This window comes from Rhipicephalus microplus, chromosome 1 (genome assembly GCF_043290135.1).
Source record: "Rhipicephalus microplus isolate Deutch F79 chromosome 1, USDA_Rmic, whole genome shotgun sequence".
Lineage (NCBI taxonomy): Eukaryota > Metazoa > Arthropoda > Arachnida > Ixodida > Ixodidae > Rhipicephalus > Rhipicephalus microplus.
In genome coordinates this window covers 211,466,818-211,610,996 of record NC_134700.1, presented here as the reverse complement: position 1 = coordinate 211,610,996, position 144,179 = coordinate 211,466,818, and the positions used below count along the sequence as shown (strand labels likewise).

The window sequence follows — 144,179 nt, the reverse complement described above, 5'->3', positions numbered from 1 at the left end:
TATTATATTAAGCGGACAAAATTTAAATGCGTTTGCGAGGTGATATTACCAATTTAATCTTTTTAGTGATTAGGCTTAATTTTGATTGCGGAATAACTCTGGAACTATTAAACCTAGCCTGATCAAACTTCGGTAGCGTCAGGTCTACCCTAAAGACTTTCAACTTTATAAGTAAGAAGTTTCCCGGTAGAATATTAACGAAGCTACAAGCGATCGTAAAAAACACGTGGTTCTACTGTTGTTGTTTTCACAGATTCACACTGTTTTCCGCTCCTAAAATTAAAAAATTTCGTTTGTAATAGCAGTATTTGTAGCGGTTGAACTCCTTGTATCTTCACGAACAAATAGATACCACTCTGACCCTCCGAGAACCAAAATTGCTAAAGTTATAGGTAGATATGTGCAGAGCTCACTTACCCGTGCTGCTGACACGGCCGCTCCCGCTCCCGCAGTTTGTGGTTTAATATTAATCAATTCGTTCATTGCGAATACTTCAAAATTTTGAATTATTTAACTTGGAATCTAAGCAAATTCGAATGCTCCACTATTCTTTTGAATATTTTTGGCATAGCTCGGTGCAACAATGGGGAGCTGTATCAAATTGGCGCAATTGGCGCAGCTGCCGTAGCCCTGCAGTAAGTCACAATTGGCTCTATTAGATAAATAACCGAGATGTTTGTGCATGCCAATGAACTGGGAGTATTAACACTACCGTTAAATTCAGTTGTTTGGCATGCACACATGGCTGCAATCAATGAGGTTAGAGTGTAGAAGTAGAACCTGGTTTTTGATAATAAAAATATTGTTGGAAATTGTGTATGTACTTGATCTTCTTTGGTCAATTTTTTGTTTGCACCACACTGCTACTCTAGTGAACATTGAAGTTCCATAGGTTATTGATTATTAAAAGAACTATGTTTGTTGTGCACTTATATTCCCGATTTTGAGCATAAAATTCATGTCTTTCTCACATGACACTGGATTAAACACATACGAAGAAGACCAAGAAGGGGCTTGACACACATAAGCGCTCGCTTACAAAATTGTTGGCTTAGAATGGTTTTGCTTGACTGTGTCATGCAAAACCATTGTGTGAGACAATTTTAACACAGTGACAGTGTTGGTTTTGCATGACTGTGTCAAGCAAAACCTACATGAGCAAACAGCTACCCTAGTGATCTTTCCAACCTCTTAGGGAATATTTTTTTTGCACAGCACACAACTTTTCCCTCACTAAGAATAAATTTCATTAGTAGCACTTTGTAGAACACGCAGCAACAAAACAGGCTAAGTGTTTTTTTAAAATTAGTATTAGCAGTTTTTACATGAACATTCATTACAATAACCTGAACATTTCCCCATTCCACAGAGCCAAAACGCGCATTAAATTGCCCATCCTCACTGGCAGGAGTGTGATCGTGAACACATGTTGGTGTCCGACAGGAAAACAAACAAGTGAGTGCTAACGCAGGCATTCATTACGTGTTGTGACGCAGGGCAGAATAACCCCGTGTCCCAAAAAACAAGATTTGTAAGTTCCAGGCAATCAATACATACTGCCACTTTTCTACGTAGGTAGCATGAGCTCAACCTTATGTTGTGATACATCTAGGTATACAGGTGTATCACAACCTTAGGTTGTGGTACATCTAATATTGGAATACTCAAAGTTAAAGAGAAGTGATTCTTAAGAAAAGAGATTCTTAAGAGAAAAAGGAAGAGAAAAGTGAGCCCCGTAACTGTTTGCTTCAGTGAGCGACACCTCAACAGTAGCTCAAAAGGGATGGGAGTGAGGAGGGATAAAAGGGTAGGAGTAAAGGTGTAGAAAAGAGGAAGAAGAAGAACAGGAAGAGACGCGAGGTGGTAACCCAGAGCAAGCGACAACAAACTGAGGGGATAGAAGAGGCAATTATGAGAGTACATAGACAAATAGATAGATAGATAGACAGATAGATAGATAGATAGACAGATAGATAGATAGATAGATTGATAGATAGACAAAAACGCTCAAACTGCCTGCATTTCACCAAGAAATGCTTCGCATGAAGAAGGAATTTACAAACTACTTAAAACAGCATGTGCCATTTTCATTAGTAATCATTCTCAATGGGCCCTGTACATCATATTGTACTGATATCAAGCGAGGCACTGAATACTCACACAAGGTGGTCCGTAGAAGAACACATGCTGCTCTAATTGTCACAAACCTTGTAGTCTCTCGTGACTGTGCGCGCAATAGGGGACGCTTAAACTGCAGCTTGTATTTCATTGTTATGAACACCCAAGAACGAGGTGGAACGACCGATTGCCAGCGTGGAAATATTCGGTGATCTATGTTTACTATAGTGCGATCGATATATATCTTTTTCAGGCATGACAACAGCGAGATGATTCAGATGGATGACCACCGCATAAAAAGACAAGAAATAAACCATCCCCGTGTCAATGGACACTGCACGTATGTGACCGCAGTATACCTTCGTTGTAGAAAAACGTAATAAATTACGGAATTATTTTGTATGCCACAATCCATGCTTGGTACACAGGTAAGAATTGTTATCTATGATGTATGTTATCTATTTCTGCGTACTCATACAAAGCTTTCATTTCATAAAGAAGATAGCACGACTCCACGTGAAATTTTTCTTGAAGCATGTGGTTGTTCACCCAAAACCGCTTGATTAAAAAAAGAAAAAAAAAACATGGAGAGAGAGAGAGAGGTGCAGTCTTTTGCATTGTGCTAAAACGCACGGGAACAAGCGTGAACGATGTATTAACAGTTCTTCTGGCGCTAACAGATTTACGGCTGCGGGCATATGGAGAAATGAAGGAAAAAATTGGCCCCGTATCTGCACGTAATCTGCAAATGTCGTCGAAAGATGATAGCCTTGCGTGTGGGGAGAGTGAACAAAACATTTATTTGATGTTCTACGGAAGAAAATTGGTGAATGGTATTCCGGAGGCGCTCCGTTAGTGTGTGTCGAGCGTGCAGCGGAGACGAACGAGCGCAAGTCACGTCACACGTGGGACATTAGCGCCGTCAGGCAGTTTTTAGGGGTGAAACTGGGAAGTTTATTGCGAACTGGTAACAACATTTCAGGTGAGTACAAGTGTCTGGTGTAACAAAATCACTTCAGTGGCGTGTACAAACGAGAGAACATAGACAGGATGTAACAAGCAGCACTTCCAACATTCTCACAGATCACGAATCACTCAAGAAAACAAAGAGAAAAGAAAAGCAAAAAAAGCTGTAAATTGGAACAGATTCACATATTACGTGCGACAAAAAGCAAATTTTCCCCCGAGTTAAAACAGCAGTAAAAGAAGTTCAATAATACTGTTCCGAACTCTAAAAAAAAAAAAAACGTATATGCCACCTTCTGATAAATGCTTTTTCACCCTGAGTTTCTATCTGTTCGGTAAGGTACCGAACCATGATCATTCTAATCTTCTGTAACGCTGGGTATGTAGCTCGTTGGGGTCGTCGCCGTGCTTCGGCCATACAGCGGCGACGCCACAAGACGAACATTGTGACGTACAGTACGAGTTGTTCAAATAAGCCCCTTCTGCGCTGTTGGCTCGAAGGAATTGACACTCCGAATTGACGACGCACGACGTGCCACACGCCTTTGGCCGCTACGCATTCAAACATCGTGTGGCGGATTGTTTCTCTTTTCGCGCAGTTGGGGCAGTGGTCATTGGGAACGACGCCCCACTTTAACAGTCTCTGACGAGTGGGCAACGCGTCCCATCACCGCAACCAATCAACTTCTCTAACTATTTCCGGCACGTAGTTGTTCCACCATTATTTATTCCACTTGCTGGGCCTCAATCTCTGTTTTTTCGCGTCAGTAATCGAGCGACTGATTAACATTTCGCTAATGCGTGCAGGTGCGAGCTTTGCAAAGTATTTTTTGGTGGCGTCACCGTCAACCGAACGCTTGAGGCCCTCTGCTGCCTTATAAAAGGCATGTGGGTGTTCTGCTTGAGGTTCCCGGTACCTTTCCGACGTGAATGCGGCTCCAAGAGTTCCGGTCCAATATAGCAATAAGCTACGGCCAGGATAGTCATTGTCCTGAAACAATTTGTGAACTGTTTTAGTTGCAAGTGCCTTTGTGAATGTCGCAACATCTGGCAGACTGAGTCCTCCACAACTTTTTGATAGCTTCAGGAACATTTGTCGAACTTTTCGTATCTTGCCGTCCCATAGGAAGGCTCCAACCAATGACGCAAGGCGGCTCGCAAAACGTTTGGGTATCAGTGCAATGTGCCCGATATAAAAAGCAAATGCGTATGCTTTGGTTTTCACCACCGTCACTTTGGCGTCAAGTGACAAATTGAAGTCAGTGGCATACGCGAAGACCTGCGTGGCTCGATGTACGGCGTCCTCCCAATTTCTTTTCGCCCCTCCTCCCCCCCGTCTTGAAAGTATACCCCGAGGACTTTTACGGCATCCACGTATTGAATACCACCCGGCAAAGAGCCGTGGAAGCTACCGAAAGAAAGGCTTTGCTTTTCTCCGCATTCAGGAAAGCACCCGATAAACTGGCATACTCTTCGAACAGCAGCAAAAAAGCGCGGTAACTGGCTTGGTTTCGGACGAACACGCAGATGTCATCCGCATAAGTGGTGATGCAAACTGACTCCAGACCTGTCACTGGAAAGCTCTGAATATTAGGGCACTTTGCCAGTTTCCTAAGGAGAGGATCTATGGAAAGAACAAAGAGCACCGGTGCGATTGGGCATCCCTGGCGAACACCTGTTGTTACTGGAAAGCTTGCTGTCTCCACGCCGTTGATGAGAAGTCGGGTGGTAATGTTGGTTTATAGAAGCTTTATACAGCGAACGTACTGCTCAGGCAAACCAAACATTCTAAGTACGCAGTATAGGCAGTCATGTTCGACCCTGTCAAAGGCCTAAGCTTGATCCAATGACACGAAAGCACCGGTAACGTTTTTGGCGTTGGCATAGTAGAACAAATCTCTTATCAGAGTAAGTGTTTGAAAAATTGACCTACCCGGCACTGCACACGTTTGCGTGGGTGACACTATATCGGGCAGAAAAGGTTTCAGCCTCAAGCCAAGGATCGTAGCTACAAGTTTGTAGTACGTGTTAAGGAGGTTAATCGGCCTCCATGACCGTGGATCATCAGGATCCATGCCCTCCTTTGGCAGCAAGACTAAACGGCCCTCACTGAAAGACTTCGGCTTTTGCCCATCAATGAACCCGTTAACCATGTCAGTAAGTGCGTTGCCTAGGACGTCGAAGAAAGTTATATAAAACCCCGTCAGTATTCCGTCTCTACCTGGAGCCGTGGTAGTGTTCATTTTCCTCAAGTCTTGCCAAACTTTATATTTCGTCGCCTCAGCGCAGAACATATCAGACGCCTCAGGACACAGCGTGGGCAAGCCTTCGCAAAAGTCTGCGATTCTTTGATGCTGGTTGCTGTCTTTGGAGCGATGATCCGCAGAGCAGAGACTTTCAAAATGCGCCCTAAAGACCTCCTCGATTGATTTGATATCTGTGAAGATGCTCCCCTACTCTGTCCATGCTGCACCGATAATACTGGGCTGGTGTTTCCTTACTCCTACTCGCTGTGCGTATGCCAAGTTACCTAGTTCATCCGTAGGCAGGTGCAGTTACTCTGCGCGTTTAAAAGCACCGGACCTTGCCCTCAACAAGAGGTCGTATTTAGCCTTTTTAGACCCAATGCACTCTTGAATTGTGCCGGTCAGATTACCTGCGCGCTCAACGATTTGAATACGCCTTAATGTTTCATCCATTTGTGATGTTACACGTGCATGACGCATTTTCCCGGCCTCCTGCGCAATCACACGCCACCTGGCCTTCAAGAGATCCCATGCTGTCGGCGCAATTTCTGGCGTGTCTTCAAAAGACGCATAGATAATCATGCGCATTTCAGATACCGAAACTTCATCAGTTATTATTGATGAATCCATTCGCCACAACTTGGAGCAATGCCTTCCCTGCTGGGCCTTCAAGGTGAGCAGCACTGGCATGTGGTCGCTGAGCTTGCGTTGCCCAGGGGCTAAAGAAATGACATTGCATGTCTTTAAACTTGCAACGAGCTCGTTAGGGATATAGACTCTGTCAATCCTGCTCTGAGACGTACCCTGAACGCGCGTGGCTAAAGGTGTTCTCGTGAAGCGTTCCATGCATCGACCAGTTTCATTTTTCTACATATTTTCTGCAACTCTTTCGAATGATATGGGCTTTGTCCTTGACTAGGGCCTCGGACGTCTCGAATTGAGTCAAAAACACAGTTGAATTCACCTACCAACACACACGGTGCTGAATTCAGCAGGAATGACCTGGCACCTGTAAAAAAGTCATTGGCAAGAGACCTATCAAGGGGCGCGTAAAAGTTGGTGAATCGGATTTTCTGATCGTTTATCCACATGTCCGCCGCAATAACACGGCCTTCAGCATCGAAGAGGCAATGCGCACCCCGCCTGAACCTCAAATTGAGAAACACGACGCTGGTGCCACGCGACTGCGTCTGCGTTAAGGAGAAGAAGGCTTCAACCGAATATCTAGTACGGAAGGTCATGATGTCACTCCGCATTCGAAAGTTGGTCTCTTGCAGAAAAAGCACGTCGACCCCGAGCGAGCGCACAAGGTTCATTATCGCCTGTTGTTTTACAACATCTTTGAAACCACGAACATTGAAAGTCATAAAAGATAGCCTATCCATTTAAAATAAATTTAGGGGGAAACGAAACAATCGTTTTTTTTATAAACAGCGATGCGTAAGGGGACGGCACGGCCTCTCCTGTGTCAAGTGGCAGTGGGTGAAGTCAACGTGATGATACTCTAAGGACTGGCGCTGAGATTTACTCACGTACACAGATAGAACGGACCCAGTAAGCAACACCAATAATAACAGAAATTGTACACGCAGCATGCAGCATAACTCACATGATGGAATTACTAGAACAGGGCATAGCCACCACAGCATAGAGCTCACGAATTGGCACATGAAGGTTCCATCGTGCATGAGAGTAACATATGTAATACTAAACAGTTTGCATGCATCAGAGGCAACACATGCATAGTGGTTGTATGGCTGGGAAGCAAGCATTGCAACGGTACAGACAACAGGAAGCGGATAGAATGGATGTGGGTAGCACAAATTAAAAAAAAAAAAACATTGAGTCCTCACCCACATCAGGTTTGGCGAATCAACTCGGGGCTTTTTGAATGTTCCGGAGGTGGTGACATCACTTCCAGTGCTCTAACTACCAGGCTTAGTGCGACGCTGAGAGTTTGTGGCTCTAGAAAACTTGTTGGGAGAACACGTTGTTATAACCGGCAGAGCAAGGAGGTGGCTCTTCTACCGGTGAAGGGGATAACCGGGAAATTCTTACAACATATAACGAGCTCACTAAACATTTCTACCTGTCTAGAAGGATTTTCCCTCCACCTCACAAAAATCTAACCCGGCCCCAAGCACTTACATTAAGGCTTTTGCAAACGCGGATGTACCCTACTTTGAAAATGTTACACATCATGTACCCTGACCTATACCCAAGTAATCTTTGTCCACATTGTGGGAAAATAGCTTCATTAGAACACATGCTCTGGCAGTGCACCAAATTCGCTCATTTATCGCACATCACCTCTGCCAGATGGGAGGCGGCAATCCGCAGCTCATCCTTGGCAGATCAGCTCTGGGCTGTCCACCAAGCCCGCGAGGCGGCTGAGGAGCTTGGCATCTCAGTCCCCACGTGGGAGCTGCCCGCAACACAGTGATCTGTGTTTTGGAGGACCAAATAAAAGTTTATCCAATCCAATCCAAGGAGGTGGCTTGCAAGGGACGCTCATCGGCGTAACGGTCAAACGCTGTCCGCGTCCTGCAGGAACGCGGGAGGCGTCTGTGTGCGCCGCAGGAAGAGAGAGAGAATTAACTTTAATAATGGTCCTGAAGGGGACTGGGCACCCCTTACGAGGGCCAGCCCGGTGGCTCCGCCCATGTGGGGACTGGGAGTCGGAGCTCGCCAGCCACCTTTTGGGCCTTCTGGACGGCCTGGTGTTGAAGGGCCCTGTCGGGGCTCCTGAGGTGGTTGAGCCAGTCATCCTCGGTGGCAGGTGACTCGAAGCTAGCGTTTAGCGCGGGACACTGCCAAAGCATGTGATTTAAATCGCACCTTGAATTTTGGCATTTGGGGCATTCTGGCCTTATATCTGGTAGGTATTTGCTGCAGATATAGGGGCTGGGGTAACTGTGCGTTTGCAGCAGTCGAAGCGTTAGTTGTTGTGCTTTATTTAGTGCTGAGTGAGGTGAGGGGAATTCCTTTCTAAATAACCTATAGTGCGAGCAAATTTCATGATATGATAGGAGTGGCTCCCGGTGCGTGTTGGTGTCCCCGGCCAGTGAGCCGGACCGCGACCCCCCGCGGCACGTAAGATCACGCGCGAGGTTATGGGCCAGCTCAATACCGTTGGGGACCCCTGGTTGAACGTTGATCCCTTCATGACCAGAGAACCAGTGGATATGCTTGTCTACAGCTATCTGAACAGATGATAGAACTCTTAATGCCGCCTGGCAAAGTGTACCGCGGCGGTATGCCAGTGCAGCGGGTTTAGAGTCGGTAAATATTGTGTCGCGCTGAGAGAGTGCTAGAGCAAGGGCAATGGCCACTTGTTAACCCTCGCAGGCTTTCTGTGTTTTTACGGTAAGAGCATTAAGAGCTTTTCCGTCTGGGGTGACCGCCACTGCTGCAAAGTAGGGCTTGTCCACGTATTTAGCGGCGTCTACGAAAACCACGTCTGTCGCGTGTAGGTTGGCCGCTTTTAGTAAGGATTGAGCTCGTGCCCTTCTTCGAGCCTGATTGTGCACCGGGTGCATGTTCCTGGGGAAGGGTAGCACTGTGATTTTAGCGTGAAGGTGTTGCGGTAATGGTTCTGGTTCGTTGGCTTGAGTTGGGATAGGAAGACCTATGTGTGAGAGGAGTTCCTGACCCGCAGCTGTCGAAGACAGGCGTATGAGTTGGGACATTCTTTGTGCTTCGATGATTTCTTGGAACGTGTTATGTACCCCAAGAGATAGCAGGCGCTGCGTGCTTGTGGACATGGGTAGACAAAGTACTCGTTTTGTGCATTTTCGGATGAGGTTGTCTACTTTAATTTCATCGCCTTTGCTCCACGGGTGAGCGCAGACAACGTAGTGAACGTGCCACATTAAGAACGCATGAAAGATGCGTAGTAAGCTTTCTTCTGTGAGTCCTGCGTGTCTATTAGTGACGCGTCGGGCGAGGTGCATGACTGCCTTAGCTTTTTTGGTGAGATGTGTGATGGTTAAGTCGTTTTTGCCATTCTCCTGTAGGGTAACGCCCAGAATTCGAACCGACGACACTATCGGGATAACCGAGCCATCCATTGTGGAGAGGTGTATGGTAGGTTCGGTTTTGGTGCGGCCGTACTGTGGTGGCAGAAGCAGCAACTTTGACTTAGATGCCGATAGTCTGAGGCCCATGGGCTTTAAAAATGTTTGTACTGCAGTGACTGCTTCCTGAAGGCTCGCTTCGATTTGTCCATCGCTCCCTCCAGTACGTCAAATAGTAATATCGTCGGCGTACAGCGCGTGTTCTACGCCTTCGATGTGTCTCAGCTTTTGCGAAAGTTGTCTGAGGGCTAAATTGAAAAGAAACGGTGAGAGCACCGACCCTTGCGGTGTGCCACGAGGGCCTAGGTTGTAGGTGTGTGACTTGAGATCCCCAACTTTAAGTGTGGCCGTTCTGGCTCTTAGAAAAGAGCGGACGTATTCGTAGAAGCAGCGGCCTAAGCCTGCCTCCTGAATCTCGAGTAGTATATATGAGCGTGGCTTATGGTATCAAAACCTTTCTCTAAGTCAAGAGCTAGGATTGCTCTGAGGTCTTTGCTCCTTACTCTAAGTAACGTCTCCTGCAGCATGAGAAGTACGTCCTGCGTGGCCATAGCCGGCCTGAACCCTACTTGATTGAAAGGGAAGAGGTGTTTTCGCTCTGAATATTTTGTGACTCGACGGAGAATGACGTGCTCCATGACCTTACCCACACAGGATGTGAGGGAGATGGGTCGTAGAGAGTTGATTTCCAGGGGCTTGTTCGGCTTGGGAATGAGTATGACGGTCGCGGCCCTCCATTCTGGCGGGACGCTCCCTTGCTTCAGAACCTCATTCATGTGGGTGGCTAGTGATTCAATGTCATGGTCAGCCAGGTTGCGGAGTAGCTTGTTGGTGACTCCGTCAGGACCCGGGGCTGACTTAGTATTGAGCTCTGCTATTACCGCGCGTATTTCAGCGCTAGTTATAGCCTGCTCAAATGGGTCGTCTGTGGCCCCCGCGTAAGGTGGGTAGTCTTCATGTGAGGTAAATTCTGTGCATAGATACCGGGCTGCTGTAGCATCTAAAACCTGCGCGTCGGTAAGTTGCTGTCCTCGCGCTTTGTGTAACAGTCTATCTAGAGTTAGTCGTTGCTCTGACTTGGTGGGCTTGTCGCCGAGCAGATGCCTGAGAAGGTCCCATTTCAGACCCTTTCTCATGCTTGCGTCAAGCGAATTACACACCTCATTCAACTGATTTCGGGCTAGTGTGTGACTGTACTCCTCGATTTGTCGGTTGAGCAATGCAATTCTTTTTCGTAGCCTACGATTGAGTTTATGCATTCTCCATCTTTCTTGAAGACTTTTGTGAGCCTCCAGGAGATGTGCGAGGTGGCTGTCCATGTGGTCTATGTTGCGTGTTGTAGAAATATTTTTGGTAGCTTGTTTTACGTCCCGCTGTAGTCTCGCAAAGTGTTCAGTGAGTGAAGAGTAATGGTTGGTGTCTTGTTTGCGTATTTGCCTAAAGAAGTTCCAGTCTACTACTTTAAAGTCTCTGGGCTCGAGGCTGCCTATATTGACTGTTGTGCTACAGATAAAGTGATCGCTACCGAGGTTAGCTTGCAGATTAACCCATGTGGGATTCGAAACGTTGCGTACTAGGGTCAGGTCAGGGGATGAGTCCCGTGACACTGAGTTACCTATGTGTGTGGGTGTAGAGAGGTCATTAAGTAACATGAGATTGTGTTGAGTGATGTGTGTTTGTAAGTGGCGTCCTTTATGTGTTGTGCGGTTGTAACCCCATTCTACATGGGGGCGTTGAAGTCCCCCGCGATTATGAGGGGATGGTTGCCTGCTATCTGCGTCGCTTTAGTTTGTAGTGTGGTGAATGTTTCTGTGCTGTGTGAAGGTGAACTGTACACGTTAAGGATAAATACCGATTGCTTAATGTGAGCGTTGGGGATGATCTCTATCATCTGATGCTCTATTTTGAGATCTGGGCGTACTTCATGTGTCGTGTAAGCATAAGGCTTAGCCACACAGACGGCTATTCCTCGAGCTTTGTTCCCACAGACGGCCTCGACTCTGTATCCGCGAAGAGCGAATCGGTCGATACGCGTTTCCTGCAGGAGAATGACGGCCGGTCATTGGGTCATGGAGCCAATGAATTGTTGTAACGTTTCTCTCCGCGTACGGAGGGTACTTGCTTTCCATTGCCAAATTGTGAATGATTGTGACGACGCCATTTTAAGGTCTAGGTATTAGCCCAGCGCGCCTACTGCGTGCCAGGTCCTCCTCCAACACCTTAGTCCTCGCGTCCATTTGTGCTGGCCATGCAGCCAACTCGATAAGTTGTTTCTGCATGCTCTCTAGTTTAGCGTTGAAAGAACTATACTCGGCCGTGGTCTCTGCGCGGTACTGCTGTAGTATCGCGTATATATTGGCTGTAAACCGGTCAAATTCGGATTGCTCTTCGGCCTGGAGCGTCGGGCTTGCCGGTTTCTTAGCGCCGCGTATCGAGACGGGGCCACTGATAATGCTACCCTCGCGCGATTCGGGGGCCTGTTGTTTTGCTAGCTCTTCTTTAAGCGATTGGATTTCTTTAGCCTGTTCCGTATACATGCGTTTTAACTGTGCTAGTTCTGGGTCAGGTTGCTGTGGCGAGTGTCCCTGACGCTTCGCTGAGTGGGCCTCACCTTTGCATGCCACCTTGTCAGCCCAGGTAGGCTGGTCAGTGGGAGTAGGATTTCGTGGGCCTAGAGGAGGTCCTTGCGGTTCGGTGGTCTTGGCAGGAACCGGGCTAGTTGCTGGGGTGGGTGTTTGCTGCTGGGCTTGCTTTCGTCGGCGACGGCACTGACGACGACGGCGCACCAGGTAAGGCAGCTGGTAGCGATGTCGGCATTCGCGGTCGCCCGTGCGGTTGTCACAGAACGAGCGCTCAAAGAGGACGCGCCTCCAAATTCTTGCGACGAACCGCCCGAGTGACGCCGCGAGGTCAACGAAAAAGAAAGAAAAAGAAAACAAACATCTAAAGGCTCCCCGGGCGCGTGAGCCTCTCCTCTCGGAAGCGTGGCTTCGCCGACGAACCTCCTCACCCCACATCGGCGGCCGAGCAAGCACTGGAAATTTCTAGAAGGAAAGGGGCGTGTTTTATGCCGGGTTGAGTCATCTGTCGGGGACGGCCCTCGTACAGTCTCGCGCTATCCCCCAGCCTTCGCTGCGCATCGCGCCGACGAAATGAGAACTTTCTGGAATGTCGTGCGGAAGGTATTTAACCGAGTAGCGGAGACGAGAGATCAGGAGAAGACGGAAGTTAGCGCCAGAGCGCGTAGGGTATCCCGCCGTGTAGTCGGCGAAGGTTTTGTCCGTAGGGACAAAGCAGGAGAAGACGGAAGTTAGCGCCAGAGTGCGTAGGGATTCCGCCGTGTAGTCGGCGAAGGTTTTGTCCGTAAGGACAAAGCAGGAGAAGAAGAGGATTTCCACCTGAGGGGTGAAGGCTCGAGCTACAGGCAAGAGCGTGTGCCTACCGCTATCGAGCGAAGACGCGTGGCAACAGCTGCGTGCGTGAAGCCGACGTGTTTCCGGCGAAGAAGTTTGAAGCTTGGAGAGTGGCCAATTGAAGACGCGAGGTTTCCTGGAAGAGAAACTTCGAGGGCAGCGGAATGACAACAACGCTGGACTTTGAGTGAGTGATTCTCGGAAGAGTATCATCGAGACCTTTGTTCCAAGAACTTTGGACTGAATAGGTTCTCTATCTCTTTAGTCTTTGAGTGTCTTGGTTGTTCAATACATGCGACTGCATTGTAGTGCGTATTGTTGTAAGTGTCCGTTGTTTCAAGTGTGGCTGATTGTACTATGTAGTACGTTGTTTGATTGGTGACATATTGTATGCAACTATTGTGGAGTGTGCATTCTTGTGTATTGTTTTCGATCTGCCATTATTGAGAATATAATTTTGTTTGTTTATCAACTCTCGCTCTGACGTGTTCTTTGGGCCACAGCCGGCGTCCACTGGCGCGCCAAAAAGGACCACTTCTAAATTGTCCACGCTTTCGTGGTGCGGTTCGGGGGGGGGCTGATACTTCGGCCCTTGGAATTAGCCCGGTGATCACCTCCCAAATTAACGGGACCCGTGCGTGACAGTGGTGTGCTTCGCCGCATAAGGCGCACACTGGTTGGTTGCACACGTGTGGGTTGTCCGTTGGTAAGTGACCGCAGTGGTCGCAGACCTTTGTTGAAGGAGTGGGGTACACGTCTTGGCGATGGCCCACTTGGCCGCAGGTACGGCAGGTGTCTATTTGGCGCTTGTACAACGTGAAGCGGTAAATGACCTGGCCGCAGTAGACGTAGTTGGGCACTTTAAGCCCGTTGAAGATCAGAATCACAGTTTCAGTGTTCTTGATACGACGCGCTCCCAGTAGGCTTGAGTTGTGCGGTTGGATTAGCATGCGGTTGAGTGCGGCGTCGTCAAAGTCAGTGTCGACGCCGCGAATCACGCCTCGGCTCGTGATACCGGCAGGTGAAAGGTAGGCCGTGACCGGGTGTCTCTGGTCGGTGAGAATTATCTCGGTTACTCAACTGTACGCTGCTGCATTAGTAGCGCTGGGCGTACTGACGACAAAAATGTTTTGCATCGAGTTGGGACAAATAATGTCCTCCTCCGTTACCGACGGCGCTAGCTGAGCTGCCATGGTTAGTGCGGCGAGAATCCTGTGCGGGCTGCAGGCTTGCACGTTGAGGCCACCTCCCGGTCGCACGATGACTCGATTGTTAGTACGTGGCATCGCCGGCAGTCGGCTCGCAGCTGCGACGCGTCGTAGAGTAGCGTTAGGCGTCGCTGTCGCGCCTCGTTGCGTTCCAGACTGGCGGGCTGCGTGTGACTTCGCGCGCGATTCTTGCCGTCTTTTTAGAACGGAGAACCATCCGTTTCCTTGTAATTCCTCAGGGGTGACGTCGTCCCCTTCCATGGCAATCTGCTGTGGCATCTCGCAGCTGGCGTGGGAGCGCCGTAGGCGGGGAGGCTGGCCTAGCCTCGCCTAGGCTTAGCTCGCCGGTGCAGTGAAAAGGCCTCTAAAATGATGAAAAGTGAGCCCACCTTGGTGAACTAGGTGTCGAAATGTTCAGGTGAACTTCGCGGTAGAGGATCCGTGCAGCTCAGGAAGATTCGGGGCCATTGACCGGTCAGAAATCGCATTCGCAGTGGAGCGCGATGGGTGTGCGTCCGCACACCAGTCTGGGAGACGCTCTCGTCTCCGCGCCGCAGGAAACGCACATCAGCGTCGCTGGGACACACAGCCTGCGTCTGAGAAGATGCACGTGCACGGACGAGGGGTATAAAAAGCGCGTCGCGTGTGCGAACTGCTATAAAAAGGAGCGTGTCGGGAGTGCACTGGGCTCTCTCTCTGGACTTCGCGGGCCCGCTCGTCTCGAGTGCGCTCTGGGCCCTTGTGATGGAAAGGCGCGTCTGTACGCTCTCGTTGCAATGTACTTCTCTTGCTAATATGTAAATTAAACGCATCTTCTACTTGTTCGTGAGACGCGTCGCAAGAGTCGTCCTTCGCCGGATCCTGGGTGGCAGCCTCAACCCCTCCCCGGGCATATCAACTGGTTGGCAGCGGCGGGATCGGTTCGTGTTCTTTCCTGGTACCGACGCTGGTGAGTGCTCACATTCCGTAGGGGTTCTGCCAGGTGTTTTGGATAGATGGTGATGTTTATCCAAAAGGGTAGATTAGTTGCTGCTTTGTGAAGGAATGGGTTTATTAGAGGTACCTTCACGGCAGTTTGAGCAACGGAAGTCTGCACGGGGTGACCATGGACTTGAACAAATGGAGGAAACCGGATTTAGTGCTGTTGTGCCAGGAGCTGGGGATTGAGGTGGCAACTATACATAAAAAGCCACTTTTAATACCGGCGGTTAAGGATTCTGGCGCGGATGCGGAGGAGCTCGCCGAGTGCTGGGAGCTAATTCAGGAGAAGATGAAAAGGGCACAAGAAGTCGAAGAGCGAGAGCACCTTATGTTTGAAAGAGAAACCGTCAGGCGCAAAGAAGAAGCGGAAAGCCAAGAAAGGGAGCTTTAGCGCTTGCGGCTTCAGCTTAAGATTGCAGAGGCAATAAGGCGGAAGTTTCAGCCATTCGCAAGTGTAGCTCACGAGAAGTGCGAGGTGCAGCCCAGAGCTTTAGAGAAGGATAGCACGTGTGAACATAGCAGCAGATTCAAAGGCGAATCGAGTTTGAGTGCGGCGCATGATGCTGCGCTGAGTAGAGAGGCCGACGAAGGCCAGAGCGAGTGCGACGAGGTGTTGTGCCAGTTAACTGTTAGCGAAACAGCAAGAATAGCTGTAGACAATCTGGCACAGACCTCAACTGTGTTTGTCGCGACGGTGGATCTTGCAAATGAGGTCGAAGTAGGCAAGAACACCGGAGAAGGCTCAGAAGCAGCGAGCGTAGAGAATGGTATCAGTGCAGTTGCAGACAGCTCTCAGGAATGCGAGCAAGATTTTTCGAAGGGAAGCAACTGCATTGTTCCTCAGTGTGTTAACCAGTCCGCCGGTCTAGAGAGTGAGAATAAAGTTGATTTGGTCGAAAATAATTTAGTCCGCGCGACTGAGACAGCTGACGCAAGGTGTGCGAGGGTTGACGAGCTGGAGATGTGATCGGGAGGCTCGGAAACCGGACGCAAAAAGCGGCGCAGACGCAAGAGACGTCTGAGATCCGTGAGCAAGACAAAAGTCACTGCGCGTGTTGAACAAAGCTCGCTAAATTTGAGCGTAGCAGGCAAAATTAGGCGTTTCGCATCGGCGTCAAAGTTGCCCTGCATGAGTCCGAGCCACCGGACAAGTAAAAGAACAGCGGGTTCTTCGCAAATGCAATCAAGTGGAAGGCGCCAGCGAAAAAAGGGCAGGCCACAGCGCGCATCCTTGCGACCGAATTCGTGGCAGAGGTTTAGAGCTTTCCGCGGACAAGAGTGTCGAAGGGGTCCTGAGAAAAAGGCCATAATAGCTAAACACCGCACGGGAGTGAGCCCAAAGAGGACATCGCTACTCTTTCCCGCGCGTTGCTCGAATCCCCTCCGCCGGGCTGACCGAAGCCCGCCGAAATCGCGAATGAGGCGTGACTGTGCCGTTCAGCTGGAAGCTCGTGCGCGTCGTTGCCTCGGGCGTTCTCGAAATCCGCCAAAGACCTCGATCGCCACGTGTACGAGTGAAGTGAGGGACAGCTGTAAGCTGGAGAGTCGGACACAGGGGTTTTATTAGAGGCATGCATGTTTGTTTAATTTTGATTTTACAGTAGTATGCCTGTGTCACCTCCACGGTTAGTTTGTTTAGCTACAGATTTCACTTCTCGTATTTGCAAGCATTGTAAGCGTTTTCAGTCAAGCTGATATGCAGAAGCAGTGGCCCACATCAGTCTGCCGACTGCCTGAAATTAGTTTTTCTTCAAGTTCACTTGGTCACCACCTCAGTGTAGTCTTCTGTTCGGCAATAAACAATCAAAGGAGCTTCGCCCTAACTTGAACCTGGCGAATCTTAGGAGGGCTGAGTGCTCGCAGTGTCAGTGTTCTGTTTGTGTGCACTCTCCCACACTAAAGTCGGGCAGCTACTGGCCCAGAAAAAAAAAACAGCCTCTGAGGACGGCGGCCTTCATTTAGCGCCGTGTGACACGACCGACTATGGTGAAACCAGGCAACGGCGACTGGGACTCTGCGGATGTTGACGGTCCCATGCTGTGACCAAGTGGGCGTTGCGCGCCGAGTGTGGTTGCCATTCCAAGGTGTGTGGGGTGCGGTGGATCGTGGCGACGCCGAAATGCGCTTGTTGGGCGATCTGCTTTCTGCTGTGCTATGCAAAGGTGTGCTGTGCTGTGTGGTGTGCGTGTATGGGTAGTGGTTGACAATCAGTGAAACACCCGGGAAGAAGCACAACGGCCACTTCAGGGAGCAGCGCCACTGCAGCCCTTCCGTGACCTCTTCGGGCGGCGGACGGGCTGTTATGACCGGCACAGCAAGGAGGTGGCTTGCAAGGGACGCTCATCGGCGTAACGGTCAAACGCTGTCCGCGTCCTGCAGGAACGCGGGAGGCGTCTGTGTGCGCCGCAGGAAACGCACATCAGCGTCGCTGGGACACACAGCCTGAGTCTGAGAAGATGCACGTGCACGGACGAGGGGTATAAAAAGCGCGTCGCGTGTGCGGACGGCTATAAAAAGGAGCGTGTCGGGGGTGCGCTGGGCTCTCTTTCTGGACTTCGCGGGCCCGCTCGTCTCGAGTGCGCTCTGGGCCCTTGTGATGGAAAGGCGCGTCAGTACGCTCTCGTTGCAATGTACTTCTCTTGCAAATATGTAAATTAAACGCATCTTCTACTTGTTCGTGAGACGCGTCGCAAGAGTCGTCCTTCGCCGGATCCTGGGTGGCAGCCTTAACGCCTCCCCGGGCATATCAACGTATTTTCAGGAGACAAAGATACCGATCGTGAGGCTTGCGAAAAACTGTCACTCCTTAATTTTCGTGATGGTGACCGGCTCCTACGATGTCTGGATGTCTTGCCGGACGCTTCTTCTTGGGCCTGTGCACCGTGTGTGCGAGGCGTGTTAGGTGTCCTTAAAGACGTGGTCTTTACTTCTTTCGTGGGCGTCGTCTTCACGCTACCTTCCAGGCCCACAGGTGGCCTTTCATGGAGCTCGTCACTTGCACTTGTTGCCTCGGAAGGTAAGAGCGATTTTCCCGGTTGGCACCGCTCCGAGATGCTTGGGACGCCTCCTCTAGTGGTGATGCGTTCGAGGATTGTTCATTTTCTGTGGCCTCAAGTTCCTCTGATGAAGACGTAGCAGACGCACTCGGTGTCTCCACAGCGTTGCTGGGATCCTGTGACGACGTTGTGGGAGATAAAAACGCTGCGGTGTCCCCAGTCAGCGCAGAAACGTCGTTCTCACTCGCTGTGCATGGCGACGCGGCATCAACGCCGCTGGCGTCTTCTGTCTTGGTGTCATAAAATTCTGTGTCGGTTGCGCTGTCTTCATCCCAATAATCTGGAATCTTCAGTGGCCGTAGCCTGGTTTTGCGTTGCAAAACTTCCATGTGCCTGGAGGTTCCAATTTGGGTTGTTCTCTTCGAAGCACTCTCTCCAAGTTCTGGGAATTCTTTCAGTGTCTGTGAGTTGCTTTGCGCTGCGCCTGCGTATGACTTGGGACGGAAGCAATCTTTCGTCGCGTGGTCCTCATTACAGCGCTTACACTTGGACACACAATCCTCAGATGTATGGCCGAAGATGCCACATTGTTGACAGAAGGGTGTTGTGCAGTAGCGGCAACATGACTTTCTCTGCTGCAGCGTGCGCATACTGTGCGCATACCACGATACTCGAGCATCACGCGGTGACCTTGAATCGATAGGAAGTTATGAGCGGGCTTGGCCATCTCGATTCAGACGATGCGGGTACCAGTGTACGTTGATTGATGCAAATTGGCAAGGTAACAAAGGTGATAACCTTCACTTTTCCGTATGGCTGAAGAGCTGAAATAACTGCGTCATCTGACACGTACGGCGGGAGGCGGAACACACTGACTTGTACGCTTGGTGCCCCGACTGCTTCAACTTGTACCTTGTGACCTTGTAACTTGAATCCTTGGTTTACCATCAACTTGGTTGCTTGTGCAGCCGACCGAGCCGCAACTAGGAACTTCGAAGCTCCGAGGTGTTGCAGGAACAGCACCCCTTCACTCCCCATGACGTCTTTGAGGCCATCGATGATCTCGTCGACGGACGCCGTCCCCTCCGGAACGGTGAAGTTGAAGCAGTGCTCGTTGAGCGGGAGCGCCGCAGGCCTTGACGCCATCCTCGCTTGTCCCGGCAGGGGCCGACGCCGATGAGATCAGGCCACAGAACACCTATCAGGCCTTGAAAAAACTGGCTGGCAAAGTCGCGAGTGGACACCCGGCAGCAACGCTACCGGAACGCTGACCGCGTTGAAGACTGGAACGCCGAAGCTCCTTATAGTGGCACCTGTTCATCCCTCGTAGCCGTTGTAGTAGTGTGTAATAAGTATAACATTTTGACCTCCAAGGTGGTGCCGGTAAGATCTTTCTTCTGTGCGTTGTTGAACAATGAAAGATAGTCCTCAATGTACATGCCAATGGCTGCTAAGGGGGAATAAGAGACAGGAGAATTCGGCTTTTAGTTAACACGCATGCTGCGAATTTTTCATTGTTTAACAATGCACAGAAGACAAGAAAGGGCTGCTACGTTATACTCGCTGGGCGTAACCTCCTAGGTTTTAGAAAGGTTTAGCGAGCGTTGGGCTGCAGTGCCATGAATACACTGAACTAGTATATGCCATGAACTCGAGGTGGTTAAAGGTGGGAAGTAGACGCGAAGTGCAAGCCGTAAGAAAGTATGCTTGTGCCTCCTCCCGTTCAGTCCTTGGAATGGCCGCTGGATGGCGGTGCTTCTACATCAGGAATATATGATGAAAAGATGCGAGATGGTGGTACTTGGAGTGTTGAATAGGTGGACGAACGGACACACAGAAAGATGCATGAACGGATGCACGGATGGCTGCACGGACGGATGGTCGCATGGACGGACGTAGGAGCGGATGCATGGACGATAGCAGGGACGGACGCACAGATGAACGCGCGGACGCACGAACAGACACACGCATGGATGGACGGAAGCAAGAACGAATGGACGGACGGATGCTTCGCCCCACTATCCACCATTCACTCCGTGGATATGCTGCCTTTTTTTTTTGGAAAACTAAGTGCGTGGCCCTGAGACAGGCGTGCACGCCAGTCTCAGAGGTGATAAGGTGTAGAACGCAAGGCGACGGATAGGTGCCACCACCGTTTCGTCTTAGCAAAACGCTGGAAACACTCGCTTCTTCGTGCAAGCGCTGCATGGTCAGTGCAGCTTCATAAGCGCTACGGTCCTTAGAATTACTCATGCTTGCCTTTTCTAGTAAAAGACGCACATGAAGAATATATATGTGTTGTTATGGTGCCTCAGATATGCGCAATAATTGATTTTTAATTGGCTATCGCACAAGTATGAATGCTGAACCTTGAGCAACATTGGTGGGCGCTGCGGATAGGGTCGGCCATTCGGAGTATCGGCTAGTGCTGTTTAAAGTACCCAGTTCGTTTTAAGGGTGCACAAACAGACAAATTGACAGGCAGACAGACCAAAGTCCTTGCGTTGAAGGTCCCTAAGAAAGACTATCATCTTAAAAAAACAACAGCAGGATTTTGGCACGCACGGAACGTTGCATTTGAGGAAGGAACCACTGCGTTTCATGGTGGCCTTGAACAAAATAGCGGATGTCAACATCGGGTATATTGAATTTCCGTGTAACACTGCATCGACGTTGAAAGCCCTTATTATATATAGAATACAGTTGTTTGAGAGGGAAATAGTGCGTAAACAGGAGTGTTTATTGCATGATCCCACATAATAGAGAGTTGGAAAATTGGGGCATCAGGCAGCTTGGGGACACAAGAAAATTGCGAGTGGCCAGAGCGCATGCGCACAACCCGAGGCGTTCATGGGCTCTTGCACTCGCATTGTCCCAAAATCCGAAATTAGAAAATGTGCCAACACTCTAAGGCTCCTCAAGAAAACCCGCAACCCAACGCAACAAATGTGTTCTTGAAAGCACCTTGGCGCGTCTCGTCTTGTGACTCCTCAGCGGCAATAGGTTCAACTATAGAGTAGCTCGCGCTGTTTCGTGGGCAGGCAATGGGCACCACATTTCCTTTCCCCATCGTAACGTTCTTTTTATTGATTGGAGTAACAGGGCTATTTATTTATTGATACTTTTATTCATGCCCTCAAGGCCCGAGGACATTACAGAGGAAAATGGTTAAAGTTAGTGCCCGGGAATCGTTTATTTCTTGCCGAATGGGAAAATCTAAAGACTTTAGGAAAGAAGAACAATAAAATTTTGTGTGTTAATTACAGCAGTAGAGAATTTCATGCACGCGCGCACGGGCGCGCATCCATGTGAGTGCACTCACTCAGTCACTCACTCACTCACTCACTAACTCACTCTAAAACCCGGCGTTTTTATTGTCCATTTTTTTGATAGCGGTATTCATGAATGCTGTGGCACCAGTGAAATCAGCGACAGTAAAGCTTTTGATATTTTTGATTTTTTCCCAAAGAGGTCTACTATGCCGACCTCAGCGTTGTACACCGACGATTTCTTCTGCTGGAACTTGAGGTATCGATTAGCTGGAGTTGCTAATTTTGATTATTTGAATATAAGTAATATATCGCAAACGCTTACGATATGTTCTGAGTTTGAGGAATATAAAAAATCTAATGTGCTTAAAACTTGTCACGGTTTGCGAAAGACAAACCTATTTGTTCATGACTTGCAATTCATGCGGTGTTCAAAGCCACGTTGTCAAACAGTTTACGCACGCAAGGCGCAGCCTTCATCAATGCACAATGCTTTCCATTTCTGCGTCAGGGCAAAGCCATTCATTTCTCTATCACAATATAGAGAATTTCCATGCACTGTCAGCCGCCGGTGTAATAGTTTTCACCAGGTAGTGTTTAATCAGAATGAGTGTTTACCAGTTCCTTTCGGCGTTCCTGCCTGGTCCTCATCGCTGTGCTCCTCAAGCACGACCCTGTCATTCTTCAGCGGCGTGTCTTCGCACTTAACGACGCACATAGCATTGCTTCTTCTTGAGAGCTCACTATCGAGGACCATTCATTCGGGCAAGCTCATCGTTTCTGACCCATTATGACCTCTCATTTTTGAAACTAGAGTCGTCTGCGAAGTTATAGCGAAATTATGCGGAACACAAACCACCAGAAAGTGCGGCGCCCGTTTGCGGCAGCAATGCCACTCGGTGCTGCACGTTTCCGGTGCGGCTAAATGTAAGCCGCGATTTTATTGGACGCAACGAGAATCAGCCTGAAACGTTACCGGGTGGGTGAAAAACAAAGGTCGGGAAGAGGTACGAAAATTTCTGTCGTCTGTTTCTATTTTGATTTCGAAACCTGAGTAATTTTTGTTTGCGAGTGCCTATCTTCAAATGTCTCTTGGATGTATCTATAGAGGATACAAGGAACGCGTTACAACGTGAAAATACGTGGATGAAATTCGGGTGTAGGGCTTCTTCAAGGATTTTTGTGTACTGTAGATCAACCCATGTAGATCTCGCGGGACAGTATGCCCATTATACACATTTAGCTGGTCGTCCGCAGCCGCTCTGTGGACTCAGCCTGCCAACCATTTACAATGGTAGGCTGCACCCACATAGCTGTTGCGGGCATTCAACTAAGTTTGTCTATTCTTGGCTGCTCGCCCGAATTGCGGATCTATATCATGGCTGCACTGCAACGCGAGAAGCCTTGCAAGCAGCATTGCTGCTCTGGATGGCATTCTCGCCTTGCCGAGAGAGAGAGTTTGAAGAAAGGAAAAGACGCAACCTCTCTCTCTCCTCACCCGAGCTAGCATGTGGAGACGCTTTTCACCTTGTCCCTGTTTGAGTGTTTAATTTGAGTGAGCCTCTCTCACCACTCTCGATGAGGCAGAACACTTCCCAGCTTCTCCGCAAAGCCACTTGACGCAGTGGAGAACCTGCGGGGTCACGTGGGTCTCCTTAACCTCTCATCCACCCCATTCTCCTCTACATGACCAAGATACTTTCCTTACATCGATATTCCCAAAATAGTTAGAGGGAACTCTGGCACGGCGATAACTTAGCCTTTATGGGAATGACAGTACAATGCCTAGAATATATTCTACTGAAAGGTAGAACTCGGATTTGCTTAGTCTTCAGAGTAGCAGACTTCAAACACGTTTGTGGCTTTGTTAAAAGTGAAGCTCCATAGGCTCGCACTACGCCATGCCGTCGCCAGCGAAGCTTCCAGCGCAGGACAAGCACGCCGGGCAAAACAGCAGGTGCGCGCTGCCGGCGAACGCCGGTGCGCCGGCAGATGGCATGCGCCGCGCGTGCCGCACACTCACTCGCTCAGTCGTTCCCGCCATAGAGTTTCTCACAATACTTACTAGAGCGAACTCTGACGCTAGTGTCTATGGGAGCTGCAACACACAGCGCTTCACAGAGCATGGGAATGATGATGATGGGTAGTACACACATTTGTCTAAACTTCGTACTTCTGGCCTGCTTTTGACTCCGTGTGTGTTCGTGTGGCTTGAAGCTGTTGTCTCATGAAACAAAAATCGGCAAATGTTCAGCGATTGCGCTTCACCACCCTATTTTTTTAATTACCTTTTCAAACTGGGTCACGAAGTTTAAAAGGGTTGAATCTTTCTTTCAAAACAAAATCGAAACACAGCAATAAACGAAGCCACAAGTACGATTCGCCGCCCGCAGGTACGAAGACTAGGCAAATGTGTGTACTACCCATCATTCCCATGGTCGCTGAACGATCGCAGCGCCTGAGTGCCCTCTAGTTAATTTTGAGAAACTTTATGGTTCCCGCCACCGAGTGGAGCAGACGCTCTCTCTACCCGCTCCCCACGTTACCACTTTCACGAAATCCAACAGCGAGATGAGGTCGCTTGTGTTCCATTTTTAAGGAGCTTGGCTCATCAGTTCATGAAACAGCGAGATTTTATTGTTGCATTTTTTTTCGGATAAAAGAACGGACTATTGTGAACTTCGCCATCCAATTTGAACTGGTGAGCCTAAAAACGTGAAGGTGATGAAGCGTAACCACTGAATCTTGACTGAACTTTGTCTTGCGGCAAAGTGGATTTAGGCCCCATGCCACCAAACGCAGCCGAAAGAACTCAGATTAGACAAATACGTGTGCCACATATCAATCCCATGCTGGCTGACGCGCTTTGCGTTGCAGCTCCCATAGACACCAGGGCCAGAGTTTCCTCTAGCGTACTTATAGGGTACTCTATGTTTCTATAGACAAGGCTAGCGCTTAAATAGCTGCAATGTCAATACATTTTAGTGAAAACATTCAGGGCCGCTTCTCAGCGCGCAGGCATGCGCACATACACATTGTAGTTACAGATGTACGATCATGGCTATAGCGTAGAGCCGCCTAAACTCATGACAGTTGTGACTAACTATTCCAGTATAAAAAAACAAGCAGAAATAATAATGCGTGGAACGCGTGTCACAGGAGCTAGTGGTGCTCTAATTAGTCGAGGCTAGCATTTGGCAAACCAATAAGAACAGCATGCACTTGATGCATGTGATTCCACGCAAGTGCTTTGTAAGTTACCCCTACTTAGCTTTAGAAAACGAAAAACTTTCATACTTATGAACACAGGTCGGCTAAAATTGTGAACCTCACCAAAACTCACTCAAAAATTATATTTAGCGCTTAGAACACACTCGTGCACACAATCATCAAATATTACTCACCCGGACTCGCTCACGCTCAGACTCGCCGCTCTATCTGAGTCTGATTGAGTTCGGGTGGGCCGAATAATGAGTTCGCTAGTCTAAAATTAGCTTTTTCGACCATAGTGTCAATGCTCTTGAAAATAAATAACTCACGCAATCACTGCTCTTTTTGGCGCCTTTTGGCATGGTATAGTATAGAATACGAGTTATGAGTGGTTGAAAACCATTAAGAAAATTTCTCTTGAAAGAGATGAGAACATAAAATATCTTCATCAAAAATTTCCCTGGCCGAGTTGCGAGGGTTCGGGTAGTGAGTTCATAGCCCCCCTTACGTAATTCTCGCATCTGATCTATAAATATTGAAATACTGTATGAACGATACTGCTTTGGAATAAGACGTAAGTATAAACGTCAATCTAGACGAGGCTCACAGTAATACTGAAGAGGAGTGAATATGAGTCGCGAAAAACAAATAATGAAAAAAAAAATTGACAGATCTACGCCTTGTGTAAATTGGTTTCATGAGAAGCAGGCAGCCAACAGTTATATGTAAGCCAAGCGTTTTGAGGTGATTCGACGTGCTTTTGTAAGTGCAGTAGTTGTGCGCCCATTGTGGGCTTCCCTGACAGTTAAACGGTAACTTATGGTCAGACGTATAGGACCCGCACTTACGTTAGAGCAGAGGCGGCAGTGTTATCGAAAGGAAGTGCGTAGACAGTGCGATGATGGGAATGTAATACGTAACTTTCGTTAGCATATTTCTCCGAGGTTAAGCAACGCTTAAATATAACTTAGTTGAGAGTTAGATGAAGTGCCGTCTGTTTTTCTTTCATTGATGCGATGTAAGGAGATGTTGGCACACCAATAGGGCACCGGCCACTCGTTATTTTTAAAATTGTCTAATAACAAATTTCAGGTATGGTCCAAGTCTCCAAGCGTATATAGGAAGGCTTAGCATAAGAGTTAGGGCCTGAGACTTAGAAACAACGTATTTAACAATCACATATTGGTGGATATACGGGGATGTCAAAAATTGAAAAGAGTCCATTGTGTACAGTCAAACAGTCACATCATGTAAAGGTATTCTTAAAAAAGCATTTCACTGAGAAACGCGAGAACGACACAAAATTACGTTACGGGATCCGTACGATGATACTGTAACGTAATTTTGTTTTGTTTTGTCATTGGTCGGTGACCTCCTTTTTGGCAATTCAACATATCTCGCAAGAATCATAAAATACAATCGTTATGTTTATTCGTTATCATAAGCCTGACTACGTCCGCTGCCGGACAAAGGCTTTTCCCATGATCAGCCAGTCAACTCGGTCCCGTGCTTCCTGCTGCCCCTATATACCCGCAAACTTCCCAATCTCAACTGCCCACCTAGTCTTTTGTCTCCCCTTCAACCGCTTGCCCTCTCTTGAAATCCAATCTGCGATCCTTAATGACTATCGGTTATCTCGCGTTTGTGCTACTTGCCCTGCTCATGACCATTTCTTCTTGATTTCGACTGCGATGTCTCTAATACCCATTTGTTACCTGATACCCATTTGTTACACTCTGTTTTCTTCTTATCTTTAGGGTTACACTTATCATTTTTATTTCCATTGCTAGAACTTCAAAAGGCCGTCGCGTAAGCCGTTAAACCTCTTCTTCTAGACACGTGTGGCACATACCCGTATGCCATGGGCAGCTATATTGTGCAGAGGTGATTGGCTGTTAATATCTACCAAGGAACGGCGAGAACAGACATTGGTAAGTTAAATGTGTGGCAGCTTGGGCTAGTTGGTATGGCATGACAACACTTATAGCACGAGAACAGAACGACGACACAGAGACAAGAAGGACACGAAGGACACAAGCGCTCGTGTGTTTCGTGTCCTTCTTGTCTCTGTGTCGTCGTTCTACTCTCACGCTACAATTATCGTCTTTGGTCATTTAAATTCTAGAGCATTAATAAAAACTGACAACGGCAGCGTTGACCCAATGAACCAAGAGTATAAGTGTGAGGGTCAGGAGTCGAACCCAAGCATTCTACGTGGCAGTCAGGTAATATATCACACAGCAACTCCACGTCACGTGAGTGCTTTGTAATAAACACTACGAATGTACTCCTGGGAAACAGGTGCCATGAAAAGTTAACGTGTGTGATTCCAGTGTTGACTCCCGTTTTAAGCACTCTAATAAACACCGAACTTGTATTTCTATAGGTCAGCAAAATATGTTTGAGTGTTTTTCAGCAATGAAAACCCTGGAGGAAGAAAACTACGCTAATAAAAGTTAAGTTTAGTATTTTCATCATCGCACCGGAATGTGCACTTTGTTTCAATAATACTGACACATGGACGCTCCAAAAAGAGTGCTACCGTTACGCCAAAGCATAAGTTACTATTATCCCATGATATGCTCAAAACTATACAAAAATTACGTCGACCTGCATCATGACGTTTGTCCCAAAGCCAGAACACTGCAACGTATACAGACAGCCATCGGCTATTTTTTTCGCATGAAAGCGATCTCCACCACGTATATAGTTCAAAGAATTTTTATTTGCATACCACGGATCCTGGTATGCGGTTACGTTCCACACGTACCAGAAGGAAATGGCTTGAAGTCGTGCGCGACAGGATTTTCATATTATTGATGCCATGATTAGACAGTGGTGAACCCTATATTACCCTCTTATACCTATTGTTCGTTTACACCAATTTAAAGAGGCGTTCACGAGAGGACTCAGAGCGTCTAGACAGACAGACAGACAGACAGACAGACAGACAGACAGACAGACAGACAGACAGACAGACAGACAGACAGACAGACAGACAGACAGACAGACAGACAGACAGACAGATAGATAGATAGATAGGTAGATAGATAGATAGATAGATAGATACATAGATAAAAAGATAGATAGATAGATAGATAGATAGATATACGCTCAAATTGTTTAGGGTTCGCAAAGAAATGCTACCCATTTAATAGGAAGGCTTACATAGTACATAGGGCCCCGAAATTGCTTACGCAGATCAAAACATGGTCTACCTGAGCAGCTCCTGACAGGCTGAGCAACTCCTCACCACAGTCGTGAACCTAGCATATACCAGTGAAATGCTGGTGTCGAACATCACTTTAGCGAATTATCGACAAGTGAATGGTTTCACGGCGAAGCACGAACAGACGCTACAGGCTCGGCTAATTTCTTCCCGAAAGAATGAGAAATGAAATCAATCAAACTGGGATGATCGTTCGAATATGTAAGAGCTGGGCTAATAGGTACGTATTTGTGCTCAAATACTGGGCATGCAAACATCGTTCGGCTCATCACTGTAGTGAGGCCGAGAGACACGTAACGGTGCCAACGTGGCAGTGTCGTTTTTGCCGCTTTACCCACAAGGGCGATAGCTGTAGCTGATTGACGGCGGCTGTGGCATCCAGACCGGCCTGGACCATGGTCGCTTTCATACTCGTGCCTTGAGCTATCGGCAAGCTACAGGCGTGGTGCGGTGGGGGAGGAAATGATGATGATAGTGAAGATGATCGAGGAGTGTGACGCCATGCACACCTATGTTTTTCTTCTGAACGTTACTGATTTCAACGGCGAGTCTGTTTATAACATTATTCCTTGCGCGTCGTTCGCAGAAAACTGTCATCGTCTCAACGGGTGTGTTCCTGATAAATCGGGTAAATCACACCCCTAGCCATTGCTCCACCAAAAATGAATAAGGCAGCAGGTTGCCCAAGAAAGGCAGCAGGTAGCCCAGCAGGTAGCCCAGCAGGTAGCCCAAGGTAGCTCACAGTGGTGAGCCGAATACTCCGAGTACGTGCTACTAAGGGAACGGGAAAGTCGATGGCCGGCGCCAGAAGATCCCGAAGCGATGGAAGACATACGTGACCGATAACGTGGCTGTAGATTTAGGAGAGGTCATAATGCTTGGTTTCAGCGTGAGTTTTGGGTTATGGGGTTTGAACAACCATGTCATGTCTGTGACTGTGGTTAAACTTCACCCTCTCGGAGTTGAGAATCAACGTATAGACAGGACCCGGGATAACCTATGGCTAAGCGTAGCAGCAGCCTAGAAGCAACCTTGAACTTGCGTCCCCTAGATGAGGCCTAAGCAATCTAAAACAACCTTCATTAATCTCCAGAATAGTCCAATTTTGCATTTTCAAGCCTTGCAGGGCTTAGTAAGAGCTCGGCCATTTTTTCTTTATTACTGCAGAAGTAGCAAGGTTTTTTAGTATTCTCTTAGCTTCATAATTTACGAGTTTTTTTTATTATGATCTAAAAATGTCTTTCTTCTGCGAACTTTATATTGTCACGGGTAAAGAAAGGTATCGTTTGAAACGGTGACATACGTAGTGAGTATTTGAAATCAGCCGTTTTTAAAGCCTCGTACTTTTTAGAGGCGAAATAACCATTAAGTAAAAACGTATCTTACAGGAAATATGCCCTGCATGATTTATTTCAATCTTCCACGTACGCGCAACTAACGCGTGAATTTCGTATTCTTGTCACACAACTCATCCGCACATTTTCTGCTGGCATGGGTGACGCAGTTGAACACATTTCGCTCGTGTACGAGATGTATGTTGGGACGTTACATCCCGTTTTTTGAAGTTAACGAGCGCCATCACCGACATACCCGGTATCACACAAGACCCCCATTGACAATAGAAACAGGAAAGTTCCGTCCAAAATAGACACTTTCAGCTGAGCGATAGTGGTACACATTTTCGGAGCGTGAAATGCCACGGTTTTCGATACAGTAGTGAATTGTTGAACATATGGCCCGTGGACTATGGTTGAAAACACTCTTACAGAGCCAAGTTGGTGTGAAATTGCATCTTTGTAGGGCCATGTGCTATCATACCGAACGATTCACCGTGGGCGTAAGGCCGTAAATCGTGAATATGTTTACGTGTCTTTCAAATGCTACAGACTTCGATACCATGCAGTAAATTAGGAAGTAGATCATAGGCGAGCGTTCCCAGAGTGTATGCTCTCACTTAACCTCGTGTACACCACTTCCATCCTATCATCACGCTGAGGCTCCCCCCCCCCCCCCCCCAAAAAAAAAAAGAAAGCCCATTTTCCACTTGCAAACAGGCATTCAGTGCCTTTGTTCACTCGAAGAGGACGAAAAAAAAACTTTACTGATGGGAACGCAGTGGTAACTGTTGCGTACAGAGACTAGGCCTACAACAACAACAGCAAAACACGAGCCTTTATGCAATCGGTACACTCAAAACAAAAAGCAACAGTTTTTTCTATTCCAAACTTATACCTACCAGAAGGCTACGAAGCCATTCACAGGCGTGAGGATATAAATAAGAATTGGTTGCATGAGAGCGTGCATGCCGGGATGAAGTACGACCCTTACAAATTATTGTCTTTTGCCATTTTTACTGATGATTTGCACAGAGAAAGAGGGTGAGATAGATAGATAGATGGATATATAGACAGATAGTGAAGAGAGAACGAGAAGTACACCATAAAAACGATGATTTAGTCATCGACTTTCTATGAACAATCATCCGCCAGTTACTTCCCGCGAATCCAGGTGCTCCATTGTTTGCGTTCATACTGCGCGACCCGTGGACCATTGCTGGGAAGCTCCGTATTGGGGCGCCAACGCGTGGCACATAAAGTAAAGAAAGGGAACAGCCGGCTGGCTGCGACAGGCGTGAGAAAGTGCGCGCGACGTTTACAGCCTGCCGTTGATGAAATTTTTTTTTCGGGCACGCGAGCAACTGCCAATAAACGTAAGGAGTCCGAGTCATTCAGCGCCAAACAATGCGGCCAGCTAGCTACCGCGAACACACGCGCCCGGTTCGCTGTATTTATTCGGTGCTCGTGCCTTCCTAACTTTGGGCCCGCGTACTTCTTTTCGACAAGTTCTGTCGCGTTTGTGTAAGTTAAGCATATGGAGTTCCGAGAGCGCATATTTCGTTGCTGAGGTTGTTCAAAGTGGAGCCACACGCGTTGATTGTGGGGTCGCTTCAGCTCCTTAGAAGATCACTAGTCGACGTCACTGACGGGCGGTAAGTTCCCGAGTTGTACCAATTCACCATGTTAACCTGTAAACCTAACGAGTCTTCTGATCCCACGGGTACAAATGTTTTTCGCGAAATCTGAATGCAGACAACTAAGATTTAAGCCTGGAAGTAAAAGATAGTGCAAAATTTAATTGGCCCTTTCTTTTCGGGGCCATCAGCGTAATGAGAGAAAGTTGCCACTGTTTCATTGCTCGGTCAAGTGTATGTCGTATGCGAGCATCGGCATCGCGTTCGTAATTAGTCGGTAACGTCAAATAAAGCGTAAAGTTATGTACGACTGACACCGTGGTCACTGGTTGTGTCAGTGTGCTATAAGATGTTTTTTCTTCTTTTTTTTAGCTGCTGGTTGTTCTTTCTAGGGATCCTCATTGTCTTTTGTTTTCGCGACGAAATTTATATATATGAACTCTCCTTTGTGATAACCTCTCCACAGCAAGGCAGTTGAACAGTCTAGAACAGTTTCTGGTCGTCAGTTTGTGTACGGCGCTATTCTGCTTCAAGAGAGGCGTTCACTTGAGTTACCTTTGCTGTTTTATTTCCTACCGAGATGTCATAAAAAGCCGGCAACTTGCTTCGAATTCAAGGGCACTTTTGAGAATAAGAAATTGTCAAATATAAGCGCTAGAAAACCCGGGACTAACTGGCAAAACATGTTTCGTAAGTGCATTTTCACATTGGTCAGTCGATGGCTTTTTCCATAGTGTGGCACGCATCGTGAGTGGCTGAAATATTTTTCTGCAAACAATTTTTGTGTAAAAAAGTTTCTCCGAATCTGGGCCCTGCTTCCACAAAAATAAATAACGTGAAGCTTGCGCGCCCTTCAGACATATATAGCAAACACATTTCAAAATCTTCTGAAGTGTGGTGACATTGTGGGAAGAAAAGAAAGAGAATCAGTCAGTTATGCTCGACCGCATAGTCGTGTTCATCCCGAGCGCTGAACCTTTTATTTTGTTGTTGTTGACGAAACATGAGGCACGTGCTGAAGGCTGCTCGAGTAAGACAGCTTCATTGTTTGAGCTCGGCACATGAGATGTGCTAATATGCGTAGTGCACCCTCTCCAGCTTTGTTGTGCCACACATGCCGCGTTCTAAATACCTGTGTTATACTTGTTTGCAGAGAGATGCGAAAAAAAAGTGAATTGACGTTTGCGAAAACTAACTATTATTTTGATTACCCGTTACTGGGGCGTGCGGAGGAGCAGAGGTAGAGAGGAAGGAAAATCGGCAGATGCCATGTACCTTGGGTATCGATGCTAGATGCAAAGCATGCGGATGGAAGGGGCCTGTGTTGTATTTTTTTATTCCGCGAAACGTTATGAAGTGACACTACTGATATGTACGAATACGCGCGCAGACACACGTTAAACAGCGGCACATGTTTTATATACCCAGTTGTTTACAGTTGCGTAACGATCCCAACCACAATACAAATATTAGGTCTGTTGTGATAAAAAAATAAAGAAGAGAAAACTGCAGCAGTGTGTTTGTCGCCCTCTGCCACGAAGGCCAGTCGTATACTGAAAGCCTCAATGTGAGTAAACTATGCGATCAACAAGGGTTAACACAAGCGCGAGATCTCGGCTCCGTAGATATGCTGTTGAAAGGAATGTCGCAACGAATTTGTTCAAGGATAGTAGCGCTGCCGAGGCCACCACATGTAGTGCTGACAGCCGTTAAATTCGTTTAAGTTGTTAGTACAGACAGAGCTCACGAAACAGACTTGGGTGAAGATGGTAGAATCCATATGGTATGCGAAATTAAAGCGAATGTTCATTCGGAGCAAGGCGTTATCAAGATTTAGAGCCAATTAACAGCCGTTCGTTCCACGCAGGAGTGTTGACAATGACGCGCCAAAAATCAATAGCAGAATACCATTCGCATCACCGTCATGTTCAATATAAAGTTAAAATCGATAGCTTCGTCTCACGCACCGTGTGATCTATGCGTCATTAAAAGCGTGGGAGCGCTGGGTAAGAAAGCGGCTGAAGGGTATAGAGTGGTGAAACGAGCCGGTCATCACAGTCACGTGAAGTTCGCATCCATGAGTGTGACAACACTACCTCGGGTTCCACCATCCACTTTTTTTGGGTTTATATGTGAATTTAGAAGTAGGAGTGACAGTCAGTGCCATCAAGAAGCCAAGCGACCAGTATGAAAACACTCTTTTATGCGCATGTTTGGCGTCACGTAGCACGCGAACTTATTATGAGCGGGCAGCTGATTAATAGTCCCTCGTATACAACCTAATGACACCAAGTCTGCCAGTACGAGACCCTCGTTTAATGAAATAAGGGAAAGAAGTGTATACCCAAGGGCTCGTTTTTCCGTGTTTTAACACAATATAATTGAATAATAATGATACACACACACACACACACACACACACACACACACACACACACACACACACACACATATATATATATATATATATATATATATATATATATATATATATATATATATATATATATATATATATATATATATACATATATATATATATATATATATATATATATATATATATATATGTGTATGCATATATGAGCATTCGCATTTATTTAACGCGCACGCTGCGATCCCCATTAGCAGCCATTTGCATGTACATTGAGCACTATCTGACAAGAAAGTACTCGTTGGGCTTAACCTCCTTGGTTTTAGAAAGGTTTAGCGAGCGTTGGGCCGCAGTGCCATGAATACAGTGAACTAGTATACACCATGAACTCGAGGTGGTTAAAGGTGGGAAGTAGACCCGAAGCGCAAGCCGTAAGAAAGTGTGCGTGTGCCACCTCTCGTTTAGTCCTTGGAATGTCCGCTGGATGGCGGTGCTTCTATATGGGAAGTCGTTGTGCAAGGTCGGTTGCAGCAGCAGCGTGGAACGAGAGATATGTTTCTCTTCATTTCTTTGTGTTTGCGAGCACCATTATTATTTTTTCTCTCCTAATCAATAATTAGCGTTGCGAGTAGTGTAGGACACGGACAACGTTGTAGTGACGTTGACCCCGTGAACGGGGTAGGGGGCTGTTTTGAAGAAGTTCACGGCACCCGGTTAGTTGTGAAACAGCTAGAGCCAAACACGAAGGGGACCTAGTGAGAGGCTACTAGCGAAATGGAACACGTATGTGTGCGGTTTAGGTGGCAGCTTCAAACAGTTGTGGAGGTAGGAGAGTTAACGGAGGCGGCTGATAGCGGAATTAGGGTTAAGCGCAGGGCTATTAGATGCTCGGTCCGATGCTCGAGCGGGCGATGGCTAAGGAGGCTAGGAAAACCACGAGCGAGAGTAAGCTGGTGCAGTGCGAAGAATGCGAGCGCTGGTGCTACTTAGATGAGACAGAATTCTCGAGTTTGGCCGAAGTGCAGAAGGCGAGCTTCGGGTGCAGGCTGTGCGAGGCGCTGAAGCCGGCTGTGCAGCGCATGGAGGATAGCATTGAGGGGCTTCAGGGGGAGCTTAGGGGGGAACAGGAGCAGAGGATAGAACTTGAAAAACTGCTTAAAGCGTCGCGTGAGTGGAACGAGGCTATCGCCAGCCTATTAGAGCAAATGAAGGGCGACCTTCGAAAAGAACGGGAAGAGTGGAGCGAGTTCGAGCAGCGGGTAAAGGAGCTGATGGCGCTTTGCCCCGGCCGCAAGTGGTGTGACACGGAAGGCATGGGTAGCGGAGAAGGTGACAGGCGGGAAGGGACAGGTGAGAAGGGAGGCCAGGGGGCCGCAGTGTCTGGCCGCAGCACGGAGGCCCCGAGAACATACAGCTCGGTGGCGCGGCAGTCTTCGAGCAGGGCAGGAACACAGGACAAACGGCAGAGAGAGAAACAGGTGAAGCAAGCAAGGGCACCATCACAAACAGGAAGCCAGCGATTGGAGCGTAGAAGGGTCCTTGTGGTGGAGACTCTAACGTGGCCAGGTTTAGGGATGGCGTCTTCAAGACAGTGAAGGAAGATGGGAGAGTGAGGGCGGAGGCCCAGTTACAGAAGGGCATGGTGGATGCACTGGACAAAGCTCAGGAGGTTGTAGAGGACAGCATTGCGGGCGAAAATCTCGTCATTATTCATGCTGGGCTCAATGATGTGTTGAAGGGCAAGGATCAGAACCTTCAAAGACAGTTGAAGGATGGGGTGCGTAAGCCCCGAGAAGCTTCTGGGAGTGTGCATGTGACTATATGCACAGTCCTAGAGGTCTGGGGGCAGTCTCGTGAGACTGAAAGGAGGGTAGTTGAGGCCAACGGTGTGATCAAGGGTATGAGCCGGCAACTGGGATACAGCGTAGTGGAGGTGAACCAAGACGTGTACGAGCCCGGCGCTCGCCCCTTTGCACAGGATGGCATTCACTACAGTGGTGTGACGGGCAGGAGGGTTGGTAATAGGATGGGTCGCCAAGCCACAGCTTATTTAGGGGGGCCCAGAGCTCTGAGGCCAACAGTGTAGCCGAAGACGGTTCTAAAGGGGCACAAATATTTGAGCCACACGGAGTCCGTGGGAGCAAAAATCGACGAAAGCACAAGCACCGAGCTAAGTCAGATATAGGATATATTAACATGCAGGGTGGCAGGAATAGGTTAAAGCGGGAAGAGATAGAAGAGCAGTTGAGGCAGGAGGAACTGATGGTATATGGGGTTGTGGAGACACATCTTCGGGACATGGAGCAATCACCTTGCAATCCGGACTACGTATGGGAATATTGTAATAGAACAGAAGGCAGCAGAAAGGGGGGTGGTATTGGGGCATTCATCCATAAAAGTACAGACTGGCAAAGGGTCAAGCAGGAGTGCAAGGAACATTGATAGCTAAAAGGGAAAGTGGCAGGGCAAATGACACTCCTTGGTTTCGTGTACTTGTGGACGAGAGCAAAGGCTAATGAGGAAAACCAGACAATGATCGAGTGTACATCAAAGGACGTTGAGGAATTAGGAGGAGAGTGCGAGACAACTATACTAGGAGATATGAATGCGCACATAGAAGATACAGATAGGTATACCGACCCAACAGGCAAAATGATCACAGATATGTTTGAAAGGCATGATTTGATCATTTGCAACAGTACTGAGAAATGTGAAGGGCAAATAACATGGGAGGTAGGAAGGCTGCAGTCGACGATAGATTACACACTGATGTCACATAGGATGTACGATAAGCTCAGGGGAATGCACATAGATGAAGGTGGCTCCAGAAGTCTGGGTAGGGATCACAAACGTATCAAGCTAAGTTTTGGAAGAGCAGTGAAAGTGGGAAGGAGGCGAGATGGGCAACTACAGGAAAATTTTCATTCAGAAAGGCAAATAGCATTTGCTACTAAACAAACTGAGAAAGTAATCACTGAGGATAATGAAACAGTGTGGACATACAGAAATCTAATTAGACTGTTTGAGCTAGAGCTTGCTAAGGCACGTGACAAGTCACCCCGGAAAAGAAGACACAAGCCCAAGAGTTGGTGGAATGAGGAAGTTAACATAGCCATAGAAAAACGTCAGGAAGCCTCTAGGGGACACAGACATGCTAAGCAGCAGGGTGAACTGACAGATGATGTTGAAAGAAAATGGGACATATTTCTAAGCTCCCGAAGGGAAGCATCCCTCCTGATCAATGAAAAGTTCAGAAGAAAGGGTGCTCAGTGGCTGGAAGAAGTACACAAAAAGGACAGAAATGCAGCTGTGAAATTTGGAACCATCTAAACTCCCTAAGAAATGAAACAAGCCTAAAGCAAAGGTTTATAACTACAGCTCAAGGTGCTAAGCTAGAAGGGGACGAAGCTATTGAATATATAAGAACAAGGGCAGCAGAAAAATTTCAACGAATAAGTGCCTTATGCACCACAATAGACAAGGATAGATCAAGTGTAGCAATGGCTCCATTTTCACAACGAGAGTTAGAAAGAGCAGAGAAGAGGGTTCCAAGTAGTACATCAACAGGCCCAGATGACATTTTAATTATGCTGAAAAAGACATTGGGTCCGAAGTCTAAACAGACTTTGAGAGAGGCAGTGAGCAGAACAATAATCGATGGTGAAGTCCCCGATGGATGGAAACTTAGCAGGATGAGCATGGCCTCTAAAAGAAAGGGGGACAAAGATTACATAAACAACTACCGACCATCAGAGGTCTACAGGCTGGCGATGCAGATTATAAAGGAAAGACTGCAGGGATGGATAGAGGATGAGGGGGTGCTGGGGGAACTGCAGAATGGGTTTCGGAAACACAGGAGGTTGGAAGACATTTTGTTCTCACTGACGCAGTGCATCGAAATAGCAGAAAAAGAACTCAGGCACCTGTGGCTAGCATTTTTGGATATCAAGAGAGCGTACGATAATGTAGTTCAAGAGGACTTGTGGGGAATACTGGACACACTAGGTATGGAAGATGAAGTCACTAATCTTTTGAAGGAATTCTATAAAAGTAACAAGGTAGTTATAAAGTGGGAAAAGCACGTATCCAAGCCCACAGCGGTGAAACGGGGGCTTAGGCAAGGGTGTACCCTGTCACCTTTGTTATTCATGATGTACCTACAAGGATTAGAGGTCAAATTAGAAGGAAGTGGACTTGGCTTCAACCTCTCTTTTGTCAAACAAGGAAAACTCATTGATCAGACACTACCAGCATTAATGTATGCAGATGTTATAGTGCTAATGGCCGATAACAAGGAGGATTTGCAGAGATTGATGAACATCTGCGGTAATGAGGGACATAGATTAGATTTCAGATTAAGATAGAAAAAATCATCAGTCATGGTGTTTAATGATAATGAAGGTAGTAAGCCTAGAATACAGGAGGTCACGCTAGAGATAACAGATAAATACAAATATCTGGGTGTATGGATAAGCAATGGGACCGAGTACCTAAGGGAACACGAAATATACGTGATGGCTAAAGGTAACAGGAATGCAACAGTGATGAAAAATAGGGCACTGTGGAATTACAATATGTATGGTGTTGTGAGAGGAATATGGAAAGGGGTCATGGTTCCTGGACTGACGTTCGGCAATACGGTCTTGTGCATGAGATCAGCAGTTCAAGCAAGTTAGAAATTAAGCAACGTGGAATAGGTAGGCTTGCTTTATGACCTCACGAGAATACACCAAATCAGGGAGTACAAGGTGATATGAGATGGACGTTATTTGAGGGCAGGAAGCTAGCAGCAAGATAAAATTTGAGAAGCGATTGAAAGAAATGGGGGAGGAGCGTAGGGCTAGGAAGGTTTTCAGCTACTTGTACATGAAGAATGCCGATACGAAATGGAGGAAGCAAACCAGGAAATTGACTGGTAATAATTAGAAAACAGCAGGTGGCCAAACCAAAAAGAACTATCGGTTAAGAAGGAAGTGAAGGGAACGGAGACTGAAATGTGGAGAATTGGCATGATTAACAAGTCCGCACGAGAGATCTATCGAACTTTTAAGCAGGAAATTGGCAAGAAAAGAATCTATGATAATACCCGGGGTAGTTCTCTACTGTTTGAGGCCAGGACGGGAGTATTGCAAACCAAGACATGTCGGGCCAAATACGAAAGAATATACACGGTATGCAGTGCATGTGGAGAGAAGGAGGAAACTGCCGAACACTTTATTTATTTATTTACAGAATACTGCGGTCGAAGGACAAAGCAGAGGGCATAATAAAAAGTGGTTCTCAATGTAACTTAAATAAAACGAAAGTTCAAGCAATAAAAACATGTTAAGGCAGTAGAACCCAGGATAACATTTGAACAAAGTTAAATGGGAGCAAAAAATTGCAAATTGCAACGGGAAAATGCAAATCAAATACAACGTGAGACACTTGATATGGTTCTGTAAAGGGCTTCACCCTATAGTTCAGGATGATGGCACAGAGTTTTTCAAAGCACTGGGGTTAAGGGACAGGGAGGGCGAAATAGACTTTAAGCGGGTAGAATTAATTAGAAGAAGGTTGTCTGATTGGTGGCTAAAGTCAAAGCACGAGTGAAAATTAAACCCTTCACTGCAAAGTACCAGTCCTCAACTTTACTATTTAAAGGGAGAAAAAAAGATAAATCTAGTGGTTAGTTCTCTAATTATATGGCTAGGTGGCGTTAGCCGCAGCCCGATCTAAAGGGTTCAGCTACATCCATCCATCCATCCATCCATCCATCCATCCATCCATCCATCCATCCATCCATCCATCCATCCATCCATCCATCCATCCATCCATCCATCCATCCATCCATCCATCCATCCATCCATCCATCCATCCATCCATCTATCCATCCAATATATGATGAAAATATGCGAAATGGTGGTACTTGGAGTGTTGAATAGATGGACGAACGGACACACAGAAAGATGCATGGATGGACGCATGAACGGACGCAGGGGCGGATGCATGGTCGAACGCAGGGACGGACGCATGAACAGACGCACGCACGGACGGGCGGATGGACGCATGGGCGGTCAGACAGACGGACGCATGGATGGACGGTAGCAAGAACAAATGGACGGACGAATGCTTCACCCCACTCTCTATCATTCACTTCGTGGATATTTGCCAATTTTTTTTCTTCGTGTCGCGCGTTGCTGCGCTCTTTTTTCAGATGTTTTCGTATTCCAATAAACAGCAGTTGTGAGTCAGCGCCGTCTTTTCTTTCTCTTTCGGTCCTTCTCTGTCCTGTGTTTTTCTGGCGCTGCGCTGAAAATAAGTTCACGATGGAAGTGCGCATGTGGTTGCCCGGCGTGCCAGGCCTGCCATCAATTGCTCCTCAAGCACAGAGGAAACGCCCCGCCAGTCTTTCGTCGGGGTGCAAGTGCATGAAGGGGCACTGGAGAGGGGAAGAGGCTGTGTAGCTCGTGCTTCAAGGTACACTGAGGGGGCGCTCTAGGTGCCGACCAGTGCGGACGCGCGAAGATCGGCTCCTGCTTTCAAGAATGCTTTCCTGTGGTATTCACGAATTTGTCGCCGAGTTTTTACTCTCATCGTGTGCCTAATTTCTCAAGAAATCAGCAGATACCACCTTTGTGCCGGTGAGTGGACTTTAAAACCGTTTTTTGGGATATTTTTACACGGCAACGCCACCGGGGGATTTAGGCCTAACCAAGGAGGCGATTGTCGCCGATGCGCCGGCCCGGCGCCAACGCGACTCAACGCTCTGCGCGTTCCAGTATCTGCAACTGAATACCAAGTAGATGGAGAGGACATCTCTCCAGAGGATTGCACGGAAGAAATGGGTTGGAAGGAAGCCGAAACGAGACGCTCAAGGAATAAGCAAGCCGCGGTTAGCGTTCCTGCTGCCAAGGGTTCGACCGAGGCCGGCGTTGCGGGAGACGCTCGAGCCAGTCGTAGTAGGTATGACACCAAGCATACAATCGTGCGAGCTGGACGCATGCCGCCACTACCTAAGGACTTCAGCAAAATTGTGCTACGACCACGTGGAGGATTAAATATCTCGAGCATTGACACTGGAGCCGTGGCAGACGCGATAGTACTGGCGGCCGGCGTCAAAGAGGAAGAGGCCATGCAGGACATCATCTGTTCCAACTTGCAGCAGAACATTATGGTGGCAAGCACTCCGGACCAAGACAGAGCTTCAAGATACCTCAAGGTCAAGCAAATTGACATTGGAGGCAAAGTTTTCGAGGTTAGCGCGTACGCCGCGGCACCCCACGACACTTGTAAAGGCGTGATTCGCGGGATCCCCGTAAGCGATACTCAGGACATTTTGACCCGAAAGATTGTGAACGCGAACAACCCGCTCGCGCTGCAGGCGAAGAGAATCAAGGACACCGGGACAATCATCATAGCGTTCGAAGGACACAAGGTGCCCAGATTCGTGAGATATGGACCTTCACTTTTGCAGTGCTCCCTTTACCACAAGAACATCGATATTTGTTATGTCTGTGGAAAGCTGGGACATCGGTCTGACGTCTGTCCGAACCCAGCTGAAACAATCTGCAGAGGCTGCGAGATCAAGAACCCAGATAGCCTGCACCAGTGCAATCCAAGATGCAGGCTGTGCGACGGTCACCATCCCACGGCAGACAAGGAGTGCAAGAACAGGTTCTTAGTGCCATACGTCGTCAGACGCAGACGTTGGGAAAGATCGCGAGCAGCCGCAGAAGCCCGGGACGCATCAATCACATTGAGTCCAGACATCAATGACAAGCAGCTTATTCCAGCCTACGGGACCCAGAGCATCCCGACTACACAAGAACAGGAAAGGCGGCCCCACTCCAGGGGGAGGTCGCGTTCCAGAAGAGGTTCTAGACCCAAGGCCCGCTCCCAATCCCGGGGGCGCTCGAGTTGTCAAGGTCACCATCAGGGTCGGGATCAGCCTGGGCGGCACCCGAATGGCCAGCTGCCTGGCGTTCAGTTCGAGATCACGGCTTCACACCCGGGGAGGACGCCTGCAGTTACTTCGAAAGGCAGCTGGGCTGAGCGAGTGCGCAACGGCGGGGCAGAGGTGATGACAGGTAAGCTGCCAGAGCATGATAGAATTGCACAGCTAGAGCAAGAAAACGCGAGACTTACAAAATCGAATGAGAGGCTATCAGCTGAGTTAAAGGAAATAAAAATTCTTCTCACTAAGCTAACCAGCGCGCAATCTTCACAGCCAATGCCTCAGCCAGTTGATGTCCCTGTGGCTGAAAACGTGGGGGACTCGAGAACCGCGAAAAAGAGGGCAGTCATGGCAGAACACGTGGAAGCCAACCAAACGACCATGTCAGATATGAAAGAGCTGTTTGACACGCTCAGCAAAGTAGTAGCCAATCTTAGCGAGCAGATGGGTAGGCTACAATCAAGCGTGGTGGCACTGGAAGAGCATATGACTTTGCGCATTACAAAGCTCGAAGCAGATCTGCACAACACAGCAAGGCCTCCTCATGCACCAAGCTCACCTCTTCGGCCACCAATACTAGTGGTACCAAACCTGTCGATAGGTGCAGCATCAGGCTCTGGCCGCCCATGTAATAACCATGATGGCAGCGCTACGTGAAGCATTTCGTATCTGGCAATGGAACTGTAGAGGTTACCTTAAAAAGAAGGCAACCCTGCAGCAGTATATCAGGAGCAGCGAAGAAAAGCCTCATATTATATTATTACAAGAGAACCTTTCACCGCAAGCAACGTTGCCTGGATTCCGGCCTGTAATAGGGGATACTGAAGGGAGGGGAGTCTGCACCTTCGTATGCAACAAACTAACGCACGTAACCCACGACCTCAAGATAGAAGCAGGCCGGTTGGAACACGTCTTGGTAGAGATCATGCCGGGTACCAGCAACCGTCAGAGCATTTTCATTCTGAATATATACAGCAGTCTAAAGGAACAAAAGCAAGGGTTCAAGACGGTTCTAAAGAAAGCTGTTAATATCGCCGGGGAATGTCCACTCGTCATAGCAGGTGATTTCAACGCCCCTCATCATACATGGGGGTACAAGTACAACACTGGGAAAGGAAATCGACTTTGGCAAAGTGCCAGTGAACTTGATCTCACCCTAATCACAGACCCCAGCCTACCAACAAGGCTTGGTACATCTTGCTGCAGGGATTCCACCCCGGACCTTACATTTGTAAGGAACATCAAGAAGGCCCAGTGGATGAACCTTGCTGTAGACCTAGGGAGTGACCACTGCATTCTTGCCACTACTTTCTCCGTGGAGCGTAAAAAGCAGAGAGAATTTCACTTCACAGACTGGGATAAGTTCAGGAAGATAAGGATGGAAAGGGAACAAGATGGCCACAGACAAGGCTTGGAGCAGTGGGTCAAACAGATTAAAGATGACATCAAATCCGTCTCCTCCACCATTACCACAGATTTGCCGGTTGAAAGAATGGATAGCCGGCTCGCTCATCTTCTTGAGGCAAAGCAAGCACTACTGAACCGTTGGAAGGGTCAGGGCCTGAACCGAAGACTGAGGAAGAAGATAGCTGAGGTAAACAGATCAGTCGAGGAACACTGTCGCGCACTATCGAGGCAGCAATGGGACGAAATCTGCAACTTCGTCGATGGTCAGATGCGCAATGGCAAGACATGGAATATGTTAAAGCATCTCCTCAACAAAAACACCACCAAAACAAATCAAAAGCATGTTATCGCTGGAATTTTGCATAAAGAGATAGGGCGCACTACAGAACAGCAAGTTGTCCAGCAGCTCGTGCATAAGTACCTCCCAATCAAAAGAGAATTGGCACCACCAAGTAGACAGTACCAGGGCACGCCAAATCCAGGTCTTGAGGGCGACTTTAACATCGAGGAGATTAGAAGAGCCTTGCATGATCTCAACGGCAGGTCGGCCCCTGGCCCGGACGGTATATCAAACAAGGCCCTGCGTAACCTTGATGACGATTCAATTGAAACCCTGAGGGATATGATCAATTCAGCATGGAAAGAAGGCAGGGTGCCAGAGCAGTGGAAGCTGGCCAGCACGATCCTTAATTCTAAGCCAGGAAAGCCCCCTAACTTGGGCAACATGAGGCCAATATCCTTGACATCATGTATCGGCAAGGTCGCAGAACATGCCATACTGCACAGGATAAACAAGTACTTGGAAGATAACAACATATATACACACAATATGGTTGGATTCAGGGCAGGGCTATCCACACAAGATGCATTGAAGCTTATCAAACACCAGGTCATTGACAATGAAACCAGAGACGTGAGAGCCATTCTGTGCCTAGATCTAGAAAAAGCGTTTGACAACATCCACCACTCATTCATACTCGAAGCAATTTCCAAGCTTGGTCTAGGGAAAGCCTTCTATGACTACGTATGGTCCTTTCTTACAGATCGGAAAGCCGTGATGAAGATTGCAGATATCGAGACCGCAGCAATCGAACTAGAAGCAAGGGGCACGCCACAAGGGGCAGTGATTTCACCAATGCTGTTCAACATTGCCATGATTGGACTGTCAAAGAAATTATCGAGCATTGAAGGATTGAAGCACAGCATCTACGCAGATGACATTACCATCTGGTGCACAGGTGGAAGCGAGGGGCAGATTGAGAGCGCTCTGCAAGAGGCGATTGACACCGTAGAAGACTACCTTCGCCCTTCCGGGCTCAAGTGCTCCTCGAGTAAGTCAGAACTTTTGCTTTATCGGACTGCACGCCGGGGACCGAAGCCCAGGGAATGGAAGCCGTTAAACCAGATAGACATCCATCTCCGTACAAATCAAGGGGATGCCATCCAGAGGGTCGACTCCATCAAAGTCCTGGGAATGCTGATAGAGTCTACCGGCGCCAACAGCAAATCTATAGCCAAGTTAACTCGGAAAACAGACAGTGCGGTGCACCTCATACGCAGAGTTGCCAACAAAAGAAATGGGATCAAGGAAGACAACTTCATCAGGTTGATGCATGCGTTTGTTCTAAGTCACTTCACATACGAGGCAGCAATGCACAACTGGTCAAGAGCAGAGTCCGAGACACTGAATGTGCTCCTCAGGAAAGTTATCAAGAAAGTCCTGGGCCTACCCATACATACCAGCACCGAGCGTCTGCTTGAGCTTGGCATACACAACACGCTCGAAGAAATAGCAGAAGCCCAAGAGAGAGCACAGTTTGCAAGGTTATCTACTACAAGGTCGGGGAGAATGATCCTGCAGGAGCTGGGCCAACACCCAATAGCAATCAGACGCAATTACAATGATATCCCTGACAACATCAGGGAGACTATCACGGTATCTCCTATACCGAGAAACATGCATCCAGAGCACAACGTCGGAAGAAGAGTAGCGAGGGCCAGGACTATACTTCGTCAAGTCTCAAACGAGGAACGAGGGGTCGTATTTGTTGACGCGGCTTCCTACGCCAATGGGAAAGCGTTTGTGGCAGTGGTAGTCGACGGGGCTGGCCATGTCGTCAACTCAGCGACGGTCAGGACGAAAGACCCAATCATTGCGGAACAAGTGGCCATCGTCTTAGCACTCAAGATGGATAACATTGAAGTCGTCTACAGTGATTCCATGGCAGCACTACGGGCGTTCGCCAAGGGGACGGTCTGTGAACAAACGCTGAAAACACTGCAAGGCAAGAACATAACACATCATCTTCTGAGTTGGTTCCCAGCTCACCTTGGACAAATCAACGATTCCCTTCCCAATCTCAACGAAGCAGCACACGAGGCGACGCGAGAACTCTCCAACTGCGCCTCCCCGGGGATGCGTTCTACCGGTGAAGGGGATAACGGGGAAATTCTTACAACATATAACGAGCTCACTAAACATTTCTACCTGTCTAGAAGGATTTTCCCTCCACCTCACAAAAATCTAACCCGGCCCCAAGCACTTACATTAAGGCTTTTGCAAACGCGGATGTACCCTACTTTGAAAATGTTACACATCATGTACCCTGACCTATACCCAAGTAATCTTTGTCCACACTGTGGGGAAATAGCTTCATCAGAACACATGCTCTGGCAGTGCACCAAATTCGCTCATTTATCGAACATCACCTCTGCCAGATGGGAGGCGGCAATCCGCAGCTCGTCCTTGGCAGATCAGCTCTGGGCTGTCCACCAAGCCCGCGAGGCGGCTGAGGAGCTTGGCATCTCAGTCCCCATGTGGGAGCTGCCCGCAACACAGTGATCTGTGTTTTGGAGGACCAAATAAAAGTTTATCCAATCCAATCCAATCAAGGTACACTGTGCTCGGTGGCGGTTTCGTGTTAACTGGCGCTGGTAATATGTCGACTGAGGTCAGCAAACGGGGATCGTATGTGAGTTGCGCTCTCATTGGCGCGTTGAGACGCAGCACAAAAACGACCTCGTTTTCTGGAGCTGCCGTATAGGTTTGCTAAAACCAGTGTTTTGTAGAGCTACACGATATCGAATCCCCAAAAGTTGACCGTTGGCCATACTTCGCGTGACATTCGAATTGGTCGTTATCGCATTCTTGGCATCACCGTTGCGGTGAACCTGGGATTATTAGGGAGCTTTAGAATACCGTTTGCAAGCGCTGCGGGCGTTGCAGGCATAGTGGGCGCCATATGAGATTTAGAATAGCGTTTGCCCTGCTGCAAACCGCAACGCACGGTCGAAGTGACACCGTAGCCTCGAAACCAGCACTTGCGGGTCACATGCGGGCCGTGATCGCCGCACGCAATTTCGCATTTTCTGCGTGCGGTCCACGAACGCGAACGCCGGCTTGCGTTACGACGCTCGCGCAGTGGCAGCGACCACACCGCAAGGGCTCGCGGTGCGATATTCTAAAACTCCCTATTAAGGCGATTACATTAAACAGCTTGTCTCGCAGGAATTTCGGTGTCGTCCGCGTTAGCGTCAGCATCGACGACGTCGTCTTCGGTTGTGAAAGAAAAAAAGCAGCGTCAGCCGTGATAAAAAATTAGTGGTATATACGGATAAATGTAAGAGTCGGACCACCAGTGCACTTAAGCTTTACTTGCTGCTCAGTGTAGGTCTCCACCGAGAAACGAAAGAATGCTACAGAGATTGGCAAGGTGTGTGCGCGTGCGTGCGTGCGTGCGTGCGTGCGCCCGCGCGGATATTTCAATCAAGGTTTCCACGATTGCTTTTACGCTCAACTTAAACGTTTACCGGTCTCTCATTTTTTTTCACATATTAATCTTTGAAATCCACATAGAATATATCGACCTTGGTTTCGCGCGTCTGTGATATCCTTGAAGCAGAGCTCCATGTTTTCCGTGCATTTTTTCTTCAAATTTTGAGGGTGCTTTTCGGTGTTCATTTTTCGGAGGAAATTTGGTGTTTCCTTTTACATTATAAGTAGTCGTAATGTGTTCTTACGAACCTATTTTGAACGGAAATGCGTTGAACTACTGCTGATAACCCAGTTTAGACAGTGTTTCATCTTTTTTTTTTTCACACGACATTTATTCACCCTGCTGGTAAGGCCGTTGACATGCACTGCTGAAAATTCCCCAAATGGTATTTTGGGATGGCTGGAGAAACTCCCGTCGCTTGTCGGCTTTTTAACACAGCCTTCCTCATCTTCTTGATCAAAATGAAGCTTTTGTTTTATTACCATTCTCAATACTTCAAAAACTTAGGTTAAACCATATCTAAACAGAAAAGTATGCTAAAAATTGAGGCTATTTTTGAGTCTGGAAGGTTTGAAACTCCTGATTTATATAAACAAGAGCACGAACAGGTAAATACAAAACACCTACGTTTGTTTGTACTACAACCTTAAAGCTTCTTGTAATTTACGAGGTTGCTGCCACTAATCGACATGCGCTCCGTTCTATTGGTGATACTGAGCCTAAAATGTTAAAAATGCCCACTTAAAATCGGACTTTATCGGGATAATTCCGAATGGTCAAAAATTTTACTGGCGACTGTTTACAGGGCTTTTTTCAGTTCAGAAAACACGGATTACCTAACTATTCGCAAATTCAGAATACGCTCCGTCTGCCGGCAACACTGGTCAAAAAACAAAGATGACTAGCACAATGAGCCAAACGCAGCACTTTCGCTTGGCACTGTGCTGATGTTTCTCGATTGTGGCGTCGGGTCGCACTGCTTCGTCGAAGGCGAAAAGCTGTTCGGCGCGGACCGCGGTACTCTCATCAGAACAAGAGATTTCTCTAAACAACGGAAATAGTTGCGCTGTGAGCGCAAATAATGAGAATCTTCGGCGAACCACGTTAGATTCACTTCAAATTGAAGAACATGTCTTGCGAGTGCGAGGTTGAAGTAAGCAGCTGCTCATGCGTATAGTGAGCCTCTCCAAAAGGTGTTAGCACTTTTGCGCTGCGGTGCTACACTGCTTAACGCCTTAACAGTTTTCGAGGTAATTATGCCAGGCCCTGGTTGCCGGACATCCCAAGATCCGGTTGAACAGAGTGAGGTTGACGTGAATGTTCGCATTTATTGGCTCTCCCAAGTTTCCACAAAGAAAGTCGATACACTTGTGAAGAACTTCTCTCTTGTTTATAAGCCTCACCCCGCCGCGGTAGTGGCTAAGGTACTCGGCAACTGACCCGGAAGTCGCGGGATCGAATCCCGGCTGCAGTGGCTGCATTTCTGATGGAAGCGGAAATGTTGTAGGCCCGTGTGCTCAGATTTGGGTGCACGGTTAAGAACCCCAGGTGGTCGAAATTTCCGGAGCCCTCCACTACGGCGTCTCTCATAATCATGCGGTGGTTTTAGGACGCTAAACCCCACAAATCGATCAATCAGTTGTTTATAAGCATTTTCTTATTCTTTGTTTTGTGAAATGTAAATCAGGCGAAGCGCAAAAAAATGATTGACTGGAGTTCATAGCGTTTGCCTCCTATCCTTCTCGCCCCTCGCACAGCGATATTAGAATTTGAATGACGCCCAGTTTTCTCGCTCGGTTGGCCTCTAAACTACAGGAAAGATAAAAGACAGCAAGTTGTTTTGTGCAGAGAACGCAAGCCGCAGTGAGCATACGCCGAACAAGTCAACCACGCATTCGTCGAAGATGGCTTAATCAGGCAACACACGTTTTCCGTGTCTCTGCGGTGTACTAACCCGCGGATTACTTATTCCGCGAAGGTTCAATGATCGATACATGGGGTTGAACGTCCCAAAACTATCATATGATTATGAGAGACGCCGTAGTAAAGGACGGCTCCAGAAATTTAGACCACCTGGGGTAATTTAACTTGTACCCAAATCTGATCACCCGGGCCTACAACATTTCCTCCTTCATGTGTTCCGCGAAGGTTCTTCAGCATTTTCTTAAAGAAACGGGTGAGCCCAAGAGTTCGGACCCATTATTTGAGCAGGTATTGGTTTTGCATGAGTACATGACCCAGTTCTCTGCAAGGCTGGCTGGATTGAAAGAAACGCACTGTCGCTTCAATCATCGGTGAAGACGGCAGCCAAGCTCTCGACGGTAAAATGCGTTTGTTGAAAGGATCGAATTCGAGCTGGCTCGGCTACGTGGTGTTAGTTCCTTTCAGTTTTGGCGTCAAGTAAGTATAGTAACGCAATTATAGGCTACTTCCTGCTCATGAAATTCTCGTTGCCGTGGTTTGAAAATTTGTAAGCCTTTAGTACTAATAGTTTCACTCAAGTACACGTGATGGACAAAATGCTTCTAAAAATTATTACAGATAACGTAGATGAATCCAACGTTTTGACATGCGAACTTTTTATCGTTAGAGCAACGCTGTTGGCCTGACGAAGACAAGCCAACTTGCTGAAACACTATTTCCAGTGACTCTTTCTCCAAAAACTTCTGATCACTTCAAGCCTCTCCGTCTCTCTGAACTTCAGTCTCATTTGGTACTCAAGTTTTGTAAGAAAACCATGTGCGTAGTCATACCAAGCGTGATCGAGTCAAATGGGACGTGTCCTATTCCCGATTGTGGAGAAGTTTGGCATTGGTTAAAATATTCATGATTAAATGTTTGCTCATTAAGTCTATATGTCAGTTGTAAGTTAAGGCTGCTTTCACGCTACGTGTATGTGGTTTTTGTTTTGTACAAAACCTGAAGTAAAAGTTCATTTTACTTGTGCCGCTCGAGGGTCGTCTTACTGAGAAATCAGTCAGCGTAAGCTTTGCCTCTTCAGAAAACACAAACAAAATTATGAAGAAGAAGATTACGACAAAAGTTTACGAATGGCCGCATTGCCAAAGCGGCCAGTGGGCCTGAAAGAAGGCCCGAGTGCATTCCACTTGCATGCGAAGTTGGAAAGGAGGGCTTCCGTGGCAACCCTCCTACTCTCAATTTTTCGTCCAATCTCTATTTCGGGACATCACCAGTAGCGCCATGAAAAAAAAAAATTCTGTTCATGATTTATTTCTAATAAGATGCCCGGAAACCGATAGTGTTAAAAGCGGTGGTGCCCCTGCGAAGGGCGAAAACATGGGAGGTATATGAATTTTCCGCCCCCTGACTATGCTGCGAATCGTGCTCCCGATCGCATGTGTTCTAATTAGTTCCGTTTTCGCGGCAGAAGCTACATAAACAAGTCATTTAATTGACTACAGAATGGAGTTATGCCTGTGTCATTAGGAGTGCTCTTATCTCTTCGTACACCTATCCATGTTATTAAATTTCTAATAAATAAGGTCGTGCGCCTCCAAACACTTGCCTTTTAGTGTTGGCAGTAGTTGATATTTGAAGAAGGTATATGCACATGCTACGCATGCACGGACATAATACACGCACGTTACGCATGTGCGTTTTCGTGCGTGTATACACACACATGCGAAATAAAAAAAATGTTCGGGGGGAACGATCCGCGCAGTTTAATTTGAGAAAGGGGAACACTACGACTTGTGCAGAAAACAAGCATATTCGAAAAATACACTCACACACGTAACGTAACGTTTCTGTCTGTTTCTTGTCTTCCCTTCAGGGAGCCATGACATCGTATTCGGTGCTCGGCTTCTTGCTCGTTGTGGCTGCTGTCGTTCTCTTTTACGCTGGTGCAGCCGAAGCTGGCGGTGGAGTGAAAGGCGGCAGCAAGGATGGCGTCAAAGATGGCATCAAAGGTGGCCAGCACGACTACAGTGATGAGTGGGACCCACACAGTGGTGGCGTAAAGCGTCCCAACGATGGTGGAGACGGAAAGCGTCCCAACGATGGCGGCGTAAAGCATCCCGACGGTGGTGACGGAAAGAGACCAAAACACGTCAAAAACGAAGGGGGTGGAGGAGGTAAGTGTTCCACCTCAAGTAGGTAGATAATAGAAGCTGTAATATCTATTACCGGTGTTACACGGGCACATTTGATGGCCTGTAGAAGAAAGGTGTCTTCTCCTGTAGAGTAGGGCAAAACAAAAGATTAAATCACTCGGAAAAATAACAAACGCGTTCATGTCCGGCATGCGCTCGTTCGACACACACTAGGCACTCTCATGCCCGCACTTCTTTCTCTTCTTTCTTGTCTTAACTATTCAATATTATTCAACACACTCCACGGCTCGAGATGAAGAGTCCAATATGACCCGTTAAAACTTCACTGCAGCAGTTTTTGAAAACCACCCCCCAGAAAGCTCTTCGGCTGTGCATTTACGTAATCTTAATCATCATGCTATCGTTGATGGCCTTGTTGTTTCATAGTGATTGGTCGATATTCAATGCTTTTTAAGGTCTTTGTAGAAGCTATGGCGTTATTTGAACAAATAAAGTAAGTCACTACACTTTATCTCTTCACCCCACAATAGCCTTGTACAACCCTGCAAAATCCCCATCTGTCGTTACCAAACGTCAATAATTACGACATAATTATCCGGACAGGACTGATAGACTTGCCACCATTGTTCGAAACTGAGCCCACACCAGATAGTTTTTACTTACGTTTCACAGCTCGGCTGGCTCTCATCGCGCACAACCTAGCACGAATCTTGGCTAACGTTACACCAACACCACCAAGCAGTGTTCGGTGAGCTCGCATGAGCGAGAAATTAGTGACCAGACAATTGTTCGGAAGCAGCACCGAGGCCTTTTCGCAGCACGTGTGATCGGCGTTCTCGGTACGCATTCGTATTGTTGCAGTACGCTTGTCGTCGATGCATGTGCTTTCTTGCTCCAGAGAAAATTTTCCGGTATGTCCGTCAGCTTGGTACCCTCTTATCACGCTGTTGCTTCAGCACTGGCTCTACGAAAAAGTGTCACGCTGAACAGTGAGGCCATCGCATAGCAACAGCTCGCATATTTACTCGAGTGGAGCTCAGTGACTTCGATGGAAGTGTGACTTGAAATCATCGCTTCTTCTGCAGTATTTCCTCGCTGAATGACCGCACTGTCTCGTTCCTGTTCTTGATACCGACATACCAGAGTTGTTGCACAGAGAGAGGGATGCCTGTGTCAATGCAGCTCGCGTGAAGTACACAGATGGCAGCAGTAGCAGCACGCTTAAAGTGCTGGCCTTCACATTTGATAGGACATTAGAAGTTCTAACCAAGCTTTGTGTTGATGGCCACCACGCTTTGTCGTTGCTCGTCAAGGAAGACCTCGTTTAACAAAAACTTCCCCATTTGGTCCGCTCCAACGAGCAAGCATATGCCGTCCCCAGTTTTTAATCCAAGGATGTGTGCCGTATCCGCGATGTACCTTTCTTCTAACTTTTGGTGTAGGAACCCGTTTTTTGCTGGCATTTGAATCAGTTGCTCACAGATGCACTGAACCTCTGCTGCCATGTTTTGAATGCCCAAATAGAGTCATGACCGTCACTTTGACAACGTTCAGTCGTTCTTTCGGTTCTCTGCTCCAAATGCAAATGCCATTACATTCATTTCTATGATGCGCACTGTCGATAATCCTGGCTTCTTAGAGATGTCTTCTCTAATGAATGTCCGTTGGCTTTCATTGTGAAATACACCTCTGATAAAGCATGAGTTCTTTTCGGTTATCAATCGTGCATAAAATGTCTGTAGTAAAATTGCATTTTATTTACGTTGCGACGGTGCCTTAATTGTTTTCACATTCGAAATAGGGGCCCTTGCTTCGTTTGAGTGCTTTTTTAGCGTATCCAGGGTTGCAAACAACTGTTGCATGCTTTTTGTTGCACTTACAGCAAGTTACACGACCGTGGCTATCTTTAGGTCAATGTTCTCCGATGGTGCACTTGAAGCACTTGCCGGCTTTTGCTGGACGGTTCTTCTCATGCGAGCTGATGTCGGTTGTGCTTGACTCTGTAGTGTGTGCTGTAGAAAGGAAAAAGAAGCAGGTACGTTTTTCATTCTTTGCGTGGCTGATCAAAGTAGACGCCATAGGTTAAGCCTTGTAAAGCATGCCTTATCGGTGATCTTGGGCACCGTGCACAAAAATAATTCTCTCACGAGCCATTCACCGCTATGCGCACGTAATCGAGTAGCTCCTGAAGTTCCGCCTCCGTCGTTCAAAGCGCCTCGACGTCCGTCTGGCGGCTCTGTTGCTTCAAACACTGAACCAAGTTTCCTCCGGGGATGGATTTTGTTAAGATCTCGATAAGCATGACGGCATAGGAGAGTTTCAGGCATTCGATCGCCTTAAGTCCTCTGATGTTGATGTTGACGGTGTCCAACAGGTTGTGCTACGAAGTCAGATCGCTGGAGGACTTTACCGGCTGAAGCATTCGCAAGTTCGCCAAGCGTTGTTGCTCGATGATCTTGTTTCAGAGCGGTCTTTTAGAAGGGTGACGGCATCTTCGTACGACTCTTCCGTGGCTTGAATGCCATCGATGGCGTTCGATGCCTGCCCAATCATTAGGCTCTTCAAATAGTGGAACCGTTCGATAATCGATAGGCTGAAGTTTTCGTGAACCGCGTGCCTGATGATGTCCCAGGAAGGTTGCCACTGCGTTGGGCTTCCCTTGAAGCGAATGAGCTCAAGTTTAGGTTGACAAGTGCTCATGAGCCTGTGTCTCATCTGATCTCCAAGAACACGGCTTCTCGTTGTTGGTACCTTCGTTCTCGATGTTGGTTGCTGCGCTATCGGGAATCCTGGACGTGGACGCCTTGGGCTCCTCCATGTGGTGAGTCAGCAACGACATCGTAGCAGCACCGGTGTCCTCCTATTCTGCTACGGAGGCATAACGTTGTGCGACTTGGTCATCGGTTAGGTGCGGTTACAGCTCTAAGTTGAGCACCCACAGGCTTTCGTTGCATGTCTTTAGCCTGTCGTGCGCCCTACAAAGACTGAACGAGGGGAACTGGTTGGATTCGATCAGTTGCCGTGCTTCGTGTCGTAAACGCGTGTGCAGAGCTCGATGAGTCGTCAGTTTGCCTTTTATGCGCTCCATCTTTGTTGCGGCCAAAGTACCTTCGTCGGGTCGGTTGGATCGCAGAATCCCGGGATTATTGGCACCATAAAATGTAGACTAAAGGTGTCTTCGCCGGTACAATCTAAAAAGTTTTGTAGAGTATCTGCGCAGTTACCCCCGAAAAGGGCTCTTTGCTCCCCCTAAAGATAGATAGGTAGATAAATTCTTTTATTAGGAAAAGGGAGGACCTAAGGTCACTGAAGGGAGAGTGGAGGAGAGGGAAGGGTGATAGGCACGCACTAAATCACCCGCGCCAAGCCGCTGCTGATTGCGGAATGGGTAATGTGACAAGCTGATGAGGGTTCTCGAGAATGTCCTTTTGTACCACTTACAAATCGGGATGCGTGCGTCTCTGAGCTCGGTGGCCACCCTTACTCTAATTTGTCACCAAGCTCTCACTTGGAAATGGTACGCCTTCGGTGCTTCGTCAAGTACATTAACCGGAAGTGACTCAAAGATGTCACCCTCCTCATATCTTCCAGAACCTCACCCCCACCCGATCCCAGGAAATATTTATTAACGAGGGGTCTAGACACATCCATCCCCTGCATTTGTACCTTTTCCCCTAAAGACGGAATGCACGCAAAAAATTGCGCACGGAGCAGTAGGGGCACTTTCATTTTTGTGTAGTATATAATGCGCCCGTTTTTTATTTATTAACTGCAAGAATGTTCCCGCCGTGTGCAAACAACCCATCAGTGTCTACACAAGCCTGTTTCCTTTCACATGGCGCCGTAGCATGGTGTGGTGAAGTGGTTAGTGGTTAGTGTCCTGACTGAGTGGTCGCAAGTTTAAATCCCGTGTACTTGCTGCAAAATTCCCGAAATTTATTTCTGAATTGGATGCTTACACATCGATTGTGTATCTAATCAAATGCCAGCACACACCTCCAAAGGATGGGCAAGCCAACCAAAACCGGATTTTTCTTTTGCTAACTGTTGCTTCTTTGAGGAGTAACCGCGAGAGCGTGGTTAGTTTTTTGCAGTTACTCCCAAAATGATGCAATGGGTGTGGCAAGTTAGTTACTTCTCTAAAGGAGCAACCTTGACACCATTTTTCCTCCTTTACTTCTTAGAGTGTAGAGTGAAGCGAAAACAAAGGTTTAATTACTCAGGTACCAAACGCGTCCATGTGCGCGAAACATTTGTTCGGCACGCACCAGGCATGAGCTCTTCTCTCATACCCACACTTCTTTCTCTTCTTGTATTTAATATTCAGCAATATTTAACAGGGTCCTATTTGGCTGAAATATTTTGATCGCACTTGGCTCATTTGAGCAACCTGCTGAAGATGGCCAATCACTGCTTAGAAATCCAAATCCGATCGAGCTCAATCATGATCAGCAGTGCAGTGTTACAAATTAGCTCCCCGCCCTTCCCCTCTCTCCTACAAACACACCACGAGCGCGCATTGCGTAATTTTGATATAAAACTTTTTTGCACAATGTTTTAGTTGGTGGAGCCGGTGAGCCATGGTGGATGGGGGACGAAAAGAAAAACACCGAGCAGAAGGACATGGCCGACGACTGGGAACGCACCAAGAGACGGAGAAACCAGCAAGCTCCCGTGGTGTGCTTCATCAAGGGCGAAGGCTTCGAGAGGAAAGGCATTCGCAAGTACTCTTTCACGAACCTGCCGTTGAGCAAGTGCACGCACTTCATCTACTCCTACGTGGAAACGGACAACAAGAGCGGAGAGATACTCTACCGCAAGAGGGGCAACCTGGGAGAGAAAAGTGCGTTTGCCATCTAGCCGTTCGAGTCTTTTAGCAACTTGCGGAAGTACCTCCTTTCTCGCTCGTTATGCTTCAAGCACTGCCGGTTACATTCACAACCCGTCCCCCGAACGACAGGTAGGTTGAAGGACATCAATGAGACATGAAATCCCCATAGAGAGTTTCGAAAAATGCACTTGTGGTGTTGGGCTACTTTCAGTGGAATTAGGAGCGGCAAAGCGCAATGAACGAGAAAGAAGCAGTGGGGTGGTAAAAAGGTAACGTACTTCCTCAGCCTGCTAAATGACTCTGTTGTCTTGAACTTGTTGGGACATGTTTCGCAATTTATAGATATTCCGAAAGACGCCAGCAACAGCGTCTTTGGTGTCCAGCCTCGAGTGTATTATTTAACCGAATATTGTTTTAACCGGCCAGACAGATCTTTGCCAAGATGGGTACGTTTAATAGCTTGTTCACACCGGGGACTTGCACAGGCCATACGACCAAGTTAGATTCAACGTGACCGGTCACCAACTGTCGCAATTGACCTCTTTCACCGAGTCGCTTGCTGCTGGATCTAGAGGCGAAAGCTTTATATGGCTCAGCAAACGCGAAAAAAAAAGACCATCGGTGTCAGCATTTCGTGGTGTTGGGCACAGCACGAGAAACGCAAGAAATCGCCATCCCGTGATAACATTATTATATGACGTCAGCATGACGTCACAGACCCCAAAATTGGTGACGTCACAAGCTACTACTACTACTACAACCATACTGTAATAATAATAATAATAATAATAATAATAATAATAATAATAATAATAATAATAATAATAATAATAATAATAATAATAATAATAATAATAATAATAATAATAATAATAATAATAATAATAATAATAATTATAATAATAATATATGGTGTTACAAAACCATGACATGATTCTCAGGGACGCCGTAGTTGAGGGCTGCAGAAATTTTGAGCATTTGGTGTTCTTTAACGCGCACTGACATCACACGTCACATGATGCCGTCACCAGAAGACATCGTAGCTTGGACAAATGTTGGACGACCAGTGAGGCAATGTAAAAACAGTTGAGCTGCATCCGATTCCGGAGGCAATGCAGAACCTTGCTAGGGGCACCAACCTCCCGGTGGGTGGAGGAGTATACGATCAATGCATCGACTGAAAAGAGAAAGAGGATGCTCTCGCCTTCCAGTCGTCTTAGGCGAATTCACAACAGAACCAGTGAGCCCCCTCTTTTTTTAAAATCACAAACCACTGAACCAACCGACAAGGCAGGAACTGGATGACAGCTTATTTTTCGAGACAGTGACAATGAGTGCAAATGTAAGTTCCGTGTGAAGATGGGTACAGGTCGCACGCAAGTGCGAACATCAATCACACAGAGTCACTTTTTGGTCGTCATTCGTGACTGGTCGTGCGACCGGTGCTATAGTCGTAGGGTGGGAGTTAGCCCTAAATCTTGCTGCTGCGCTCGTCACCAGTGGGTAATGCTACGTCTCACTACTGATTATGCGACGACTCGTATTCCGTCTCGTACGTCGCAGCTATCTTGCGAGAACTGGGACGGCTAAGGCACGACACGAGCGCGAAGGAGATCAGGACCCTCGTCAGCTACGGCGCCGGTGCGCACGTGCAAAGCCTGTTGAACCGCGTCCGCGACGAAAAAAAGGCCCAGAAGCTGATTGACGACATCAAGTTTATGTTGGAGAAGTTTGGCCTGGACGGCATCAACTTTCACCTGGAGGGACCCGGTCCCATTACCTGTAAACAGGAGGACATCATGACCATTGCCAAATTCGTCAAGGTGAGTACCTGTCCATCACTACGTAGGTTTGCTTTACGCAGCGGTGTCAAGAAGCTTTTCGAATTTAACAAAAATAACTTTCAAGTGTTTCATTAACCAATTCAGTTCCCCTAACGTTGCGAGGGACCATTCCTCCTTTAGCAGCGGACATAGACGGATCGTCATTCTACGCCCAAACAAATTTCGGGCAGGTATCTTCAGAAATCATATACTGGAAGGAAACAGTATGATCACGAGAAACTAGTTTACTCAAATAGGCTGAATTTCAAAAAGAGACGGCTATTGAAAGACAGTTGTGTAAGTAGCATGCACGGAAATTCTGGAGCTTGAAAAGGTTATGTACAATATGTCCACAATAACTTTTTCTGTAATTCATAGTGATTGAACTGACCATGTCTACGAGTTTCTGCCGACTTTACATTGCATGCTATAATAGTGTATATAGAGTAAATTGCTCAGCACTCGACTGCGCACATCGAGACACAGTGGCAGTCATCAAGCTGAAAATGCGAGCTAAAGTGCAGTTTCATTACCTTAGATAGAACCCAAACACCGCATGGTAAACACGAAGTAGTTATGCCAAATACCTTTTTAAAGGTTCGCGAAATAGATTGCCACGTAACGGAAAGAGAAAAAGAAACATACTTACGTTGCCCGCTCGACCGTATACTTTTGGTAACGGATCCTTGTTTAAGTACAAAGTACAAAGTCTGTCTTCAAATAATTATTTGCATACTAGGTGGACCGAGAGCATGTTTCAGTGATATACTTGCGATTATCAGCAAGGACACATCGCTCGCCGTAACGCAGGCAATACCATATAAAGCATAGTAATCTGAACGCGCTCCTGCGCCAAACATAAGTTAAGTTTTCTTTCTATTGTTCTGCGAGAGCTTCGATTATGATATTAATTAGCATCTTCAACTGTCGCATTACCTTGAAAAGCTTTTAAACGAGCTCTCAAATTAAAAAAAAAAAACAATCACGTCATGCCCTCTTGGCATTTCTCGACTTTTCGGCATAATTCGTTACGCCATAGGTCAATTCACGTGACGTCACGAGATCACAAGTTAACGAGTGGGCCATGTACGAGAAGTAGAAGTTGTGAATTGTCTATCACACCTGCCATGCAGTAGCACGGTCGTTCTGGCACATCTCGCTTGACTATGATGTGCGCGATTGAGTGATTTCACTTCGTTTGGTGCGTTTTAAGTTGCGCGAGTGGAAATAATAGACGAAAAGCTTGAAGTCTGTCCTGCTAGGCTCAATGATTAGAGCTGGCGTCGTTCTGGTGCTGCACGCGAACATGCTTAGAGCTCACGTTTGTAGACGTGTCACATAAGTGTCCAAAAAGAGAAAGTGCATCTAAGCAAATTAGTGAAGGCAAGAACAAAAAAAAAAAAAACTACCCTCTCATTTTTGGACTCGGAGTGGTTTAAGGGCCCTTTAAAGGAACCCTGAAACGGTTTTGGTGATTTTGTACAAACACATTGGGCTAATATAGTCCAAGTTCTAAGGGTAATTTAGATACAACTTTGAGCTTTGCGTAAACTGTGTAATTTATTACAACGTTTTACGCTGCGAATAGCTGCAGATTGGTGCAGATCACTGCGACTCGGCCAAACGCATCTCCTACAGCCTATTTACAGAGCAACATGCTCTGGCTACTTGACGTCATCGTGACTGCTGATCTGATTGGCTGTCATGGGCTGTAGAATGTGAGGCCCTGCAACATTTGTTGAGCATGGTCAGAAAACGCTGCCGATTGGTTGTAGAGGATCCCGAGAATACGCGAGCCAAATGTTAGAGCGCAGCACGCAACCCGGAATTCACACAGCCTGGACAAATGACGAACTGTGATCGAAAATCACACGTAGAATGCCCATCTATCAGCCATTGGCTGATTTGAACATGGCGCGCTCTTAACGCAGACAAAATCACATATGAGCGGAGCCAATTGTAGCATATTGACTGTGCGCTCGCGCGTAACAGAAGTCTTCTTCCTGTTGCTCTTCGAGTGAAGGCAAAACCACGCATGAAAATTAAAAAAAAGGAGAAAACAAGCGAGAAAAAAAAGAGAGAGCAGGAAATGAAAAAAAAAAAACAAGCAGAGACGAAATAAATATATATAGAAAACCAAAACAACTGAAAAAAAGAGAACAAGATAGAAAGAGAGCAGAAAAGAAGCGCTGTCTTGCCCAGCACTTCCCTTATAGCGCGAAGCTGTCTTACTTTTTGGAAGTTCAGCGCTCATCCTACTCTTTTTGTATCGTCCTTGTGTCTTTTGTTATTGTGTGGATGCTTTTAGGGCCGTTGCCCATCAGAGATCAAATGGCGTCCACGTTTTTTTTCTTTTGCGCGCAGAAACTTCGGCATTCGGTCAACAATATGGTCATCATCACGGCTCAGCTTCCCGCGTGCCGCGACTCCAAGTGCAACTTATTTATGAGTGACAAGATGTCTAGGTAAGCCTTCATTTTACTTTATTTTCACCAAAACGACCCCTAATGAACGGGAACCTTCGGAAGCATTCTAAAGGGCAAGAGACCCAGCGGCTAAGTAGCTCTTTCTAGCATACAAAAACAGTGACCGTCAGAAACAACAACATGCCGGGCAAGAAGAGGAAAGTGAACACACGAAAAATTGGTTTCAACGACAGAATTGTGTCTTGAGTCAGTCGGTACGTAATTACTAATAACTTAGAGGGTTTAACTTCCCCAAATCACGTTATGGTTATCAGAGACGCCGTACATCAAAAATTTCGACCACCTGGGGCTCTTTGACGTGCACCTAAATTTAAACACAAGGGCCTCGAGGGTTTTTGCCTCCAACTAAGATGCAGCAGCCGCGGCCGGGAGTCAATCCCACGACCTGGGAGTCAGCAGTTCAACAATATAGCCATTAGACAACCATGGCGCGTACACGCAGTACGTTGCTGAAATATGAAACACAGAACAGTCTGGTGCTCTGGTCTAGCCCAGGTGCTTGCTTGCCAGCTCCACGGCAGCAACGGCAGGGATTCGATCCTACGACCTGTGAGTCGGCAGTTCAACGATATAACCATTAGACGATCGGGGCACGCACAGGAGGCACATTGCTGAAAGATGAAACACATAGCAGACTCTAGTGCTCTGTTTCAGACTATAGGCGCTTGCTTGCCATCTCCGCTGTCAACTCCAATTTCACAGGCATGGAACTGGCTGCAATGTTTTTGGAGAACGTGCTTCATTTTGACGGGCACTTACTCTTAGGACATGATACTTTTTTTGGATGTGTATGCGCGTTTTGCAAGACCTGTGTTGTGCTGCTTCCTTTTATAGGAAACTATGTAACCGAACGTCGTGGTTTCCTGCGTAAGTGCGAGGAATCACGATGCTCCATGGTGTGCGATAGTAAAACTACTTCACCGTAAAAAGTATACTTATGTTAACTGCCAGTGTAAATTTAGGAAAAAATTGAAATGAAGGAGTTACACGTGTGTGCAAATAAGTGTTTCTGCAATCGCATCAAAAGATAGGCAGGGCAAGCTGTTCTGTGTGGTATGTTTTCGCATTGTTTGTACATCGCAGAAAACCATCGCTTCACGCAGGTATCTGGACTACCTGTTTCTCATCACCTTCGACTACAGGCTGGACGACCTTACGAGGACTAAGCTAACCAGTGGGCTCTACAGATACAAGGATAGTGACGGTTACACGAAATTTGAAACGGTAAATACTGGCGCAAAGTATGATGCCTGGTTGTTGCTTACTACATGGAAAGCCTTTCTAGTGCGTCAAAGAGCTCATTTCAAAAATACTGGTGAAAAGTATGACATCTTGTTATTGCTTACTACGCGAAAAGCATTTCTAGTGAGTTAAAGATCTCATTTCGCAGAAATTCTGGTGTCGTCATGGGCGTGGTTGGTTGCGAACGAAAAACCATCTTGTCCGTGACCGAAAAATTGAGAAAGATGCAAATAATATTAATATTAAACATTTTCCGGCAATACTTTGTGTAAAAAAGCGAAAAAAAACACACACGCACACATGGTACAAAATAAGGTTAAACATGGGTTCTTCCGTGCAATTTATTAGGCTTTTCTTTTCACTCAGACATGTCCTCATTCCTGCATCCACCATGCCCTCGAAATGTATTTTTAAAATATATTTCAATTGTGTCTTATGTTTCAAGTATGTCTGTTGCTTATGTTTGGGTAACTGCCATAAATATGGGTACCTTAACGCAAGCTGTTGTAAAATCTTGTCTCTAGAAGGTAACAAAAGGAGAACAACATAGAAACAAGGACGTACTGCAGGAACGACAGCAAATAACTGCTCGATAATAGTTAGTACGGGAACATCTGCTTTGTGCGATCTGTTTGTCGCGATATGTTAAAAGCTTCCCGCGCTTATATCTCTGTGCCTATATAAGTCGTGATGGCTATATATTAACGTTACCTATTCTTGCGATTCCCCGGTCTTCCGAATAGTCACTGTAGTCTTGGGTTCTATTAAAGGCCGAGTTTCCAGCATTTCTGCCCTTCATGAGCTTAGATTTACGAACAGAGTAAGATAAAAGTCACCGACTCGAATGATGGAAGCTGCTAATGTTCGCCACTTTCAAGACTTATATCTCAGTGTAACATATACTCGCTTAAGGTTACTCGACACGATCGTTTTTATCGTTGGTTTTTTTTTTTCGAAAAGGACTTTTTCTTTTCACTGAAGGCATCCTCACTAAATTCGGGCCGGTCAAAAAAGAGTGGCACGCATATCTGTTGGCAGCAATTGTGTCAACAAATTACGAATAGGCAGAATAGCTCGTCTCTTGAAGGACTCTTGAAGGAGTTGATTTGAAGCATTAACCTACAACACGATCCGGACAGAAAGTCTAGAGTGAGAAATAAAGAAAAGGGAAAAGCAGGGTGATCAACGAAAATTAGAACATCCCGTTAACTACCCCACACTGAAGAAAGGAGACAAGGCAACAAAAGATGGAAATAAATAGCGGAGAGAAGAGCATGTGCGAAAACAAACAAATAAACTATCAAGTTGCGACGTACGAGTGCCATGGTCAATCCAGCAGGGCACTACCACTCAAAACTTTCAATAAGGCGCCGACAAAGTTCCGGTTCGACGAGAGTTTGATTCGATATTTTAGAGCTTTGACTCTTCCGATAGAGGCGTGTCGTGAAGGTGGGCCAACGCAACCGCCAGTGGCGGTATGTACATGCTGTAGCGAGGACAGGGCCAAAAGTAACCAAACTTTCCAAAGTGTTAGACGATGGGTGTTCCTTGACTTCTACAGCACAACGTAGACCTTAACTGCAAGGCGTCTGGAATTCTTGTAGAATGGCATTACACGCCACTAAATCAAAGTCCTCGGTCTCGCTCGAACGCAGGAGACGTGCGTTGGTCATTGGATCGACGCCGGGGTTCCCAAGTACAAGATTATACCGGGTATCGCCACGTACGGCCGCAGCTACACGCTCAACAACCCTGGTTGGAACGGCGACAATGCGAAGCTAAAGAAAGACCACCCACTTGGCTACCCTGCGGAATTCACAAAGACTCAAGGCTACATGAACTATCTGGAGGTGAGGGCACTTTCTGGGTTTGCTTCGTAAAGAAAACTCTGTTTTAGGGGCGAAGAATGTTGTCCCTCCGTCCATGAACCGCCACCCGGCGTCTACAGCAGATGTAGAAACGGAAATACCTGTGAACAATAACAGGGTTATCACAAGGTTGTTAACCAGAACAAACAAAATTTCAACTCCATGAAAACAACAATATTTAACCACCCGTCAATGAAGGTATACGACAGAACAAAAGGTTAACCAGAAATATATGGCGGCCTAAGCCACGATTTACGATCCGATGCGCACTCCTTCGCCCCATAGTCAGCATTCACTTCATAGATATGCGTGGATTTTCTTAATTCCTCGCCGGCATCCTATGTAGGCTAGGGCTTTTCGAGCGAACTTTTATATGATCGACGGGTTTTGTTGGCGGCATCGTACGTGGCAACTTCAGCGTTGGCGAAGCTAAGAGAGGCGGCTCTCCAAGATGTGCCTGTTGTATGCGTGATTGTATGCATTTTTTTTCAACAACTGATATTTTCTCGGTTGTGGGCTTGTGGTGATGAACCGTGTTTGACGTGGCAATGTGATCTGTTATTGAGGTGACTTGTCACTTCATGTTCAGACGTTTCAGTGTTGATCGTGGGCATGTTTGGGGCATGTGTGGTCGCACCAGTGTATACGTGCGGTTAGCCGAAGAAGGCGAGTGTAAGGAGACGTAACCATGCGCACGTGTACGTGTGGGAGAAAAGGGGGGGTGTGCTGAAATCATCCTGGGGGTGGGGAGGAGTCAAAAGTTTTCCGAGTCCTGATTTTCCGTTTATTCGACGTCTAAACCTTCTTTGGAAATCATAATACTGTCGTTGGAGAGTCTTGGAACGCAGGAAGAAAGTTAACGTGCCTCTTTAGAGTCAAATTGTTGCCAAGTCAGGACTCGCCAAACATAGTAACACAATACTTTTTTTATGTCCTTACCAGAAATGCGCAATGACCGTCACTTTCAAAAACTCTGCGTAAAAAGTGGAAATAACAGAGTTTTGATACTGCCAGCTGCTCATTCGGAATCACATTTAACTTACATGCCGGAAAAGACGGTCACAAAATGTTTTATTCCGCATTTATACAGACCTGCAACCGTGCTGGCTACATGAAATGGACTCGAAAGTGGGCGCCATACGCAGCGACGCCCTACATCTACAAAGGGGACCAGTGGGTCAGCTATGACGATACAGACAGCGTGGACGTAAAGGTAAGCCTGGCCCTGTTATCGTTAGAAAAAGAGTTAATATCGTGGCAACTTTCCCGGCTAATGTAGAGAAATTGCTCGCTCGGAGAACACTTGCAGCTGTCACAAACGGGCAGTTGCAGCGTGACTTGTGGCACAACACTAGTAGCTGGTGTGCCAAACTGCAAGTTGCGTATTTAAGCAGTCACCACAACCACATGAATAAAGATTTGGGGGGGTTTAAAGTTCCAAAACCGCCATATGATCATGAGAAATGCCGTGGTGAAGGCTCCGAAAATTTCGAGCACTTGGGTTTTTTTAACGTGCACCCATATATAAGCACATGGGCCCACAGCATTTTGGCCTCCATCGAAAATGCAGCCGCCGCCGCCAGGATTGTATCCCGCGACCTGCGGGTCGGCAGCCGAATACCTTAGCCACTAGACCACCGCGGTGCCCCCCCTCCCCTCCATGAATAAGTGATACAATTCAGCAGTATTTACTTGGAGACTCAAGATAATACAGTTTTTAATTTTTGTCTAAATATGCACTAAATGTATGACTGACCGATAGATAACCCGCGCATCCCCGCATCAACGTGGTATTTGTTTGGGTTGTGTCACCGACATCTTTTATTTCATCAAACAATTTAATGACGCCCCGAAGCAACACGGATTACGGGAGAAGTGAGTGTAGTTTTGTGACGAACACTTTTTTTTCCCTCCCTATAAGAATGTGTCTGTCAGTGGGAATCAAAACCTCCACCTTGCATTCAGAGGTAGTATATGCCGCAAGACTCAAGCCACGGCGACATGATGTTGTAGATGCATACACACTAGGAAAGAACAAAACGAAACAGGTATGTTGTTCTTTTAGGTTAATTTTGCTACGCATATCAAAGAGACACGCTAACTCTCTTGTGGGTCTCACTACTCCTTCATGAAAATGTAATGATATCTGAAGAGTGTCCACGTGTCTCTATAGAGTTATCACAGTCCCATACATTACAGGTCATGACCCACAAAAAAAATCAGGGCTGTCTTTTCTCTTTTTGTAGGGTGTAATATCGGCGCATCATGTGACGTCCATCTCTTCCATTTTCACCTGTTTCAATTATATGGTTTTACCTGCAAGTAATAACGTATTGTTATGAGGCATGCCATAGTGGGCTAGGCATCCCTGTTAATTTCGACCAACCGAATGTGTTCAACACGCTCCTAAATCTAAGTACAAGGACGCTTTCACAGGTCGCCTCGATCAAAACGGGGGCCGCAGTGGCCAATAGCACAAGCTGCGCCCTCGTGATTTTGCAGTGTGACAACGTAGGCACTTGCCTACAATGAAGGTTTCTCGTACACACTCGCACACTAACACGGCACGCAAACTATCTGTGTTCGTCACGTTTCTTTGTCTTTCTTTTGATCCTCGTAGCCATATCGCAAAACAGAAAACATAATTTTCACATACCAAACGTGAGTTTAATATTATCTCTTCTCGGTGCTTAAATTGATGCGCAATAAGCCTGTCAAAGGGTCATGAATCACTTTTTAAAAATAAGTGTCTAATGACCTCAGTATCATAGATTATTGTGTCAGAAGTCTTATTAACGTGAAAATTGCCCGAATCGGTCTAGAACAAGCAGAGTTACAGGGATTTGTACAGCATATGTGAAGCGCTTTCTCCCTTTCATCGTCCTGACGAGCGTGCAGGAAGCTAAGCAGGTAGGAATGACATAGGGAAAAAAGTTACGTCAGCATTCGTCATGACCTTGAGCGTGCGTAATGGAACGCGATCACTCGCTCTCGTTGTGATTCCCTTTAGTGTAAGTATGGCTACTGAGTAATGTTAGCAGACTTTGCAGCAAGGCACCGGCACGTGGCGGCACATCGTGGCAAGTAGCGGCTGTGGTAGAAGCGCCGCTCTTTCGTTACGTCATCTATGAGTCAATAGGAGCTATCTGCTGCACTGAAGACATACAGCTGGCGCCCAACCCACTGTAAATGGTGTGGACAGAGCTTGTATGATGAGAGTGCACTTGAAAACGTGGCAACTATGGCAGCTTTGCGCTCCGCTTGCAAACACGCCTCGCCACGCACGACTGCTAAATTTGGCTGAACTGTTAGCAGTAGCGTTTGCTTTGTGCTGTCCGGGATGTTTTACAAGGCCGGAAAGGTGACTCATGATACCTTCAAGCTATGTAAGCGCACAACACTTACCAACATTTGTCTTTAGTCGTGTCTGAACATGCTAGCAAAGCCCTGTTTACGGAGGCATCGGGCCTCGTTCAGTGTCCAGCATTGTGTCCTGTGAGCCTTCTGAAACCTCTATTTTCCGGCTAACCACAGGCCAAATGGTTTCGGGACCACTCGCTGGGCGGCGTCTTTATCTGGTCTTTGGGAGAGGACGACTACGCCGGAAGCTGCAAGCAGGACGCTGTCTTTCCGATGGTTGATGCCGCTTGGAAAGTCATGAAGGACTACAAGCCCATACAGTCCAAACCATAGCTTTACGATAACTGGTCTCTTCAATAAGGGCGAAAATCACTCCGTGACCAGGTAAGTCGGCACTCAGCTCAACGTCGCTGGCAAATACTAGAGGACGGGAAAAGCGGATGAGGAAATCATGAAATGCCGGCGGCACTTGAAGATATAGCCACGTTTAATAGAGATGCATTGTTTCTCTTCTGACAATAGCAGTTGTACAAGCAGTATTTTTACATTGTACGAGGAGTGTTTTTAGCATCACTGTGATGTTCCGTAGGGAGGGCAAGTCGATAAAATCGCCTTGTACATCGTGTGTTCCACGTGTGAGCAAAAGCTACAGATTGGCGCGGCTCAAAAGAACTGGGCCGTCGGTGGCTCAAGTGACCGAACGACAGCTTAAAGCTTCACAAAAGTATCTAAACTCATGAACTAGGCGCAACGTCGAATGTTCCAGCTAAAACTGAAAATGAATGCAGGTATGACATGCTATTTTGTATTAAAGGTCCCGGATGCAGAAACATCCCCCCCCCCCCCCCCAAAAAAAAAGCACTGGAACTCGGCTAGAACTCAGGTGTGTGAAGAATTCAGAAAATTACTCTGAAAGTCTTAATGTTCAAACGGACTTAACTAAGCGTAGGCAAGGACGTGTTTGTTTGCAGATATGCTGTACAGGGTATTGAGGAAGCCACACAACCACGAGAATATGCTGCACAAGGAAAAAAAAAACTGAAAAAGAAAACCTCACAAACATACAAACATTACTGAATTCAATCATGCATGTTAGGCAAATGTGCTTCTTTTAACTCAAGAACATAGCATCGAACAAGGACGCACTTGTTTGCTGTGCCACAGATTCCACAAGTTTTCCTACTCATCTTCGTTAGTTTCATAAAAAAAAAATGTGTCGAAACAGTACAGAGAAATATTTTCTCACAACTTTTATTAATTTGTTTATTCCAGTGAGAAAAGGGCAAGATTGAGGAGACGAAACTTTAAAGAAAAAAAGAAGTCCGATGGGGACACACCTGACAACGCCTATTGGGACCGTGACTCTGTTGACTGCTTTTTTTTTAAACTATGGATATTGGAATCATGCCCCTGTTGAGTGTTTTGACTATGTGTTAATAAATTATGCATTCAGTTCTTTTATTTCATCGCTCTCATTAATGTGGATGTCGGACGTATAGTGTGATTTGTTGATACATTTAAGGTATCTTTTCTTTTTAGGGGCGAAGTTCCTTAGGCTCTGGGTCGTTCAATCCTCTGTAGTAGTAGTAGTAGTAGTAGTAGTAGTAGTAGTAGTAGTAGTAGCAGTAGTAGCAGTAGTAGTAGTAGTAGTAGTAGTAGCATGTACCCACCTATTGTTTATGAGTTGCTCAATAAATAGTGTTATGTCCTTGGGAGTAATATTATTAGATGGCATTAGTGATTTTCACACCATATAAACGAAGTTAATAGTGATGAGTGGCGCGAAGCGTCCATCCGCCCGTCCTTGTGCCCGTCCTTTCGTGCGTCCATCCATCTGTCCATGCGTCCGTCCGTGCTTCCATCCATCCGTCCATCTGCCCGTGCTTCTGTTCGTCTGTGTATGGTTCCGTACGTCCATGCCTCTGTCCATCCATCCATCCATCCATCCATCCATCCATCCATCCATCCATCCGTCCGTCCGTCCGTTCGTCCGTCCGCCTCACGGGTGGATGGACACACGGACAGACGGGCGGACGCTTTTCCCCAATCGTCATCATTTACTCTGTGGATATGCTTTGACTTTTTTTTTCTAGTCGCAGGGATATTTGATCACAGAGAATAGTTGTTGCTTAGAGCGCAGCGGTAAAACAGCGCGAAAATAATGAAAAATAGAAGTATCCTTTCGGCTAACTTATTTTCAACCTAATGATACAAACAAGCTAAGAAGAAAAAAGTGTGTTATTGAAAACACTGTTTTGAACAAACGCACGCCGAAATACGGCAATTACTTGAACGTGATGAGCTAGTCATAGCGATGTGCTAATTCTCAAATTGGTTTTTGAAAAAGTGTTAAATGGACAGATTGAGAAGCGTTTATAATAGGTAATCCTGCGTGGCATCATATGGTTGAATGGGCACGCGTGGAATTAATGCCGGGGATGAAAACAGAACCATATTAAGTATGTGTTTGTGAACGCTCTAGTGAACGGCGCGCTCTGCTGAGTAAATATTCAGTTTTATTGTTATGTTTATTTCCTTTATTTAACTTTAACAGTTAATTTTTCTTAGACAAGAATTTGTTTATTATTTATTGGTTCATTACGTGGTGAAACGGCGGAGACAGTGATACTGTAACCGTGGAAGACGTTGCTTCTTTTTGCCTTATGTTTACAGTTCTGCATGGTTGCAGTGTCGTCACTTTAAGAAATCCTCTCAGCATGCCGACAAACTCGCAGCCTTTACAGCCAGGTGTCATAAGTCTATTGAAATAGTATCTTAAACATTCTTCAGGATTGCTCCTGACCTACTTGTCCATTATCAGTGGAAACAACGTGATATAATTTGCTACGAACAACACCTCCCAGAATGCAATGGCACTGGCCCTTTTCAGCAGTCGTGCACCTGATGCCGCCAACTACCTCCTCAAAGATATCACACGCCACCATGGCGCTTCAACGGCAACATTTACCAACACGGGGTAACCATTTTTTAAAAAAAAAGAGTTGTGCAGGGTAATTTCTAGCATATTTTTTTGCGCAATCACTGATGCATGACACAACATAACTGCATTCTATCGTAACATCTTCAAACGATTACCGCAAGAATGTGACTTTCCTATAGGCACAGCGATTTATGCTGATGACATCGCACTCTTGGTCAGTAGTCCATCACACCATGGTCCACGTCTTCGTGGTATATTGCAGCGAGCTCTGAATGCAACTTCAGAATACTTGGTGGAAGTTGGCCTGCAGGTTTCACCTGCGAAGTCAGCTGCCATCGCGTATCATCTAAGGCAACGCGCTCGTCGAAGCCTTAGCAGGCTTTACCTCGGAGACACACCGATACAGAGGGTACACCAACATCGCTACTTGGGTGTAATCATCGATGATCGCCTTTCTTGGCGCCCTGCTGTTAAAAATGTGAGGCAAAAAGCGCCGTCCCTGTTCAATCATGTAGCCGCCTTGACTGCTAGGGGTGAGGACATCGATCAGAAGACGGCACTTCAGGTTTACCAATCAGCTGTACTCTCTTGCGTGATGTATGCTTTGCCAGTCTTGAATGTGCCGCCTGCTTTAATGTCTCAGCTGGAACGGGATCATCGTGTTGCCCTCCAAGTACTGTTTGGCTTACCTCATGAATCACAATCCATTCCACTACTGACTGAAGCACACCAGTTGCCGCTAAGGCTGCAAGCTGACCAGAGAGTGCTACATCATATTGAGCGTCTTAACCCAGCTCCACATGGCAAGACACTCTTTAACAGGCTGTTACAGCGCCCACTTTCTCAGATGGGTAAAATGGCGGCTTTGTTGAATGACATTACTGGCAATTCTGGCGAAACTATTCAGTTGCCAACATTTCCAGAGCACAGCCATGCGCCTTCCCTATCCATCTGTCAATTCCAGGAATGCGCAAAAAGTGTAACCAACCTGTTTCGGAACTATACCAATTAGCCCCTTCACACTTATTTGAAAACTTCGAAGACTATGCAAAAGTATTTACGAACGCTTCTGTACGCAGCGATAGCCTGAGTGCATCTGTAGCTTCCTTCTGCCCTTCAACCAATATCAGGTGGCTGTTTAACATACCGCACCCCTCATCATCGGTGACGGCCGAGCTAGCAGCGATTGATGTTGCCCTTAAGTACGTACAAGAAGAGTTACCAGCATTGAAGGTTGTCATCCTCACCGACTCTCATGGTGTGCTTAGCAGACTCACCAGCAAGGAGACCAACAGCCCTATTTTGAGAAGCATCATGGAATCCATTAGCAATATTCTGTCCCTTGGGATATGCCTAGCTGCACAGTGGGTACCTTCGCACGTGGGTATTGCGGGCAATGAAGAGGCGGATTGCCTTGTTTCGTCATGCAACCATGATGCTCACATCGAAGCGATGAAAGAACAGGGGGTGAGTGTGTACGCGCAAACAGATGGCGCACACAGCACGCCTAAACAAAAAGAAGGGGGCCGTGATTGTGGCTCAGCGTGGTATCAGCAGTTGATGAGTGATGACACGTGATGAAGTCGTGATGTGAGGTTTCTTTCAGTTGCTTCCGCATACGCAATGGACCAGTCACTGGCACGCCTCTTTGGTTTATAATGCTCGAAGAGAGCATTAGAAGACAACATTCTTTTAACATCGTTACAGTGTTGCTTCAATCTCCCTTGAACATGGCCTGTCTCGCCGATGTACGCATAATAAGTCTGCGCAGAAAAAAATAAAAATAAAAGGCAGATCGCACGTACACTGGGAATCGATGGTATGCGAAGCACAAATGAAGGCGGTTAATATGTCACCTAAATATCTGCACAACATTACGAGGCCGACGTAAATAATGCCGTACATGACTTCCTTCACATGATTATCATGTTTGGACGTGGCATTTACCTTCGTCGTCTGTTCACGTCACGTGATATCAAATTTGGTATATGTGAAGCTAGCGAAACGGCCGCAAGTTTGCTATGAGCACAGCAAGTAGTCATGTTTTACATGACATGCATGCCCTAATTATCATGTTTGGACGTGTCATTTACATTTGTCATACGTTCGCTACACGTGATACTTCTAAATTAGTAAATGTGAAGCTAGCGAAACAACCACGAGCGCATCATGAGTTTGGCATGTAGTCATGTTGTTACATGATGCGCATGTCATGGTTACCATGTTTCGACGTGTCATTTACATTCGACATTGATACACGTCCAGTAACACCAAATTAGGTATATGTGAAGCTAGCGAAACGACTGCGAGCGCATCATGAGCGTGGTATGTTGTCATGATCTTATATCCCACGCATGTCATCATTATTATGTCTGCACCAGTTCTATACCTTCGCCATCCATTGACGTCATGTACCATGAAACTTGGAATATGTGAAGCTAGCGAAACGGTCGCAAGTGCATAATTAGCGTGGCATATATTATGCATGCTGTTATGCCACACGCATCTCATGATTATCATGTTTGCACCCGTCAAATACCTTCGTCATCCATTCACGTACAGTAATACCAAATTTGGAGTACGTGGAGCTAGCGAAACGGCCGCGAGCGCATCATGAGCGTGGCCTGTAGTCATGACTCCTGACTTACATGGCACGCATGCCATGATTTACACGTTAGGGTCTGTCACTTGTGTTCGCCATACAGTCATGTCATACCATATCAGTTTTGCAAATGTCATGTTAAAGAAACCACCGCAAGAACAGCAAGACCATGAAATGTAAATCAGTACTTTGTTTTGCAAAACAAAAAAAAAACATAATTTTCAATGCAAAGCATTTTTTAGCAAACTTTGGCGACCTGGAGCGTATCTATCTATCTATCTATCTATCTATCTATCTATCTATCTATCTATCTATCTATCTATCTATCTATCTATCTATCTATCTATCTATCTATCTATCTATCTATCTATCTATCTATCTATCTATCTATCTATCTATCTATCTATCTATCTATCTATCTATCTATCTATCTATCTATCTATCTATCTATCTATCTATCTATCTATCTATCTATCTATCTATCTATCTATCTATCTATCTATCTATCTATCTATCTATCTATCTATCTATCTATCTATCTATCTATCTATCTATCTATCTATCTATCTATCTATCTATCTTGTAACAAGCGTGTTCTTCAGAGGAGTTTCAGCAAGAAACTCGCCACGGCAAGCAAGACAGCTACAGCACAGAAAACAGGAAGCCGGGAGCGCGACACACGAACTTTGTCGTCTTTTCTCTCTCTGGCACAGAGCTAGCGCCGATGTGCACCGGTACAATTTCCTCCCCGCACAAAGAGGAGCCATCCTGGCGACGGCGACTTAAGGAAAAGATGCTATAGGTGGGTCGTAGCAGGGCTTAAGTCGCGTGACGTGAACTGTTTCGCGGCCTCGGCAGCGATGATCGGGCGATGGGTTGACCGGCTCGACGAAGTAGTTTACGAAGTAGTTTGTTTAGGCGGCCAGTATGCGGTAAGGACCGTGGTACCGCGCCAAAAATTTAATAGAAAGTCCGGGAGTTGTGGACGGGACCCAAAGCCAAACTATATTACCCGGGGAGTAATGGGCATCAGACGCAGCTGTGTCATGACGAAATTTTTGGCACGACTGATCTTGCGTGGTGTACGAGCGAGCCAGTTTGCGGCACTCTTCAGCGTAAGCAGCAGTTTGAGAGATGGGATTGCCTTCAGAAACGTCTGGTTGGTACGGCAGAATAGTGTCCATAGAACATGAAAGTTCATGTCCATACAGGAGAAAGGAGGGAGAGAAGCCCGTGGTTGTTTGAGACGCAGAGTTGTAAGCGTAGGTGACGAAAGGAAGTACGCGGTCCCAGTTTGTGTGGTCTTCCGACATGTACATCGCCCGCATGTCGGCAAGGGTACGATTGAAGCGTTCCGTCATGCCGTTAGTCTGAGGATAATATGCGGAAGCGGTACGGTGTACAATACGGCATTCTTTGAGCAGAGCCTCGATGGAATTTGAGAGGAAGACGTGGCCACGGTCACTAAGTAATTCACGTGGGGCCCCATGGCGCAGAATGACATGACGAAGTAGGAACCAGGCGACGTCTTTCGCGGTGGCGGCTAATAGCGCAGATATTTCTGCGTACCGCGTGAGGTGGTCGATGACGACTATTATCCAGCGGTTACCGTCAATAGTGGTCGGGAGTGGACTGAAGAGATCAACTCCGACGCGGTCAACTGGTCGGGCAGGGCAAGGCAATGGCTGTAAAGGACCAGCGGTGCTGTGAGTAGGAACCTTGCAACGTTGACACGCAGGGCACGACTGAACGTACCGGCGAACGTATCGATACATGCCTCGCCAGTAGTACCTCAGGCGAAGACGCGAGTACGTCTTGAACGAGCCAGCGTGACCGCACTGAGGGTCGTCGTGGAAGGCACTGCAAACGTCCACGCGCAAATGACGGGGGATCACGAGGAGCCACCTGCGGCCTTCAGTCAGGTAATTGCGACGATACAGCAAGCCTTCACGAAGTGCGAAGTGTTGGACTTGACGACGTAGGGTGCGTGAGGCGGAGTTTGGGGCCCGTTGAGACAAAATGTCAAGCAGGGAAGCAATCCAGGGATCTTTGCGCTGTTCTTCCGGCATGTCGGTGATGGCCAGAGATGATGAATAACAAGTGGAAGCTGGTGAACCGGCAGTGTCGGAAGGCAGTGGCGATCGAGATAGGGCGTCAGCGTCCAAGTGTTTTCGCCCAGCGCGATTAATCACACGTATATCGTACTCCTGTAATCGTAAAGCCCAGCGAGCCAGGCGTCCAGTCGGGACTTTCAAGGACGACAGCCAGCATAGCGCGTGGTGGTCGGTAACAACATCAAAATGACGCCCATAGAGGTAGGTGCGAAATTTAACGATTTCCCAAACAATTGCCAAGCACTCCTTTTTTGTGACGGAGTAATTTGATTCCGCCTTTGTGAGAGTACGACTGGCGCTACAACGTACTCGCCAGTCTGGTTTTCGCTGGGTGAGTACCGCGCCAAGGCCGACACCGCTAGCGTCCGTGTGTATTTCTGTAGGCGCGTTGGGGTCATAGTGGCGCAGAATTGGAGGAGACGTGAGGAGTAGGGGAAGCTTCGTAAATGACTCATCGCAATCGGCACTCGAGGCTGAGAGGTCGTTGCTGCTGGCGAGAAGCTGTGTCAAGGGAGATATAATGGAGGCGAAATTGCGGATGAAGCGCCGAAAATATGAACACAGCCCAATAAAGCTTCGGAGTTACTTTAGAGTGCTGGGCTTGGGATATTCGCTAACCGCTCGATGTTTGGCAGGATCTGGCGAAATTCCTTCTTTGGAGACGACGTTGCCTAGGATGGTAAGCTGACGGACGCAAAAATGACATTTATTCAGCTTTAACTGCAAGCCGGCGTTAGTGGAGCACTCGAGAACTTGTTCAAGGCGAGCGATATGAGAGGAGAAATCTGCAGAAAAAACCACTATGTCATCTAAGTAGCATAGACAGGTCTGCCATTTGAGGCCTCTGAGAACGGTGTCCATCATCCTTTCGAAGGTAGCAGGCACTTGCAAAAGCCGAACGGCATTACGTTAAATTCGTATTAACCGTCAGGGATGACGAACGATATTTTCGGACGGTCGGCTTCAGCCATGGGCACTTGCCAGTAGTCTGAGCGCAAATACAGTGATGAGAAATATTCGGCTCCTTGAAGGCAGTCCAGGGCGTCGTCGATGCGGGGTAGGGGATAAACATCCTTCCGTGTAATCTTGTTTAGGTGGCTGTAGTCAACGCAAAATATTATTGAACCGTCTTTTTTCCGCACCAGCACGACAGGAGAGGCCCAAGGACTGTTTGATTCCTGAATCACGTCACGTTTCAGCATGTCATCGACGTTGTCGCTAATAACGCGGCGTTCGGCCTGCGATACCCGGAAGGGACGCTGTCGCAGGGGAACATGATAATCGGTGTCAATACGATGAGTCACTGCAGACGTGCGCCCCAATAACGGCTGGCCAACGTCGAAAGAGGCGCGAAAGCGTTGAAGCAGTTAAACAACCTTTGTGCGCTGGACGGGCGTAAGCGTGTTATCGATGCTGCACAGGAGGATGTCTTGGACAGGGGAGGTTGTAGTCGCGGCGGAGGTGACGGCATTTATCGTCAACGGTGTCTTTTCGCACGTTGCATCCAAAGGGAAGGTGGCCTCAAAACTATCTAAATGTCCAACACATTCGCCGCGTAACAGAGTTGTCGAGCAAGGAAAGGGATTTCACGCATAAACCACATCGGCACCATGCACAAGGGTAACGACGGCAAATGGGAGTTTGAGGTTCCGTCGGCGTGCACAGGTCTTCAGACGGTGTAAACAGGGCGGTCAAATCACAAATTGAGTCAGAGGAAACGGACACCAGGGTGGCAGAGAACGGAGAAATGATAGCGTCAGCAGCGATATGCCATATCATAGCAGTTTTGCAACATGCCATGTGAACGAAACCACCGCATGATCTGCCGAACAATGATGTAAATCATGACATTCATGACATACATGCAATGAATTTCATGTTATGACTAGTGAAATATGTTATTCATACAGTCATGTTTGCCATGCGAAGTTTGGTATTGATACAGTTATCGAAACGGCCAGGAGAGATAAAAGTCGTAGGCGGCTAGATAGATAGATAGACAGACAGACAGATATATAGATAGATAGATAGATAGATAGATAGATAGATAGATAGATAGATAGATAGATAAATTGTACCGGTGCACATCGGTGCTAGCTCTGTGCCAGGGAGAAGAAAGACGACGAAGTACGTGTGTCGCTCTCCCGGCTTCCTGTTTTCTGTGCTGCAGCTGTCTTGCTTGCCCTGGCGAGTTTCTTGCTGAAACTCCCCCGGAGAACACGCTTGTTACATTTGGTGGAGCACTGCTGGGTCGTTCCCCTTCTCGTCCTGGAGCTCCGCAGCCGTACTTTACCATCTGCCCCCGGAATGGCCGAGGACGCCGCTCCTTCCCAAGCACCCCTTACGGTCATGTGTGCTGGGACGCTTCGTCAACATGACCCTCCGATGTTCAGCGGCAGCGACGAACTTGACGTCGAAGACTGGCTGGTAGAGTTTGAGCGTGTTAGCGGTCCCACAAATGGGATGACCTTGCTAAGTTGACGCGCGTCAGCTTCTATCTGACCGATGTGGCGAAGCTATGGTACTACAACCATGAAGCCGAATTCACCACCTGATCTGCATTCAAGCAAATCATCGCTTGGTTCTTCGGTCGGCCTGGAGTGCGCAAGCTTCTCGCCGAACATCACATCCGTGCCAGAGCCTAAAGGAACGGTGAGACGTTTACGAGTTATATTTAGGACGTCATTGATCTATGTAAACGCGTGAATGCATCTGTGGTGGAGTCTGACAAAATAAGGCACATACTGAAAGGTATAAATGACGATGCATTTCATGTGTTGGTAGCAAAGTTCCCTCAGACAGTAGCGCAAGTCATTGAACTGTGCCAAAGCTTTGACGAGCTGCGCAAAGAGCGTCTTTCTACCCGTCGTGCTGGAATTCCCACCGTGGAACTCTCATCTTTGGAAGCTAAGAGCACTGGCGCGGAATATTCCACCTTACTGCCCCAAATTAAACAATACATCCCTGAGGAAGTGGCTCGTCAGCTCTCTATTGCCACGTCTGTCACCGAGAGTCCCACGGAACTGGATCACTCGCTCCATCATGTCATTCAAGCTCAAGTTGCTGAGGCGGTTCCACCTCCTGTACCACCAACGCAGCCTTCAGCGCCTCTCACCTATGCGGATGCTGTTACCCGTCCCTATGCTCTACCGTCGCCAACACCATCCGCCCCAGTCACCAACTTCTACTCGCCACCACGCCCTGTTCACCCAATACGCCCGATTCTCGCGCAACCCCTCTCGCCTCCCGGACCCCCTCACAACCCTTGGCGCACTCCAGACAACAGGCCCATCTGCTATGCCTGCGGCATTCCTGGTCGACAGCTGCAGAACTTGCGGCCATACGTGCAGCTCTGGAGTTTATAGTGAAAGAACCTTCGGGAATTTGGTCTATCTTCTCGGACTCGAAGGCATCTCTTCAATGTCTTATGTCACCCTTTCACCATGAACCTAATGAACAGTTAGTAGCTGAAATAAGGCTTCTTCAGCACCAAGCAATCGAAAAACAGCACAGTATAGTGTATCAGTGAATACCAGGTCATTGCGGTATATATGGCAATGACCGCGCAGATGAGGCCGCTAGATCTGCACACGATGGTACCCAATACACAGCCATCCCGTTCTCAAGAACCGACGCAGCTACAAGACTTCGTTTGCTTGCACGTGACCTCACACTGGTACAGTGGAACTCAACAGACTTCACAAACGCGCGCCTGCATAACACTTGGATCCCGATCTGCAGCTTCGTCTTCCCCCAAAGATATCTCGAGCTGAGGAGACTCTTCTATGCCGCCTGTGGCTTGGAGTGGCCTTCACAAACGCATAGTCTTATCTCATTGGGATGGCCAGCTCTCCTACATGCACTTACTGCAGTTGCGAAGAAATCATCGCGCACCTTCTGTGTGAGTGCACCCATTTCAGCGCACAAAGACAAGAACTCACTGCAGCTCTGGATAGACTAGACGATCGGCCTTTGTCGGAACATAGGATTCTGGGTCATTGGCCGAGCCCATTCTCAGCCCAGAATTTTTTGAAAGCTTTGCTGCGCTTTTTGCAGACAACTGGCCTCAGAGACAGACTTTAGTGCCTTATACTCTTTGATGTTGCCTTTCCTCTGTTGCATTTTTTTTGTAATTTCTCTTTCTCTTCGCAACATTTCTTTTTTAACATCTTTCATTCCCATCACCCCTTTCCACAGCACAGGGTAGCCAGCCGGTCTAAGAACTGGCTAACCTCCCTGTCTTTCCGCTTAAACTTTCTTCCTTCCTTCCTGGCCATGTTGCGCGTCACTGTCGTCGTCAGCGCAGTGTTTATGACAATTATTTCAACTCCAACCTCGACTACATGCCACAGTAGCCAGGATATCCTAATTCCGCCGACTCATCGGGCGCTTGTTCGCGCCGTGCCAGTTCCCCCTCACGTCGATCTCCTCCTCCCCGGCGCCGCTCCATTTCTCCTATGCTCTGCCGTATCAACCCCACGCAAGAGGAAAACTAAGAGCCGCAGTTCCTGAGGCACGAACTGCGCCCTCGCCGAAAATTTCAAGGCCTCATTTTTCGCCTCCGAACGAGATCGCGGTTATTATTGATGGTGTCGCGATGAACGCTCTTGTCGACACAGGAGCTGCCGTTTCTGTTTTAAGTGAACTTTTGTGCCGCAAACTGCAGAAAGTGACGACACCGGTTTCTGATCTTTTATTACGGACGGCGAGCTCGCAGCATGTTAAGCCAGTGGCGGCGTACACGGCACGTCTTGTTATCAACGACGCATTCTACATTGTGGAATTCGTTGTCCTACCAGATGCGTCCCATGACGTGATCCTCGGTTGGGACTTCCTATCTACACATGGTACGCTCGTTGACTGCGCTGCAGCTCGGCTCGCTTTGTCTCCTTTCAGTACCACAGTAGCTGACGTCCTGAGCCCGGTGCCTAAATTGGTTGACACAGGTATAAAGGGAACATCCTTCAGATGGGTGATGAAATCGTCAAGCTCTACCTCAGCAGACCCCCGGCAGTCGAACACCAGGAATACTCGGGTTCTCCCAACGAAGATCTTGACAGAGACTTTTCACAGCAAGGAATCAGGGCAGTCCTGCAGACTATCAAGACCAAGTCAGCTCCAGGTCTTGACAAACTGTCCAACAAGATGCTCCGGAATCTGGACGACCAGGGAACGAGCCGTTTGACAGACTTCATCAACGAGTGCTGGAGAAACGGGAAGATACCCGACGAATGGAAGAAATCCGACTTGATCCTCATTCCTAAACCGGGTAAACCCCTAGAAATCCAGAACATGCGGCCCATGTCCCTGACTTCTTGCGTTGGTAAAGTAATGGAGCATGCTTGCCTGGACAGGGTTAACGGCTACCTTGAGTCTAACAAAGTATACCGCAGCAACATGATTGGCTTCAGAAGAGGGCTCTCCACTTAAGATTCCATGATACAACTAAAGGAGCAAGTCATAGACCCCATTAGACGAGGCATGAGGGTCATAATCGGGCTAGATCTAAGGAAGGCCTTCGACATGGTCGAGCACGCAGCCATTCTAAAACAAATTGCCCAACTCGGCCTAGGCGAGCGCACGTACAAGTACATCAGAAATTTTCTCACGGGAAGAACTGCCACGGTTAGACTGGACGAGGAGGAGAGCATCCAAGTGGACATGGGCAGCGCTGGCACACCGCAAGGGTCCATCGTGTCACCGATGTTGTTTAACCTCGTCATGATGGGATTATAAGAAAAAAATTAGAGCGAATCGAAGGCATCAATCACACAATTTATGCAGACGAAATTACGATTTGGACTACACAAGACACCAGTGAAGGCGAGATGGAGAATAGACTTCAAGAGGCGGTGGATGTAGTCGAGAGTCATCTGGATGGCACCGGATTGGCATGCTCACCGGCCAAATCAGAACTGCTACTATACCATCCCAAAAGACTAGGCGTACATCGCAGAAACGTAGCAGAATTACACAAAATAATCATGATAACCACTAGAAATAGCACGGCGATACTTTTGGTTCAGAAGATCAGATTCCTGGGTCTCTGGATCGAAGCCAGGGGAACCAATGGGGAAACTGCAACGCGCCTGGAAAAGAAAGTCATGGCGGCCGTTAGGCTAATACGAAGAGTATCCAATAAACGAAGGGGCATTAAAGAAAGAAACGTTGTACGACTCGTCCAGGCCTTCGCGATCAGCCATGTCACGTACGTAGCGGCGTTCGTCCACTGGAACAAAGCCCAGAAAGACAAAGTCGACGCGCTGATTAGAAAAGCGTACAGAGCTGCGCTGGGTCTACCGCAATACACAAAGAAGGAAAGGCTGATACAACTCGGAGTACATAACACGCTGGACGAGATATCTGAAGCACAAAGGATAGCGCAACTCGAACGATTGTCTGGAACCATGGCGGATAGAGAAATTATGAAAAAGATATGCATTAATTACCACGAAATGAAAGGTTCCAAGGCGCAGATTCACCCGGACGTCCAGTCTGCGATAATTACGGAAAACATCCCAAAAAATATGCACCCTGACAAAACGTTGAGAGACGAAAAAGCTGCACGAAAATGATCCTTAAAAACCATGGCACGTGGGAGGGTGTGCTTTTTGTAGACGCCGTCCGGTGTTCCCGAAAAAAAGATATCAGTAATAGGGTTGTGCATGGCTCCTTCTTCGCAATGGCGGTCATAGACACAAAAGGGAAGACCTTGACCGCGGGCTCCGTAAGGGACCACATCGTCGGAGGCAGCGGAAGAAATGGCCATTTCACTGGAAGTAGTCAATGGTCGAAAACACGACAGATTAATAATCAGTGACTCCAAGATGGCCATTAGGAATTTCACAAAGGGATGGGTCTCCACCGAAGCAGCCAAAATCCTGAACCGCAGAGCAGAAGACTTCTGGAACGGGAAAATTGTTCCCAAATACCTCAAGTGGATCCCGGCGCACATGAGAGAATTAAACATCGAAGACACAACAATCCCGCGAAACCTCAACGAGAAGGCCCACCGAACCGTGCGAGAACTAACCCACCGTTCGACAGTGACGGCCCGGCCCCCCCGCACCCACCACAGAAGGGGGGACGACTCCGGTGGGGGCGATCGGGACGATGGAGGTGATGACAATAATGAATATGCGATACAAGACGACAGAGACAGACTTGTCACGTATCATGACATATTGGCACATTATAAGCGACAACGAGAAGAATATCCGCCACCACACAAACAGCTAGACAGATCTCAAGAAACACATTAGCGAAGATTGCAAACCAGAACCATTTCAAATCCAGTACACCTGAACAGAGTAAATTCCAGACAATACCCGCAAACAAGCTGTACCCTCTGTAAGCACGAACACGCAGATACGGCACATATTCTATGGCAATGCACACAGGTCACAGTGATATACCAAGAGGACAAATAAAACCGGACCTTCTCGAGGAGCGTTGGCTAAGTGCGCTGACTAGCTCAGATCTGCACGACCATCTGTGGGCAATCCAGCGGGCACGGACAGCGGTGGAAAGGCTACGCCTCACCGCACAAAACGTCGGGGTGGCCTGAGGCCGGGCCGGTAACCCTGCAGGGTTTCGTTTTTTTTAAATAAAGTTTTCCGTCCGTCCGCATCGGCGCGAAATGCAGCATGTTGAATTTCGCACCGGTTGCCGTCGGGCCGTGCCGACTGACGCTGGTCGCGCCTGGCGTCAGACTATAGAGTACTCACGTTTTGCTAACGTAGTGTCGCTGAGGCCAGCGTGCGCGTGCGTCAACGCTACATTGGAGTATATTGAGCTTTTCATGATTCGCTCGTGGCCGTTTTGCTAGGTCCACATGTACCAGATTTGGTGTTAGGTGATGTCAATGGATGACGAAATACATGACTGGTGCAAACATGATAATCCTGACAAGCGTGTGATGTATGAACATGATAAAATACCATGGTTATAGCGTGCTCGCGGCCGTTCCGCTAGCTTCACATATGCTAAATTTGGTATTATGTGACGTGAATAGATAATGGAGGTAAACGACACATCCAAACATGATAATCATGACACGGAAGTCATGTACGGCATCATTTACCCCCACCTCGTAACGTTGTGCTGATTTTAAAGTGACATATAAACATTTTTCATTCGTGCTTCGCATACAATCGATTCCCACTGTACGTGGGATCTGACAATTTCTATACGAAAGTGTGCCAGAAGACAGCGTACGCCATTGTTTCTGTATAAAAATAAAGTATCACTTCTTTGATGCAGTGCGCTGGCATTCGTTTTTGTGTATCTTGGCCACAGCTCGCGTGATCCGTTTTACTTTTGGAGCGCCTCCGCAGTTATGCTCCAAACAACGGGAGTGTGGTTGCGATCAACAATATTTTGACCAATATTTGAGCCGGTATTCGCAGTAAATAAACAAGGGCAATCACACCGCTGACGTTTACGACATTGAATAAAGAAAATCTGACAAAGGAACAGCTAATCAAGGGGGCTTATAATACAAGTCGTCCCTGGCCATTCCTAACTACCTTAACGTACAGCTGTTACGAAGTTTTCGCTGTACAACGCTTCAGACTATTCTCCTTCTCCATTATAAAATGTTTAAGCTCATATACCTAAGCTAAACGCTGCTTCAAAGAAAGCGCTGAATAGAGATTCACAGTGCTTTTGTTGATTCCTCCGAGTCATCATTGCAGGTGCAAAATATTACAATGATTTATGAGTAAAATTAATGCTAAACGCTTGTGCCTGTAAGTCGCTCTGAACTCTAAAAGCTCATACTAACGACTCGTATTCTCATTATAGAAGGTTTTCTACCATGATTGGAGGTGTCAAGGATCAATCGTATAGAGAAATTCTGTTTACGTACGGGAACATATAAGAAAGCTGGCAATTTAATTCCACGTGAAAACGGTACTTAATGAAAACTTTGGCGTAAATGCGGGAGCCAACATCGAGTGCTGTAGGGCATATTCGATGTTATATTTTCCTGACTATTCATCTTTGATGTCACACATAGACCGTTCATTTCAATCACAACAACATGGTTGCATATTTACCCGCTGGTGAACGCTGCATCTACCATAACTTTTGCGTCCCTGAGGGTCCTGCAAATGTTGTGGACAAGGTCAAGGCTTTCTACGCAGTTGCAGTCATTACATTTGGGTGAGTCAGCCATACCACGTCCAGTGGCTCTTGACAACGTCCTGTGCCACTATCCCGACTTATAACAAGATCTTCGCATTCTCCAGTGGGTCTTGAGGAGAATAGATGATAGTTCGTTCACTCGAAAAAAAAATCTGAGGCGCGTGGTCTCACAGTTAATCCACCCAGATAACAACACGAGCTCTTCTACAACTCTTAAAGGCAACATCACTTGGCGACTGCCTGTGAAACCCTGCACTGTGTGTGTGTGTTGTATTTCTATGCACAGTGTTGAATATTGTGTAAACGACGAACAAGGTCGCTGTCATCATTAAGGGGATCATACGTGCATCCGCAGAATGAAGAAGTCAACAGGTGGCCTTCGCTATGGGCACGGCGGCTTGTCCTTTTCTCCACAACATTTTGGTGCCGAAACCCGGGAACGAACCCGGGACCTTTAATGTTACAAATTGTGTAGAAGACGAAGAGTGACGTTATCATGATCGGGGATTAGAACAGCCTTCGGAACAAAGAAGAGGTCGTCGGGTAGACTTCACCATGGGCATGATGGCTCGTCCTTTCCTTAACATTTTGGTGCCATGAAACCCGGGAGCAAGGACCTTCGGAGTTGAGACTGAGCAGGCCTCACGAATTTCAACCACAGTCGTAGCCTCGAGGACTTTTGTGAAGCCGCCGTATGTAAAGCTGATGTGCTAAGCCCAACAGCCGCTGAGACCTGAAAGCAGGACTCCGGCTGGAAGTAAGACCACTAGGAGCACCCATGGACTGATGTAAGTGCAGGCATCGTCTGGAGGCTTGCGAGACGGGAGCCCTCACGTCTACGTCAGCTCCGTCCTGCCTCGCCCTTCACGACGACGGCTCAATATTCGCAAGATCATGAAGAACGACAGCCCGACAACTTACGAATATTCGTTGTGCGAACCTTCTGCGACGGCTGCTCTTTAACTTTGAATTCGCCTCATAATACGACCAGCTAGAGACTTCTAACGTTTCCAACAATGAACCGGATCATGGAGGCCCTCTACGAAAGGCGAAGTCAAACACGCAAGTCAGTTATGCAGGTAATCGCAGACGTCGAACATCTTCGGCATTTGAATCACCCACCAATCTGGGAGTTACAACGTATTCACAAAGTTTTCGTTGAGCAGTATGACGAACTCAGAAGAATCGACAAGAAAGTAGAGGATGCAGTGGACGTCCATAATTTGTAAGCTGAGATGGAGGAGGAGGAAGCTTATGAGCGCATGATTATTCTAGCGAAAGTCAGAACTGAAGATGAAATCGCCGATGCATTATGGGCATGGCAGGCTCGTTTGGAGACGAGACTACAGATTAAAATGGAAGTAGAAAGAAAGGCACTCTCTGCGTCTGCGTCCCCACATCCAGCCAAGGCATATTGGACAACAATCTTGTAGCACACATGCCAGTCGGGACGGCCTCAGCACATATTCTTGAACGTGGTGGAAGCCAATCAATCAGCACCTTGACCGAAGTAACGACCATCAAAGGAGCCTGCACAGAACAACCACTACTTACAAAAATCTGGCCCATGCCTGCAGAACTTTCGTCAGCGTGCAATACCCGTGAACCCGCTGTCAATACATCTACAACTCCGGTGTTCGAAGTGGAAGGCATTCCCATTATTGAAAAGGGGGAAGACTTTGTAGACCCAAATGGCCACCCACTAGACGCTGAGCATGCGTCCAAGCCAAGGCTAGCAGACTTAGACGTTATAAGATCTTCATTGCCCTGCGTCCAAGTGCCCGATGGAGGAAAATCAAGGTCAACTCTCAAAGGGAGAAGAACCAGAAGAAAGAAACAAAGGGTCACGACGACACAAGGACCAGCCCCTCACGCTGCTGAAAGCTTAGATTCATCGAGAAGGCTACAAAAGTCAATATTGAAGAGAGTGTGCATGGCACATCTCATTTCTACAAAGCAGGTAAATGCCGACACAGCGCAACAGCGGCAAATGAGAGAGACCAGACGAAGGCGGAAGAAGAAGGGTTACAAGGTAAATGCCGCAATAAACAGAAGTCAAAGGAAAAGGCTCATGAAGTATAGCTACAAGAGATCTTCCTGGAAGAGTTTTATCTATGAATTGTTATGCCCAGGAAACTTGCTCAGTGACAATGCAGGTTCATCAAAGTCAACGCGTCCAGAAGCACGAGTGTGGAACAAGCACCGAAAGCACCACCGGAAAAGCATACACGGTTGGATATCACGGATTTGCCCACATACACTGACCTGGACTTATACAAGTACTATTGAACAGAGTGTGCTTCGAACTTGGGTGTGTTAGTGTCGTTCATCAACATGTTTCAATGCGGGGGCACGGAGGATGGTAAATATTGTGTAACCGACGAAGAAGGTCGCTGTCATCATTAAGGGGATTGTACGTGCATTCGCAGAAATAAGAAGCCAACGGGTGGCCTTCGCCATGGGCACAGTGGCTTGTCCTTTTCTTCACAACACATAGTATGGGTGGTGTATTTCTCTTTTCTACTCCCTTATTCTTCTCTTCTCACGTGTAGGGTAGCAAACTGGACGTAGTCTAGTCAATTTCCCTACGTTTCTTGTATTCTTTCTCTTTCTCTCTTTTGTAAACAAGGCCGTGCCACTTCTTACTTCAGTAAATACGTTTAAAAACACGCATGGTTGTAGACACAAGGAAAGATACGCGTATGACATGACAGAACTACGTTCTCCGCCACATTTCTTTGCAAGTAAAAGCACGTCAGAAACGGGAACACCTATTCACAGCCTTATCACGATATGACCCTGTTTCATGGATCGTGTGTCCAGCAAGCGTTCCACGTCATGAGATGTGCATCGCTCTTACACTTTCTGCACTAAACGCCTGAATCGATCCCTCCACGGAACGCAAAAAGTAGGAAAAAGATTCAGTGACAGCCATGGGTTATTCCAATAGCGAATAGAGCATGATGGATGGTTAAAAGATTGAAGCTGTCACCGTGTTTAGGTTTACAGTTCAAGATGATTTCATGCTACAGATGTAACACAGCCATAGTAGAGCTCTTTCACGGCTTTCCATCTTTGACATCAGTATAACAATGTGTGGTTCGACCATTCGACAAGCACGTTGTCTCAAGGTTCTCGTTGCAGGTTCATGAATTGAACAGCCACCACTATAGTCACATATGTACCATTCAACTTCAAAGCACAGAGGGAGCCAACACAAAAGCCAACATAATTCAAATGAGCCAACATAAAAGACTCAAAGGATGCTGGAGCTTCGTCTTCACGAGTAGAATGTGATGGCGCAATAAGGCTTTGTTTGCATCGCCTTCTCAAATGCTAGCCTAACTTCAGTCCTCGGTGCATGCCTCAACGACAGCGTAAAGACATAAACGACTGTGCACGTTGCGTTGGCCGTTTACAATTACCCTTGAATGCCTATGCAGTGGCCTCTACGCCATAATTCTGTCTTTTGTGAGTCAGCGAAGAGCCCACTCCACTGCCATCAGGCAACACGCAAACATGAGCAGCTGTTCATTTTGTAGATTCCTTTGGAGTTGATAGCAATTTAGAATGCCTTAATGCTTTGTTATGGGTGGGCCTTGATAGCCCACGTTCGTTGCGCAGTTCACAAGCTGTGACGCATGACGCGATTCAGCGCTTCCCCCACGCAATAACACGTTCTTTAATGAGACTCCTTACTCTACGTGATACTGATATTGTTCTAGCTTTCTAGAAACACTTCCAAGCAATATTTTTGCGCTGTGGCAGGACACCTGCTTGTCACGCAGACAGCCTGTTCTCGATTCTAAGCCTAACGGGAAAGCTTTTACATCGATTTAATTTGCATCATTCTTGATTTTTGGAATGACAAAATGATAATATTCTGTTGTCAATTAACGATGGCGATGCCGTTGGGGGACTGGAACCTTAAGGTAACCGTATAATTTCAAGCCGTGCATTGTTTATTGTTTTTGTAGGTGTTCACCTACAAAAACAATAACGAAAAGTGGCAACTTTTTTTACATTTTCGAGTGACATTAAATCCCTTTTATCACCTGTGCCATGTTTTTTTCTCGCTTCTCTTGCTGTTTATTACGTCACAGAAAAGGCGATGGTATTCTAATACTTTTTTATTGTCATGGCGCTCTATTACATATAAGAATGCAAAACTCTTTTAGGTTATTTAACGTCGTTTCGGTTAGTTTAGACGTGCTTCTTCCTACCCGAGTGTACTCACTTGGTTATATTTACATGTTCCTTTCAACATTTTTTTTTCGCACTTTCTGTGCTGTTAGCACAAACAGTTCTGCTGTCTGTCGGCTACGTGCTTAAAGCCCAATCATGCTTTGCAGGACAATCTTGCATTGATGCTTTGTCTGTATAGGTCGGCAAAAATGCGGAGTTCATTGAGACTCACTCATGAACTATATCTCGCGCTTTGGACTCACAGAGAGTCAGACTCATCGAAATTCTTCTGAACCGGACCCACTCTGGCTCATCCTCATGAAAAATTTTCTTGAACCGGACTCACTCCGACTCGAACATTATTCCCACGGACTCACTTAGGCTCAGGCTCGTGGCTCGATCTTTGTCTGAGTGAGTCCGAGTGCGTTGAATCATGAGCCCGTTATCTATAGATTTAGCTTGTTTGGTCGTGGGGTCAATCAATGCTCTTTAACACTAATGTCTCACGTAATCGGTTATTTTCTTGGGCTTCTTTGTTATATAGCGCTTTGGAATATGAGTTACAGTAGTGTGGTATGAGTAAGAACGTATTTTTTTTAAAGAGATGACAACATAGATATAGTTATCACGAACTTCCCTGGAAGAGATAGCGAGAGGCAGGACAAGCCCCCCCCCCCCCTCCCTTCTCCTAGCTAAGCAATGCACGCCTCTAATCATTAAACATTGATATTGTGTACAGATGATACTGCTTAGGAATACGTGCGAGTAGACGTGAATATAAACCTCAATCCAGGAGAGGCTGTTAGTAATGCTGAATATGAGCAGACAGAACAATAGGTGAGAAATGAAATGTGGTACTCACATAAACTCGTTCAAGAAATGTATCTTACGCTATGGGCTCACTAGAACTTAAGATTACCAGAATATTACTCTCCCGGACTCATTCAGACTCCAGACTCACGTCTCGATCTGAGTTTGAGACGACTTATGGGGGACTTCACTGACTTTTCTCTGTCTGTAAGAATAAATTATTATTACTATTAGGTCTGTTCTTATTATTAAATTCAATAACTTCATGCTTTTAATTAAGCAAACGCCATCGCGGTGACCGAGTACGAGGCGCCATTCAGCCTGTCAGCCGCGTGTGGACGAAGAGCGAACAATTGTAGTGGTAGCGAGTGTTACATTGCTTTCGCTTGGACATCTTTAGTCTGACAGCTGTTAGAGACAAAATAAAAAAAAAAAAGAGAAGCGGTTCAACACCCCAGGCTACCTATTCTTCGTGAGAAGAAGTGTCAGGCCTCTGAGTGCGTGCCTGCGCTTTCGCGGTAGCTTTGACAACTGAATATATTACTAAATTCCCGAGACTCCTCCGGTACGGGTCGTATATCAGGCAGCCTATTGCTTTAAAGTGCGTGCGTTTAAATGTATACGACACAGGCCTCACTCCGGTAGGAACATGCTGCTCGAACGGGAAATGCCATTAAAATCAAGAAGTATTCACAGCCCCCAGCCTAAAGGCGACCCTTTTCATACGGAAGAGTTGCTGTCATGATGAGTTCAGGGAGTAGATGTGAGTGTCTACTACCGCTTTCTCCTGCTTGCGACTACTGCTGTACTTTTCTTTAAAAACCTATAATTGCTTAGCGTAACACTCAGTGAATATTTTTTTACCCCATTTGTACATCGTACTAGCAAAGTTACCGCTTGTGTATTGATAAATCTGAATAAGAAAGCTAAAGAAACAGTTAGCCTGCTCAAAATTTGATGCTTATATTTGAAGGCACTTTCGATTTGTTTTGGCCTGCAATATTGTTTACCATGGTGTCTGATTAAAAAAATAGAAAAAAGTCGAGACTGCGTGCGTCACAATTTTTGCTGACGAGGCCATTATACCTCAGATCCTCTCATGGTTATGTTTTACGGCAGACAGCCGGCGTTTGCGCTGGCTGTCTGCCACGCATACGGCGTTCGCATCGGTCTCTGTCAGCTTTCAATGCGTTGTCATATTGTTACTTTTGTTGTTTTCATCTAGTTAAGAGTTCGACTCGCCTGATTGTCCTGCCTTATTTACTATTAGTAGTAAAAGAATAAAAAAAAGATTCAGAGCCCCCAACATTTGCCGTTCGTGAAGAAGCATGCAAGAAGTTAGATGATGTTAGCAGCTGTCAGCCGTCTATTTCGGAGCTGGATTTTACTGTGAAAACAAGAAGCAAACGAATGAGGGCAGCCAGAAGCAAAGGAAGGAGGGAACGTGCTCATTAAATTGCTTTTCTTTCTCTTTGCTTGTTCACACTCATGCTAGTTTCTTTCTGGAAGTCAGACCACGTTTTTCCAGTTCTCATAATTCCTTCGTCTTCCAGTGGGCCCGACTACGCCCTTTGCAGGACAAATGCCTCTTTCGTGTTCCACCCACCAACCCGGTCCTGTGCTTGCTGCTGCCACGTTGTACCCGCACACTTCTTATTCATATCTACCCACCAAATTTTCTGCCTTCGTCTCTCGCGTTTGTCTTTTTTTTTTGGAATCCAGTCGGGTGCCCTTGATTTTACCAGCGGTTATCCTGCCTACGCGCTATATACGTGCCCGGTCCATGTCTATTTTTTCTTATTGATTTCAACTTTGATATCCTCAACCCCAGTTTGTTCCCTGATCCACTCCGCTCTCCACATGTCTTTTAAGGTTACAACTAACATTTTCCTTCTCATTGTTCGCTGCGTCACCTTCAACTTAGGGTGAACCCTTTTGGTCCAACTACACTACTTCATAAGTAAGTTTTTACTGAGTACGGGCAAGATGCAGCTTTTATGTATCTTAATCTTGAGAGATAGTGGTTGACTGCCCTTCATGATCTGATAATGCTTGCCGAGCGTGCTCTACCGAACCCTTATGAATAGCATGTTGAATTTTGTTGTACTCGAACCAAACAGCGCATATTAAGAATACCGAATATTTCTTGAATATTTTTTCTAATATTGAGCGAAAATGCAAATATCCCAAAGGAACGGAAACGTTAAAGCAGCGAAGGGTTATTATTTCCTGTCTGCGAATTGCAATGACCGAAGGAAGAAACCACGGCAGCCTTCAGCTTAAGAAGTGAAATTTTTGCACACGTGTATACACGAATAATAACAGGGACAGTATTTGTGTCCATGTGAAATGAGGTAGCCGGTACAGTATTCAGCATTTATGGTTAGTTGCTTTTTGACTGAAGGCACATTTCTTGATAGATTTTGCATCTGTTTCATCAAATATCTAGATATACGTGTAGTGTTGGGTTATGCAATTTACTTTTTATGCGTCAGTTTCAAGGAGAAGTTATTAAGTCAAAGTAATACATTCATTATGGTAGTCTGGTTTTCTAAGCTGCCGTCACAAAATACCCCGCAGGCTTTCGTCACTGCATTAGCCGAGCCTACCTTAGTTTTCATAATTGCGGTATTTTCGTGGGTTAAAACACTCGTAATCTTACTTTGTGAAGTTACCAATATTCATTCCTATATTAAAATATCTGGGCTCTTACATCCCAGAAACATTGCATAATTACATTGCAGAAACGTTACATGGAAATTTCACCCTGCGGTGTTCTTTCGCCTGCCCGCACATCGCGCAGTAGACGATATTGTAAGACTGCCAGGGCAAGGGCGAAGTTCATTAGCAGAGAGCCTTAAAAACATTTTTGTTATCTAAGCTCTTTGTTGCTGGTTGTTGTAGCACAAAAAAAAACCTGACAGGAACACAAGTCTGACGGATACAACTATATTAGATACAAGTTCCTTGTGGTTGAGTGTAGTTTAATACAGAGACCCACGCCGATTATTTTCGGTCAGATGATGCAAACGTTCAACATTATAAATAAAGCAAACACTTGCCATTTTCTAGCAGTGGCTCAAGTACGCTCAATGCTGTTTTTTGCTTTTCATTTTTTTGATGGCCGTCTTGCAAGTGTTTCTACTGTTGGTGAATGAAATTCAGCAGGTAATTAAGTCAGTAAAGGTACAAATCACCTTCATTGTACAGTTTGAAGTGTATTGTAGTATTTGTTAGAAAGAATAATAATGAGAACTAACAGAGCAAGATGCAACAAAAGGCAGAGAAGTTGGCCAGACGCACGCCTGGTTTGATATCCTGCCTTCGGAAGGAAGCATAGTTAGAACACAAAAGTACACTTGGTAAACACGCGCAGTCTGTTAGCGGTCACTCACATTCATTGATTCATTCAGCAGCGCTTCAGTTGCTTTCTCCACTCTCGAAGCACATGTCCATGGTTACACAATCTTGTCTACTGAGAACGGTCTAAAATATACTTGGCTCAAAATCACTCAGAGTGGGTATCGCTGGGCGTCATGGAGAAAGCAGCTGCACAGAACGTGTTCTATTGTCTCTTTGGTGACGCAAGAGTTGCATGTCAAGGTGTCCACCATACCGATGCGAAATGAGCACGCCTTTGTGAATTCAACACCCAAACAAAGGTGGTATAACAACGTCACATCGGAGCGGAAAATTTGCGATGATTGTTCTTGTTCAAGCCTATGAACATGTTTATAGAGAGGTGACACTTTTTGAAGCTGGCAGGTGGCCAAAGCGTTCGTGTAAGATTACGCACCAGCAACTAAAGTCGTCTTGTCGCATCAGCCTCTGATCGGGACCGGAACCACACTGGTTCGTCCGTGGGCGGAGAGGGCTGCCTCACCGGCTGATTGGTTCTCTGTAATAGTGATAAGTCAGGGTAACCACCAATATATAATGTCATGTTCTCTTGCTACAGCTTGACGGTGAGAATTTATTTCTTGCACCTATTGCTCATGTGTCCTCTTACGCACAGTAGTAGTAAACAACTTTATTAATTAGCTTTATTAACCTCCTATGCAGGGTAAACCGGAAACTCTGAAGTGACGCCTTCGAATCGCAGAATCGCCTACTTGCATGGACACTACTATTGAACGATATATTGTAAAGTCACTCTCATAAGAGCAAGCCCTACTGCTCTACACAGACGATGATGCCAAAAAAGAACATAGGGAATGTTGTTAGTATAGTAATTGAAATGTAAATGACAAGAAAGAAAAGTGTACAAATAGATACAACTCACCACTGAAAGGTTGCTGCCAGTGGCAAGCTATCTTTTCGTTCACTTTTCTTCCTTCCCATTTGCTTTGAATTCACTATAAACAACGTTCCCTATATTTAATTTTTTTCGTATTTGTCTGTCAGCTCTTGTAAATATTGTATCAGACAAAGAAAGAAGAAGCGCTTAAACTTACAGAAATCTTTCCTTCATTTGTAGCAATTGTGATGTAGATGTGAAGAAAGTAAAGTGGCCGAATAAACGACTTGCCCTGGTAGGTATCGAACCAGAAACCTTAGAATAAGCGGCCTGTGTTTTTTTACCAATTGAACTACGGCAGCAATCGGTCCCTCGTACACTTGTCGGGCACTCATTTAGACGCCAACATGAAACAGGAAGTACTCTCTGTATACTTTAATGTAACGGCTTGTGCATCTAATGCCGTACGATGGAGCCAATTAACCCGCTGTTTTTACAGTTCCAACAGTTTCGCAACCAGGTAATCCATTCAGGGAAGTCTCACGTATTCACACGTTGTGGTGTGCTCATAGGAATTTTTCTACCTGCAGGTGACATGGGATCACTGGCGCTGATTTGCTCGGCTCTAGTGGCAACAGCAGCATTAGCTGTTGTCAACGAGGTAACGTACCTGGAGGCTGCGAAGGTGATCACGAAAGGTATGCACCTATTTGATCAATGGAAGTTGTCTGAAGAGCTGTATTGACGTGTATAAGGACAAGAAATATGTCAAGAAAGAAATGAAGCTCATTGAGGTAATCCATGCAGAGGAGCTCGTTAAAAATTTCATCCCGGAGAACATTTTTGTTACAGGTCTTTTTCCAGTATAGCGCTTTCGATCGCTAATGGCAGGAGCTTATTTACTAAACTGACCGCGCGTTGCAGAGGGGCTTTAAATATGGTAGCTTAGAAATCTTTCCATAATTTAACGTTGTATTTTGAATTTGTAGGGAATCTAAAGACATGTAAAAAATATTGCCACACCTTCGGTTAAGACGAAATGAAGGGACCGACCACTGTGTGACCACTGTGTGACCACTATGTGCAGAGCTAAAACAGATTTTGTCCTGTTTTATTTTTTAGCGCATGTACTTTTCCGTACCCATGATGTTTACGAGTTGTATCGTTACGGGCGCCACAAGGTAGAACAAAGTAACACGCACAAGAGCGCTGAGTTGCAATTAAGCCTAATCAGAAAACACACGGTTACTTGAAATACCGTCTGCGCCTTTGCGTTCCTACGTGGACGTTATTGTTCTCGGTTCATTTAGAAAGATAAGAAACGTTTGGTGAGATTTGTTGCTACTTGCACATCCTCTTAAAATCACATGATATGCGTGAAACCACGTGAATGTAATATATATATATATATATATATATATATATATATATATATATATATATATATATATATATATATATATATATATATATATATATATATATATATATATATATATATATATATATATATATATATATATATATATATATATATATATATATATATATATATATATAGATATATATATATATATATGTATATATTACATTCACGTGGTTTCACGCATATCATGTGATTTTAAGAGGATGTGCAAGTAGCAACAAATCTATATATATATATATATATATATATATATATATATATATATATATATATATATATATGGCGCTGACTGTCGCTCCTACTTCTAAATTCACAGATAAACCCAAAAAAGTGGATGGAGGGAGTGCCGCTGTAATAGCTCAGTGGTTAGAGCATCGAACGCGTAATTCGAAGGTCGTAGGTTCGATTCCTGCTTACAGTTGGTAATTTTTTCATCCACTTTTCTTTCTTCTTATTTTACATTCAATTAATGTTAATAACTTCCCCTGTACATTCCTTGGCATTACTGTCTGTTATATCTCATTATTATTGTGTTAAAAACACAATAATACAGGTATACACTTCTTTCCTTAGAAGTGTATACCTGTATACACTTCTTTAGGTATACACTTCTTTCCCTTATATATATATATATATATATATATATATATATATATATATATATTATTATTATTATTATTATTATTATTATCAGGTTAATTTGATAACATGCCTTGCCCTGTATGATGTTCTTACCCTGAGGTTTTGTCGTTTGAGCTGCCCCATCAAGAATGCTCACCCAGTTACACGCATGCATCTTAAATGACACCCCTGTACCGAATCGGCTCAATGTCGTTTTCTTGCTTTGCGCTTAAGTTGAACGTTGATAATTTAAAGCTATTTTTTAGCAACAAAGTGTTTTAACGCCAAGTTCAAGCCATTGTCAAATGGTATATGTTACCAGCCGATTTAGTTGGCCGCAAGACTGCGGATTCATTCTATGAGGCACTGTGCCCCCCGCAATATTGCCGAAGATGGCGCTGCGGGTATTGTTTCAAATTAATACAATAAATAAATAATACTTTACTGTGTCATTTTCGTGACAGAAATGACAGGTAGACGTCATTTCCGTGATGGAAATGACGTCGGCAAATATGCAAGGGGGGGGGGGACAAGGAGTACAGAAAAATTTAAATCAATCCCCTTACATCTAAGCGCAATTTTGCGAAGTCGCGTTTCACTTTCGTGTTGCGTTTATGTTGATTCCTACATGAGTGATGCTCCAGTCTTAACTTTTATTTTTCTCGCCGCCTGCAGTTTTAGGTACCGATTTCAATGAAACTGGTGATGAAGAACATGAACGCGACCTCGACTATCACGATGAGTACAAACGAGAAATGCTGTCCAAGCAACGAGCACCTCTGGTGTGCTTCGTGCGGTACGAGGGCTTCGGCAGATACGGAGTGATGCGCTTCAGCGTGGACAGCATTCCAGTCGAGGAGTGCACACACGTCGTTTTCTCTTACCTGGAGACGGACAACTGCACCGGCCATTTCCTGTACCCCAAGACGGGCCCACTTTCCCTGAAAGGTGCGCACTTGGATTAGTGGTAATATCTGAGCAGGCGCGTCTAGACAGGCATACATAACCAGCATAGGCGTGTGCACAGGGATGTAGAGGAGGGGGAATTGTAAGCCATGAAATTTTCTACAATATCCAGTAGAGGAGACACTAGCACTGCGATCGTTCAGCCACCATGAGAATGATAGGTAGCACGTGGATTCGTCTAAGCTTCGTGCATGCGCGGCTTCGAATTCACTTGTTGCTGTCTTTATTGTTAAGCAGAGGTGGAAGATTCTCTTGGGCTCTTGAAAAAAGTAGGATACGGTTAGATACGCAAGTATAGTTACGAAGTGCCTGCTACTGTATAAATCATTTGGCAAATTGGTCAAGTACCTATTTTGTGTTTGTAAAACAACACGCGCTCCCGAGAGCTGTTCACAGGACCCGCGAAAGGGCGGAGGAGCATGGTCTTCCAGTCCCAACGTGGGCGCGGCCCGCAACTGCGACTGTGTAGGTCCTTAGGACCCAAATAAGGTTTGTTGACTGACTGACAGACGCGCACCTTCGCAGCTGTACACTTCGCTGATGCTGTTGCTGATAATGATGATTAATTTTGCCTGTGTGCTTTGTTACTTGATGGGCCTCGAGACCAACCAATCGTCGATGAATTCACGTGCTTTGACGTCTGGTGCAATTCTAAGCTTCTAACACGTAACTTAATCGTAATTGGTAAACCAACCACTCATTATGCCAATCAAGTGCTTTGACGCCTTGTGTGACTCTATACGCTTCTGCAGCGTACACAACGTTACACGCGTTGAGGGCGCTCCCCGCACTACGTAACATTCATACAGGGCATTTTTCTTGTTTTTTTTTCTACTGACCAATTTCGAGCACGGGCTTGGCTCCGTGGTAGAAAAACCTGCTTGCCACGCTGAAATCCCGGATTTACAAGCACCTACAGCTCAGAATGATTCTCATAAAAATGACGGCTACAGCTCTTACTACGTGACAGCCGTACGTTGCCTATAGCATTGGTTTGTGATGACGAATGATAGCTTGGGGCACTTATAAAAGTAACACTGTGCCCATTCAATCTCAGTCAAGCAAGGGAGATTTCAGGGACTTTTATAAATTCATCATCATCATCATCATCATCATCATCATCATCATCATCATCATCATCATCATCGTCATCATCATCATCATCATCATCACTGTCGTCATCATCATCATCGTCATATTATTATTATTATTATTATTATTATTATTATTATTATTATTATTATTATTATTATTATTATTATCGCTGTTTACAGAAATGAAGAATGCCGTGGCTTCGCTAAAGCAACGCAATCCGCACATCAAGGTTCTCTACAGTTTTGGCGGTGGAGCTCACGTCAACAGCATGCTCAACCGGCTGCACAACAGGAAGGATCGATCGAAGCTGATATGTACGATTGACAAACTAGTTAAGCCCGATATATTCGACGGCGTCAATCTGCACTTGGAAGGACCGGGACCATCGATATGCAACGGAAAGCACTTCGACAGAATTCTCGCGTTCATTAAGGTGACCGGCATGTTATGTTTCTTTTTTTTCAATCTTTCTGTCTCGTTCACACTAACGTAACTAAGAGATAAAAGAGGTAATATATATATATATATATATATATATATATATATATATATATATATATATATATATATATATATATATATATATATATATATATATAATATATATATATTTATATATATATATATATATATATTACTCGCAAACCTGCGATGCCTGCAGTGACAATTCAGTTTCTAGTTATGCATATTTAAGGCATAAGTAATAATTATATCACTATACTTATAGTATAATCATTAAGCCAATAAAGCCTCCAGAAGTGTGCTTCATTGGGCTAGGTGGTCCCTCGTATGTGAATGGCAAAAGCAGCACTTAAGAGACAGCACAAACGAAGGAACACTCCGAACGAGCGCTGACCGTAACAAATTAAGGTGTTATTGTTTCAACGCAGTATACGTTCCACATGCCTTCGTTATCTCGCCAGTTTTTCTTCTTTTTTCGCGTTGTAACTAGATTACCTTCATTTGCTTCGAGTGCTCGTCATGTGCGTTCCTTCGATTGTGCTACGTAGCCTTTATCATCGTTTACCCCATTCACAAATAAACACTCGTTTGGTTTAAAAGTAGATGTGACACGTTCACGGGAAACCTCTAAAACAAAATAATTAATGACTAGAAAAAATGGCGACGTTAAAAATATTCGTTGATTCACATTAAACTGACCCCTGTTTATAAAAAAGTCGCCGATTTTTGAATGACAGTTGCCGGGGTGTCCACGAGCCAAAACCGCGATATGATTATGACAAACACCGCAGTGGAGAGATACAGGGAAAGTTTGATCGCAACTGGTTCTTTAACGTGAAAGGCTACAACGCACGTATAAGTGAGGACGACGCAAGTGTATACAAGACATACTTCCGTCGTTAATGTCTATATGTGGGCTGTAGCCTTTGATAATGCTGTACTGACTAAACCGCTAAGCCATCGAAGTGGTTCTTTAACGCACACCTGCGCCCATTAAAGGCACGGGCCTGTAATATTTGACCCTCATCAAAATGTGGCCACACAGCCGGGACTCTCACCTTAAGGAGGACATTTCGGATGCACTGAGCTGAGGTAATTTTCTGAAGGACCTCAAGAAATATGCCCTCTTGTTGCACGCTTTCATCGTACATTTATTGTGCATGTTTAGCTACCTAGAAAACTGAAGAAAGAAGCAGCAGTGCTCCAATACATTGTACAAGCTTTTACAGTAGCGAATGGCGCTGTTAAGCCCATTTACTGAGAATGTAGGGTACTGTCAAGCTTGAAGCTCTGTACGACGAGGCAGTAACCGTCTACACATGAACAATACGCTTAATTTTACTGGGTGTTTCGAATGATGTGGACATTTATAGGGCCTTGTTGTAGCAAACTCGTTTGTTCTTGAAGAAATCTTTGTTAATAATGTGCTGACTCTGTTGTCCCTGAAGCTTGTGTTACATCCACGCCTTGAAGTGCACATTGTTTTCACAGAGCGCGAAATATTCGTGTTTTTTTTAACAGAGATACCGCTTCAAGATTATGCACGTCGATGACCTTTTAACTGTACAACTTCCTGCCTGCCGCCCCAAATGTGATGCTGTACTGAAAACTAAACTTGCAAGGTAAGCTGTCATCAGCTCGCTAGTCTTTCTTTTTTATTTTTCTTTTATTTGCTTGCAAACAAGCGAAGGGGATGGAAAATATGCCGTGGTGTATTAAAATCCATAGGATTTAACATAGAACAGTGAACTTGAGGTTATGTACACGCGCTGTAGCATACTTCAAAACCCAGCAGTTGCACGTTTTGTTTTTTCTTTGTTTTTGTAAAGAGTGAAACTGGAAAAAAATGGCACTGCAATGCACTATAGTGGTGCGAAGACCGAGGAAACAGTAAAGCCACGGGCCTTTCTCTCCTCCTCACCAACACTTCCCTTTCCGGCCACTTGTTATACTATAGGGAGTATGCACTGACGTCACTGCAGCCACCATTTTGTATACAAAAAGCACAAAGAAAGGCGCACTTTTCGATCTTAATCGGCCTATCTTCAGAACAGCTGGAAGCTGCGAATTGTACATAAAAATGGCACATGATAACATCCCGTGAGTACCCCTTGTACCATACAAGACTATGCAGTGCTTTACCCTCTAACTTCATCATTTTTCTCCTCCTCTCAACCACTTCATTTTCCCACCACTTACTGGTAGAGTACACAAGAATGATTTTGTACTTTACCATGTCGCCAACGCCTCTCCATCCTCCTTGTCCTCACTTCCCTTTCCCACCCTCTTGCTATACAGTAGAGGGCTAAGCTATTCTTCCTCTTCCTATTCTCCTTACTCGTCACTCTCAATTTACTCCTCCTCACCTTTTCTTCCCTTATCATCCGAATATTTCTTGCTTATTGCTGTAGTATATATTGTGGTTGGTATATATTGCAACGGTCTTGAGCTCTGTTAGTCTTGTTTTAGGCCTGCATTGACAATTGAGTGACCATGCGACATGTTACAATGGATGAATGACAAGCTGTGTCCTAAAGTGCTACTACGCCCTTGGAAACAAAGTTGATCGCTCCGCTAAGGGAGTCGGAATATCCCCACAATGAATTATGTTCTCACAGAAGTAGTTGAACGTTTATTGTAAATTGACATACGAGAGCTGGCACAATGTCTATTGTTGTTTGGCAGCTATAGCACCGTATGACGTAAATTTGGCGTGAAGGCGTTCCGCTTCCCGCTGATGCGTCTCTCTCTGCACAAAAGAACACACTTGCACTAAATTTTTCCTTCGATATCGTTGCCCTTTCGCGGCACATATTGTAGACATTTTATCAGTTGGTGCCATAGCACTTGTAGTGGTATATATAAGCAGCAGATAAACACCGTAGGTCCACTTGTAAGCTGCTCTACGCTGGCGAGGAAGCGTCAAACGCCTACTATGCGAATGGCAAGTCACGCCACTTCATTATCATTGAGTCGAATCTTCTCACAAGCGGCATTTCACTGACTATAGATTGTCGCGCTACAATGTACCGAAAGCCTCGCTGCACTAAGACTGTCGAATGGCTCGCACTCGGCGCTCGTTAGTGCTGTCAGGATAGACGAGGTCTCAGTGGAGACACACAGAAAGAGACCAGCAACGCAGACGTAATGTACCAATCTGTACGTGACAAGCTTGCACCCCAAGCTCGTGCCGACCATATTTGTTTTTCTCTTGCGCAACCTAGCGGAAGGTACTGGCTGAAGACGTCAACCCTAGTGCTCGCGTGTGTCGGGGTAACTAGGTGCTACAGTGCCATGCGGCACTACTTCACTTTACCTCTGCCAGATGACGACACCACCTCACCCACCAAGAGCACGGTTAGATGCACATGTTGGACACAGAAAGTGCGTTTGCGAAGCCCCTTTAATGTGTGACGGTATACGCAATAGTTGGATCACCTGGTAACCATCGTTGCGGGCGAGAGGTCAGTAGTTCGACATCCGTCAGCGGTACCTTTTGAGACAAAAGCCTTTATTGTTTCATACTCGCATCCGTGAATCTGCGCTTTTCTTCGAACATGTCCTGGAACTGTGCCAGCCGTAGATATCCCTCTGACTCTGTCTCAGCAATCACGTCGCGGCACAGTGACCACAAACACATACACCCACACAAAACACGCACGCACATACATACATACATGCATGCATGCATGCATACATACATGCATGCATGCATGCATGCATACATACATACATACATACATACATACATACATACATACATACATACATACATACATACATACATACATACATACATACATACATACATACGTACACCATCTGATCTTGCCATGCGATAGTCCTTGCCATCTGATAATCTGCCCTTTACCGACGTCACTTCCTCGACAAAAATGTGTCTGTGAAGTTTTTGTGGACCCTGGCATAAAAACCTTCGGGCTAAAAATGCAATAGTACATCACTGTCCAAAACAATGTAATAAGAATGTTCTTCAGAGCAAAGAAAACAAACAAACGAAACCTGGTAAGTTGCTGCCGAATGTGAACATTTGGTGTATGAATCAAATACCACTGCATAGAATAGATGAACGATACTTCTAGGGCAACAGAAATGAAAAGGAATTGTAGGCGTTGCCACAGAAAAGAAACACACACGTATAGCGATCATGGCTGAACCACTTAGTGAGAATCAATGACGAGAACGAAAGCACAAGGGAAAAACAGAAAGCTGCAAAAGCTGATTACTTGTAGGGAGAATTGCGTGTTCGAGACTTATATTGTGTGCTGTAGCCGATAATATCTAAAGAGTTGTCGCAGTTGGCTAAATCAGGCAGATGTATAGTTCGTACCTTGCAAACCGGTATGACTTCCTTTTATCAAAGGCACCTCGATGTAGTAGAACTATAGGTTTGCCGGCGATGGCATACATGGGCTACTACAGAGCTTAGCATGAGACTAGGAGGAATTAAAAGCTGCCCAGAGATGTTATAAACATTACAGGAATACATGGTACAGTAGTAGAACATAATAGTATTCTGACTTTCAATGAAAAACAAAGCTATTATTCTTTATTTTGTGGACTACTGCGTCGCATTTCGGGCGTGAAAAGCTCTATTTGGTGACGCAGGTATGTGGACTACATCTTTCTGATGACATTCGATTACAAACTGGACGATACGAAGAAGACGAAGCTTACGAGTGGACTCTATTTGTGCGAAGGAAAACAGTACAGCGACGTTGGAACCGTAAGCATAACATTTAGATTCGAAGTGGGGCATAACATTCTAACAACCAGAATAAGGAATGTGGGAATGTAGCAAAGGCATGCGATATCACTGTTACCTCAAATACTAAGGTACGGAAACGACAAAAAAAGTGAAGTGCATGTGCTACCGATGCAGGAGTTCAGGAACAAACAACAAGCAGAAAACAAAAAAAAAAACACTGCGCGTATCTGTACAGATGAAAAGCCAAGTTATTTTCTTGTGGTGGAGTAGTAGGAAGAGGGCCGTGAGCACTAAGTGGTTCTTAAGAGAGAAAGGAAGAGAAAAGTGAGCCCCGTAACTGTCTGCTGCAGCGAGCGACACCTCAACAGTAGCTCACAAGGGATAGGGGTGAGAAGGGATGAAAAGGGTAGGAGTAAATGCATAGAAAAGAGGAAGAGGCGTGAGGTGGTGCGCCAAAGAGAGTGACGACAAATAGAGGAGATAGGAGAGATAGGAAAGATGGAAACACGGTCACAGGAGTCCGAGGACGGGGCACCACTTGCGAGAACTCTTGTCGGCGTCAGGAGATGACGTAGGGCGAGCCCAGTCGGCCAGAGCTACGCCGACGCCGGAGATCGCGAGGGCACAACCGGTCGGCACGGAATCCAGCAACAGTCGTACGCTCGTATATGAAGGGTGTTTTTGAAGGCAGCAGGTATTTTTTTTAGGGACGAAGCTCCTTAGGGCGTGGGCTGTGCGTCCCCGGTAGCCTGTATGTAGCCACCTCTCGTTTAGTTCTTGCAGTGTCCACTAGATGGCGGTACCGTCTCCTGTATGTCGCCTCTTCTCGTTTAGTTCTTGCAGTGTTCACTAGATGGCGGCTCCGTCTCCTGCATGTAGCCACTTCTCGTTTAGTTCTTTCAGTGCTCACTAGATGACGGGACTTGTAGCTGATGATGAAAAGATGCAAGATGTTATAAACTAGACGGCGGTACTTGTAGTTGATGATGAAAGATGCGAGATGTTATAAAATAGGAATGATGTCACATATGGCACGTGTCATTGGTGGAAGGCAATCGTTCGATTTAGTGCGGCGACGTACGCTAGGGGGAGCATTGTAATAAAATCGAGTAGGCAAAGTGTACGGAAGATTCATGGTTTACCAGGTTTTCCTCCAGAGCTTTGCCCACTCATCATCATTCACTTCGTGGATATGGCGGCACTTTTTATAAAACTGCTATGACTGTCTGGTCAATGTCGTCATCGAAAACGAACTCTACGCTGAGGCGGTAAACTTGGTTGCTCCTCCTCAAGTTGCATGCAAGTGAGAAATTAACTAAAATGTATCAATTGATCACTGTCTTCATTTTATTCTTCATCTTTATTCTCTTATTTTTTCTCTTCATAGCCCACCAGCTATATTGTGACCCAAACTTGAACGCATTCGTGCAAGCTTGGCTAATATTTCAAATAAACGACGCTTGTACATGCTGCATAGACGATGACAATCGAAACGCTGGCTCCGGTAGCGTTCGCTGAGTAAATTTTTTTTTGTAAATTGTACATGATGTAACTCGCTAACAAACCTCGATACTGTACAAGTGTTGTACCAACAACCAGGCAAGATTATTCATCCCCCACCCCTTTTTTTTCTATACTCAGCCTGCTTTGGCCGCTGAATCTAATCTAACTTTGCATTTTTGGTGACACTGGTAGGTCAATAGTAGTAGTAAGCGGTCTTTTATGTTACTAAGCATGTGCAAAAGGCCGTAAGGGAAACGAAGTTTTGTCACGAAGGCCGCACTGTAGATGTCTAGCTCGAGCAGCTGACACCAGAACGGGATACGTCACTGAATGAAAGGTGGGCTAAGAAGAGAACAAGAGAGAGAGAAAGGATAAAGGGGATTGTTTAGATACGCACACAGAATAGCTCACTTGTGAAATGTCCCCCTCGAAAGAGCCTGTCACCTAGATCCGCAGACCGGTACCGTTGTGTGCAATAGAGTGAAAGAAGTTGCAACGAACTGTTACATATCGCGCATGCGCTAACGTGGCTCTGCCCTTACGAGACGCACTTCGTGCTCCCAGATGCCGTGTCTGAAACACTGGGTTGACGCTGGGGTTCCCAGATACAAGATGGTGCCGGGTATTGCCACCTACAGCCGTACGTACACGCTCGACGATCCGAACAGCAACGGAGTCGGCGCAGGCCTCCTCGAGGATTATCCACTCGGCGAGCCGGGTAACTTCACTAAAACGGAAGGTTTCATGAATTACGTAGAGGTGGGTCCTCTCTTTCAGCGATCTTCACTAACATCCGTTGCTTCAATGTTAGCGGCAAGCGTTTACTTACCGTGTAATTAGGAACCACGTATATTTTTGTAAAAAAAAATTACTGAAAATATAGCTGTTGGTTTCCTTGGAGGCATTATATGAGGCCTGGGCATGTGAAGGTGATGAATAAGAATGCTACGCAGACTATTTGGAACACACAGCATGGTTATAAGGCACACGGGATCATGGATGAATACAATTTGTTGTAAGGTCACACAAGTGTTAGGCGATTCAAGGAAAAAAAAAATGATTGCATGTATGAAGCGATGCCGGCTTCTCAATGCATCGTAGTTTTTTGATAGAGCGTATGCTTAGCATGATATAAAAGAGGAGATTATGGGCTGACACATCTGGACTATGCCCATAGACTGTGCTCATGAGTTATAAACCCTATAATATATATATATATATATATATATATATATATATATATATATATATATATATATATATATATATATATAGTTTTTTACCTTTATTATTCCTAACTTTTTTTTATATTTGTGCATGTATTGTACATAACTACCATGATGTTGGGATAGCAGGCTCTAAAATAGCCTACCTTCCAATATTTCTGCACAAATATCAATAAAAAAACATAACATGGAATAAAGATCAACAATAACAAGTTTAATAAGCATGATATTTGCGGTGCATAGCTTGAAACATGAAGTTGTAGCACAAACGGGACGGCAGGTTAACGACCGCTTGAGGAAGCTTGCCAGTAACATTAACAAAAGTGATGGTGTGCATCTTCCGGCGCATGTTAAGTGGTGCTCATGTGTGTACATTTCGTTCAAGTTAAAATTATGGACAACAGTAGGAATCAAGTGGTGAGGGAACTATTATAAGCATTTAAAATGAGAAAAAAAGGGTCTGCCTGCTTGAGTGCCATATCAACTGTGTGATACAGATCTTAACTACCCTTTTTAATAGACAGCTTTATGATGTCATGTCTGACATCACTCTTTTATGCATCTGCGCATGCTCGAAAGTTTCTTGGTTCGCAGCTTTTGCAGTTAATAAACAGTTGGTAGTTGGCACTCATCTGTCCCTCCTTCTTCCCTGTCTTCATGTTTCAATCTGTGCGGCCCGAATAACATGTTTAGCAAACTTGTTCACCAACTCACCCAGGCGGAAGTTCGAAGAAATGGCATCAAGCAAGGGCAATAGCAACAACGACGACGTGCCAAAACTATGGTGGGACTTTGCCGCGGGCCATGGATTAGTTAAAGACTTCAGTCTGGATAGTTATAGTAGTCCATAATTAACGTTGAACATTTGTCGTGGATGTGTGTAGCGCCGTAGCAGACTTAAGCAGCGTTAGATACCTCCAACTATAAAGAACAGTTCACGAATAGAGCCACACGCGGGTTGCTGTCCCCGATCATTAGTGCTTGATGAGCTGTCATAGGACGTCATGGTGAATTATACGATGCATAGTCCATTACTAGCGTTGAACATTTGACTGTAGCGTATAGCACCACAGCAGACTAAAGTAGCGCTAGAGAGCTCTGACTATTAAGAACAGTTCGCGAATAGAGCCACATGCGCGCTGCCCTCCACGACCATTAGTGCTTGATGAGCTGTCATAGGTCGTTATGGTTGACTATACGATGATTAGTCAATTATTAACGTAGAACGTTTGTCGTGTAGTGTATAGCACCGCAGTAGACTAACGTAGCGCTAGAGACTTCTAACTATAAAGAACAGTTCGCGAATAGAGCCACATCGGGTTGCCCTCCACGACCATTAGTGATTGATGAGCTGTCATAGGTTGTCATGGCTGAATATTTTCTAGGCCAGTTTCAACGCTTGTTACACATGGTTGATTGTGTTTCATGCTCCAGTTAATGTAAACCTATGCTATAAAACTCTACAGAATATCTACCGTCTACAAAGCGCTACTCTGAGCATTTCTTAGCCAACTTCGGCGACTTTGAGCGTATCTCTTTATCTAGTCGCTTACGTTTAGGTGCTCTGGTGGTCACCCCCGTAACTTGGCGTGCACCAAAATTAGCATCGAGGGTATGATGGTTCGAAGAATATTAGGCGCTGGTCAAGACATGAATAATGTCACAATCCCGTCGCGTACGTCGTCAAACACTTCCCGATAGACAGTGGCACATACCCACGGGCGTATGTGCCGTTATTATGCGGGTATGTGCCACAGGTGATTGACACTTAGTATTTACCCAGGAATGACGAGAATACACATGGGCAATTTTAATGCGTGAGCGTTAAGCAATACCCGACAAAGGTAGCGTCGATCCAACGAAGGTATATAAAATTAGTGTCAGTGTTAAGAAAAACCTGACATAACCAGCGTAACTTTCTCACGAATGCAAATATTACATTTTAGGTTCTCAGCAGGAATCGAACTCAAGCATTCTGTGAGGCAGTCAAGTATTCTACCACAGAGCTACGCCAGGTCTCGGAAGCACTTTTCAAATATACGCCGATTTTCGTGAAACGTCAATAGTGGTTGCAGTGTTGCCCACCCTATTTTGTAAACATTACGTATGTACTCCTTTGATACAACCGTCTCGTTGGGTTAACGTCAATTTTGGTAGTTGCCATGCACTGTGGTTGACTTATGTAGCAGTGTCCAGGCTAACATCTTTGCGAGCATCAGCGCTTCATATCAGCTTCTGGTGTTGCTAATACGCACGTTTCAGGGGAGATCTTTGCGTAAGTGCAAACAATGGGTTATATAAACATCTGAAACTCTTCAACATATGTCTGTGCGTGCTAACATTTGTGCACATATTTAGCGTCATTTCATGACGTGTCATTCAATAAAAAATTGCAACACGGTCACCTGCCCTCCCCATGCTTAGCATAACGTCGATTCCCCGGTACGTGGAATCTGCCGAATTTTTTGCGTTCTTGGGATATGAAAACAGCTCAAAAATAGAAAAAAAAGAACCGAAGAAGAGACGACACGGGCGTTGAAGTCACAAAAAAGTTATTGCATGGTACACGCACATACATTCCCTTTATTTGCACTTTGTTTCATCCAGGCCTGTCGAAATTTGAAATACTACCATTGGAATCGAAAGTGGGTTAGCTCGGCTGGCATGGCCTACCTGTTTCAAGGAGACCAATGGATCAGCTATGAAGACGAAAACAGCGCTGAAATAAAGGTATAAGCACACTTATTTACATTTGCTTTAGAGGGCCCCTAAACAATCACCGCAAACGCAAATAACGCGTGCGTTATTTTCTGCTGGCGTTTCTCGTCTTTTTGGTGTCATTTGGTGTCAGGTCGTTCGAGCGAACTCATGAAGAAATGAGCTCTAGATTGATTCTTATACGCAGGATATCAGTTGCGAGCAGTCCCCTACCCTGATTTTTTATGGAGGCGCACGTCCGTTTAGCCTTGTCATAATCATAGTACGCGATCAACCCATTTTACTGCGTTTTGTGCGTTTGCGATGGTGCAAGTGGAGATAACACCGTGTATATCAACACCCACATGAATACGCTGTGCACTTGATGCTGAGATTGGTTTATGAATAGAAAGGAAGGAAAATAGGAGGAAAAGAACGGCAGGGAGGTTAACCAGCCTATATGCAGCCGGTGTGTTACCCTGCGCATGGGAGGGGGATGGGGGAGATGAAAGACAGAGAGCAGAGAGGGAAGAGAGAAACACAGCACATTCGGCAGCACATGCGCGCACACTCAGTCATTCTCCAGTCTTGTCTTTCGCGGTGTGTGACATTGCTGTTACAGCCGCTTGTTCAAGTTCGTGTCACGTAGGAATTTCAAGAGAGCTTTTGTCACATTCTGTTGCAATGTCTTCTCTCGGGCACTTGACAGAATAGTAGCCACAGACATTTGGTTGTTGTCGATGCGCGCAAAAACGGATGCCAGTGACTGTCTCTGGATGTCATACAACGGACAGTCGCAGAGGATGTGGTGTAGCGTCTCTTCGGAATGACAGGCATCGCAGAGAGCGTTGTTCGTCATTCCTATGACAAAGGAATAAAGCTTTGTAAAAGCCACTCCTAGCCATAAGTGATGAAGAAGGGTGGCTTCCCTTCGGTCGAGCGTAGTGGCACGTGGGCATGAGAAAAATCCCTACCACTTTCGCAGACCGATGCAGCCAGTAATCTTCGACGACTTGCGCGTGAAGTCACGTTTTCGCTATGGTGCCCGCCAAGCAACGAGACAAATCTTCAACACCACCTGTCCTCTTTGATTTATGAATAAGTGGCAAGGAATATGTACCACATGGAGGGAGATTAGCGTGGGCGAGAAAAAAAAAACACTCGCGTTTTTGAACTTGGAGTGGCTTAGGGGTTCATTATAAAAAAAAAACAATTGGTGCCATTGTGCATTACTGGAGGCGTTAATAAACATTAATCTTTCATAAAAGATGCCACGAAAATGTGTAATAAAATTACTTGCAACACCCATTCGAGCCAAGAACTATAGTAGCGAGCTCCCGTCTTTAAAGGTTTGTGAGCCAGATCGACAGCACTATATAGATAAAACGAAAAGACATCACTCGAAGCGCGTTTTGGAATTGGCCGCAGATTTAACGCCAGCAGAGTCATCGCATCTCTCCGTGAGCAGTTATCATTTAGCATTGCCACGTAAATCCGGTTATCGTACACACACAAATAGGTCAATGTATTCGGAAACGCGGATATTCGCTGAGTTTCAGCCGTAAATATGAGCTTGTGTGAACCTGAGCTGCAGTTAACGAAAATGTTAGCACAAATTTATTGAATTCAGGTTTTTAAGTAGGAATAGTGTTTGATACAGGACTGCACAAGAACACGCAACACGACCGCTCTAGAACGGGGCCCCCGCCGCGGTGGTCTAGTGGCTAAAGTACTCGGCTGCTGACCCGCAGGTTGCGGGGTCGAATCCCGGCTGTGGCGGCTGCGTTTTCGATGGAGGTGAAAATATTGTAGGCCCGTGTGCTCAAATTTGGGTGCACGTTAAAGAACCCCAGGTGGTCGAAATTTCCAGAGCCTTCCACTACGGCGTCTCTCATAACCCTGTAGTCGTTTTCTTAATTCGTCAAAAGCTTTCTGTTGTTCGCCTTCCCATGTGAAGGGCACGTCGTCTTTTGTCAGTTTTGTAAGAGGTTCCGCAATCTTTGAGAAGTTTTCCACAAATCACCTATAGTAGGTACATACACTGAAAAATCGACGCACTGACTTCTTGGCTCTGGGTGTAGGGAACCTCTGAACAGTGGCTGTCTTTTCGGGATCAGGACGAACACCATCGGAACTAATGACATGTCGAGGAATCGCAGCTCTTCGAAGCTGAAGTGGCATTTTTCGGGTTTGATTGTCAATTTTGCTGACCGGATGGCTTCCAATACTGTGCGTAGTCGCTCTAGGTGTTTGTCGAACGTTGCAGAGAATACCACCACGTCATCCAAATACACTGGGCATGACTGCCATTTCAATCCGGCGATGACAGTGCCCATCATTCGCTGGAACGTCGCTGGTGCGGAACAGAGGCCGAATGGAAGCGCTTTAAATTCGTAGAGGCCATCTGGTGTTACGAATGTCGTTTTTTCACGGTCCCGCTCATCGACCTCTATTTGCCAATATCCGCTTTTCGGATCTAAGGAAGAGAAAAACTTTGCGGATCGCAACCGATCTAGTGTATCGTCGATACGTGGCAAGGGGTAGACATCTCGTTTAGTTACACTGTTCAGTTTTCTGTAGTCGACACAGAATCTAAGTGTGTTGTCTTTCTTCTTAACGAGCGCTACGGGGGACGCCTATGGACTATTCAAAGGTTGGATGACATCATCAGAAAGCATCTCCTCCACTTGCTTCTTGATAATTTCTCGTTCTTTTTGTGACACCCGATATGGATGCTGGCATATAGGCCTCGTGTCGTTTTGCGTTATGATTCTGTTTCGTGATTGACGTGCGCTGGACCTTCGAGGCACTTGAAAAGCAATCAGAGAATTCTTTTACCAAGGCGTAAATCTGTTTCTTTTGACTGTCCGGAAGGCTCTGATTGACGGTGACGAATGTGTCGATGTTGCAGGCCACTGGTCGAGTGGTTGATGTCGTAAAGCTGCATAGTTCGATCGCCATACAGAAGTCGTGTAAATAGGCGATAGCCGTGCCTTGAGCGATGTGTTGAAGCTCATTGGAGAAATTTGTGAGTAGGACATCTGCACGGCCATTCGTCAAGTGAACAAGACCCCTAGCTACGCAGACACCTTTGTTCAAAAACGGCCCTACATTTGTATCCGCTATGCCTTCGTGGTTGTACAATGCATCATTTTCTACGAGCACCATTATACTGCAGCGTGGCGGCGCAGTTACGTCATCATGAACAACGCGTAGAGGAGTTAGGCGTCGTTCCTCAGATTCCTCCACAGGTATAGCTCGCTCAGTCGAAAATGACACGCTGGACCTACGCAGGTTAATTACGGCGCCATTAGCTCGCAAAAATTTAATTCCTATAACGAGTTCCCTTGAACATTCTGGCAGCACAATGAAATCGGCCACGTAAATAAAGCCCCGTATTTCAAATCTTGCAGTGCATCTGCCAAGGGGCGTAATAATGTGACCGCCTGCCATGCGTATCTGTGATCCACTCCACTGTGTCACAACTTTGTTTAGCTTTTTCACCATCTTGTGACTTATCACTGACTAATCAGCACCGGTGTCGACTAAGGCATTCAGCTCACATCCTTCCATTTTCAACCGCAAATCTGAAGTAACGTTTTCGTTGCTGCACCCATCTACCGGAAATACACCGTCATCACCCTCAAACCAAATTGGAGGATCTTCGTAACTGACGTTATCAGCGGCCTCACCTCCACAGGTCGCTTGCTTCAGTTTTCCGGATGTGGACTTGGAGAGCGATGACCAGGCTGCCTTAAAGGTGCACGTGGGCTGGATGACCGGTAGCGCATAGGCGATGGTGACCGTGATTGGTGTTGGCGTAGAGGTGACGAGTTATGGCGCGTGGACAAGTACTCCTCAATCTCCGCTGGTCGTTCGCCGTTTCGGGGGCATGGTGCATACGACGGGAAGCCTCTTAATCCAGCCTGTCGGTAAGGACAAAATCTGTACAGACGACCCGCTTCCCCACAATGAAAACACAGAGGCCTGCGCTCGTGATCACGCCAGACGTCACTTTTCCTGGGCCTATGCTCCACATAGTGATGTGTGCTACGTGCTCCTGGGGGCACGCAGATAGGTAGCTGTTGGTTCCCGTGGACGAGGTGCGCTGCGTGCCGCAGGTGGGAGAGGAGTCGTCGCCATCACAACTGCTGCATTGCTGTGTACCGTGGGTTGTCTGACAACCTCAGAGTTTGTTCGGATAGGTCGAACCGGCTGCAGCTCACGCTCTGGCTCTCGTATAACCTGCCTCAGTTCGTCACGAACAACGTCAGTAACAGATAGTGCAGTTGGAGTCTGGGGCATTTGCAGTCTGCTCAGTTCTTCTCTGATAACTGATCTAATTAGCTCTCGCAGGGCTTTAACGTCGTTTCGCACGCCTCCGGAGCATACCTGTGCAGATGCGCAGTTAAGATTCCGGTTGTACTGCCGAGCCCGCTGTTCCAGTGTTTTTTCGATGGCCGTCGCTTCCGAGTAAAACTCAGCAACTGTGCTCGAAGGGTTGCAGACGAGAACGGCGAACAGCTCTTGCTTCACTCCGCGCATTAGATGGCGCACCTTCTTATCCTCAGCCATGTTGTAATCCGCACGCTTGAACAGACGGACCATGTCCTCAATGTACATAGCAGCACTCTCGTTCGTGAGGTGGTTCCTCAATTGAAGAGCTGCCTCCGTCTTTTCTTTCCGGCCTATGTTCGCGAACGTAGCCCCCACTTGTCGTCGAAATACCTCCCAGGTAGACAACGAGGTTTCATGATTCTCAAATCATGTCTTTGCGAAGTCTTCCAGGGCGAAGTATACGCGACGGAGCTTCTCTACTTCGTCCCATTCATTCAAGCTCGCCACTCTCTCGAACAGGTCCAACCAATCTTCAACATCCTCGTACGAGTCGCCGTGGAATACTGGCGGCTGGTGCGGTTGGCTAATGAACACTTGTGCCGGTGTTACCTGGCTAGTCATAGTGGTGGCATCCATCGTTTGAATTCCCCTTGGTGAGAAGTGAAGAGGACCGAACTCAGGTGAGTCACCTCGAAGACGGCGACTTGCCCTCTGGTGTACAGGAGTCACTTCCATGGGGTTGATACGCTGGTCATCGAGGCTACGCTGTCTTGAGCTCGCGGGGCTTCGATTCATACCCAGCACCTCCACCAGAAATGTAGCGATGCTGAGGCCGACAGGTTGAAAAAACAAGCGTCTTTAATAGGGCGAACTTGTGTCCACGATTCTACAGACTATGGTCGTCAAGTCCGAGTAGCCGAGTGGCACAGATCCAACTATCTTCCTCTTCCTCGTTGTTGGAGCGCACGAACGCGTGGCGCATGCCAGCCGAGCCGGGTCTTGCTGGTGCTGGTGACACGATGATTGTGGCGAGCTACTTGAACGTGGCAAACCTGTCGCAGCAATATGGTGGTTTTGGGGCGTTAAACACCACATATCAATCAACCAATCTCTGGAAGGCAGGGGGGAGGCGAAAGGGCACAGCGATGCATAAATGCAGTGCACATTCAATGTAAGAAGAAGAAAAGAATCATTTGCCTTTTTTTTCGCTAGTACTACCATCCCACGCACATAACACTCTTTCATGAATAAAAATATGCGCGAACACCCACAGGATATCTTGATATTCTCGTTGGTGAGACGTTACATCTGAAAGAGAGTTAATGAGCTTAAACAAAGAGAGTCATTTGCGTGACATGTCAGGACTACCCAAAACGTTAAAAACATTGTTTAAAACTTTTACGGCGAAGCACGCGGAGCTGGATTAGTTGGATGGCAGTGTCTGTGATGTCTGACTCCACAGGCAGCTCCGTTTCACAAACTTTTCTTAGTGCACGTCACGCCACAAATAAAAACCTCTTACTCTCTAACCGTTCATTCTCCTCCTCCTCATCCAAGTGGAGGATAGCCTACTGGACGTATCACTGGTTAGCCTATTTTTCTGCATTTTATCTTTAATCTCGTTCCCCTTTTCGTAGACAAGATTTTAGGGCCTTGGACATATGCTTATAGGGGGTGCTCAAGGCATTGAAAATTTTACTGAAATACCTGAAAACAACAAACGTGAGCCGCCGCTGTAGACTGGATGGGCTCCCTCAAGCTGGCATTTGATTCTGCCCCTCCCTCTCTTCGCTCTTGTCTGTCTTTGTGCTCCCTCTATGCGTCTTCCCCAATGAAGAATAGCAAATCGATGTGCATCTCGTCAACTACCCTACCTTACCTTTTACTCTCTCTCTTATCCTCATTCTCTTATACACCGGAAAAAATTTTTCGATCTTTAAATCAGCCCGAATGACACAAATACACATTTATCACTTATTTGGGTCGTCTCTAACAGACCTGAGGCCTTAAACGATTGAGATACGTGCCGCCGGTTTCTGCTACTGTCGGTTCAACCGCAGGCCAAATGGTTCCGGTCCCAAGGAATGGGCGGCGTTTTCGTGTGGTCACTGGACATGGACGACTACTCGGGCGACTGCGTGGGCCAGCTCTTCCCACTTGTGACCAGCGTGTACAGAGCACTCGAGGGCTACCAGCCCGTCGTGGACAACCTGCGCGTGCGTGACGAGTGAGAGATCTGAAATGCAACTTTGGTGTGGAAGGATCAAAGTTGTTGACCAACAAACCGAAACAATAGAAATTAGACGTAACATGCATTGGCATAGCAATTCCATTTCCCGAATTGCAACCAGAGTTTTGAAAGAATGGTTGAAACGAATGCATTCTAACGCTGCAGTTCCTGCAATATAGCATCTTTTAAGCACTACACCAACATCTCGAACAAGACGTGATAGTCAAAATTCAGGTGGTGCTTGGGAGAAATCGCAAAGCTATTTCTAGCTCTATTTAGACCGACAGTGCGTATACTAACGAAACAAAGTGTACTCGCTTTTTTTGTAAACTGGCTTGCAAGTGAACAATTATATTGTTATCCATATTGCACTGCATTCACCGAACTCGGTAATAGTTGGTAGTTTACGAAATAATCATGACAGCTTAGTGGCATTCATGCCATTTGATTCGACTGTTCGATATCAATAATGTGGCTTTTTGACGAAATAATCATGACTTGTGTTTCTAAATGAAAACGATTTCACCCACCTTGTTTCAGGACGAGGACAAAGGCACGGAATTCCCGTTTGTTCTGGATGAGATCGAAGGAAGAGTGGCGCAGCCCTTAGTGTGCTTCATGCGCGGCGAGGCGTTCGAGCGAGTTGGCGTCCGGCAATTCAGCCTGAACACTCTTCCAGTGGGCATGTGCAGTCACCTCGTCTACTCCTACGTGGAGAGCGACAACAAGACCGGATCACTGATGTTTCGATACAGAGGCGTCACCGGAGAGAAAAGTGCGTAACATTTACGCGTAATTTCTCAGCTTGTTCGAATCACGTGCTGCGTAAGATCTACTGGCACAAAGAAGAAGATGTGGAAGAAACAGAGCCAGTGAGGGAGCAGTGTCGTATTCAATTTTCCTTTATTTTTTCCTTCTCTTGCTCTTCCTCTTTTTTCTAGTTTTTTTTGGGGCAAAAAAGTATGTTACACATTCGCCGCTACAGTAACGGGGGCATTCAGCAACACACTTAGGGATAAATTACTGAAACAGTCTCCGGTTGTGGTGCCGTTGCTTCGCAGCCACTCCTTGGGCCAACTGTTGTATCCTTCCTTTTTAGTGGAAGTTGTATGTCGTGGGATGTACACAATTTCTGTGATGCGAACACGTTTATAATAGTTATTTTGGTACGGGATAGACTAGGGAGTACTTGCTGAACAGCTTCGCTGTTGTAGATTATGACAAAACAACCATCGATAGAAAGAGAGAGGTTTGGTATGGCGTGGACAAGAAATACTTGCTCAACAGCTTCGCTGTTTGAAGGTAGAATATGACAGAACAACTATAGATAAAAAGAAAGACATATATAGAAATAGACGCCGAGAGAAAGAAAGAGACTATAAACGGTAAAGAAAAGAAGCAAGCATAGACGTGTATAGTATAGTACAGTAGTTAGGAAAAATAAAGTTGAGTGGGCCTAGCCAAGCCAGGACCAGCTAAGAGCCGACCAGCTTAAATTTGACTCAGCCATTGACGACTTAGGGCAACCTGCGCTAATCTTCGTGGCTTTAGCCCATCAAATTTCATTCATGATGATTCATATGTTATACTTCGATTAAAAAGTATGGAGGACGTTATCCGTGCTTTCCTTAGCATGTTTGTCTGTTAGCATCATGAGGTTTTTAGTTGTTGTTAAGAGAGACTTTTTAGTCTTTTGCCATATGCGTGCCACAAGGGTTTATTTTGGACACTAACAAAGTCCGCTATACTGCTGTCAAATTTCATGATGGCGGTGTTTTAAGGCAACGACAGAGGCAGTAAAAACTTTATGGCCAATCAGGGTTAACAAAATGGTGAAATTTCACAATGTCCGAAACAGCGCACCAGATAGCCGACCTGTTTTTCAACGCTTCCTTTCTTTACCGCTTCGCAGACATTCTGCGCAACATGGGCATGATGCAGCACGAGACAAGTGCAACTGAACTGAGAACACTGGTCAGTTATGGTGGCGGTGCTCACCTGCAGAGCTTGCTCAAGAGGGTGTGGGACCCTAAAGGAATGGTGCGCTTCTTTCACGAGATCAAGCACTGGCTCGTCGTATTCGGTCTCGACGGAATCAATTTTCACCTGGAAGGACCCGGTCCTCCACTGTGCAAGCCGAGCGACATAGAGGCCGTTGAGAATTTCTTCAAGGTAATGAATGAATGAATGAATGAATGAATGAATGAATGAAGCAAAAACTACACCACATTGAAATTCTTCGGGTGAAGGTGGAACGCTCAGTCTAGGGCCCTAGCGGCCTTTGCTATCTTGCGAGTCAGTCGATCAGCTTGAGCTGTAACGAGAAACGAATGTTCAAGAAACTGAAAGGGAATGTTGACATATCCGGTAACTTTCAGAACGTGATTTTCAGATTTTGAAAGACACAGTATTTTACACAGCAAGTTGAGTTAAGAGTAAAAACAATATGTCATGGACATGCAAGCAGACGAAGCACTCAGCGACATTGTGTATGTGGGGTCGTAGTCAAGGGCAAAGGAATGCGCACTTGTACTGATGAGGCAAAAAATAACAAAAAAAACCTTTATCGTTCAATAAATGTGAGCAACGCAGAACTCTGAAATGGCCCCGCCGCGGTGGTCTAGTGGCTAAGGTACTCGGCTGCTGACCCGCAGGGCGCGGGTTCGAATCCCGGCTGCGGCGGCTGCATTTCCGATGGAGGCAGAAATGTTGTAAGCCCCTGTGCTCAGATTTGGGTGCACGTTAAAGAACCCCAGGTGGTCTAAATTTCCGGAGCCCTCCACTACGGTGTCTCTCATAATCATATAGTGGTTTTGGGACGTTAAACCCTACATATCAATCAGAACTCTGAAATGCTATGAATGTTGCTGTTTTCTTTTTGTTCGGAAAATAAGGCAAGATCAGACACCGAGAAACCGGGGCAGGACAACGATGAATAATTTTGCGATAACCTTAGTTATACGCAAATAAGCAAACCCTACCTAAAGCAAACGTGCTACACATTAGACACAGTACAACTGCCAAAATCATTGGCTAGAAACTCATCTGCTCTAACAATCTATTGATTGAAGTGCCATCTTCTGATTGAATTGGTAGTGCAGGTCTTAAGACGTGGAAGCTACAGTTGTAACCGACGCTTTCAACCATTTCCAGCACTCAGCGGCGGCTACGTTGTGCTCAAGTTGTGCGGAAACATCGCAAGTGAAATGGCAATAACGACGAGGGAAAAAAAGCTATTTCATTGAAAACAACATCAAAGAGAGTGCAGAAGCAGTTCAGAGCGATATCAAGCGTTCACAATGATCTGGCAAAAACATATAGCATGCAACAAAACAACACTAGCGTTAGTCACTCGTACAATAAAAACTGCTTTGTTGTCTTGGTGCGCAGCATTTCCGACGCTTCCTTGGATGGGATTATATCATCACGCTTCAGCTCCCTGCGTGCCGTAATCTCAAGTGCGACCTGCGTGCGTTTAGCCGAATGTCCAAGTAAGCAATGTTAAAGGCTGGTCCCATTTTATTGCTGCGAAAAAGTGTAATGACGCGTATTATTTTTTCTTACTCATGCATTTTCTGTACGTGTTTGTAGACATTTTTCTGTTCGGTTTCTCAAGAAGGTAGGCTATATGTAAGATTATAATGGTATACCATTTACGCTTATATTTATTTGTTGTGAGTTTCCAGATGTGTCCTTCTTGAATATTTGGCTATGCCAGTCAATAGTATGGTATAAAGAAGCTTCTAGTGGGCACTCATAAGAACTCATGTAGACCGTCAATTGCACTGCTTTCAAAGTGTTCAGCTGATGCATTGGATAAAGAAAAAAACAATTCTAGAGAAGAAATCTTGTAATAAGGTACCCATAAAAGCAACGTACTGTGGAGGAGTGTACACCAATATTAAAGTTAATAACTATACCATTATCCAATTTTTTTTATTTGGCAAGTGTAGCTTGCTCTCAGCCATCCACCTTCGCTAACACTTCTAACACAGTGAGGGACTGTAATATTCTTCCTTGGAGGCTGCTTGTCAAATTGTTTCTGCACATATTAAACATGATTTTCAAATCACTCTTAATCTAAACTGGAAGGTTGGCCTTCTAAACGTTTATCTATCCAGGTGTAAAATTGCGAGCCATCTAGCATCAAACGTTTGAACGAAAAAAAGAATAAAAACAAATTTAACTTGACGATGCAAAGGCTAGCAGCGGAAAAAAAAAGAAATACGAAAGACCGAAAGTAACCGACGTGTTGTATCTAAAACTAAGCGAATGCAACGTCTCAAACATCACGCCATTCAATAAAATAGGAAGTCTACCATAATAAACTAGTATGCTTTAATTAGGAATATTGAGTCATGGCGCATGTGATGAGCCACTAACCCGTTTACACAGTAAGTAGCCATGAAAAACAACACATCTTTTTTTTCATTATCTAATGTAGCAGCCCTCTGATTGAAGGATGCTTCTCGAACGTTTAGTTTCACGTTTACGTGTAATAAGATACTTAGAAGACACGAGATGCTTTTCACAGAAGAGGAAAGACAGGAAAAGGAGGAACGGAAGGAAAATCAAATAGGTCAACCAGCAGCGCGCACAATTTGCACCCTTAAACTGGGGAAAAAGATGAACGAATGAAAAGAAAAATGAGGGCTCAAGGTGATAGTAAGGAACACGAACACCTCTCCCTGACACGCCAGCAAGCAAATTCTTACTGAACAAAACACTGTAACGTGTTATACCGAAGAGATCATGAGACCATGTCCTGAAGCGTCTACGACGTGCAAGATCACTGATGCGCTCATCTTCATCAGTATGCCTGCAATATCACTGCTGCATATCTTGACATACGTGATGCAGCAGGAGTCGAAATTTCGGGAGTCCTCCACTGCGTCATCTCTCATAATCATATGGTGGTTTTATGACGTCAAACCCCGCATATCTATGGAGATGCAGCAGGTTATTGACCACTTGTTACAAACCGGAAAACGAACGTTTATTTTGGGAGTGTGTGTCAGCCCCTCCTCATCTTCCAGTCGCTTTTTGCCTCTTCATTGCAGGATACAGACAACAATATGGTTGTTCAACTTCTCGGTATTTTTCTTGTAATTTTCTTGTGTGTCATTCTGCCTCTTACATGAGTGAGTGTAATACTGTGGCGCACGCAGTCACCTGAACTACGTGTTCCTCATGACGTTCGACTACAATCTGCATGATCTGTCCAAGACGAAGCTCACGAGTGGACTCTACAATTACGAAGGGAATGAAAGGACCAACGTTCAGTCTGTAAGCAGCTCTCGCTACTTTTCTTAGAATATGTGCTGTCGCAGAACTCAGTCGTAGTTAAGGGTCCGCGCTTATATGCCTGCTTAAAACGCAGGGAAAGTGAACAATCGCTCTCTTATGACTTTTGTTACGCTTCTGAAGCTCTGATTGCATAGCAGGTCGTTCTGTTATCGAAGACAAATTCAGATTTCAACCAAGGTCTATTGACGTTTCTGTAGCAGGATAAGTTGAATAATTTATGCGTGAATCTACGAGACTATGTGTTTTTCATGTCAGAAGCTTGCTATGTGGCGTAAGAACGAATAAAATGGTTATTAGTGGTTATTGACGTTCTCATTAGCAGCCGAACACAGGTGGTGGCAGATTATGGTGTTTTCATTGTGGTGCCTCCTCTACGAGTCCAGGAATCGTGCCTTGGCCGGTGGATAAACGCCGGGGTGCCCAAGAGCAAAATAATTCCGGGAATAGCCACATACGGCCGCAGCTTCACGCTCCACGACCCGAAACGCAGCTGGGTCAGCGCCAAGCTTGACCCCAAACACCCTCTCGGTTATGGTGCAAACTTCACGAGGACGGACGGCTACATGAACTACGTTGAGGTAGGCTTCTGCGCTGCTGGATCAGGCGTGCTTGAAAGTGTGAATGGCTTTGTCAGACAGACAGACAGACAGACAGACAGACAGACAGACAGACAGACAGACAGACAGACAGACAGACAGACAGACAGACAGACAGACAGACAGACAGACAGACAGACAGACAGATAGATAGATAGATAGATAGATAGATAGATAGATAGATAGATAGATAGATAGATAGATAGATAGATAGATAGGTAGATAGATTTGTGAGGTTTAAAGTCTCAAAACCACCATATAATTATGAGAGACGCCGTAGTGGAGTGCTCCGGAAATTTCGACCACCTGGGGTTCTTTTTTAAGGTGCACCCAAATCTTAGCACACGGGCCTACAACATTACCGCCTCGATCAGAAATGCAGCCACCGCAGCCGGTATTCGATCTCGCGACGTGCGGGTCAGGAGCCAGTACCTTAGCCACTAGACTACCATGGTGGGGCAGATATATATATATATATATATATATATATATATATATATATATATATATATATATATATATATATATATATATATATATATATATATATATATATATATATATATATATATATATATATATATAGATAATAAGGGAGGGAGAGCGAAAGGAAAAAATAAGAGGTGGATTTTCCGGAGAAGGTCTCCAGTTGGCTACCTTCAACAAAGTGGAGGACGCGCAAGGTGACTTTGTACGAATAAAAATGTTAAGGAAAGGAATAAAAAAGGCGATAAAACTATGGCAGTCTTACAAAATCGTTATGACTATGGCAGTGTCCAAAATACTCCACAACATTTTGAGTGAATATAATGGTAAAAATTCTCCAGGTTACAGGACCAGTGAAAGTCTTATCGCATCAATTGTGGGGTCTGGAACATACGCATTTGGTCCGTTGGCTAATGACTTGAACGAAAACCTAACAGAGAAACGGGGAAATAGTATGAAGAAAAACATAAGTACAACAAAGTAGTTGTACGCGCCTATCACATTACACACATTGTACTAGCCTGAAAGAGATCAAATGAATATATTCTATACACAATTATTAAAAATTTAATGAAATCTTTCCAAAGGACGTGCAATCATTGAAACACTTTCCCGCAAACCAAGGTAATATGTTACCGTACACTTTAGTCGCATTAAAATATACCAAGTGCAGATCAGCGATATTCGATTTTGTGCGCGACAAAGTGTAAACATTATTGGTTATACCGTTTGATATTTTGATCATGACGTGAGGTTGTAACACTCTTACATAAAAATAATTTTCCCGGGAGCTTATGAACATTCAGTTAATATATTACGAGACAGCTTATGCAGGAAGCCGTCGCGAAAGACATCTATGGCATTGTCTAGCCAATTGTTCTGTTTTAGCATACATTACATTGCTGTTGTTTCAGTCACTTCATGTCCACGCCCCGGCGCGGTGGTCTAGTGGCTAAGGTACTCGGCTGCTGACCCGCAGGTCACGGGCTCAAATCCTGGCTGAGGCGGCTGCATTTCCGATGGAGCCAGAAATGTTGTAGGCCCGCGTGCTCAGATTTGGGTACCCCGGGTGGTCGAAATTTCCGGAGCCCTCCACTACGGCGGCTCTCATAATCATACAGTGGTTATGGAACGTGAAACCCCACGTATCAATAAATCAAGTCCACATTTGTGAGTTAAGTTATAGCATACGAGTCGGTAAGTTAGACAATTTGACGATGCTGACGTGCTGAGAAATCTCTGCTTTCGGTATTATATATATACACTCACACTATATAGAGGGTTCCTTCACAAACATTGTAGAATTATTACCTAACTAAGTGAATGTGCTAAACACATGTGTTGCTGGCATCTTTCTTTCTTTAGACGTGCCGGCGTGTGAACTACTTTAAGTGGAGGCGGGAGTGGGTAAAATATGCGGCGACGCCATATATCCACTTCAAGAACCAGTGGGTCAGCTACGACGACAAGGACAGCGTTAAAGTGAAGGTACGTCCTGAACGCGGAGAAATTGCTTCCTTAAAGAATGTCGCACGGTTGCTGATGGCTTCGCGTGAGGCCACTCGAAGGCGAAAGCGAAATTTTTCAGGGCTCAACGGGGTTTTGCATTGCCTCTGGGATTGTAGGCACTAGAAGCACTTTCGCACATCACGTGCTCTTGCATCGCCATTGGAATCTGCCCAACAGTGATCAAGCGAGTACATGACGCGATGGCGTTATCGTGTGACGTGATGCTATAAGACGATATAGCGATGTCATGGTCACTTTGACAAAACTTGATGTTTGGTGGAATTGTGCACGGTTTATTGGAACACTTAAAGAGCAGCATTAGAAATTTCTCATGGAACGTTTCCATGTCTCTCGTTCTATGTATTTGACCATCATCAAGCTTTAATTTTTCTAAAGAGCCGTGACTACGTAAAAAATTGTAGGCGACCAAGCTGTGACGTCATGATGACATGCAGGGTGACGTCATCACAAGGTGATGATTCCTGGTATAATTTACGATTACGCAGATGGTCACTTTTTGAGTTTGGTGAAGCATATATAAGGCTTTCTCCTTCATAATTCATCCCAGGGTGCCATAGGACTCTCTGGTTTTTAGCAGGAATTCGCGTTGAACGTCGTATGGGAAGGGTTCGTCAAAAGTTTCCAGCCAACTATTCAATGTATTCCTAAGGCAGCATCATCTGTGAACTTCTGACTGGCCCTGTACATTTAAACCCCGCGAGTGGTTATAGAGTGCCATGAGAGGAGCCCAAGTGCACTGTTAAATCTTGTTTTTGCTGTAAGATGTTGAAATTTCAGGCAAGACTGCTGATAATTTCAACCCTTGTATAAAGATTGATTTGTCAGTAACTTCTCCAGCAGATACAACTTAAAGCATTGTTAATTTTAAGTTTCCGCCGTTGAATATGGCAGGGGGGGGGGAGTTAATGCATTCGACAGCAGCTCTAATACGTGTTCCAAGAGGAGGTGCAGTTTAATGGTGTACCTTGAACGTAGTTCATCAAAATATGTGTCACGAAGCATTTCAGCGATAATCAACAAACTTTATTTCGTACATTGCTATTGACGTTTGTCGCAGCTATAACTATGTTCAATTGCCGAAAAATGTTTTCCTAGAATATTTTTAGTTGACCTCATTGAATATTAAATTTTGCCCCACCGTGGTGGTCTAGTGGCTAAGGTACTCGGCTGCTGACCCGCACGTCACGGGTTCGAATCCCAGCTGCGGGGTCTGCATTTCCGATGGAGGCGGAAATGTTGTAGGCCCGTGTGCTCAGATTTGGGTGCACGTTAAAGAACCCCAGGTGGTCGAAATTTCCAGAGCCCTCCACTACGGCGTCTCTCGTATTCATATGGTGGTTTTGGGACGTTAAACCCCACATATCAATCAATCAATATTAAATTTTACTTCTTAAGCGTGAATGTGTTAGCGATGACAAAACCTAACCACTATGTATGCATTTGTAGTCGCTATTGTGCATAGACAAGAAAATGTACGGAGTGCTAACGTGCTCTCTGTTTCTTTAGTTAGAAATAGTAAGCCAATATTTGATACGGCATTACGCTGGACACTCTTCATAATTTGGCGGTGTTATCCCTGTTCGTATATTATTAAAGGCTTAAACTTCACAAATGCCATTATGGTACTTTTAGTCCCGAGTATTTTCCTATATACGTACATACCTGTATACATATATTCCTATATGTCTGTATAGAACAAAGTGTTTTCTGTTCATTTCTTGTTTCTATTTATTTTTGTTGGGTGCATTCAGTACCTCTTAGAAACCAAATTTTCGGCACCACGCTCTTCACTTCCACAAACGTGAAATATTTCACCCAATTGCCTCTTTAATCTGAATAAATAGTTTACTTCGAGAAATGCCACTTTAATGGCAGCCACCTACACTGCGAAGCAATTTATCAGCTGGCATCGTCACACAATAAATGGTTTCAGCAAGCTCAAGGAAAGAACGTTCTGGTGCCCTTGGCATTTTTTTTTCATTAACAGAAAGCGTTGGCACGAATAAAGGGACACAAACCGCCCGAACCACAGTGCGATATTTTTGCGACCGATATATCGAAACTTGAATATTAGAGGTGAAAGTTGGGCTAGTTGATGGTTCAGGCATGGATGTGAAAAAAGTGGAAGAGTATAAACAAGACTGAAGAAGAAACGACAAGGCACTGAAATCACTACTAAAATTGACTGGAAGGATCACACACATAACAAGCAGAGAACCTAGACACGTGGCACACTGAAGCCTTTGCACAGCAAAGCAAACAAGGTACGAAAAAGATGTAATCATGGTGAAAAGCTGCACATGTGTTAACACCGGAAAAAAAGAAGAAAAGTAAAGCACAGCTACTGGCAAAAGCGTGCTAACATTCTATAAATGCTAATAATTGCTTTAACCTGGCAGCGCTGAACCCTGGTACCTAATCTCTTTTTCACCAAGGGCCACACACGGTTGACTCACGCAACTTTGCCCTTCCCCTTCAATGTAATAAGCCTGCATCATCTCCGCGGTACATTTTTCCCGATGGCCAAACGAACTTGTGCTTTCCTCCGCCATCGGCTGGGATCCACACTCCTTGCAGTTAGATCGCAACTGCAAACCGCAGGACATCATCAATCATTCCCTTAGTAACATTGACGCAAGGTCCAGTTTGTTCTATACCCCCCCCCCCCTCGTTAGTAAAGAAGTAAGACGGTCAAAGAATTAAGCTTGCAGGTTTTTTTGTCAATGAAAACCCATAAACTGATTTCTCCGTTGAGAGCCATTATATCAGAAGAAGGGAGTTGGTTGTCTGAGATATCGACATACTTGCAGATGCACCTGAAAGTCCTCAATGTAGTTGATCCTTTTACAGTTAGGAATTCTCAAGGTGTAGTATATGTTTTCAGAAATATACGCGGGGTCATGTAAAGCGTTTAGCATCCCATCGATGGCATGTTTACTCCTTACCGTATGGTCAACTTCTGCAGAGTGTTAAATGTTGCGTTGTTGAGGACAGTGATGAGGTTAAGTTCGTTAAGAGTGGCGTTCCTTGGAAAGTTTTCTAGAGTTGCTGACGTTTTACTTGCGGTCTACGTTTGTGGAATGGAACGAGGCATTTATGACCGAAAATCCGGGGTTTGCATTGGACAAAGGTGGCACCGATTTTAAATACTATTTTTCTCGGCCAAACCGACAGGTCTGTTGCCGAGAATTTGCACAACCTGTCGTGCCACATTTTTGGTATATCAACGATATTTTTAAAGACTATAGTCTTTCTTGGGGACCATCGACAAAAAAATTTTGGTCTGTCTGTCTGTCTGTCTGTCGGTCTGTCTGTCTGTCTGTCTGTGTGTGTGTACATTTGTCTGTTTATCCGACCTTAACGATACTTCAAACGACACCAAACGGCCAACCCCATACGCAACGCCCACCAATATTGCTCATGGTCTAGCGTTCGTAGTTGTGCGATTGTCAATTAAAAACGCAAATATTGTGCATATCTGAGGCGCCATAACAACATGTCTATGTTCTGTATGTCTGCCTTTATACTAGAAGAGGGACACACAAGTAACTCTAAGGACTCGAGCGTTTAACGCGCTGCACTGACAGTGCAACGCGATGCTCAAGAAGGTGTTTCCAACGCTTTTCTACGACGGCACGGTGGTGGCACCTGCCCATCGCTTTGCATTATACACCTTATGACTTCCGAGACTGGCGCACATCTTTCTCCGCGGGCACGCACGCCTTCGTTTTCGAAGGTAACTGCCAGATTGCGCTCGTGTCTAGCGTGCCTCGATGCGCGTGTTCGCCTCCATTACACGCTCGAGGCACTCTAACGCAGCGCCTTCAGAATACCGTTCGCCGATTTTCTTGCGCAGAACATCAAATAAACGTTTTGTTCACTCTCTCCAGACGCAAGACTATCGTCTTTCGACGACATTTACAGTGTAACATGTAGATTTGGGCAAATTCTTTATTTTAATTAAAGCTGACAGTCAGCATAGCACAAGAACTGGTGCATTAAGCATTTTTAAGGATTCTGGCCATAGGCCAAATTTCACCCACGAGATGCCGGCAGAAGGAGAGCTTCAGTTTCTATTTATTAAACTGCGTTCTCACGAGGAACATTTGTGTTGGCTGTTCACGCCCCGATCCGTAAAGGGTATCCTGCAATATGCCTCAGGCCATTCCAAGGTAGTCAAGTCCGGCATTATTTACGTCACGCTGCAAGTTGTGCTCCACAAAATATGCATGCACGAGATAAAATAAAGTTTACCGAGCCAAGTAGAAAGCCTGAAGTCGGCGGGCTGCCCCGGCGCGGCGGTCTAGTGGCTAAGGTAGTCGGCTGCTGACCCGCAGGTCGCGCGATCGAATTCCGGTTGCGCCGGCTGCATTTTCGATGGAGGCGAAAATTCTGTAGGCCCCTCTGCTCAGATTAGGGTGCACAGATCGAAAATGTAGCTGACGCAGCCTGCATTCGATCCCGTCACCTGTGGTCGCCCAGTCGAAAACAGAGTTTAATTTTGACACTGGTGGTCATCAACTTTGGTGGTTAAAAAGATGTTTCCTTATTTTTTGGATATCCTGGCGCGAAAATAACCATTTTATTAGACATCAAATGCACCAACCCTACCGTTTTCATGCGTATGCCTCAACTGTAGTACTGCATGTTTAGTTGTGAGGTAATAAACGGCAAAGTTAACTGACAATAGGACTGCACAAAAATGAACTGTAAAATAATCTATAGGTGGAATGAAGCAAAAGAAAGTTTTTATGATGACTGAGACGACCCACAAGCCCTCGCGCACTTTGGCTTTCCCTCAGGCCGAGTGGTTCTTGAAGCACTGGCTGGGCGGTATATTCGTGTGGTCCTTGGACGCCGATGACTACGGCGGCGACTGCGTGGGAGAGATATACCCCATGGTGAAAGCTGCGTGGAAAGTCATCGAGACCTATCACATTAAACAGATGTATCAGGCTATAGAAAAGGTGTGTACTCCGCTTTCTACATTGATTTCCCGTCTTGTATACTGTTCTTTGTGTGTTCCAAGACACTTCTTTAAATACGATAGTCTTTCTTGGGGTACGTAGACGCAAAAATTTCGGTCTGTCTTTCTTTCTGTACATGTGTCTGTATGTCCGCCAAAACGATACCCCAAACGGTAAACCCCACCCGCAGTGGCCCCCTATATTGCTCAAGTTTGAGCGCTCATACTTGTGCGATTGTCAATCAAAAAGCAATTATTCGCAATCTGAGGCACCATAACAACACGTTAATATTTTGTACTTGTGTCTACATATATATACTAGAGAAGGCATACATAAGTAATTCTAAGGACCATAGCATCACGCTGCGGTGACAATGCAACGCGATGCTCAAAAAGGCAGGTGTCTCCAACGCTTTGCTAAGACGACACGGTGGTGGCACCTGCCAGTCACGTTGCGTTCTACACCTTATCGCCTCCAAGACGGGCGCGCTCGCCTTCCTTCGTTTTCGAAGATAACTGCCAGATAGCGCTCGTGTCTGACGTGCCTCGAAGCGCTCGTTCGCTTTCGTTGCACAGATTGAGGCTCCAACGCAGCGCCTTCAGTACACAATTCACCGATTTTCTCGCACAGAGCACCAAATAAACGTTTTTTTCACTTCCGCCAGACGCAACATTCTTCTTCCGACGACATTTGCAGAGATACATAAAGATACGAGGCCAATTTTTTTTTAAACATGAAAGTGTTTCATGCAGGGGTCCTCCACTACTACGCAGACGTATTTCCGCCATGGATGTGACTTTTGAAATTATATATCAACAGACTACGAAAAAGAAAAAGAAAAAATTCCATCGCCAGCAACCCCTCAATCCGCAGCGCGTGGCGCTAACCACTATACCCCAAAGCGCTCTTGGTAAAAGTGCTAACGGCAAGCTATTTGTAAACACCATATACCGTTTGGCCGTTCTCAGAGCTCCGTTCCTTCAGCGCGTTTTTTTTCATAAGTAGCGAGATGACGCGACAGTCTCGCGTTGGGTAGAGTTACTGTATATGCTATACCTTTAGGTAGCAGAGTTGCGCATACCTTTCCTTCGCCGCTCGCGCCGCTATTCGGCGAGCGCTCTCACGTGGTGCAAAGTGACGTGAAATGTTCAATATTGCCCGGCTTAGCCAACTTTACAGGCACGATGGCGCGGCGCCCGCGCGTTCTTTGCCCGCACCGAATTCGGTCACAGAACACCTACCAGCTTCAGTGTCATTGCGACCGCCATTAGGGGATCTTAGTTTGTGCGTATACTTCTTTACGTTACCGGGTTACTGGATGAAATGCGCGGGTCTTTACAAAACGTAAACCTTTACCAACGTAAACTGCCCGCCAGATAGGCTTTGCGTTTACGGCGCTGTCTCGGAAATCACCCTTCATCCGTAGGAATTCGCGATATCCGCATTGCGGAGACTCCAGACATTGAGTCAAAATAAGTCGACGTGCGAGCGCCAATGCGATTGCATTGTTTCAGCCAGATTAACAAAGCCACAATGACTAAAACATCAAAGCTGCAAACGTGTGAGCCCCCGTTAGACTCAATAGGTGGGACCATCTAGCGGTGTCAAATGAGCCAGGCAATATGGAAATTGTTATTGTAGAAACATTGTGCATCGTATGTCTGGTGCGAAAACCGAGCAGCGGCGTTATTACGAATGATTTAGCTTTTTTATTCATTGTCATCTAATTTAACTATTTGTAGAGTTTAACGTCCCAATACCACCATATCATTATGAGAGAAACCGTAGTGAAAGGCTCAGGAATTTTTAACCTTCTAAAGTTCTTTAACGTGCACCTATACATAAGCATACGGGCCTACAGCATTTCCTATACCTACAGCAATATACCGCCTCACTGCAGCAGTGCAATCTTGCTGAGAGCACGTGATTAAGTCTCCGTATGCGATGTTCCGCACACGCCGGAACATCGCATACGTATTTTTCTCCTGCGCGCGCGACAAGTGGCTTAACTACACAGCCGTTGAACCTAATGGCGGACCTATGCGTAACAATGCTCCCGTAGGGAGCATATACAGTAACTTTAGCGTTGGGCACGCATCCAAGGTCGTTGTCGCATCTAGCGTTTCGATGACTGCCAATTCACGGAGCGGGGTCTCGCCTGCGCGCACTCTTATCAGACTCGTGATTCTGGATAGCAGGATGGTCACTTCTCTCGCGGCCGTGGCCGGGTGTATGAAAGGAGCATGCTGTCACAGAAAGAACAAGCAAGAGTTGTCACATTGCGCGCTTGTCCTGTGTATACGTGTGCCCTCGTTTCCTGAGTCTTTCTTACTGTTTGAACAGCTCGCTCAAGTGCCGAGCTGTGACAGTTGTTATCCTGCTCACGTCCCTTGTATGCTGATTTCGTGCGTGCTTTGTGCTTAACGTGCGTGCTGCAAGTTTTCAGCTGCTTGTCGTTCTGCGCGTGACTTTGCAATTAGTTGCTGTAGCGTCCATTCTTTCGCCCTTGTGGGGAAACAATGCACGAAAAACACTTAACGTATCCCTCTGTGAAGACACATTTGACTTTTCTGTTATACCGATGCTTGAAAAAAGAGATCAGACATTTTGTTTTACAATTGGCATGTGATGAAGCAAGCGCCAATATCCCCCTCCCCCATCTCTCCGTCTTCTTCATTGTGTAAATTTACTTTGTGACATGACGCTTTCCACGCCTCTCTTTTGTTCTTCTGCAGGAACGAGGACGCTCAATGAACGGGACTTGTAAAGACTAAGCTCTGTACCTGTCATTGATCATGGAAGAGCCGTGCAACAAAAGGGGTCACACTACATGCTGCTTCCTCTAGAGCTTGCGTGACTATTGATGGTAGTGCAGGTCGAGGACATGGACAAAAGAAGGCGGATTCAAGACACCACAGTGCTAAAGTTACCTCTATGGTGTCTTGAATGTGCCTTCTTTTGTAAGTGTCCTTAGTATGCGCTACCGTCAGTTATCATGCAACCGTACCAACAAGCCCAAATTGTCACCCTCATCTCTAGATTCTAGACGGTCTGCAGTCTTGAGCTCTAGACTATCTGACTCCACATCGCTTCAGAGCCTGGAGTAAAGTGGAGGCATTCGCTATGAGTGCGCAAAAATCACGTGTATTTTTTAGCAGAATAGCACAGATACAGCACACTTAGAGTACGCGCACAGATAATATTCACGTAGCAAAAAAAAGAGAAAACAAACGCTAACGTTTAAAACAACAGTAGCAATAATAACATAATAACAAGAACAGCAAATGACATGGAGTGAAATTTATATTTTAGCATGCGTATTCTGCGGACAGAACTGAAAGACACGTTTGAAAATTTTCAGATATGATAATTATACGGCTTCACCAACTGCAACAACTGATGGAAATTACAATTGAAAGCACCGCCATGTTGGTCAAAAATTCGTGTTACACATATTTCACAGTGCAGAATATATGCCGCAGGTATACGAATAATGAAAATGCACATTCCAGGTGGTAGCTTGATTCTTAGGGACGCATTCAGGTATAGCAAGCTTAGTTGTTCACTCTTTTAGCGGAAAATCGGAAGGAAAATGAAACAAATATCTTTGTGGTACTAGCAACAAGTCACGTGCTTGTTTACCTTCTAAGCACTTCCGGTGAAGCTGGGGCTTGCGATTTTCCAAATATTGAGAAATTGTGTTTCACAACATAATACTACGAAATCGATCTTTCTAGTTCACGTTCAGAGTTACATTGAATTGGACACATGTAATATGACAGCATAAATGTACTAAATATAAGTGCCAATTATTGTCACAATAGTTACTCAAAGTGAATCGAATAAACACATTCGCATTCAGGCACCTGGTGGGTCTGATCTTAACCACACGCTTCTTTCTGCGCGGCCTCTGTAATACAGTTCGGCCGCTCGCGAAAAACAAAATTAACCCAACGAATACTTCCAGGGAGCAATAACGCCGTGGTGCGAGTTCCATTACCACGCACAAAAGGCCAGAAGTAGGGTCGTCTCCAGATTTTTTAGAATTTGACGTTCAGAAATTTGAATCCCTTTCTAGTACCGGCGCCAGTGAACGGCCATGTACACAAGAGGAAACCAGCGCAGACGTTTTGCAGAGAAGAAAAAAAAAAACGCACTGTTTCGACGAGAAGATTTCAAACGAAATCTTCCTCAGCAATGTGTTCTTGGGAATAATAAATTTGTCAGCTTTTTTGTCTGAGCAAAAGTTGTTTTATTGATGTGAGTATAGCAACACTGCCGTGCTCAATGAACAACGCTAACAGAACTTACAAACCATCATTCGCACGCCTTTTCAGCCATGAGGTCTTGTACACACTCCAGGACTGGAGTCTCCTGAAGCACAGATTTCTATTTCGCCTAAATAAAGAAGAACAGAAATGATCTACTTTGTTAACGCGTTAGCGTTAGTGAACGTTCTTCTTGGCTTCTAGGTAAGTTTTCCGGTCAAGCTAAGTCCAATAACCAATTGAAGCAATGCCATAATCACAGAGATTAGAGGAAGGCGGTACAAAATAAATCGGGACAAAAATATAGCCAACTTGAGCCGAGAGCTGTATAAGTAGCCAGAAGTAGCCGTGCATAGGTAGAAATCACTTGCACGTTTTCATTTATTAGAATAAATGGTAAAACTTCTTAGCAAAAGTGTAAATATGTGAAGCACGAGCTCTTCAAAATCATAATTTCTTCTATGCCAACATAAATTGTTGCCTTCAGCAATCATTTCATGCACAATGACGCAGTGTTTACACATTTGAAAGATTGACTGTTCATACGTCTTGCATGACTTTTTTTTATTGACTGGCAGTTGCAACAATAAAAAAAGCCTACCGTATAAGGCGTGCCCTCGAAATCACAGTTGCTGGCCCTGAAGCGTAACTTTTTCGTACTTTCACAATGAATCATTCCGTGATGACAAATCCAGAATTGCCGCTTGTACCTAAGCCGAAGAAATGCAACAAACAACTCGTAGGATATCCCAGAAGAATTTATTTTAAAGTGAGTTGGTGGGACATTCTAAAAAAAAAAAAGCGCTGAACAACCAGGACACGAGAGTCAAAGGTGGCAACACAATCGCTCACTCACAACGTTCCGTGGTTGTGTTACCTTTATGTTTCAGAGCTGACTTGAAATGTGGGAGTTCCGATTTCGGATGTCCCACATTTCGGATGACCCGATTTTGGATGTCGGTGAGAGCAGATCGTCTTTTTTGCGGAGTTATTTCGACCCTGTTAACTTTGAACTTTGTTTTAAAGCCACGTTCAGCAATGAGTTATCTGCAACACAAGCACCCACTGACAACGCTTCATGCCTGTGTTACCTTTATGTGCTCAATGCAATAGTCATCACTGAGTCCCATTTACGTAAAATAAAGAATTTGTATGTGGGTGCGAAGCCCCCTTGACTGGCAGTATTTAAAGTGTATCGTTTTTCTATTGGTGTTTTGATTACCAGCACTGACGATTTAGCCTGGTTTGAACCCCGTACGCTATTTTTCAATAAAGGTTATTATCTGCGTGATCAAGGGGCCAAATTCAATATTTAGAACTGAAAGCACGCTGTGTCCGCCGTGTTTGCAAACATGCTGACACACTATCAGCTTTCACGTTCACAAACGTTGATAATAATGCTTCAATCGAGCGGAAACGAAAGTAGCCAGGATCACTTTTTTTTTCCGCCCCCGGCTTTCTGGTCAGCAGCCGAGCCACGTAACCACGGGTCTATGGTGGCGGAAGTCGCCAAAACAGTGCACATGTGTGCAAGACAACACCAATCACTTCTTGTCCAACAGATAATTGTAATTTTTATAGGAGAGTGTTTAGCGGATGATTCATAGATACTTTTTGGTAAATCTAAGGCTTCAGCTATTTCGCGCATGCGCTGATAAATCTATTTATATTTGATAATAGACACCACTCCAACATGACCTATGATAAGCTGCTAAATGAGACGTGACAGCAACACCCAAATGAGTCAATTCCTGCTCTTTTAGGGGTACGTTTTGGCAATAACGCCTTGTTTGGCATATGACTTCGCTGTCGCATGAGAGTCAAGTGGTGCAAACCACACCAGTAGCGCAAAGGGCGTATATGTGGACATGTAATACTAATATATGTAGTTTAGTGTAATAAAGCGACGATATAATTATGAGGAACACCATAGTAGAGGGCTCCGGAAATTTCCACAATCCGGTGTTCAATGTGCGTTAAATTTGAGCACACGGGTTGGGAACACTTACGCCTCCTTCGAAAAATCGGCCGCTGTGGCCAGGATTATGTCCCATGAAGTGCTGGTCAGCAGTCGAGTTCCATAACTACTAGACCTCTAAAACGAGTAGATTTCTGCACACGATTGGATACACACACGTTCTCTTTACTTCCCTAGCTTGCGACACAATGTCCTATCTACCAAAGCACACACCCTACCCATTTTATTATGTGCTGGAAACAGAGAGTTTACGCCATACCAAGCACTCACCTTCTTCGAACCATGAGCTGTTCTGTGGCGTGCCTCTTTTTAGGATATCACGACGTCGAACCGTTGTAGTTAAGAATCGCCGTCGTTCCTATAGTTGAAGAGCATGTGCGAAACATCTGTGCGCACTCCAAAGCGTAAAGAGCACGCATATGTTTTAAAAATAGACATTACTCTCTTTGTACCCATTCATGCAGCTGTCCGTACGTTCGTCTTTGTGTCCGTTGATGAGACCATCCATGGATCCGTCTGTCAGTACTTTATACTTCAATGTCGACAAAATGAATCTTAGAACCTAGCTTCACTGCGTCGTCAGCATTGACTTTGTGGATCTGCAGCAATTATTTTTGCTAATTTCCGGGGTGTTGTAATGACAACTGTTGAAGCAACGAAACTTTAGTAAACAGTTTTTAAACGTCAGAGCAAATCACTCAGAAAGACAGAGTTTGCACGACGAGCAACCAGCGTGTCAAAATGCACATACCATAAAATGCTTCCATGACGTTTGAAGAGCGACACCCAGCATTGTTGCGTTGAAGCGATACCTCTCTGTACGCACAGTTCTTGAGTGGCCTGAACTGATATTTAGGATTGACTTGATGGAGATTAGTTGGTATTGCTAACTAGCGTGATCCTTGACGAAAGATATCGTTAGTTCGAGGAATTCCAGCTCGTCGTTTTTAAGTAGCTACAAAGTTAAATGCAAAACTTTTCCATATTTGTTTAAAAATTTATAATGATAACAATTAGTACAGAGCAAAGGTTAGTGTGCGGTAGAACCAAAAAGTAATCGACTTATCAAAAAGCATGTGAAGCTAACCCATCCAAATAATCATGCAGTGGCCTGTCTTTAGAACCAATGAACCAAGAAAGAATCGTTGGTTATAGGGGCCCATGGTGACAAAGTTGCCGTTGGTTTGACTTCAAATGGCCCCAGAATTTAAGCCAGAGGTTGCCAAAGCATCCACATAATTTATTATCATCGCCTACTTTTTGGCGGAATAGAATATGAGCAGCATTATTCCCAAATTCTTCATCATTGATGAATAAATGGAGACGTTTTAAATACGCCATACTAGAAGTTTTCGTGTAGCAAGAAAATAGCCATGATGTCAACTAGAAATTTTCGCTGCTAACTGCGTTGAAATGTAGACAATTTGGCGCAAAGTAGCCACAAATTGCAACCTTGATCATGGCGCGATTCAGCTGCCCGATTTTCAGACCGAAGAATTTACCTCCTAAGACGCAGCGACTGAACTAAGGTACGTCTGTAGAAGCTCTAGAAACGATTCAGTGGAGGTGACGCGATAGCTCCTAAGCAGCAACTAGTCGTCATCATCTGTCATGCACTGACTAATACACTACTTCACGTTAGGCGGTATAATATTACAAATATTTCACATCTATGCTTATCACATAGTATCACAAAGATGACTGTTTTCTTGGAAATGTGATGCCAGATTCTGAGCAGGAATTTTAGATCATATCTTCAAACACTCAAAACAATTACACTTGAGAGCCGTTCATAGTTACAAAATATCCTACCCAGTCAGCGACCAAAACACACAACTTAGCTTGATGAAGAAAGTCTACTAGCTTTTTCTTCTTGCCTTCGTTATGCCTAGCGTGGTCGGTAATGGTGTTCAATCGTCCGAGATGCACCTTGAACGGCGATTCACGTCAACAACATCCGAAACACACCTGCCAGCACAAGCTCGTGATTCTGGGTGAAGTGGCGCATGGCTCAAGTTAAGTACATATGCTTCGGCAGCCTCGGCTTTCTTCTTAACCAGGGGCTTGGAAGGGACGCTGTGCCACTTAAAGGCTGGTGCACACCGGCGACTAGCAGTGGTCGCACGACCATTCGCGACTGGCCGCAAATAGTCGCGCATGGTCGTAAAGCGACTGCTTTGACTAGTCGCTGCCTGACCGATTTTTCAGTCGCGTGACTGCGGTCGCAAAGCTGCTGGAACCATCAGCGATGCTTAATTTTTGTTGTTTGTTTTTTCATTGCGCTGGCGAGAATGGGTAAAAACTAGAAATGCGGCGCGCTCGGTTTGCTCCGCTCTTTCAGCTGGCCGCGATCAGCTGATTGGCGCCGGTCTCCAGAGTTTTCGCTGATAACGAGATTCGGACGTGACTCTCCGGTCGCTCGCATGCAGCCCCTGCCGGTGTGAACATCAGTCACTTTTCGGTCGCCAGTCGCGAATGGTCGCGTGACCGCTGCTCGTCGCCGGTGTGCACCAGCCTTAACTCAGCTGTAGGGTCAGCAGTCTTGCACCTCTCACTGTAGGGGTGTTGTTGATGCTAGCTGCCGCCTAATTATGCACTCAGTCAGTGTCAATCATTGCCAAGGCAATTGCCAAAAACATTTGGACATTTATCGATTGCCAAGGCAATCGATAAATGTCCTTGTTTAGAACCACCACTTTCACTTTTAAATTTTTCGCATCGTCAAGCATCCAAAAGAAGGCTGTAACCACCCACACAACCATTGCAGGTATAACTTGCACTATCAACCAAGATTCATCAAGAACATTCAAAATTTATATTTAGGCCTCTCAAAACGTCTATGTACAGAGAGGTATCGTGTCAACTGTGCAGAGTACCGTGCTTCAGAAGCCATGCAAGCTCTATATGGGGCGTATATTTGATACAGAAATTTGCTTGTTTTGCAAGTTCTGGCTTTCCAAGTCGCGTGATTTGCTCCTCTCTGAAAAAAAAAACTATTAAATAAAGTTCGAAAGCTTCATCGTTGTTACCCCAATGCCCCGGAAACTAGCGAGAAAAAGAGGCATGCCATTATTCCTGAAAAAAAAAATTGCGTATAGCAGGAGCTTCGTATGACGTGTATGGGCTGTTTTAAGAGAATAATAATGTGGCTAACGTGTGTGTTTTGGTAGATGGACTGTTGTCTCAAAAGAGAGGAAAGGTATGTCTCCCATAATGTGCACCAATATATGCCGTGCGCTACTGCCAGGCTTTACGTCACTGGACTGTCAGGCGGCATGCAGTGAGTTCATAAGCCAAACGGAGCGTTGCGTAAACGCACGCCAAAGAGAGCTTGAGTTCTCTCTTTCGGTCGCTGCTGTCACGTCTCATTTAGCAGCCCCTTGCAGATAATAAGTCTGTGTGCCCCACATTCAGAAAAAAAAACATAATCAAATGTGGACACCTAGATTTGCCCACACGTAAAATAGCCATAATATTTTTTTATTAGACCCAGCAGCAAGTGAATAAGTCATCCATCAAGCATTCTTGATGAAGAGGACAATTATCTCTTAGACAAAAACTGATTGTTGTTGTTTTGCACATATATGCAGATTGTTTAGTGACTCATTCACATCTATATATGTTTTTTCGTTTCCAAAAATACTTTTATTCGTTTGTACCGCGCTGTGTCGTTTTTTCTTTCAGTCCGTTTCTAACCCTGTGGCACAGTTCTGCAATGAACATCCACAAACCAGTCCAACTCGCGATTCAGCTTCAACATATAAAATCGTTCACTAGTCTCACCTACGAATATGTTACGTGTCATCTTCCAACCTTGCTTACTTTTTCCGGTGAATACCAACTTTGCAAAATGTGCTTAGAATATAGTGCTCTGTGAACACCAAATTTGCAAACTGTACCCAGAATATACGTGCCCGTACACGATCCTGCCATTGAAACTTATCGCGGAGGAGCAGCCAGTAGATGTGCTATACCTAAGGAAGAATAAGTGCCCCAGTTCTGCTGATTTCTACAAAGACGACACCCTAGATACGTTTACAACGCTTTTTTTTCAGAGTACTTTAAAGAGGGTACTTAAAAATGTCATGCTTCCAAGAACATTCTATTTCTTCTTTTCTAATGAATCAGGATCATAGAGCGTTGACAAAAAGAGACGTTTACAATACCATAGAATAGATGAGTTGTGCGTGCTCCGAGGCGAGCAAGAGCACTCACTACTCGGTCTTTTCAACAGACCTCGACACAGCTGCCATCGTTGCTGATGTTTCTACAATTGCCTTCTATGAAAACGATTTATTGTTCCATGAGTGCGCCCTTAGTTTTATTGCAGCGTGGGTCTTAAAATACTCTGTTTCTCTTTTATGGCGAAGTTAGATCACGAAGCGAAGTTGCTGTATAGTGACCACAGGCAGAACGTAATTTTTCTATCCAAAGGTGCAGGCCGGTGACCGGTGGAACCTAACTGCAAAACATTTTCGTCACAGAAGTAAGTCCCCCTGAATTCATGAGGATATCTATCTTTGCTTTTATTGAGAGAAAACAAAAAGATTGCTTTTAAGAGGATGGAAATTGTTTATTATGCTTTTGTTTAGGTTATTCCAATAATTAAGTCAAGAGACAAATATTCAAGACAGGCAACGTGCATGTTCTCTAGACTGCTACTTTCAGTGTAAAGAAAATATAATATTGCCACAATTGACGAACTTATTACTAGATGAATAACTCAATTTATTTCTTGAAGATATAAAATTAAGCAGCATTTGATTACAAGTTCTTTATTTTCTTTCTGTATATAAGATTTCATCGTACGTACAACCTAAATAATCAAGCGGTTCAATTTCGGCAAATGTCCTTGCCACGGAGTCACTTTTGCCACAACCGTGATGCACATAACAGTAGAAAATTAGCGTTAATATTGTCATGGGGTCGTGACGTGGTTGAAGGCAGGAGACTGGATGGACAGATTAAACTGTTTAGTTTGGCAAACCTGTGCCCGGTAAACGGAAAGTCGGGTTATAGTAGCACACTTGCACTGATGGCGACGAATGCAGCGTCGGTCGCCGATCAACTGACAAGCGGCGAAGCGTGTCGGCATTTCTACCCTTGCCATCCACTATTCTAGCGTTATAGCTTGCGGCGACGTAGGTTTCCGAATAATCTGTGACGTTCCTGAAGGGGGCGCAATCTTAAGGAAACGATCTACTAAAGCCTCGAAGCTTCTCCAACGTCGTAGGCGCGGTTTGCGCTGAACGTAGTGTAAAGGGGTGATAACAAAACTTGAGGAAAGGAACGTGGCGTTGCCCCCCTCCGAAAAAGGCACCGTACCGATGCTTTAACAAAAGACGAAGGTAAAATAATAGAGACAATAAACAATAAGTGCAGCAACAACAATAAAATACAGTCCTCAGGTTCGTGCACGGAATGGCTTGAGGCGCACGACATGGACGACTTCAGGTCGAGCACGGCGCCGTTGAGAGTTGGTAATGCTGTCGGAAACAACCTCGTATATAGTCGAGTGGGCTGAGACGTAGAACTACTCTGCACGACTTGAAGTACCGTCACAGAAGTTTTTCGCTGAGCCCACGTCGGCGTATCGGCGTCCACACCCAGACACGGTACCCGGGCTGGTGTTCAACGAAGCTTCGTCGAAGATTGTAACGCCGGCTGCCGTTCACCTGCTGATTCTTGATGCTCGGGCGGGCGAGTTGACAAGCTTCTTTCGCGCGCTGAAGGTAGGTGGTGACGTGGAGGTTTTCTTCGTCAGCGACCTCAGGTCCTGATGTAGTGAGTGACGTCGGCGGAAAGTCGTGGCCAGTAGTACTTTTCTTGTATTACTGGGAGCGTACGGGAAACACCGAGGTGTCCAGCCGTTGGGTCGTCGCGTAGGGCCTTGAGTACTTCTGGTCTCACTGCTGAAGGAACCACGAGAAAGGTGGTTGGCTCGATGGGGCGAGAAGTTCCTCTTGTTAGTAGGCCTTTATCAGCGAGCCGAAGACACTTTTATTAGGGGAAACACAGAGGTAAAGCCGACCAGCAGTCAATCGGAGTGAGCGCGAGCAGCAACAACGCTCTTCCTTCTCTTCTTTCACTGGCACTGCTGCCCGTGCCATATATCAATGCAACAAAACGCCCCCCCCCCCCCTCCAGAAAAGGAGCCATCCTGGCGACCTATGGACCAAGTAGGATGGGTGGGTCGTAGTGCGGTTTCAACCGATCGACATGAACAGTCTCGCGACCACGACGGCGTCGGTCTGTCGATAGTTGAACCGGCTCAAGAATATAGTTAACCGGTGATAACTGACGTAGGACTCGGTAGGGGCCTTCGTGCTGGTTGAAGGCGCGAATGCTTGGTGGAGGGGTATCTGAAGTAGCATCGAGAGGTAGCGTCTGTGGTGGCTCTTTGGGGGTGTAGCCGTAGGTTTCATTAATGGTACCTGGATGAGGGACACGCCGGTGACAGTACCACTCAACATAGCCAGGCAGACGACAGTAGAAGCAGATGGGTCTGTTATACGGTGTGGGTCAGGGATTGTTGGGAAGCGTTCAAGGACGGCGGGAAGGAGGAACATGCGAGCCTGCCGGTACACGTGTTGCGTAAAAGGCGTTCGTTTGGTGGGCAGAGTCGACGTCGTTTAACGGCGCATGTGCCGGAGCTTGTGCCGGCCTTCACGCGACGTCAGCGTAAGTCAGGGGAGTGGACACAGGCGGTGGCTGGTACGTGGGCGGGAGTGCCTCGCAGACTTGCTCTTCGATAGTTTGGCGCAGCGACGAGGTCAGCCCGTAGAGTATTGCTGGTAAAGAAGGGCGCAAGAGACAGCTGGCGAACCACTTCCTCCCGGATGAATTGTTGAATTTGCGGTGTCAATAGCGTCTGTGCCGGTGAAATTGCACGAACGGTCAATGGTGACGTGGTGGTCATGTCGAAAGTAGGGCGTCGCGTTGAAATGCACTGTTTTTGCAACGCATCGTAGTTTTGGCAGTGCTGAATAACTTCTGCAACTGTTCGCGGGTCTTTCGCCACCAGCATGTGGAAGGCATCATCTTCGATGCTCTTCATAATATTGCAACGAAGATGCGAATGTGTTTGACCTTGGCTGTTTCGGACATGTCTGGATCGTAGCGACGGCAGAGGCCCACAACGTTCTTGATGTAGGACGTGAAATTCTCTCCATACAGTTGGGTGCGATCTCGCGAGCGCTGTTCTGCGCGAAGCTTTGCACTGTTGGGCGGCCCAACATGTCTGCAAAGGTGGTCTCGAAAGTGGCCTAGTCGGTAAGCTCAGCTTCAGGGTTGTTGAACTAGAGCTCCGCTATTCCTCTCAGGTAAAAGTGGACGCGGCCAAGTTTATCGTTTTCGTCCCACCTATTATTGACGCTTACTCTCTCGTATGAAGAGAGCCAGTCCTCGACGTCCTGCTCATTGGTGCCGCTGATGATGACTGGGTCTCGCTCTCTCGGGACACCGCGACAGCGGGCAGGTGGGGATGTAGGAATGGTCTGCTGTGCAACGTCGGTGGACATTGTTGACGGCGAAAGTAGAGTTCGGTTGCGGAGTTTCAGGATGGTAAATGAATCCAGCACTCTCCACAACTTGTTAGTACACCTTTAGCAGCGAGCCGAAGACACTTTTATTGGGGAAATGCAGAGGTAAAGCCGACCAGCCGTCAAGCGGAGTGAGCGCGAGCAGCAACAACACTCTTCCTTCTCTTCTTTCACTGGTGCTCCTGCCTGTGCCATATATCAATGCTACACTCTTTAAGAGAACTCCGTTCCGCAAGAAGAACGACTCCAGTCCTCTCTTGAAAACATTCGGAACAACCGTGCTGCTACCCTCGAGGCTTCTGAATTCCGGGTAAGATTGCTGTTGCTCGGCGAAGGCGTCGGCAGTTAATGTTCCTAAGAAGCTGTCCCCATTCAGGCCGTCGGGCAGTGGTTGTTCGACGGGGGTAGGCACGAGACAAGCAGTCGGTGTGAGAGTGTGTTTTCTCCAGACTTGTAAACGACGGTCACGTCGAATTATTGAAGTCTGAGGCTTAATGGTGCGAGGCGACCAGAAGGGTCTTTCAAGTTAGCTAGCCAACACAAGGCGTGGTGGTACACTTTGAAAGGTCTGCTGTAGTGGTAGGGGTGATGCCCAGATAAGGGCAAAACACTCCTTTTCTGTTGTGAAACAGTTGGCCTCGGCCTTGGATAGCAACAGGCTAGCATAACTAATAACCTTTTCTACGCCGCCAGTCCTTCGCACAAGGATGGCGCCAAGTCCTACGCTGCTTGCGCCGGTGTGTACTTCTGTTTTGGTGTATTTGTCGAAAAATGCGCAAGTATCGGTGGTGTTTGGAGGCGTCGCTCAAGTGCCTGAAATGTTTTCTCTTGTGCCGCTTCTTACCTGAATTCGACGTTGCTTTTCGCGAAGTGAGTTAGCGGCTCAGCGATCTGTGAAAAATGTTTGACGAAACGGCTGTAACTGGCGCACAATCCGAAGAATCGGCGTACAGCATTCTTGTCAGTGGGCTGCGGGAAATCAGTGATGCGGATGTTTTCGCGGGTCGGGACGGACTTTAGACTTGCTTATCACGTGTCCGAGAAACAGCAGCTCCTTGTACGTGAAGCGGAATTTTTCTGGCTTCAGGGTTAGTCCAGAGGTCTTGATAGCTCTAGGTACCGCTTCGAGGCGCTGGAGATGCTCGTCAAAGCTGGACAAAAACACGACGACGTCCTCCAAGTACACGAGGCAAGTCAGTCATTTCAATACGGCCAGCACGGTGTCCATAACGCACCGAAACGTTGCAGGCCCCGAGAAAAGACCAAATGGCATGACCTTATTCTCGAAGAGGCCGTCTGGTGTCATAAAGGCCGTATTCTGTCGATCTTTCGTCAACCTCAATTCGCCAATAACCCGTTTTGACGTCCCTCGAAGAAAAGTACTTCACGTTGTGGAGACGGTACAGTGCGTCCTCTATACGTGGGAGAGGGTATACGTCCTTCTTTGTGATTTTGTTCAGCTGGTGGTAATCGACGCAAAAACGTAGGGTCCCGGCCTTCTTTTTCACTAATACCACGGGTGACGCCCATGAACTCTTGGACGGCTGAATGATGTCGTCGCGTAGCATTTCGTCGACTTCTTTTTTTCCCGGCGTCATGTTCACACGGCGAGACTTCGTACGGGCTCTGTCGAACTGGTCGGGCACTTTCTTCAGTTAGGATGCGATGCTTCATGACTGGGGTTTGTCGAATTTGCGATGATGACGAGAAGCAGTCCTTGAATTGCAAGAGCAGGCACTTGAGCTGATCTTGCTTGCACTTCGAAAGGCTCGGGTTGACATCGAAATCTGGTTAGGCACCTCGATTCGTCGAAGCAGCATAAGCAGCATCGAGGAGAGTGAATGAATTGATGGCCTTTACGAATTCGTCGATGTGGGCGACCGCCGTACCACGGTTGAGGTGCCTATATTCGTGACTGAAGTTTTCAGCACCAGCTTTGCTTTGCCGTCACGCAGCTCAACCATGCCTCTTGCAGCACAAATCTGACAGTTCAGTTTCTGATCGCCCTTGACGACGCCTTCAAAGTTTTTGGCTTTTTCGGTGCCAGCGGAAACGACGACGCTGGAGAAAGGCGGTACGATGACCTGCTCTTCTAGCACATGCAATGCATGATTTCTTGGCGTTGTAGGGGTCGGCAGTATGTTTTCTTAGGTTAGTGTGATTGACTCAGACCTCAGGTTGATGATAGCGCAATGTTGACTTAGAAAGTCCGTTCCAAGTATCACATCCCTGGAGCAATTTTGTAAGATTACAAAACTCGCAGGATAAGTACGGTTATTGATGGTGATTCTCGCTGTGCAGACTCCAGTTGGCGTTAGTAAGTGACCTTTAGAAGTCCGGATTTTGGAGCCTTGCCATGCAGTCCTCACTTTTTTTCAACTTTGTCGCGAAAGACCCACTGACGACGGAATAGTCAGCTCCAGTATTCACGATAGCAGTCCCGAGGTGGCCGTCGAATATTACGTTGAGCTCGCTGGTTCGTCGTCATGTGGTGCGATTGAGTCGTGGCGTCGGTTCACGGCTACCTCTATTTGCTACGCTGCTTCCACACTGCATCGTGATGTCTTCTGCAGGCTGCGAAGGTTCGACGACAAGACCTTTTTGTCCTGCGGCGGGTGCTTTTGATTTCGTGGCGGCATCATCGTCGGTGGCGACGGGGGATCTTCGGTAGTTCGTCGTACAGCAACCACACCTCCATCGCTTGCTGCCCTTAGTTTTCCGAGTAAGGGCTTGGAGATCGGCCCCGAACAGGGCCAAAGTACTGCCCGCGGTGCGGTGAGGCGTAGCGGCCTGGCGACGGCGAACGATAAGGTCGTCGGGGTGTCGGCTGCGCTCCCGCGAGGTAGTCGGCGATGCCATGCAATCGGTCACCCTGTTGTGGGCACGGCACGTTGATGTCGAATGCTCGTAGACCCATCTGTTGGTACTGGCAACGGCGGTAGGTGTGCCCAGCCTCGGCGCAGTGGTAGCAGAGCGGGCGGTTGTCAGGTGCACGCCAAACGTCGGTTTTCATCGGTGCGCTGCGCTAGCCCTCTGGTGAACGGTAGGACGTCGGTGGTGGTGGTGGTGGTGGTGGCATTTAACGATGGAAGTGCGACGAGGCGGTGTTTTGGCGTAGGCGTGGAGAATGGGCTTGACGGCGGGCTGCAGCAGCATAGCTCATGATTTGCAGCTGCGGCTCTGAAGGCCGAGGAACGCCCAATTATTGCTAAATCTCCTGGTGTACGACGTCTTGATGGAGTCCACTGAATGCTGGGAGGGCGACACCAATTAACAGAGCTCTTCCCGTACGATGGCTGGGATAGTCTCGTCGTTCAGGTCTCTGGTTTGAAATGACTAAACCTCCCTGTTGGTCATCGTCGGAAGGTGGCGATTGTACTACCTCGTACGCATTCCCAAAGCCTTTTCAATCGTCGTGGCCTCCGAAACAAATTTTGAGACCGTCTTGGAGGGTTGCGCATAAGGCCGGCGAAAATTTTCTGCTTAACTCTCCGCATCAGGAAGCGAAGCTTCTTCTCCTCGGACATGGTGGGATCAGCATGACGAAACAGGAGCGTTATTTCCTCGGTGTACATTTAGATGTTCTCGTTGGGAAGCTGTACACGGGTCTCCAGTAAGGATTCGGCCCTTTCGTTTCGAATGACGCTAGTGAAAGTGTCAAGGAATTGCGGCACGAAAAATTTCCCAGGTCGAAGATTGGCGTTTCGGTTCTCGAGCCATGTCCGAGCTGAATATTGTAAAGCGAAATAAACGTGCCGCAACTTGTCACTGTCGGTCCAGTCGTTGAACAGGGCGACTCGGTCGAACCTTTCAAGCCAACTTTCCGTGTCTTCGAGTGGCAAACAACGGAAAGTTGGCGGCTCCTTCGAAGGAGCCGCCAACTTTTCTTAAGAACACTCGGGGAAAATATATTCATCTGAAAGAATTAGCGCTATACTGATTTCATAGGTTTGAAATAGAAAAGTGTGATTGAATTTTATAGTTCTTGAAAATATTTAAAATTTGAAATTTGTGAAAGGGTTGGTTTCTGATAATGATCGTGCCATATAACCATTTTGCATTGTATAAAATACTTGAGTTACTTCTAAGGAATTAGTCATGTCGTCACGCATCACGCTAATATTTTTATTTGTCTGAATTATACTAGTCCGAACAACTGAGTTTGCATCTAGTTGGAGAGAGTTGGGAACATTATCATCGGAAGTTTGATAGTTAACTCATAATATGGCATGTAGAATTCAGAAGTTTGATTTTGTTTTTTCCTTATTTCATGAGCCAAGTTTCAAGTAATGAAAAGATTCGTTTTGTTTAGAAAAAAACT

At 46.1% G+C, this 144,179-nt stretch overlaps 3 protein-coding genes across 3 annotated transcripts in view; all 3 read left to right on the top strand.

Moving 5' to 3' along the window:
- Window positions 1-30,463: 30,463 nt before the first annotated feature.
- On the top strand, window positions 30,464-114,004 carry LOC142766948 (putative chitinase 10). Its single transcript, XM_075868150.1, has 22 exons — window positions 30,464-30,701; window positions 49,970-50,270; window positions 54,811-55,092; window positions 56,644-56,903; window positions 59,268-59,368; window positions 60,493-60,613; window positions 62,287-62,481; window positions 63,590-63,712; window positions 66,034-66,191; window positions 69,880-70,164; window positions 78,463-78,898; window positions 82,536-82,681; window positions 88,390-88,421; window positions 92,486-92,593; window positions 94,618-94,890; window positions 96,183-96,436; window positions 97,987-98,087; window positions 101,092-101,209; window positions 103,259-103,453; window positions 106,528-106,650; window positions 113,016-113,171; window positions 113,726-114,004. The coding sequence occupies exons 2-22, from the start codon at window positions 49,976-49,978 to the stop codon at window positions 113,966-113,968; spliced, it is 4,005 nt and encodes a 1,334-aa protein (XP_075724265.1). The 5' UTR covers window positions 30,464-30,701; window positions 49,970-49,975; the 3' UTR covers window positions 113,969-114,004.
- Window positions 114,005-115,030: 1,026 nt separating this feature from the next.
- LOC142766942 (chitotriosidase-1-like) lies at window positions 115,031-129,070 on the top strand. The gene is made up of 7 exons (XM_075868140.1): window positions 115,031-115,357; window positions 116,576-116,676; window positions 118,354-118,471; window positions 118,876-119,070; window positions 120,940-121,062; window positions 125,907-126,071; window positions 128,807-129,070. The coding sequence occupies exons 1-7, from the start codon at window positions 115,031-115,033 to the stop codon at window positions 128,843-128,845; spliced, it is 1,068 nt and encodes a 355-aa protein (XP_075724255.1). The 3' UTR covers window positions 128,846-129,070.
- Window positions 129,071-136,696: 7,626 nt separating this feature from the next.
- The window catches only part of LOC142805659 (chitinase-3-like protein 1), a 33,667-nt gene continuing 26,184 nt past the window's right edge, over window positions 136,697-144,179 (top strand). Inside the window, exon 1 of the mRNA XM_075891204.1 lies at window positions 136,697-136,803. The gene's annotated coding sequence lies outside the window, so the exon portion shown is untranslated. The remainder of the gene's footprint in view (window positions 136,804-144,179) is intronic.

Bases quoted from the DNA above. Each gene is read 5' to 3' on its own strand.
- LOC142766948 (XM_075868150.1), top strand. From the start codon at position 49,976: ATGACATCGTATTCGGTGCTCGGCTTCTTGCTCGTTGTGGCTGCTGTC. The intron at 60,614-62,286 runs GTAAATACTGGC...GCTCGAACGCAG, and splicing joins GTTACACGAAATTTGAAACG to GAGACGTGCGTTGGTCATTG. The intron at 92,594-94,617 runs GTATGCACCTAT...CGCCGCCTGCAG, and splicing joins TGCGAAGGTGATCACGAAAG to TTTTAGGTACCGATTTCAAT.
- LOC142766942 (XM_075868140.1), top strand. From the start codon at position 115,031: ATGTCCGAAACAGCGCACCAGATAGCCGACCTGTTTTTCAACGCTTCC. The intron at 115,358-116,575 runs GTAATGAATGAA...CTTGGTGCGCAG, and splicing joins CCGTTGAGAATTTCTTCAAG to CATTTCCGACGCTTCCTTGG. The intron at 126,072-128,806 runs GTGTGTACTCCG...GTTCTTCTGCAG, and splicing joins TGTATCAGGCTATAGAAAAG to GAACGAGGACGCTCAATGAA.